The following is a 144,179-nucleotide window of genomic DNA, read 5'->3' on the forward strand; positions in this document are numbered from 1 at the left end:
TCTAACAGGGTGAAAGATCTATACACTAAAAACCATAAAACACGGATGTAAGAAATTGAAGAAGACACAAACAAATGGATAGATATTCTGTGTTCATGGATTGGAAGGGTTAATATTGTGAAAATGCCCATACTATACAAAGTGATCTACAGATTTAATGCAATCTCTATCAAAATTCCAAAGCATTTTTTAGAGAAATAGAAAAAAAAATCCTAAAGCTCATATGAAACCACAAAAGACTCCAAAGAGCCAAAGCAATCTTGAGAAAGAAGAACAAAGCTAGAGACATCACACTTCCTGATTTCAAACTATAATACAAAGCTATAGTAATCAAATAAGTACTGTATTGGCAAAAAACAGAAACACAGATCAACAAAAAGGAATAGAGAGCTCAAAAATAAACCCATGCATATATAGTCAATTAGTTTTCAGCAAGGAAGTCAAGAATAAACAATGGGAAAAGGAGAGTCTCTCCAATAAACGGTTTTTGGGGAAACTGCATAGCCACATGCAAAAGTCACATTACGCCAGACATAAAAATAAACTCAAAATTAATTAAAGACATGAACATAGGACCTGATCCTTAAAATTCTTAGTAGAAAATATAGAGGGTAATCTCCTTGACATTAATCTCATCACTGTTCTTTTGGATTTGACACCAAAAGCAAAGGCAACAAAAGCAAAAATGTACAAGTGGGACTACATCAAACGAAAAAGGTTCTGAACAGCAAAGGTAACCATTAAGAAAAAGAAAAAGCAACCTATGGAGTGTGAGAAACTATTTGCAAATCACGTATCTAAAAAGAAGTTAATATCCAAAGTATACAAGGAGCTCATACAACGCGGTAGCAAAAACACCATATAACACAATTTAAAAATTGGCAAAGGACCTAAAAAGACATTTTTCCAAAGATGACAAACATTTGGGGAACAGGTATATGAAAAGGTGCTTCACATCACCAATCATCAGGGAAATGCAAATCAAAACCACAATGAGATATCACCTCACACCTGTTAGTATGTGTATTATGAAAAAGACAAGAGATAAATGCCGGTGAGGATGTGAAGAAAAGGGAATCTGTGTGCACTGTTTTGGGGAACGTAAATTGGTACAACCAGTACTGAAAACAGTATGGAGATTCCTCAAGAAAATAAAATTAGAATACCACGTGATCCAGCAACTCCACTTCTGGTCATATAGCAAAAAGAAACCATATGTTTTTTTAAAAATTTTTATTTATTTATTTAATTTATTTATTTATTTATTTTTGCTGTGTTGGGTCTTAGTTTCTGTGCGAGGGCTTTCTCTAGTTGCGGCAAGCGGGGGCCACTCTTTATTGCGGTGCACGGGCCTCCCTCTCACTGTCGCGGCCTCTCTTGTTGCAGAGCACAGGCTCCAGACGCGCAGGCTCAGTAGTCGTGGCTCAGGGGCCCAGTTGCTCCGTGGCATGTGGGATCTTCCCAGACCAGGGCTCGAACCCGTATCCCCTGCACTGGCAGGCAGATTCTCAACCACTGCGCCACCAGGGAAGCCCTAAACCATATTTTTTTAGGAGTTCCCCGGCTGTCCAGTGGTTAGGACTTCATGCTCTCACTGCTGAGGGGAGGGCCTGGGTTCAATCCGTGGTTGGGGAACTAAGATCCCACAAGCCACGTGGTACGGGAAAAAAACAAAAACAAAAACAAAAACAAACTTTGAAATGTTATTCACAGTAATGGTATGGAAAGAACCTGCCTGTCTCTCACAGATGAATGGATAAACAAAATCTGATACATACACACACACACACACACACACACACATACACACAAATATACATACATAACATACACAATGGGATATTATTCAGCCTTAAAGTAAATCCTTACACTTGCAAGAACATGAATGAGACTGGAGAACATTATGCTAAGTGAAATAAGCCTGATGGAGAAAAGACAAATGCTGCATGGTATCACTTATGTGTGGAATCTTAAAAAAAAAGTTGGAATCATAGAAACACAGAGCAGAAATTCTTGCCTGCAGTTGGGAATGGGGGGAAATGGAAACACGCTGGTAAATGGATACAAATTTTCAGTTATAACATGAGGGATAAAATGAAGGAATAAGGTCTGAGGAGCTAATGTATAACATGGGGACTAACTCATGATGCTGTATTCTGTAACTGAAAATTTCTGAGAGAGTAGAATTTGTGTCCTCACACACAAAAAGTAAATATATGACAGGTGATGGGTATGTTAATTAACTTGATGGTGAGAATCCTTTCACAATATATATATGTATATCAAATAATCACGTTATACGTTTTAGATATATTACAGTTTTGTTAGTTATGCCTCAAAATAGCTGTAAAAAGACAAAAACGATCAACAAAATTGACAGAAGTAGTTAGATTGACTATTAAAAAAAGAGATAAGAACAAAATATGTAAAATCAGAAATGAAGAAAGGGACATTACTACCAATTTTGTACAGATAAAAAGGCTTACAATTGAGTACTATTGACAGTTGTATACCAACTAATTTGATAACTTAGATGAAATGAACACATTCCTAGAAACACACATCCTACCAAGAAATACAAAATCTGAACAGATCTAGAAGGTAAGATATGGAATCAGTTATCAAAAATCTCCCAACAACTGAATGCCCAGCACCACGTATCTTCATGGTGAATTCTACCAACAACTTAAAGAAGAATTAACACCAATCCTTCTCAAGTTCTTCCAAACAATTTAAGAGGAGACAATGTATCTTCACTCATTCTATGAGGTTAACATTACATCAATTACAAACCTAAAAACACTACAAGAAAAGTACACTACAGACCAATATCCCTTATTAATACTGATGCAAAAACCCTTTGAAAAATAGTAAGAGACAGAACAGCCCATTATAAGGATTATACATCATGACCAAATGGGATTTATTCTTGCAAGGCAAGGTTGGTTCAACATTTGAAAATCAGTCAATGTAGTATAGCACGTAAACAGATTGAAGGGACTAAACTCCATGTGATCATCTTAATTGATGCAGAAAAAACATTTGACAAAATTCAATGCCATTTTCTGATCAAAAAAAAACAAAACTCAACAAACCAGGAATACAAGTTGATGACTTCAACATAACAAAGGTCACAGATAGAAAACCAACAGCTATTATATTCAGTGGTGAAATCTTTCTCCCTAAGATCAGGAACAAAGGAAGGATGCCTGTTGTCACCACTTCCATTCAGCAAATTACTGGAATTCCTAGCCAAATAAATAAGGCAAGAAAAAAAATAAAAGGCATCTAAATCGGAAAGGAAGAAATAAAATTATATTTGTTCAGAGACAACACACATGCACCAAAAAAAACCTGTTAGAATTAATAAATGAATTTAGAAAATTTGCCAGGTACAAAATCAACACTCAAAAATCAGTTGTTTCTCTATACACTAAGAATGAAAAGTTTGAAAAGGAAAGTTAAAAAAAAAATACCATTTAAAATATCATGAAATATAGTAAAAGACGAGGAAAAACTTAGCCAGCGGGACAAAAGACATGTACATTGAAAACTAGAAAACGTTGCTGAAGGAAATTAATGAAGACACCAATAAATGTAAAGGCATCTTTTGTTCACAGATTGGAGGACTTAATGTTGTTAATATGTCAACACGACTTAAAGGGATGTACGGATTAAAAGCAATCTCTTTAAACATCACAGTGAGGTTTTTTCAGAAGTGGTAAAATTCATCCTAAAGTTCATATGGAATTTAAAGGGCCTGAATAGTCAAAATAATGTGTAAAAAGAACAAAATTGGAAGTTTCAAATTTCTTGATTTCGAAACCTACTACACAACCACAGTAATCAAAATAGTACTGACATAAACACACATACAGGACGGAGAATAGGCCAGTGGAACAAAATAGAAACCCAGAAGTCAACCCGTATATACATCACCAAATGATTTTCAACAGGAGTGCCAAGACCACCCAATGGGGAAAGGATAGCGATTTCAACAAATGGTACTGGAAAAACAATATCCACATTCAAAAGAATGACGGTAGACCCTTACCTTACACCACATACAGAAAGTAACTCAGTGAATCAAAGACCTAAATGTGAGACCTAAAACTATAAAACTCTTAGAAGAAAGTTCTGGGAAGAAAACCATGACATGAAATTTGGCAAAGAGTTCTTGAATATGACACCAAAAGTGGAGGTAATCAAAGAAATAGATAAACTAGGTATTCAAAATTTAAAAATACTTCTTTGATCCAAAAATAAAACGAACCTGCTGAATGGGAGAAAATATTTGCAAATCCTATAGCTGATAAGGTTAATATCCAGTAGTATGTATACACTTGTACACTGTTGCTGGGTATGGAAAATGGTGCACACAGAAAGGAAAACAGTATGGTCGTTCCTCAAAACATTAAAACTAGAATTACCATATGATCCCATAATTCGAGTTCCTATTAAGTACTCAAAAAGAATTGAAATTATGAACTCAAAGAGTTATGTGTTCACCCATGTTCATAGCAGAATTATTCACTATAGGCAAAAGGTGAAAAAACTCAAGGGTCCATTGAGGGATGAAGGGATATACAAAATGTGGCCTATACAAACAACAAATCAATATTCAGTCTTAAAAAGGAAGGGAATTCTGACACATGCTACAACATGGATCAACCTTCAGGCATTACGCTAAGTAAAATAAGCCAGTCACAAGAGGACAAATACTGTATGATCCCACTTATATGAAATACATAGAGTAATCAAATTCACAGAGACAGAAAGTACAATGGTGGTTTCCAGGGGTGAGGGGGCAAGGGAAATGGAGAGTTGTTGTTTCATGAGTACAGACTATTATAGTTTTGCAAGATGAAAAGTTCTGTGGATGGATGATGGTAATAATAGCACAGCAGTGTAAATATATTTCATGCCTCTGGCCTGCACTCTTAAATTGTTAAGATGATAAATTTTACGTTATGTATATTTTACCAGATTTTTTTTAAATAAAGGAAAATTAAGACATTCATATAAAGAAACACTGATGAAGTTCATTACTAGTAGATCTGCTCAATAAGAACTGTTAAAGGAATCCTTCAGGCTGAAATAAAACGCAACTTGAAACCATATGAAGAATTAAAGAACAATGGTAAAGGTAACTACACTAAGTTTAAAAGGCCAACACATTTGCAGTTAGGGTTTGTAATGCCTCTTTTCAAAATGTGATTTAAAAGACAAATATATAAAATAGTTATTATAAGGCTATTAACGGGCACACAATACATAAAGATGTCATTTATGACAAGTGCAGTGTAAACGAGGATGCGGGATGTAAATAAGCAGAATTTGTGTTATTATTAAATGAAAATGTTATTACTTCAAATCTGTTTTTTCATAAAACTAAGATGTTTACTTTAACCCCTAGGATAAACACTAAGAAAACTACCTCACAAATATACAGAAAAGAAATAAGAAGAGAATCAAAATGGTAAACTGGGAAACACATCAACCACAAAAGAATGTAATAATGAAGGAACTGAAGAACAAAAAGGATATAAGATATCTAGAAAATAAATAGTGTAGCAATAGAAGTAAGATCAAAGGGCTCAATATAGGATCAACACAAAGAAGACTACACACAATCACGTTATCATCAACTTGTTAAATGTGAAGTACAAAGAGAGAATATTGAAAGGAACAAGAGAAAAGTGACTGGGCACATATGAAGGAACTCCCAGAAAACAATTTGTGAATTTCTCAGCAGAAACCTTACAGGCCAGGAGAGAGTTGGATGATATCGTCAAAGTACTGAAAAAAAAAAAAAAAACAACCTGTGAGCAAAAATGACCATACCTAGCAAAATTATGCTTTAAAAATAAAGGAGAGATAAAGTCAACAAAATCAAAGTGAGTTCATCACTACTAGACCTGCCTTATAAGAAATGCTTAAGGGAGATCACTTTGAAATGAAAACATGTGAACAGAAATGCAAAAGCAAACAAAAGCATAAATTTCAATGGTAAACTCATACACACACACACAAATATAGCATAATAACACTGTAATGGTGCTGTATAAAGTACTTTCACCCTGAGATAAAAGTTAACATTTGTTAACAATATAAAAAGAAGGAAATTGACTATAAGGACACAAAGTTTGGGTGGCAGTAAAAGAATAGATGTTTAGAACTACAAGGTTTCTATGTAGCCTTCAGCTAACCACAAAGAAAAGGCCTATTATAAATAAACAAAAGAGAAAGAGAAAAGGATCAAAGTAAATCACTACAAAAAAATAATCAAACAACAATGAAATAAAGCTACAGAGAAAGAGGACAAAACAGCTGCAAAACACACAAGGCAATTAACAAAACAGCAATAGTAAGTCCTTACTGATCGATAATTAGTTTAATATAAATGGATTAATCTTCCCAATCAAAAGGCATAGAGTGGCTGAATGGATACAAAAACAATATCCAACCTTATGCTGTCTACAAGAGACTCATTTTAGATTAAAAGACACATATAGGCTCAAAGTGAAGGGATGGAAAAAGATACTCCATGCAAATGGCAACCAAAACAAAGTGAGAGTTCCTATATGCATAACAGACAAAATAGGCATTAAGTCAAAAATTGTATAGACAAAGGAGGTTTCAATATGATAATAAAAGAGTCAATTCAACAGGAGGATATAACAATTATATATGCATCCAGCATCAGAGCACAGAAAGCTCTAAAGGAAATATCAAAATTAAATGGAGAAATTGATTGCAGTACACGAATAGTAAGGGACTTCAATAACCCAGTTACAATAATGGATAGAACACCCAGCCGGAAAATCAATCAACAAACATGACTTGAACAGCACTATGGACCACATGGTCCTTACAGACATATACAAAACATTTCATCCAACAGCAGCACATACACATTCATTTCAAGTACACACACACCATTCTCCAGAATAGATAATATGTTAGGCCACAATCAAGTCTTAACAAATTTAAAAAGTCTGAAATAGTTTCAAGTATCTTTTCTGATCACAATGGTATGAAACGAGAAATCCCATAAGAGTAACAAAACAGGAATATCTGGACGTCCCTGGTGGCACAGTGCTTAAGAATCTGCCTGCCAATGCAGGGGACATGGGTTCAATCCCTGGTAAGCAAAGATCTCACATGATGCAGAGCAACGAAGCCCATGCACCACAACTACTGAGCCTGCGCTCTAGGGCCCACGTGCCGCAACTACTGAACCCGACTGCTGCAACTACTGAAGCCTGCGTGCCTTAAAGCCTGTTCTCCGCAACAAGAAAAGCCACCGCAATCAGAAGCCCGTGCACCACAACAAAGAGTAGCCCCTGCTCACTGCAACTAGAGAAAGCCTTCATGCAGTGACGAAGACCCAACACGGCAAAGAATTAAAATAAAAACAAAATTTTAATAAAGAAAAGAAAACAAGAAAATTTACCAATATGTGGAAACTAAACAATATACTCTTTTCCCCTGTTCCACTTTTATTGAGATATAACTGCCATAGAGCCCTGCATAAGTTTTAGGTGTACAGCATAAAGATATGACTTATGTACATCAAGAAATGATTACCGGGCTTCCCTGGTGGCGCAGTGGTTGAGAATCTGCCTGCCAATGCAGGGGACACGGGTTCGAGCCCTGGTCTGGGAAGATTCCATATGCCGCGGAGCAACTAGGCCCGTGAGCCACAATTACTGAGCCTGCGCGTCTGGAGCCTGTGCTCCGCAACAAGAGAGGCTGCGATAATGAGAGGCCCACGCACCGCGATGAAGAGTGGCACCCACTTGCCACAACTAGAGAAAGCCCTCGCACAGAAACGAAGACCCAACACAGCCATAAATAAATAAATAAATAAATAAATAAAATTAAAAGTGTAGAGGAAAAAAAAAAAAAAGAAATGATTACCACAGTAAGTTTAGTGAACATCATCTCATATGGCCACAAAATAAAAGAAAAAGAAAAAAAATGTTTTCCTTGTGATGAGAACTCTTAGGATTTACTCTCTTAACCTTCATACATAACACACAGCAATGATAATTATATTTATCATGTTGAATAATACAGTCTTGAGCAACCATTGGGTCACAGAGAAAATCAAAAGGGAATTTTAAAAGAATCTTGACACAAACTAAAATGAAACACAACACACCAAGATTTATGGGATGCAGCAAAAGCAGTACTACAGGAGAAGTTTGTAGTGATGAATGCATACATTAAAGGAGAAGTAAAACCTCAAGTAAACAATCTCACTTTATGCCTCAAGGAACTAGAAAAAGAAGAAAAAAGTAATCTCAAATTTGGCAGAAGGAAGGAAATAGTAAAGATTAGAGCAGAAATAAATCAAACAGAGAACAGAAAAACAATAGAAAAGAGAAACAAAACTAAGTGGTGTTTTTTGGAAAGATAAATTTGAAAGACTCTTGACTACACGAATTAAGAAAAAAATTCAAAAGACAACTCAATAAAATCAGAAATGAAAGAGGAGACAATATAAATGATGCCTCAGAAATAAAGGAATCATAAGGGTCCATTATCAATTATGCCAACAACTGTGATAATCTAGAAGAAATGGATAAATTCCTACAAACATACAACCTACCAACACTGAATCAAGATAACACAGAAAGTCTGAACAGTCCAATAACAAATAAGGAGATTGAATCAATCATTTTAAAAAAAAGCAAAATAGAAAATCCAGGACCAGATGGCTTCCCCGGTGAATTTTGCCAAATAGTTGAAGAATTACTACCAATCCTTTTCAAACTCATCCAAAAAATTGGATAGGAGGGAACACTTCCAAACTAATTTTACAAGGCTAGCGTTACCCCGATACCAAAGCCAGACACAGACACTACAAGAAAAGAAAATTACAGCCCATATCTTTGATAGACATAGATGCAAAAATCCTCGACAAAGTATTAGCAAACCAATTTTAACAATAAATTTAAATTATCATACCCCATGCTCAAGTCAGATTTATTCCTGGGATGCAAGGATGGTTCAACATACACAAATCAACCAATGTGATACACCACACTAACAAAATGAAGGAAAAATCATATGATCATCTCAATAGAGGCAGAAAAGGATTTGACAAAATTCAACATCCTCTCATGATAAAAACTCTAAACAAATTAGGTGTAGAAGGAATGTACCTCAACACAATAAAGGCATATGAAAAAGAAAAGACCACAGCAAACATCTTACTCAACAGTGAAAAACTAAAAGCTGTCCCTCTAATATCAGGAAGAATGCAAGAATGTCCACACTTACCACTTCTCTTCAACATAGCACTGGAAGACGGAGGAATTAGGCAAGAAAAAGTAATAAAATACATCCAAATCAGAAAGGAAGAAGTAAAATTACCTGTTTGCAGATGACATGATCATACATGTAGAAAATCCTAAAGATTCAACAACAACAGCAATAAAAACTGTTAGAGGGGCTTCCCTGGAGGCGCAGTGGCCAATGCAGGGGACATGGGTTCGAGCCCTGGTCTGGGAAGATCACACATGCCACGGAGCAAATGGGACCGTGAGCCACAGCTACTGAGCCTGCACGTCTGGAGCCTGTGCTCCGCAACAAGAGGCCGCGATAGTGAGAGGCCCGCGCACCGTGATGAAGAGTGGCCCCTGCTCGCCGCAACTAGAGAAAGCCCTCGCACAGAAACGAAGACCCAACGCACCCAAAAGTAAGTAAGTAAGTAAATAAATAAATAAATAAAAACCAAAAAACTGTTAGAACTCATAAGTGAGTTTAGTAAAGTTGCAGGATATAAAATCAGCATATAGAAGTCATTATACAAAAGGAATGACCTACCCAAAAAAGGAAATTAAGAAAACAACCCCATTCTTAATTTCATTACAAAGAATAAAATACTTCGGAATAAATTTAGCCAAAGGGGTGAAAGATCTCTACATTGAAAAGTATAAAAAATGGATGAGGAAAATTAAAGATGACACTGATAATATGGAAAGACATCCCATGTTCATGAACTGGAGGATTTACTATCATTAAAATATCCATAGTACCCAAAGTGATCCACAGATTCAATGCAATCCCTATTAAAATCCCAATGGGGGACTTCCCTGGTGGTGCAGTGCTTAAGAATCCGCCTGCCAATGCAGGGGACACGGGTTGGAGCCCTGGTCTGGGAAGATCCCACATGCCGTGGAGCAACTAAGTCCACACGCCACAACTCCTGAAGCCCGCACACCTAGAGATCGTGCTCTGCAATGAGAGAAGCAACTGCAATGAGAAGCCCGTGCACCACAACACAGTGGCCCCCACTCGCCTCAACCAGAGAAAGCCCACGCTCAGCAACAAAGACCCAACGCAGCCAAAAATAAATTAATTAATTAAATAAATTTAGTTTTAAAAATGGGCAAAGGACTTGAATAGACATTTCTCCAAAGGAGGCATATAAATGGCCAACAGATGTATGAAAAGGTGCTCAACATCACTAACTGTCAGAGAAATGCAAGTCAAACCACAATGAGATATCACCTCACACCTATTACAATGGCGATTATCAAAAAGACAAAAGATAACAAGTGTTGATGAGGATGTGGAGAAAAGGGAACCCTCGTGCATTTTTGTTGGGTATGTAAATTGATACAGCCACTAAGGAAAACAGTATTGAAGTTCCTCAAAACATTAAAAATACAACTACCTTATGACTCAGCAATCCCACTTCTGGGTATACAGCAAAAGGAAATGAAATCAGTATCGTGAAGAGACATATGCACTTCCATGTTTACTTTTCACAGTAGCCAAGATATTGGATCAACTGAAGTGTCTGTAGATTCATGAATGGATAAATAGAGTGTGGTATATAAACAGGCATATCTCGTTTTATTGTGCTTTGCAGATACTACGTTGTCTACAGATTGAAGGTTTGTGGCAATCCTGCATTGAGTAAGTCCATTGGTGCCATTTTCCCAATTAGCATTATTTTAAAATTAAGGTAAGTACATTGGTTTTTTAGACACAATGCTATCGTACATTAACACACTATAATATAGTATACACATAAGTTTTATATGCACGGGTAAACCAAAAAATTCATGTGGCTTGTTTTGTTGCAATATTTGCTTTATTTTGGTGGTCTGGAACCAAACCTGCAGTATCTCCAAGGTATGCCTGTATACGATGGAATATTATTCAGCCTTTAAAATGAAGGAAATGCTGCTATTTGTGACAACATGGATGAACCTGAAAGAGATTATGCTAAGTGAAATAAGCCAGATACAGAAAGACAGCTACAAACACTTCATGAGGCTGCTTTTATGTGGAATCTGAAATAGTCATAGATGTGGGGTGCAGAACAGTGGTTGACAGTAGATGAGGGGATGGGAAAATTGGCAGGTACTGATCAAGAGGTACAAAGTTTCAGTTATGCAAGGTGAATAATTTCTGGAAATCTAGTGTACAACAATGTGCATACAGTTAACAATGCTGTATTGTGTACTTGTAATTTGCTAAGAGGGTAGATCTGAAGTGTTCTCACCATAAAGAAAGAAAAAAGAAAATGGTAATTATATGAGGTGATGGATATGTGAATTGGCTTGATTGTGGCAATTATTTCAAAAATGTATATGTATATCAAAACATCAAGTTGTATATCTTAAATATATATTTTTATTTCTCTAGTATACCTCATTAAAGATGGGAAGAAGAAAGAAATGAGGTAATGATACATACTACAATATGGGTGAACCTTGAAAATTATGCTATGTGAAAGAAGCCAGACATAAATGGTCACATACTGTATAATTTACACTTATATGAAATATCCAAATAGATGTCTCTATAGAGACAGAAAGCAGATTGGTGACTGTCCAGGGGTTAGGTAGAAGAAAGCATGGGTAGGTCTTCCCTTTAAAGCGATAAAAATATTTTTGAACCACACAGAAGTAAGGGTTGCACAACATGGTGACTGTACTAAATGCTATTGAATCGTGCGAGTTAAAACGGTTAATTTTATCTCCGTAAAAAGTAAAACTTCTCCCCAAGTTACGTTTAGTTAATTTACTGTGTCCTGACAAGTTTTAATATGAATCATATCGTTAAGAAGAAACAGCCTCAATTCACACCAAATAAACATTCAGTTTAGCGAGGTATCTGTTTTCTAATGGTTTTTTTAATGTCCTAACTTTAGCATACTACCCCATCCCTATTGTTGTGGTAGAGCAAATGGCATGAACCAGAGGTGGAAACCTAAATCAGACCTTAGAACTCTAACTGAATTTTTGAGACCATGCAACGGCAGGGTTTACGTGTTTTTGCTTCAACATGTTTGTACCTACAATTTCTTATCTTGTTCTACCTGACTTTTTTAAATCTTTAATTCATTTACCTTAAAATATGTAAATGGTTTATAACAAGCAAGTAAATATCTATGTATTGCTAGAAAAGAGATAATTTAATGATGAGCTTTCTTTATTCGTCATATTTTATACTGTTAGAAGAATGAGGCTATCAACTGAATTCTGTCCCCCCAAAATTCATATATTCAAGCTCTAACAAAGTGATGGTATTTGGAGATGAGGCCTTTGGCAGGTAATTAGATTAAATGATGTCATGAGGATTAGGCTCTATTAGTGCCCCTGTAAGAGGAAACCAGAGAGTTTTTTCTGTCTCTCTCCACCATGTGAGGACACAGTGAAAAGACAGTTGTCTGCAAGCCAGGAAGAGAGCCCTCACCAGGCACTGAATTGGCCAGCACCGTGATCTTAGACTCCCAAGCCTCTAGAACTGTGAGTTGTTAAAGTCACCAAGCCTATAGTATTATGTTATGGCAGCTTGAGCTATAAGAGTACTAAATGGAAAAGACATGGAGGAACCCTAAACACATATTGCTAAATGAAAGAGGCCAAACTGAAATGGATACATACTGTATGATTTCAGCTATATGACATCCTGGAAAAGGTAGGGCACTTAAACTATTCTGTATGATACTGTAATGGTCAATGCTTGTCATACATTCATCAAAACCCATAGGATATGCAACAGAGTAAACTGTAATGTAAACTATGGATATTAGTTAATAGGAATGTATGAACTTTGGCTCATCAATTGTAAAAAATGCCCCACACTAATGCAAGACGTTAATAATAGGGGAAACTTTGGTTTGGGGAATAGATGTGAGGGGGTGTATGGGAACTCTATACTCTGCTCAAATTCTCTTTCAACTTAAAACTACTCTAAATATAGGCTACCAATTTATTTAAACAAAATAAATCTAAGTTGCCTCATCACATTGTGAGGTTATTACCATCTTACAGTTTTTCTATTTGACCTACTTCTTTAATGTTCATTTCTATCTTCTTTTATCCTTGTAAAAAATATATCAAATGTTTTGTACTATTTCACCTCCCAGCCTATTATCTTTTTAGTTATATGTCTTTCACAAACTTTCATTGGAAACTACATTAGATCTCCTTGACTTATTACACTCTATGCCCATTACTATTTTCACCACCTCCCTAGTAATGCTTGAACCTTGGCTATGACCCATTGTCACCTCTGGACAAATAGTGTCTGCTCTATTATCTGTCTTCTGTCCTTCTGGGCCACTTCTATCTACCATCATTACCCAAAGAACTGACTTTACAGATTCTATATGCCAGTGTGTAAGACTTGCAGTGTTTTAAGAAGTATCCCAACTTCATGATGATGTTTTGGGGTCATTACCAAAGCACTCGGGATCATACATACTATTTTAAGGTAGTTTTATAGGACAACGCACATTGGTATTTCCCTCCTATTAACAGAGTAGGAAACTGTGGGTTGATCTGCAGCTATTTTGATTAAGAAAGCAGGATATGAACTCTGCTTCTTTGCTGGGGTACTTGGCACTGCTCCTTCTCTTGCTGGGACATATTTTGCGCCTTTACAGCCTGGCATCTAGGCGTCCTGATCAGACTAATGTTTGGCTTTATTGGATACGTTGACCAGTCTGATTGATATTCTGGTACATACAGGGTACTTGGTCATGGTTGCTCACCTCTGAACCTCAGCTTCATCACCTGCAAAGTGCAACTAATAGCACATCCGCTTTGTGGGGTTTTTATGGATTTGGCAAGCGTCATAGTGCCTGGCACGTGCTAGAGACTCAGGTGATGCAGTAATTACCCAAATTTGCATTTTCAGTGGATCCTTCCCACCTGGAGAAGGTGACTCACGGCCTTGGGGGAGGAAGAGCAGGACAAACAGCAAGGGCAGCATGGGCCAAGGCAAGGAGGTGAGAACTGACATGCAGGGGGGCCTCATGCTGGTATCACCAGAGGGCCCAGAGTGAGCCAGGATGTGGGGAGAGACTGGCCGGTCAGTAAGACCAGGCCAAGAAGGGCCGTGTGAGGGGGCTTAGCTTTTACCTTATGGTAGAGGCCATCCAAAGGAGAAAGTGGAAGATGGGTAGGTATAGACTTCTCCCTTAGGAATTGTCCTCGGGGTCTGTTTATCTCCTGGCAGGGTCCGTTCAATGAGTTGGCCCCTCCAGCACATTCTAGAGAGGACTAGCCATGTCTGACCCTCTGGAGATACAGCCCTGACCTCCTGGCCACCTCACTGAGGAGAGGACTCCTGGGGGAATCAGCCTCACTCTGCATCTGTCCACCAGTCCTGCACCCTGGACTCCAGGACCACTCACTTGCAAGAGACACATCCAGCTGCCAGAGGAAGTGACATTTCCTGACTCATCTGGCTAAGAATGAGCAGAGTATTGCTGACCATTCCAGGGGAGTAGCTGCCACCGAAGATCAGGATGGGTACAAGCCATAGGAGGTCAGAAGGAACAAAGGTCAGTCCACGTGGGAGTTCACATGGGCGCCTCACAGTCACCAACATGCCCTCGAGTTTCCCTTCCAGCCCAACACACACTCCACCTGCCCACAGTCGCCTGTGCCACCATCACACAGCCCCACAGAGCTCCAAACATCCTCAAACACACACACTCCCTACCTATAAGCAGATGCCTGTGTGCCCAGAACCCGCCTGCTCCAGTATACATGCACTACAAACCCCAATAAAATCACAGACACAGTCTTGAATACAAAAACACACCCCCAACGGCCCCCGATAATCAAACACCTAAATCCTCATATCCCACAAAAATGCACCCAACCCCATATAACCCCCCAATGCAAACGCACAAACCCTTCAACAATAGCCAAATACATTCAAACCAAACTCACATACTTCTTAATATAAGACACAACCCCCAAAATCCAAATATAACACATACAGTCCCCCCACAGCTGTGAACATCCACGTATGTACAATGCCTCAGAAGCTGAGACTAAGACAAAATACCATCAGAGAGACACAATGTTTCCAACCTTCTCCTAAATATTCCCCCCACAACACATGATGAACTCACACCCCCAATACAAACATACACCCATCTCCCTCCTGAGATACTATAAACAGCCTCTGTCACATCCCATGATTATACACACACAGCTAGCAACCCCAATTTACACTGACAACCCCAGTCTCTGCAAATTCCTCCACACCAAAAATACACTCCCTAAACTCTTACCCTACAGGATGAGCATATGTATAACCCCTATACTCTGAATACACACAGATCCAACACACAAAACATTAAAATGCATACCCCTACCTCTTCTCAAATGCCTGCACACACAGCCTCAAAACACCCAGAACCAGCCGCACCGTGCTACACCAACCATACACTCATAAAGGCACTCAGGCCCCTCATCTCTCCCCAGATCACACATACACAGTCTCTGCACAGCTTTACTATTACCCCAAACCGTCCTATACCCCAAACATACATCCATGAGTTCCCCACACAGCCCTAACCCATGACAGAGGCAGCTCTACCAGGGGCATCATGGAACCCCGAGCGGGCAAATGCCGCTGAGGTAAGTGCCTCCTATGTTGCTGCAATTCTTGCTGCTGTTGCAAATCATCCCTTGACCCCACCGAGGCTGACTGGGACACCCTAAACGGGAAGTGGCAGCATATGAGTCAGGGAAGAGGAAAACTCCCTTCCAGGTATTCCCTGTCACCATCCATTGCACCAAAACATCGGATGACCAGCATGAACAAGAAACAGAGACATGTAACTATACCATGATAGAAATGCAAATTTTTCTAGAAAATATTTCTCCAAGGGAAGGGGGAGAACTGTGTTCCCCCTAATTATAAAGCCATGCTGTTACAATTCAAAGAAACGTCAGATACAGTACAACAGGCATTAGACTGCATCCATGTTGTAGCTAGATATGAGAAAGATAATTTTTCTGAAGCCCCAAATCTCACTTGCCAGTAAAGGCACATGGGCCCCGCTGCCCCATCGGCCAGGAACCCAACAGAGGACCCTTAAGGGATATAGGGACTTCTGGGACCCTTATTGGTCTCCACCAAGGGGTGGTGCTTCACACAGCTCCATCCTTCATGGGATGACTAACAGACCTCCCTGTATTGGCAGCTCTGGAGATCGGGGTCCCTAATGACGTAACCCTGGGACAGCCCAAGCACAAGGTAGAAATTTTTGCTCAGGCGTTACAGACTCTTCAGCAGACTGGAGTGATGGGCAGCTGTCACCTCTCCGAATCCTGTGCCCTGACCTCTGCCAAGACCTCTGCCTTAGGGACCTGGCAGATCCCTGGAGCGTGGCCCTCCTCTGGGACAATTGCCCATATACTTCTCTAATTATCCTTGGGACACACATAAACAACTTTTCTTATGGCTCTCATTGACAACTGGAGCTCTAATTACAGTGCTTCCTGGGAAACCCTTCAATTATAAGCAAGGGCCACACGTTAGATTACAACGCATAATAGTCAGGGGAGTAGAAAGCATTCAGCTTCCATTGAATGTCACTACTGAAACAATCTTTATTAAAAATCTTGTAGTGGTGGTAGCCCCTTTGGCCCTACCCTTTCCTGTTACAGCTATGGATGCCTTGATGTACCACAACGCCATTTAGAACAAACCCAAATCCCTGGTCTTCCTGGTGGAAGCTGAATATTGGGAGCCCATAAGACTGCCACCTAAGACAGCAAATATCCCCCAATAACATGTATGACAGGGGGCTGTGGGATTGCAGCCCAAAATTCAAAATTTATGACAAGAAGAAGTCATTAAACACACCATTTCTCCTTTTCAATTCCCCCATTTGGCTGCTATTAAAGCCTGCTATTAATGAGTGGTGCCTTATAAGCAACTACTGAAATATCAATGCTGATCCCCACTATTAAGGCTCCCTTTTCCAACACTGTCCAGTTAATTAAGGATATCCAAAGGGCTCCAGGGAATTACTTTGCTGTGACAATCTAGCAATTATGTTCTATTCAGTACCAGTTATTGAGGAGTCCCAGCTGCAGTCTACTTTTACTGCAGAAGGCACCCAGTATGTTTTAACCTGTCTGCCTACTGGCTATCTTAACAGCCCAGCTATTGCCCACAGTCTTTGCTGGCAAGACCTGGTGTCCCCTTGCACCGTCTGGCACTATACTGATGTTCTAATCCAGAGCCCCTCAGGAGATTGGTGCACGAGGCCCTAACATGGTTGGTGACCCATCTATAACATCCAGGTGGGCTACTGCCCCACAGAAAATTCAAGGGTTCTCCACAACTATTACATTTCTGGGCATTAACTGATCCTCTAAAAGCCAGGAAATTCCTCTTGCAGCTAAACCTCAGCTGTTAACTATTCAGCCCCCCAACACACTATAGCAAGCCCAACTTGTCTTACTTAGGTCTCTTCACACTTCGGAGGCAACAAATACCACACTTGTCCATCATTCGTAGGCCCATTTATGCAGCCACGTACAAACCCTCCATATTTTACTGGCGAAGAGCTAAACAATAAGCTTTATAGCAGGCACAAAGGTCAGTTAGTCAAGCCCTCCCACTGGTTCCCCCTGGCTGCTCCTTCTGGGCTGACATTGGACTATGTGTCCCGGAGCCTTTTCACTAACACAGCTCCTCCTAGCTGCCTGTGGGCTTCTGGACCAGACGGCTGCTCTCTACACCACTACACCCCCTCAGAACCGATTTGGGAACTGGTTCGTTGGTTTTGGTCTTGGTTTGGTGTGCACTGATGCCAGAGTTTGCTTGCGTCTTTTGCGTTTTGGTGTACAAAACGGGAAATACTCCATCTACCCTGAAGGAGAGCCCTTTGGGGCCTATATTAGATAAATGGGTGAAAAAGAGCCCTGAGCCTATGACTAAGAAACACATGATATACTATTGTAATAGGGTGCGGACCCAAAATATAGGATCAGAAGGGCGGTAGCCCCTGAATGGCTCACGCAAATTTTATAGGATCTCGCAGTTACAAGTGTTTTGCAAAACAGCAAGCTGCACCGACAGTTGTTCCAACTGCCCACCCTCCCCCCATGCCGCCATCATATTCACCACCTCCTGTTTCCCCTACCCACGGGGATCAAATAGAAGTTTCTGTGTTAACCCCCAGAGCACAGGAGCCGGATTTAGTATCACCATCTAAGACTCCACAGGCCACCCAATTTGGACCGGGAGCCACTTCCACAGCAGGGCAATTTCCCTTGTGCTGACAACCTATAAGAGGCCAGGCGACGCCCTTGGACTTGAGGCGTCCGATTCTAATGTCCCCACGGGAGCCCCAGGGAACTTTGACAGTGGGGAACGAGTTGATTGACTCTCCAATAGATACCACTCCCCAAACCCTCCATGTTTATCTAAGAGGCTTGTAAATATTAAACAAAGGGGAAACAAAGTCATCCTAGGAAAAACTTGCCTGTATCTTTGAGATGCAAACGTCCTTTCTGGTCTTCTCCGGAACCCTCATCTCTGCCATCTTTGTAAAATGCATCTTTTTAAAAGAGGGTAAAGTAATTTAGAAATTGACTTATCAAGGATAAATAAAAAACCTAAGTGTCTTTTCTGTAAAAATTCAGCCATCTAGACAAGTGAGTTTGATTTTTTCCATCTCTCAGAAACCTAATTTGAATCCAACCTCTTTTTGTAAACTGATGGGTTTCACATGGCTGTACCTGACTCCCTGCTGAAATTTGGAAATGACAACTATGATGTCTCTGTATGTTTGTGTCCTCATATGTGTCTTTGTCTTTGGATAACATTGCTGAGGTTTATTTGTGGATGAGCTCTATTTAATTGGCTTAAAGAAAAGTGAGCACTTACAAACCAAACTATTCTAAATACAAGAGAAATTGAGCTAAATGAGCTTCAGGTTCATGTGAACTGGAAAATATTCAGTATTAATTAAGACCGGGTACTAACGTTCGTTTGTTGATCTAATTAATATAGACATGCTGTTAGAGTCATCAACATTAAGTATAATACTTTTATTGTGCCTAGGTTTAATATAAGCTAAATAAAATCTTGTTATATCTATTGCAAATTTGTCAGCAAGGAAATAACCTGATGTGAAGAAACTTTTTTTTTTTTTAAATTCAAGAGATTTTATTTTTTAATGTCCTAACAATCAGACTAACCCAGGTTGATTGAAGACACTAAATCTAGTCTTCCAAAGGTTGTCTTCACTAAGGGACTTAATGGAACATCATTTGGTTGCAATGAAATTCTAATTTCCATTTTTAGTGAATGGAATTTATATAAAGTTCTTACAAAATGTTTTAAGAAATTTATAATACTTTACTGTTTGCCATTCCTCCAAGTGAAAGGTATAAAAGATTATTGAATACCACACAAAAATAGAGTATACTGTGGAAGAGGGTGAAAATAAAAATAATTTTAATGAAGTTACTATATTTACTGCTGTCCCTCAGGAAAAAGGAAATTAAATTATCCAACAATGTTCTGGCTTCCACCATCTTTCTCTCTGGAGACAAAAAGCAACATAAGGCAACACTGCAAATACTAAAAATTATGAAAATGAAGATGGCGGAATGTTTTACTAGATCTTCTGCAGTGGGATCAAGCTCCACCGTCTAAAATCCTTTCCAAAACTTCCTTAAAACCTAAACTCAGGGTTTGGAACCAGCAGTTTGTTTGCAGGTATACAGTAATTGTAGAAACTCAAACATCTCTTCGATTGAGATGATCAAGAAATAGCTTTTTGTGTTAGGGAAAATGTGCTGGTGAAAACGCTAGGCAGATATACTCCTTCCAAACTTCTGCACAAAGACTTGACCAAACTTTAACTTGGCCTCCAGCAGCCTGTGGCTACGACCCGCGGATGAACCAGCCCCATTTTGAGCTCAGATCTGGAAAAACTTGGGGCTGTCAAAAGACATTTACTGTTTGTTCTAGCCAACACCTGATGACAGGTCCCTGGCCGCTCTTTAGTACTTACTAAAAAGGGTTTACTATTGTGAACCCTTGCTCTGTCCCTCTGAGATGTATGTGTGTACCTCCTACAACCTAGGAGTGTCTTTGTCAAGGATCTGGAAGCCATTCCTTTGCAGTGTAATCATCAGGAAGGACAGGGCCCCTGTCTCCCAGTCCCTGTGGGAAAACAGAATCCTCACTTCCGTAACTGCCGGCAAACTGCCGGCAAACTGACACAGCTCGCCTACTGCAAGGACACTACCCAACCCTTTGTAATTTTGCACGTCCCTGCCTCTACTTGAGCTCCACCTTGCCCCATTTCTACATTTTCCCTTTAAAACCCCCAGACACCTCTGCGCAAATCGGAATGGAGCTCAGCTCTTTTCCTACTGTCAGTAGTTGCTGAATGAAAGCTGTTTTCGCCGCCCCATGTCCTGCTTTATTAGCTTTGACGCTGGCAGGTACATATTAAAACTCAGACCACTGTCAAGATAGGGCTGTAAATCTTAGAGGCTTGTTTTACACGGCGTTATCCTCAAAAACCCGGGCAAACTCTACAAAGTGATCCCTCAAAAGCCTCACCCCCTTCTCTCCTCTAGGGCCCCGGCACCTTTAAGCTCGCGTGTTTACTTCCTACTCTCCTCCAACTCTGAACTCCACTTCTCCCCAAGTGTGAGTGAGGGCGCTACTTTCCAGGACGATTTCACCCTGCGCAGGTCTACGCCCTTCCACGTGTGGGGCCTTTTCTCTCCTCGTCTCTGTCCCCTCGATCTCCGAGTGTCCTCATCACCCCCCTTCCCTCTCCCTGACGCTTCAGATCCACGGCCTCGGCCTGGTCGCCTCGCTCCCGCTCCAACCTCAGCTTCCCCGGCAGCGGAGGTGTCCCTTCTCCCTCCACGATCCGCGTGGGGGCCCCGGCGCCCGTTTCCGGGGGTGGCGGGTGGAGAGGGGAGCGTACTCTCCGGGCCCGCCCGGCCTCTCCCGGGCCGCGGGGTCGAGGGGCTGAACGCCTGGGCCGCCCCCGCTGCCGGGGCGGGAACTCACCTTCTCTGAGGCAGGGGCGGCCGTCTACAACTACTGTCCCCTCCCCGCCAACGCCGCCGGCCAGTGGGTAGGCCGAGGTGGAGGCGGCGGAGAGGCAGGGACAACCGCTGCCGCCACCGCTGCCTCCGCCGCCGAGCAAGCGGGGTGAGAGCAGGAGGCGGAGACCGGACTTCCTGAGGGGAAGTCGCCGGCGGCTGACTGGACAGCTCCGCCGCCAGAGCGGCGAGGCGCGCTACTCGTGAAGAAACTTTTAAGGAAAGAAAATGTAAATGAAATAAGAGCTTTAGGTGAACTTTTTAAAATACTTATCTTTTAGGAAGGTCTATCTAAAATTAGTCTCTCCAGATATTTGACCACTTGAAAGTCAGAATTGTGCTAAAATAAGTGACAGAAGGTTTATGGAAAGTGGACCCTGAAAAAAAGAGTTCTGTACGTGGTCAGGATTGACTAAGTTTAAAATAAGTTTAATTGAGTCAATAAATTTTAAAAGTAAGCTGGTGCAAAACTTGAATTTCGCTTTTCTCTCTGTTAAGAAGACAAGGTTTCTTAAGATTTTGGACTGCCTTTGATACCAGATTTTAAGTTTTTCTACCTTTTAAGAGATCTGTTCTGTACTTGCCTTTGAAGTCTTTTATTGTTACTTTGGCTAACTGAATAACTATTGTTTCACACTGACATGTGATCCTATCTGACTGTTTTAAACCCTTTTCTTATTTTTCGGACAAAACTTCCCAAATCAAATTATAATGAAGTTCCTTTGAGCTCTAGCTAACTTTGGGGTGCTTCAAAGGGCCCCTGAAACATCCCAAAGAGAGATATTAACTAATTCGGTTGACTTGGTATGTTGAATTACACGGGAAGTGTTGTCAAATAAGCAATAAGTCTTCTTAGGTTACATTGTATGCCAAATGATACAGGTATTCTACAGATTATATGGAGTTCCTAAAATTTGGTATGTCCTGGTAAAATGTTACCAGTCAGAATTCTCTTTATTATCGGAAAGTGTTGCATGTCACCGCAGTAACCACGTTACTTTGTCAACTGCATCGTAATCAGATTTAAACGTGCCTTCTCTTTGTTTCTTTTCAAGTAGCCAAATGTATGTCTCAGCCCACTCATCTTTGTAAAAATAGACGTAGAAGTCTTTCAAATGCTGTTTTAGCAGGAAGTTACTGATGTGTATGTGCCGTTTACAGTGATTCTGTATATACTCCCCAGCTTCAAAAACACTTAGAACTGCTGCTGTGGTTTCTGGAAGAGTCAGTTGTTGGTTCCTCAATTACACCTGTGCAGCTCGGGTCTGAGTTTTTAAAGAATAGCTAACTTTTAAAGAAGTTTCTTTATCAAAAGAGCAGTTTGAGTTATAGCCATGGTTTTTGCTGGGTTAACATTGGCTTCAGTTAAATCGTTTCAATTATAAAGTAAGTATAACTATGGTGAAGAAGCTTGTCTCATTTTAAAATGCTGAATCACATTTTATTTCTTGAATTAATGCGATAGAAACGTCAAAATTCCGGACCACTGGAATATGCCAACTTTTTTGTTTTGGGGTTGTGTGTATAGATTTTGTTGTGCTGATTTGTTTGCTTGTTTTTTTAAAGAAACTGAAACTGCTATGTCTGCTAGTGGAAGAAAATGCTTTGTTTTGCTCTGAAGATTCTGAAATTATTCAGGCATATCGTGGTTCATAGATTACAAGGAATAATGCTAGTTAAATGCCAATGAACTATTTTTACTCTTTTTGTACGAAATGTACAAATTTCGGGGGGGGGGTGATGGTGGCAGCGGTGCCTCTTAACTACCTTATGTAAAACACTTGAACATTTTCATCAATATTGCCATCATCTGTTTAATACTCCCAGTATATTTTCTCAACGTGTTTACCTAAAGTTGTATGCAATGACATAATAAGCAATAAAATCTGAATTACACCCCCCCCCCCAAAAAAGTGCCTTCTTAAGTCTTTCGTCATTGTACACAGTTATGGTTTCACTCTGATGCCTTTGCAAAAATGCTTCCTCTTCAAGAAGATTTATAGAAGGGACCTTCGGATAAATACAAGTTTCTGGTTTTCAGACCATAAAGGTGAACTGGATAAGATCTTGAAGAATTCTAATGGGAAACCTGATGGCTTCATAAAGCTGATAACAAAAACGATTAGTTGCACATGACTGGGTAAACTGGTGACTATGGTTATAATTTGTATGGTTTCTATCTGAAAAATGACTGTTTTAAATCTGTGTTTTCCAGGTGTAAGCAAAACTCTCCCCTTAAACTAATTATGACTTAGAGTAATTTGTTAAATTATACCCTTGTAAGCAGAATTGAAACATTTATCTTTTTCTCTCTACCTGGTTGATCCTGCCAGTAGCGTATGCTTGTCTCAAAGATTAAGCCGTGCATGTCTAAGTATGCACTGCTGGTACACTGAAATAGCGGATGGCTCACTAACTCAGTTATGGTACCTCTGGTCGCTCGCTATTGCAATTGGATTACAAGTAGTTATACTGATCATTGTTCTTTGTTTCCAGATTGTTTGCTCTTTGTGTCTCCCTGCTGCACTGTGTCTTTGTTAACGTTACTAGCTGCATTACTTATATCCTGTCTATTTTATAAGATTGGTGTCTCTTACAGTACCCAGTATGTAACCAGGCCTCCAACAATACTTCTATGGCTAAACATCTTGAGGAAATGGATCACATTTATAACATAAAATAATTGTAATAGTGTGATTCTAGGTATGGGAGGAAGCAACAAGGGAAAATGTCTCCTGGGTCATAATTAGATAGAGGATCCAGAGGATCTTTAATTATCAATAGGGCCTAGTCCAAAAACTAGCACCTGGAGTGGCATATCAAGAATTCTCCCCTGACCTGGGATGAGCCTCCCAGCACCGTGGGACAAAATTTGATCCTGAAATGTCTCCCAGATATTGGTCAAAATCCTGACCAAGAGGAGAGGATCTGAGAAATGGAATATTGCCTGACACATCAGTCATTAGCGATTGCAGCCCTCCAACGTGAGCCGGTGAGCCCTGACGAAACTCAGGATATGAGAATATAGGATACAGGCCCCGGGTAGCTGAGGTACATATCAAATGAATGATTTCAGTGAGCCCAGACTCTTGCATCTTCCCATACATAGAAAACTGCTAAATTCCTTAACTTGAGATGCTGCTTCCCAGGCTTGAAGCTCTCAAAATTCCCGTCAAATAGATCGTAACTCTCAACTTTTAGGCTGAGAATATTTTTTTAAGGCTACAGGTGTAAAGGAGACACTTTCCAGAGAGGAACAAAAAGAAAAAAAAACAACGTTTGGAACACTGGCACCGATGGTGGACACTCCCGGAAAGTTCCATCTGACGAAGCAATTAGAAGGGCCGTCACCCCTTTTTCCACAAGACTGTGGAATGGACATTGACAGTAGGGAATTGTAACAGAGAGGAGCCAAATCTGACTACACGTTGGATCTGTTTCTTTGACTTTAACCTTTGCCTTCCGCTGCTTTTGTTCACTAAAAGGATACTGTCTGTACATAATGGCCTGCCTCGGGGAACCCTGTTCCTCTGCCTGAATGTTAAACCAAAGTGCCTTTGTTCAGGGAAACATACAGACTCTGTCCACCTGTGGATGGCTGCAATTAAGAAGAAATTAACACATCCCCTCCTTGAGGCTGGCCATTCCAGGGGATATTCGCAAAACTTATGGCCCTTTTACTTTACCTCCTCATCTCCTCCCCATCTCTGTGCTATAAAAGAAACTGGCATCCAAACCCCGATAAGATGCTTATTTTGAGACTTTAGTCCGCCGTCTTCTCGGTCTGCTGGCTTTCCGAATAAAGTCATATTCCTTGCCTCAACACCTCATCTCCGATTTATTGGCCTGTCGTGCGGCAAGCACAGCAAGCTTGGACTTGGTAACATCTTTACTCAGGACACGGTGTCACAAAATCGGACATTGTTTTCTGTTTGTTTGTTTTGTTTTTGTGTTTGTTTTTGTTTTGGGCTGCGCCACGTGGCTTGTGGGATCTTAGTTCCTCGACCAGAGATCGAACCCGTGCTCCCTGCAGTGGAAGCTCGGAGTCCTAAGCAATGGCCTACCAGGGAATTCCCATGGGACACTGTTACCTTGCAGTCATGGTCCTCACCTTTGTGAGACAGAGGTAGTAGTGTAGCAGGATTGAGAACGCTGTAAAGTTTAAGATAAAGATTAGGTGGTGAAAGCAGGATTTCACAGGAAGTGAATCTAGTGACACTTGCAGTGAAACGTTGTCAATTCAGAGTTAAGAAGACTGTGGACAATGTGTGGAGTTTGCAAATAAACTTCATTTTCTAGAGTCAAATCTGCCAAGGCTTCCACTAAATTTGCACTTGTGGCTATAACCTTAAGACAACTGAGATAGGCATAAGCAACTGACTCAAGTTGCATGCTATAATAGGCAAAAGGCCTATGTTTACTACCATGCTCACATAGTTCCGCGGGGCCTGATTATGCCATTCATGCACAAATCAAGTAAAAGGTTTTGAATAACCTAAAGTTAATCTATTAGGTAGAGATCTCTTTGCTAACTTAAAAGGGCTAATATAGTTTGCCTCCAGTGGAGATCTCACCTTCAAGTTTCCGGATCAACCTGAACCTGATCATTTGGGTAACCCTAAGGCAGGCAGCTCTTGCAGTGCTTGTTTTAGCCTTATAAAAGCCTGCTGATGTTTATCTTCCCAAGCAAAGGATTCAGGGACTAAATCTTTCATAAGTTCATAGAGTGGAAGAGGTAACAGAGAAAAATTTGGAACCCAGAGCTTGCAATAACCAGCTAAACCTAGAAATCCACAATGCTAGCACTTAGTTGTGAGTCTAGGAAGTTCCTGTATCAGCCTAATTCTCTCTGCAGATAGCTGAATTCCTTCAGTGCTTAGATTATGTCCTAGGTAATGAACAGTGTCTAGAGATAATTGTAATTTTTCCTTTGTGTTCTTTCTCAGCTAACTGTTGCAGCAAATCAATGGAATCTTTTATGCATGCCTTATGGAATCTTTACAGTAGCTGAGTACAGCAGGAGATTATCTCCATATGGTAAAAAGGTTGATTTTTCAGGGAACTAGAGGGTACTTAAATCTTGGTGAGGTACTTGGGAGAAAAAAGAAGGGGTCCCAGTGAACCCTTGAGGCATAAAAGTGCAGGTATATTGTTGATTGTTCCAAGTAAAGGCATATAGATATTGGCTGTTGGGTCTCCGGGATGCTGAAGAAAGGTGAACAAAGGTCTCCAACAGTACACCATTCCAAGTCAGTTGAATCTTGTGACAGAAGGGTGGCTAGGTTTGGAACAACAGGAAAACAGGGAAGAACTATTTTTATTAACAGCTCCCAAGTCCTGGACAAATCGCCATCCTGCCAGGTTTCCAACCAGGCAAGATTGGCATGCTGCAGGGACGAGTACAGGAATGACTACCTCCCGGGAAATTAAGTTTTCTACAATAGGTGTGAGACCTTGTATGACCGCAGGCTTTAATAGTTGTTGAGGAAACCTAGGGAGAGGTTTAGCTACATCTATCTGAATCTTTATAGGTTTGCATTTTTTTTATTCTTCTGATGTTAACACTGTCAGAAGTAGCCCCCAAATTTGCAGGCATCTCCACCAAATTAGAGAACTTTTGCTGAACTTCCTCTTTTATGTCCAGGACAGATTGTAAGGAACATAAATAATCAGGTTCAGGTTGATCAGGAAATTTTAAGGTGAGATCTCCACTGGAGGCAAAATGTACTGGCCCTTTTAAGTTAGAAAAGAGATCTCTACCGAATAGATTAACTGGGGCTATACTGCATAGCAAAAAGGAATCTTGGTTGAGATAAAAATTCTCTCTGAACTTTATTAGGTACTCCCACTATGGAAACATCCTCTTGACTCAGAGGGACCTGTTGTTCTTTGAGGGTGGGATTTAGAGTAGAAAGCACAGCTCTGGTTAGGGCTAGGGATAGGGTGTTAAAGGGTTAGGTAATTATGTTTACAGTTAGGGTTAGGGTTTAATGCAGATTTCAAAGTAAAATATGAGAGTGGGGTTTAAAGTAGAAAGCATAGCTCCAGTATCAACTAAAATTTGGCAGTTTTTCATCAATTTTCATTCTATTTTCCTCTGGGCTGTTTAAGGTAATTGCTGGTAATAGTTTACCAGAGAACCTCTGGAGTTCTGCCAACTAGGGGAGAGAGTCATGGGGGGGGCCCTCCCTTTAAGACAGATATGAGAGCATTTGTGAAGAGTTTGCATAGGACCTTTGAGGACACCTTTTTTTCTAGTGTCCTCACTGATTACAAATGAAACATCAACTTTGGGTCATCGAATTGATCATGGACCCCTAGGAGGTTGTAATGGGGGAGGCCTAGGTGTTATTTTGTGTCTCTTGCCTTAGAGCTGTTGTAACTGTAAGGCTATGAGCTTGGTGGATTTCTGTTTGTGATCTTGCTCCAAGGTCCTTTCAAAATGCTCAGCTATAGTCAGGAGTTCAGTCAGGCCTACAGCCTCCCAGCCTATTTTCTGCCCTTTTATCAATCCACTAATCTCAGAAGATAATCCATTTACAAAGAGGGCAGTTAAAGTAGGCTGAGTGGCCTTTTTATTGCTTGCAACCCCAAATGCTGTAAAAAGAGAGCCTACAAACTGGCTCTAAAGTCTTCCACAGATTCACCCCTCTTTTGTTTGTATGAGTGAATAATAGGCCAATCATTATTAGGCCAATCAATAATAGACCAAGTGTGAGCAGGGAAGATTTTAGGAATAGCTTATAAAAGGTTAGTTGTTATTCTGCAAGCCTTTTTAGGTTGAGGATCTTGAATACCCTCCTAGGGATTATGTCATTTTGTTTCCCGCGTCCATTCTGGGGCTTCCCCCAGTCCTACCAACATGTGTACAAGCGGATAAAGATCTAGCAGTTTGGGGACCTAGGCCGTGACAGTGACTCTAAATTCTTCAAAAAATGTTGGGAGTTCCTCCCTAGGTTTAGAGAATTCTTTGACTATAGCTCTCAGTTCAGTCTTTGACCAAGGGGTAAAGGACACCTGAGGGGGCTCACCTGCAACCTCAGCTAGTTTTACTTTAAATGGCAATTGCTAAATATTCTCTTGGGAATAGAAAAGTATTTCAGACAGAAAATGAGTAAAACAAGAGTACTCAGGTGAAAAAGGAAAGGGGGGGGGACAGTAGGAGTTAAATCTGCAGTCACATCCGTCCTATGCTCTTTTGTTTCAGGTACCTTTTGTCTCTTTAATTTTTCATTAGCTTTTTGTTCTAAGTCTCTAAACGAAGCTATTTTGGAATCTTGAAACCTTCTGTAAACTTTTACATACCAATTAAAGCAGGCATCTCATTCTCCCTGTCCAATTTGGGAACCCTTGCTCTCCAGTGTTTTCCTCAAATGAACAATCTTGTCTAACTGGAACATTCCCCACAATGACCATTGTAATTCTAGATCAATATTAGTATAATTTTGCCATCTCTCTAAATATCTACAGCCTCCAGGACCATAGTTCTCAAATATAAAATAAGCAGGTGTGCCAGAAGCTCGCATTCTCAACTCTTTGGTGATAAAGGATCTCATTTCCTTAGCTAGCCTTTGTCAACCCAAAAGAACACACAAAAGAACTGCGCCTTAATATATCAGCAGTAACAAAGAGATGTTACTGTGTGCTGGCCAAAAGAAGGCCTGGTATGCACCACCACCAATTCCCAGGGATCCTTGGACTGAGGAAAAAGATCCAACCAGCAAATCCCAAGGAATGGGCACTGCAAACTGATGCCTAACAAAATGGAGAACTATAGCCGCCACCAAGAGTTCCAAGCATGGAAACTGAGGGCTGATGCCAAACAGATGGGGAAGTGCAGACTACACTGCCAGCAGTGCCCAATGTGGAATCCAGGGAACAAAATTAGGGGCTAGGGTTTACCACTCAAAAATATACTGGCAATAACCAAGAGATGTTACTGTGTCCTGGGAATTTCCATCTGAAGGGCTACGGGTTTGGCCTCAGGGAGAATCCTCTACCAGCCAAACTGACCTGCCCTGTAAAGGAAAGCCAATTAGATTGCGAGCACAAACTCAATCAAAGAGATTGGAGCTCAAACCAAGAGGAGCTTACCAAAAACCTTCACGAATGGCAAGAAAGACAGTGAACTCAAAGGAGCTGTGGGCACCACACCTGTTTCTCCTTGTCCCAAATGTTATCAGAAATTTGCTTCAGATCCCATCACTGCCACCAATATATTTATCTTTTTCTTTTTAAAAAGATAAGCATTTAATCATAAAATCATCCTGTTAGCAAGAGGAATCATAAGAGTGGATTTTAGAAAAGTGCACATACATATTTTTATACAGAACATTTCTGGAGGGATACATATTCAACTGTTAGTGGCCACCTCTGAATGCCACCAATGTATTAAAAAACAAAATTTAACTGAGTAAATTTGAAGATTTACTTTGAAGTTTGAATAAATTGGCTTTATTAAACGATTCATGAATCAGGCAGCATCTCATCTGATAGAAAGGGAGATACTCCAACGGGTTACACAACATGGAAGGCTTTTTGTTTTTTGGCCACGCCACATGGCACGTGGAAATCTTAGTTCCCCGACCAGGGATTGAACCCATGCCCCGTGCATTGGAAGAGCAGAGTCTTAGCCCCTGGACCACCAGGGAAGTCCCAGAAAGCTTTTAAAGTAAAGAGGGTGGGACAAGGAAAGAAAGTCATCATCAAGGGAAAAAATGAAAGTTCACTGGAGGAAAGTGAAACTTCAGGTGACAATGGCTTCTCATTGGCTAAACTGCGGAATTTTCTATTAGCTCTTTCTATTTTCTATTTCTTGTTGCTGGCCAGGAAGGAAGTCTTCCCTCCTCCAGCTGGGGTAGTAAAGTGGTTGCACTTCCTGTTTGGGGTCAGTAAATGACCTCTTCCTGTTGGGGTAATTGATGATGAGTGACACAGCATGAGAGCTCCCTCTACGGGCCTTCCAGACTCCAATTCTAGTTGAGGTTTCCTTTTGTTAACATTCACAGCATGTTTTCTTGGCAGGAGGATTCACAATGAGGGAGAAAAGGCCACAAGACTCACCATAAAGAAGGCTCAGAAATTCCTGGGTGGGCCCAAGGGAGGCAAAAGGTGGCTGTGGGGTCAGCTGGCGGCCACAATGATCACGTGGTTCCATCTGATGGGTTTGCAGCTCGATGTGCAATAGTGAATAAAAGGGTCAGTTCATCCTATCAGAGAAACATGAAACTGAGCTAAGCTTCCCACTGCTAGAAGCATCATGAGCCTTCAGAAAAGAACAGAGAACATGTCTAAAGGGTTTGGGAACATCAGAGCCATATCTCCTCAGAGTGGGACTCCCCAGGCTCTCCAGGTCTCAGTCCCCAACTCTCCCTCGGGGACAAAGCCTCCTCACCTCTGTCCTTGTCAGCTCACTGATCCCTAGAGGTCCTGCCTATCCCTGAGGACTTAGGTTTCCATGGAGACAGGTTGGTTGAGACCTAGTGATACAGTTGACCAGCCTGATATGCAACAGTTCCCACCACCCTGGGGCAGTTGGGCTCAGGGACACGTGGCTCTGGACCCCATGTGGAGGGTGTCCTTGCACGTCAGCTGTGCCCCAGAAGAGCCAGTAACGCCTGTAGCTGTCCAACTGATTCTCAGGGTATTTTCCTGGGAGAGCCCTTGGTCATCTGACCGCCTATCCAGGAAGCCCCGTGACTTTCTGACTGCTGCCTGTCACGCCAACAACACACCTGTGAAGGTTCTGCTCTGCATGGCCATCTGTCCACCAGGCCCCCCCTTCTAGGGACCCAGATGCTAGGACCACACAAATGCTGAAGGAGTGTCCACCTGCCTAAGGTACAGACACCCCTGTATCCATCTGCATGATTTCTACTGGGAATCAACAACATTTATGGGGATTCTTTGGCCCTAAAGAACAGACCAACCTGATAGGAGCAATGCAATGATTCACAATTACCAGGGTCAATGCACATATACAGGGGCCCATAGCCCCAGATGCCCCACTCACAATTCACATGGGTGTCCCATACGTACCCACCGATGCCCAAATATTCTTGCTTCATACATACATACATCCAAACACGCACATCAGTGGTGTGCTGGTAAGCGCTAAAAAACTCTCCAAGAAAGGTGGGAAAGACTTCACCTATGCTATCTACGTGGTATAAATATTCCCAGCATGACCAATTTCAAGCTACCCACCTGACATCACTGAACACAGAGCTGGGAAGAGATATGCACCATTGATTATCCCAGGATAGTATGAACCAGTTCCAGCACATCCCATACCTTTTCCTATGAATTTGTGCACACAATCCACTTACACCCCAAGTAGAACCCTCAACTCCCATCACAGATATATAACCAAAAGGATACCACATACACATATGTGTTAGTACATATACATACATATATATATATATATATATATATATATATATATATATATATATATATATCTCCTAAACACGCACGTACATTTCTACCCTCACCCTGAATAAATACACAAACAGACTACCTCTTACTACCTAAATTTTTACAGACAAAACCTTACTCACCCTGAATATTCACATTCCACTCTCACAACTATATATACACACACAACATGGGCCTGAAAACAAACATGTGCAACCAATATGCCATCCACATGTACACACTGAGTACCTAAACACACAGGCTCACCAAGTACACAACTGTCTCATGGGCAACCCAAAAAAGACCCATATGCAATCCCACAGCCCTAAAATACATATACTCCAGGATTCCTGCACACACACATAACCTACACCGTCTACTGGTTTCCAAACACACAAACTAAACTCTCACATCCCCCAGAATACATACCCCAGAAGCCCCAGGAACTCAAAAACACACACAGCCACAAATAACCTATTCTTATCAAATACAGCTGACCCTTGAACAACTTGGGGGTTAGGGCGCCAACCCTCCATGCAGTGGTTCTGCCTCCATGGATCGTGTAGTAGTCCTGCAGTATTTACTGGAAAAAAAATCCACTATAAGTGGACCCGTGTGGTTCAAACGTGTGTTGTTCAAGGGTCAACTGTACATATAAGTCCACCTCACTAATACTGAGAACACACATACAAGCAACACCACTAAATTCTTCAGGCATTACCTTTTGAAATAGACACATAGAGGACTCTAAGCCTCCTGATATACTCACAAATCACAAATACACATACCCACAATCTACTCATGAGTATACACCCCAAATGCTCAGACACACTCAAAACAGAAAAACACCGACAACCTCTGCAGTCTTACTAACATACATACACAATTCTCACACACCTATGGACACACACATGCAAATATTCCCAAGCCCTGAACATACAGATCCCCTCCCAAACACTATACATTATGCTACCTCTCCAGAATACAAGCTCCCCACCACTACCCCAACATATAAACTGTATATGTGTGTGGGGGGGTTTATATATATATATTTCTACCCTCACCCTGAATATATAGACAGACCACCTCTTACTCCTACCAAACACATGTATAAACACCCTAGCATTCTCCAAAGAAATACACTTTGAATACTCCTAACAACTCCATACCTTATGAACAAACTTTGATAATGCATGAACCTGATGATGGACACACACACAGATTAGAATACACAAGTAAGACACATGGAAGTGTCTCCAGCAAACCATTTATGAAACAACTTCCATATATCAAATTATCCCTAGCTATTAGGAGCCAGCTCACACATATGCAAGTACTAACAAATACCCATATCACATATTTCTAATACATAGAAATGCAATTGTCCAACTTCCCTGTAGAAACATAGAACCCCACCTCTTTATCAGATACACATATACTCACTTCCCAAAATACATAAGCTTCAGAGGCTCCTACTGAAAATTACAAATGCACAGCCTCAGCAAATATTCCTCCAAGTGGCCATGCCCCTTGAATACACACACAAACTCATTTAACACATAACTCTCCACAAGTCCCAAATGCAACCACAATTACCCAGAACACTACAAATATGCAATAATATCACCCTATATGCCCTTTGTTCCAAATACGCATACAGTACCACACTACTGGCATATACATAACCCCACATTCCCAACCTCTCACACAGAATTAACTCTGCCATCTTGCAGAATACAGAATCATACAAACACAACATACCTACATATACAACATCCACCAGTCCCAGAAAATAGTCACAGACTTGCCCTCTACACATCCAAATATACATAGACAGCTCCTGAAAATGCACACACACAAACACCGCATAACCATACAACATGCCCTGAATACACAAATGATCATCCTACACTCCCCAAATATACAAAATAAACAGACTGGACACCCAAAGTAATATACACCACTACTTTTCCTGACATTGCCCTTATGCATATGCAGATAATCCTTCCAAATCCACCATTAGACACACATAAATCCCCAAATTCATGGGTGAAAAAAACACATGTAAACATATTCCCCAAACACCTAATTACAAACACCTAACCACCAACTCCTTGAGTATGCCTGCGTCACATCTCAACACCCTCCAAGTACAACACGCACTCTTACACACTCTCACAAAAACACAGGCATGACCTCCCTTCAGACACAAACATCCACAGACAAAACCAACCCACACATTTGACTACATATCAGATTCCCACCAACCAATTAAATATGTACAGACCCCATCTATGCTTGCAAATCAATCATGATTTGACATCAGACTACAAATACATGTTTATTACCACATTCAGCAAAGTTGCTCCCATCACTGACAAAAGAATGCAGTTTGAACAGAAGTGGTGATTGATGTTTTTATGATAAGAAGGAAGACACTAGTGAAACCATGAGTGTGTTCCTTCGATCTTCACTCATTTTCCAATCGCCTGAGCTACACCTCTGGAACCAGATGAGGGTTTTCAACTCGCAAGAACGTCCCTCTAGCTTTTGTACTCTTCAGAACGCGCAGCCTAGAACGGCACCTGGGCACCTGTTTAATAGCTCACACACACTATTTCCCCCCCCACTGTAGGCCCCGCAATCACTGAACCCTTCATGCAGCCGGCTCCCCAGTGGTGCCAATAACCCTGGGGTAAACCCCTCAAGGGAATCGAGCTCTATGGGGGCGTGAATCCACATTGTGGGGAGTCTCCTTACACGGACAAGGGCACAAATAACCCACAGGGTGAACAACAGCGCAGAGCGGTGACACCTGAGGGGTGAAAAGTCCCCGTACCCCTTACCTCAGGGTTCCTAGAATTGACTGCAGAGGCGGCCATGACAGGCCCCACCCCCGCCGGACGGCCGTTGGGGCCCCACCCTCCGTCCTCGCGCATGCGCTCCTGTCTTCTGGAGCCGAGCCAACTGCCCCAACAGACGCCAGGAGCTGTTGGAGGACGGCGGTCCGCGTGCCCGAGAGCCCCGCCCCAGTGGGCGTGCGCAGGCGTGCGCAGGCGTGCAGGCACGGGGCGCGCGGGCATCTGCGCTGGCCTCTCTCTGCCGGAGAGGAGAGAGGTGGAGTGTCGGGCACGCTGCGGAGCGTCTCTGGCGACGCTCCTCGCCGGGAACTTTTGTGATGGTCTCTTCTTAAAACCAGCTCTTGTGAGATGTGCACTCGTGATTTTTCTATTGCACACGTGAAACCCATGCACTTAGCTACAAAGAGTTCTGGAGAGCTCCGCTCTAAGCACAGTAGCCTCAAATTGGGGCAAGTGCTTTCATGCCCTTTGGACTGCAGTTCCTTGGTTCTTGTTTATGCCTTTCAAAAAACAGTAGGTGCTTTTTCCTATCAAGCCTGAAGTTTCCGTTAAAGAACAATTCTAGCAAAGAATTCAGACCTGGGAAACACTCTTAAGATACTGTCTCCTGACTCCGTTCCTAGAGTTTTTCCAAACGCATTTACTCTACTAGAATATTTTTTCTCAGTGTATTTAATACATGGAGGTTTTTCAATAAATGTTGATTCACAGGTGTTTCCTTTGTACTTTTTTTTTTTTTTTTAAATAACTTTGAGAGAGAGTGGACAATCTGGGCCAATTTCAACACAGCAGGTAGTATGGGAACAATTTTCCTTTCCCTCCCTCCTTTTTTGTAATATATTGCAGACTTTCAGTTGGCATTAAAAACAACAACAACAACAAAAATAGTAGCGGGATCAACTTACTGACCTGACTTTGTAATACTTCCCAAAGAAACTTCAATCATCAGATCCTCTTTCTGGTCAATTGCAAGATTAGAGCATTTCTCACTCAACAGGATGCCTCTGAAGACCCCTCACATCTAACAGCACTAAGCGCCTCCAAGTGCACAGACTTGAAAACTCCAAAGACACAAACATGGTATCTCTTCGTTTCTTTAATGTTTCGTGATTGAGTGGAAGATGAACTGTCTTCTGAGGCTTGTGATGCATGTCCAGAGTTGTTTTTCTCAGTAGTCAATGCCTGCCCGCAGCCTCTGTGCAGGAATAGTCAGAGATCATGATCCAAAGGACTTTTAGATACTCCCTTCTGTGACTGCTCTTCCCAAATTACATTTGGGCTAATTTGATTATCTCTGTCCCTGGGGTGTAGGATTTTGAAGTATTACAAAAGTGATTGCAGAATTGGGACTGGCTAATTTTTGCACAGTGCAATTTTTGGATCAGTGGCCTTGAGAAGAGTCCTTCAAATACTGTATCAGAATTATGAGTGAGAATCTTGTAAATAATTGGTTGAATGACTGAACCAAGGGAGGAAGCAACAAGGAAGCCTGCCTTTCTCGAGTGCCTGGGTACAATATTTTGCCTCACCATCCCTCTAGTATGAAGTTATTGGTTGAAAATCATATGAGTTTTCCTTCATTGTAAAAGCTCCAGTACTGAGCGATATTCCCAAACTGTTTATTTTTTTCAGTCCCCGACAGGAGTTTCTTTAGATATAAAGTTCATTTAGAAACTTTATGTCTAAAGTTTCTTTAGATATAAAGTTTCACCATGATGTTGCTTGAAATATTCTCACCTTATCTTCTCATCTTCTTCTGAGTCAGTTTTTCCTGACAAGGGGCAAGGAACTTCTTAAGCACCAACAGGAGTCTTTTTCACACTGTGGAACAGTCTTTCTAAACCTCTGTTTCCTTCCCCAACACCCCACAATCAGTTGGAGTTCTACTGCAGCTACAGCAGTGAGAGAATCTCGTCTCGCAAGAGATTTGGTTGCCATCCTCTGAGGTTTTCAGCCTTCATCTCCCTTGACAAGTTTCCTAACAGTCCTCTCTTCTCACAACACAAAACGCGAATACTCTTTCATATCATTTTGATAGTGGTAAACTGACTGACATGGATTCTCAATATGAAAATAATAATCAAACAAGTTTTGTAAAAGGAATGCTACCATGATTCCCATGCAGATGGGGCCATATGCAACGATGAGCCTAGATGGTAAAGAGCAAGTGTATGTAATGCAGACAGGAAATTAACAAACTTGTAAGCAGGGCTTGCAGGCTAGGATTTAGATGGAAGTGGGCTTGTCTGAATGGGGATTGGACACTGGTGGATAAACTCTTGGCATTGTGTCAAGGTGCACATCCATCTCATGGGTAGTAGACTTTTAACACCTAGAAAAACCAGGGCTCTAGGATGTTTAGTCCCTTTAACATAAGGAAAGAGAAGATTTTCTGCCTTCTTTTTCCTTACTTCTGTCCTTACCCCTACTAAGCCAAGATGTTCAGTGCTATATGATGGCTCTTCCAAATCCATTTCATCCAAAGAGCCTGCAGATTTTGTGTATGTTAACAGTTGTGTTTTCTGTTGGAGCCAAGGTGCACACTTGAGTCTCATCACTCCAAGTTCTCTTTCTCATAAGGATGAGTAACTGATAATAGCTTAGTATGTTCTGATTTTTTGGTAGTGTTGCCAGATAAAATACAGATTTCGAGTTAAATGTAAATTTCAGATAAACAGGGAAAGAATTTGCAGTAAAACTATGTCCAAAATGTTGCATGGGAGAAAGTTGTACTAAAAATGAATTCATTGTTTATGTGAAATTCAAAAATCAAATTCAGTTAGGCATTTGTTACTTTTCTTTACTAGATCGAGCCACCCTATTCTTTCAGGTGCTTTGAAATTTAAGAGACTAGAAATTCTTGTTCTAGGAATCTAGTGCAGAAACAGAGGAGCCATGATACCCGTACAAAGACAATCATTGGAAATATCCTCAGATATATTGGAACATATATGAATTTTCAACTAGAAAAAAAATGAAGGCATTTTAAAAAATGAAAACAGATTGCCTTCGTTTTTAGTTGCATGACGTATCTCTGGGAAGATTTTAGTGAAAGAGATAACACTGGTTTCCTCCGGGAAAGAGGATTGGGTTGACAGGGGAAAGAGGTGGGAGGAGGATTCGCCACTGCATATTCCAATTTGCACAATTTAATTTTGAACCATGAGAAGGTGTTGCTCGCTTAAAATATTATACTAAAATCATTTAAAAGGTAAAAAACTAAATGTTTTACAACCATGGAATACTATGAGAAAGACATTTAGTGAATTCTGGTCTTGGACATGGGGGCTGCATGACGGTTTTTTGATGGACGGGGGCTTTCCAGCACAAAGGATCATTAGTAAGGCTGGTCCTGCTGGATGTTGGTTGGAGCACAAGGACCACTCCCTTAGGAGTGATGTACATACAGCAGTCAAAGACACTGGATCTGCTGAGACAATCCTAATTTCAAATACTCAGTTCCATGTGGCCATAAATACCCAAGTGTTTATCAGACTAACAGTTCTGAATTTTGTTTAGAAAGTCTAGTCTCTGTTGCAGTAAGTCAAGAGCCAGGTAGGAAGCAGAGTGTGTTGAGGGACACAAAACTAGGTTGATGGAAAAAGAAGTGAAAGGAAGGGACCGTCAAGTCCAACCTCGGTGCCGTGAATCAAAAAAACAGTCTATAAACTGCGTAAAGAGGCACACGCCAGTTGTGTTGCCACTGTGTGAGGTGGAAGGAACTTCCGGTTCTTGCCTACCTGCCAGAGCCCTCGTGGAATGTCTCCCCACCCCCACCCTACCCAGACCCACGTGCCCTCTGCCCCTCCCCCACTGCAGAATGTTTCAGCCACATTCTACTGTTATGACTCAAACCGGCCCCTCCTTCAGTTGGACCCTGAGCGTCTGTTGAAGCAGGTCACTCTCTGGGTCCTGGTCTTGACTTTTCTCATTGAGGCTACCAGGCAGCAGTAGTCCGTGCCCAAGCCTGCAGGACGGCTTCAGAAGGAGGTAAGCCTATAGGCTGGGGGTGTGTTCTCAGAGACCCTGCCATCCCTCACATCCTTCGGGTTCACACGTGACACTTCACGGTGGGCACACAGTTGGACTGAAGTAGAGGGAGAAGAGAGCACTGGACACACGAGGACATTTCACCTGGGGAGACTGGGGAGCCTGAAGAAACCTGAGACTGCACTGGGGAGGAGGGGTCATTGGAGGCGGATCAAGAGGAATTGCCCTGGCTATGGAGAAAGGATGGCAGCAGGCAGGTTGATTCTTTCTAGAAGGGAGACAAGCCACTTTGAAACGTGTGTGTAAGGATGTGTGTGATGTCCTGGTGGTGACACAGGGAGGGTCATGAGGAAAGCCTAGACCTGTCTTGTGTTCCTGAGGCACCTGAAGCTTGCCTCACCGTATCTTTCTAAGGGATTTGAACAGGAGCATACTGTATCTAAGGGGACCGTGGGGAGAGATGGTCTTGGTGAGAAAACTATTCAGTGGGGCTGTGTGTGGCCACACCTGCAGTGAAGTGTCCTCTCCGAGAGCTAGGCAGGAGGTTATTCTAACTGCCGCAGCCCACACCTCGTCCACTCCTCCCAGCCCAGAGCTCACTTCTCAGTTCAGGCAACTGTTGCTTGGGATTCAACAGGGGATGGGCAACCGTGTAACTTCAGCCAAGAGAGGGCTCAGGTTCCTGAGTTGTTCTGAATTGTTCTTCCTTTTGTGGAATCGCAGTTCTTCAGACTTACTTCATCTCATCCAGTATCTCATGGTGGACCCTCAGGCTGCCTTGAGAGGAAGAGTTTGTTCATATTTCCTGTCACTCCTTCATGGACAGGGGACAGATGTGGAGTGGGGTTGTTTCGGGTGGAATGTGTGTGAAGGCTGCTTCCTCTTTTAAAGGGGGAAGGAGCGTAGCCCAGGGGCAGGAAGAAGATCTTCTGTGTTATTATTACACGTCCTATGACACCTGTTCTGATTAATTAGGTGCACCGTTTTGTGTACCTTGTTCTCCTGAACAGGGATGTGTTCCAGACAATTTGATCGCCATGGCAACTGACTTATGCCTGCTTCTCAGATTGTCTTTCCGTTATTGGGAGCTGGAAGGGGAAGGACCACAGGCGGTCTGTACTCCCATGACCAATGTAACATGACAATTCCCTGGCCCTTGTTTAATCCTCTGCAGCCATCACTGGCTGTGAAATGACAGAATCTAAGGGACACGTGCCTACTTCTCACACACACACCCCCCACCCCCGCCTCCTAGGAACAGAACTCCTGAGTGATGACAGTGACTCTGGGCACTGGGGAGGGGGTGGCAGGACGTGGCCCATGTTACGTGTCTGCTGTGGGTTGTTCTGAGATGCAGGTGCATTCTGGGCCAATGTTATGGGTTTGTATCGGGATTCCATTAGAGAGATATTTTCCAGCATTTTGTTTTGTTTTGTGAGGCTAGGAAAGAAAGAGGGGACTTATACTGAGCATCAGGAAAAGGAGGACTGAGGAGGAGGTGGGGCCCTAATATTTTACACAATACCTGTCCACAAAGGGCCTTTGGGTGCCTAGAACTTACCTTGGAGAAGGTCCCTACCTGCTAGTACGCCGGCTGAGGGGCATTTCTCACAGAGCGGATGTCCACAGAGTTCCAGGTCTTGGGAGACAGCCTGTGAGGCTTAGGTGCCAGGGGGTGCCTTAGGGAGGCTCTCCAAGTCAGTGCTTGCTGAGGCGATTTCTTCTCGGCAGACAGGGGTCAGGGACCTTGGTGGATGGGCGCGGGGTCACCAGTGGAATAATTCTCAAGTGGAGGTCAGGGCATGAAAATCACTTGAAGACATTTGCACGCTGCACAGTTTCCCTTGTCCAAGTGTCCCTCACCTGTGGAGATTTACACTCTGATGCCACAGAAAGCCTCAGTCCCACTTGCCCATTCTCCTCCTCCATTCACTCCTTTCCTTTTCCTCAACAGCATCTCCAGTGCTGGGAACGGATGTGACCATGAACCCCGGTGCCTCCTTGTCTACTTTCACGGCAGTGCCCTTCCCTCCACCCATTCCTGGTGCCCAGCACCGGCCACCCTGGCAGCAGCACCTGCCACGTCCCATCACCCCAGCATTCCCTCCTGGCAGCAGCCTGCTGCTGCCAGCTTTCCCCAGGACGCCTTTGGTGGCTAATGGTGGCCGTGGCCCCAGTGCCCCTGGGGCTTGCAACCTCATTCTCCAAGTCAGGTCACAAGGGAGGCCAGTGGAGGCCACCTACACTCAGACCTTTGTCGTTACTCAGGCCCCCCTCACCTGGAGCGCTCTAGGGGCCCTTAGCAGGAGTGCTGCATGTCCTGCACCCGAATTCATAGCAACCCCTGTGATGGGGACTGTTGTGACTGCTCCAGCTGTTGGACTTAGTCAGGCTGGCAAGGGAGGCTGGACCCCAGGCTTTCCTCCTCAAGCTCCACCACCAGCTGCCCAGCTGGCCCCTATCATTCGCCCAGTGAACTCTGGGTCATGGCCACATGGCACTTCCAGGGAGGGCCGCCTGGCCACCAACCAGTCCAACGCCTCGCAGGATGGCTCCTCTAACCCCCAGAGAGAGTACAGTAACTTCCGACGTAGGCAGCACATCAAGCCCCTGGCCCGGAGACACTTTCGCCTGAGTCCTGATGCAGAAGCTTTTTCCTGCTTTCTCATGTGAGTGAACGCTCAGGGGGTCCTGAGCTTATGGGAGCTTTTAGATGAAGAGGAACTGGGGATGGACGCGCACGTTAGGTTTCTAGGGATACTGGAAGGAAGGTGAGAGGACGATGTCCATGCTATGAGAAGGCATATTGTCGGTCACATGGGTGGGCCTGCCAGTCTGTGACATCAGGACTGAAATGTGCCCTATCTCAATGGGCCCCACCACCCTGTGAGTCTGGCCAGCTTGCTCTTCCATGAATCTCATGGTAATATGGACTGAAGCCTTGCAGTCAGAGAGGGTCGTGGTGTAAGGTGAGGAGCCAAGGAGTGGATGCCGCACTCTCCTGTGGTGCCGAGTCCTTCATACAGGACGTGAGCGCACATGGCCAGGGGAGGCCACTTCAGAGGAGGGGGAGGAGCGCGGGGCCCAGGAGAGCGCTTTATGCATGCCTCCACTTCGTTGTGGAGAATTCCACTAGGAACAGGGTGATGGTAGAGCTCTCCTAAGGGCGTGGGCTCTCTCCCACTAGAGTTGTGAGCCTGGCAGGCATTTCCATCCTAAACCTCCTGTCCCTGGTAAAAAGAGGACAATTACACTTCACTCAGAGGACTGTGCAGAAGACGCCTTGGGCTAATCTATGAAGTGTGAGCAGATTGCTTGGCACAGGCCATGCCTCATTGATGATGGTGATTTTTATTATGAAAATGCAGCCTTGAGGAGGAAAAGAGCTCCCCAAGGCACAATGTCCCAGCTCTAGCCTGGGAGTGGATGGTCATCCTTGAGTGAGTGTGAGGCGGTGACAGCAGTGGCCGGGAAGGCTCGTCTTTGCCCTCCCAGACGCCCGCCTCTCACCCTCCTGTTGCTCAGTCATTCTGGGTTGAGTGATGTGTGGTCCACATGGGCGGGTGGGGTCAGGCAGGTGGGGGCTGGGCTGGGCCCGGAGACTGACCCCGAGGGCTTACAGCCTAGTGCTTCGATCCGTGACCCGCCTGAATCCCACCATGCCGCTGGAGGAGGGACTGCGGAGGGCCGTGCAGGAATGGCGGCGCTTGAGCAACCTTGACCGGATGATCTACTACGAGAGGGCGGAAAAGTGAGTCAGCGTCCTGGGCCCAGGGGCTGCGTGGAGGGTGAGGCGAGTGGGTGAGGGCAGGGTCTGGCCGTGGGGGTGCTGATCAGAGAGGACAGAGGAGAAGGGCTGTCACCCAGCACAGGGTCCCCGCAGCCCAGGGGCCCTACTGTCCTCCAGAAACCCCTCCCTCACCTTGAGAGTTTGAGACTTCTGTCCTTCCTCCACCAGGAGCTCTGCCTTCCCCTGATTCTGACCTACCCTGGCCTTGACATGAAGGTCTCAGGACGGGGCAGGGTGAAGCTGTGAGTCCAGTAGGGGTCCAACTCCGGCCACATGGGCTGGGCCGGGGAAAGAGCTCCACCCGTCAGCCTGCTGCTTCCTTAGTGGTGGGTGGCTGGCGGCCACTAACATAGATTTGGGACCACCTCTCCTCATGAAAAGTGCCCTGAGTGGGTACCCTGGCATCCCTGAAGAGGCTGGGGAAGCCAGCTGTCGTCGGCCCAAGGGTCTCCGGCCCTTCCAGTGTTTGCTCCATGGTAATCCCCTTGGTTTAAGAAACAAAAGCAAACAAACGAGCGCTTCTCACAGGAAGGGAAGACCTCTCCTCTAAGCTCAGCATCCACATCGTCCAGCCTCTCCTGGGCCTTGTCTCCAGGTCTATGTTCCAGGACTCTCAGTCCTAGCCCAGGGTCCTGGATTCGGGCAAGGACCCCTGTGGGGAACACATGCCTGTTCCAGCCTCTGGCTGTCAGCCCTTCATGTGGTTCTGGATGGGGACGGGGGCATGAGGAGGGTGCCCCCTGGGTCAGCCATGTGTCCCGTTGACCTGGTTCAATTCAGCGACCTGGGTCTATGCTGTTGAATGCCCTCCAGTGCTGGTGAGGCAGGAAGGGTCCCAGATCTTGTGATCACTTCCAGGAGCAGCTCTCTGCTGTGGACAGCACCTCACAGGGCCTTGACGGCCCCAAGGCACATCCTCTCCCACTGCCTCAGTCTTGGCTGCCTTTGTTGGGCTCCAGAACCCAGGCCTTTTTCTCAGGGTGGCCTGTGCCTCCGTCACCCCCCAGGTTCATGGAATTTGCGGCCGAGGAGGAGATACACATTCAGAATTTGCAGTGCATGCAGTGCGCGCAGGACCTGCCTCCTCCAGCCCCACCGAAGCTGGATCCTCGGGGGCCCCCAGCCCCGAAAGTGCACCTTCAGCCAGGCACCCAGGTTCCCACTGGAGCTGAAGGCACAGGTAACAGGGGCCTAGGGTTGGCCACCGTCCCCATGTGGATCCTTTTCTTTCAAGACAGGGGCATTGGTCTTTCAACCAAAACAGCCACCGAGGCGGGGGGTGGGGGGGTGGGGTCTCAGCTGCCCTTTGTCACTACGGGGTATTGACTTGGTCAGTCTTGTAACTCCTCTCACACCTCCCTGTCAAAGGACCCCACACTAAGTCTGCCTAAGAAGTGGGCTTGATGGGGAGACCCCTAGAAAATTGGAGGTTCCCCACTTCCTTACTTGTGACTCTCTTAGATGACCCCCTAACCTCCCCTCTCCAACTGTGCATGAGGCTTCAGATGGTCCTGACCCCTCCCACACCCACATCAACGTCCCCCAAACAATGCCCTCACCAACGTGCGCTCGGTGGTCAGGAGGTGGACCGGGAGTCCCTCACCTTCCTTCCCTTCCTCCTGCTCTGCCTCAGCCTGTGCTCCCAGGATGTCCGGCCCCAGGGCCCAGCCCTCGCACCCGAAGCCACACAGATCCCAGCGGACCCCGGAGCCCAAGGCGCCCAAGGAGATTCCCCCTGAGACTGTGAGGGAGTATGTGGACAGGATGGAGGCGCTGGTGGGGCCCGTCCACTCAGGCAGAGGCAAGTCACATGCAGAATGTGGAAAGGACGGAAATGAGCCGAAGCAGGAAGAGGACGACACCTACATGGACCCGTGTCTCTTGAGCTACATGGACGAGCTGCGTTCCCGGGAAGACTCTGTCACCAAGGTAGGCTGGGCCTGGAGCCTGGGGTCTACAAGATGCCAGGGCATGGAACTCTCAGCACCCAAGATCTGGGTTCTGCTCAAGCCGATGGGACTTCAGCTCAGCTCCTTGTTCCTGAGCCCGGTGTTAGGGGAGGTTTACGCAGATGTATGTGTGTATATGTTTGTGTCTGTGTGTATGCCTTTGTGTGTCTGTGTATGTGCATCTGTATATGTGCTCTTTTGTGTGTGACTGTGTATGTGCGTGTGTGTGTGTGTGTGGGTGTGTGTGTGCGTGTGTGTGTGCTGACCATCCCCGCCTTGTGGAGGAGAGTGGGGGTGGGTCTCTGCTTTTCACTTTCCCTCCTGGTCTTCTTGTGTCACAGGCCACTCCTGGCCAAGGATGCTCACAGCCTCTTCTTTCTGTCAAAGGTGGAGGCAGTCATTCACCCTCGATTCCTGGCAGAATTGTTTTCCCCAGACCCACATCTGGATCTCTTGGCCCTTGCTGAGGAGCTGGAGCAGGAGGAAGGACTCACCCCTGAAGAAGTGAGCCAGGGGAGGGAGAGGGAGACTTAGGGAGCCAGGGGACTCCAGGGGAGGGGGGACCCCAGGGGATCCAGGGGACAGGGGAAACCAGGTGGCCCAGGGGAGCCAGAGGAGGGAGGGATCGCAGGTAGAACAGGGGAGACAAGGGACACCCAGGAAGACCAGGGCACGGAGGGACCCCAGTGAGCAGGGGAGAGGTAGGGCCCCAGAACAGGAGGCCCACATGGCTCTGTCCGTCCCTTCCCTGCCTCGGAGGCCTGGCATGGGGAAGGGCCCTCTCTGGGGTGGGTGCAGCGCAGGGTGATAGGAAGGAGAGGATGGGGAGCCGGGAGCGGAGGGAAGGACACACAGCTGGGAAGAAGGTGCAGGAGGATGGCAGGAATGCCACCGTGTCTGGATTTGGAGTCTAGTCCTGGGGTCACCCGTCCCCTCCTCCCCCCCAGGGCCATTGTCCCACTGCCCAGTGCTCCTCCTCTCACACGTGCGCGTGGAGCTGTCACTGTCCTCCTCCCTCCTACCAGCTGGTGCAGAAACGACTCCTGGCCTTGAAAGAGGACGAGGGTGGGCCGGCAGCCCCGAGCCACAGTGCACCCGGAATGGGCTCAAGTCCTTCTGAGTCCCACGCTGGCCAAGGTGCCCAGAGGCACGACCAAGACCGCCATCTAGGGGTCAGTGATGAAGCCTGCCCACCAGAGATTGATTTTGAGGCTCTTCATAGGCCCATCCGAACAGACACTGGCCCGTTCGTGCTCAGAGACTTTGTTCCCTCTCGAGGACGTCAGGCTGGCAAGGGAGGCTGGACCCCAGGCTTTCCTCCTCAAGCTCCACCACCAGCTGCCCAGCTGGCCCCTATCATTCGCCCAGTGAACTCTGGGTCATGGCCACATGGCACTTCCAGGGAGGGCCGCCTGGCCACCAACCAGTCCAACGCCTCGCAGGATGGCTCCTCTAACCCCCAGAGAGAGTACAGTAACTTCCGACGTTGGCAGCGCTTCAAGCCCCTGGCCTGGAGACACTTTCGCCTGAGTCCTGATGCAGAAGCTTTTTCCTGCTTTCTCATGTGAGTGAACGCTCAGGGGGTCCTGAGCTTATGGGAGCTTTTAGATAAAGAGGAACTGGGGATGGACTCGCACGTTAGGTTTCTAGCGATACTGGAAGGAAGGTGTGAGGGCGATGTCCATGCTATGAGAGGGCACATTGTCGGTCACATGGGTGGGCCTGCCAGTCCGTGACATCAGGACTGAAATGTGCCCTATCTCAACGGGCCCCACCACCCTGTGAGTCTGGCCAGCTTGCTCTTCCATGAATCTCATGGTAATATGGACTGAAGCCTTGCAGTCAGAGAGGGTCGTGGTGTAAGGTGAGGAGCCAAGGAGTGGATGCCGCACTCTCCTGTGGTGCCGAGTCCTTCATACAGGACGTGAGCGCACATGGCCAGGGGAGGCCACTTCAGAGGAGGGGGAGGAGCGCGGGGCCCAGGAGAGCGCTTTATGCATGCCTCCACTTCGTTGTGGAGAATTCCACTAGGAACAGGGTGATGGTAGAGCTCTCCTAAGGGCGTGGGCTCTCTCCCACTAGAGTTGTGAGCCTGGCAGGCATTTCCATCCTAAACCTCCTGTCCCTGGTAAAAAGAGGACAATTACACTTCACTCAGAGGACTGTGCAGAAGACGCCTTGGGCTAATCTATGAAGTGTGAGCAGATTGCTTGGCACAGGCCATGCCTCATTGATGATGGTGATTTTTATTATGAAAATGCAGCCTTGAGGAGGAAAAGAGCTCCCCAAGGCACAATGTCCCAGCTCTAGCCTGGGAGTGGATGGTCATCCTTGAGTGAGTGTGAGGCGGTGACAGCAGTGGCCGGGAAGGCTTGTCTTTGCCCTCCCAGACGCCCGCCTCTCACCCTCCTGTTGCTCAGTCATTCTGGGTTGAGTGATGTGTGGTCCACATGGGCGGGTGGGGTCAGGCAGGTGGGGGCTGGGCTGGGCCCGGAGACTGACCCCGAGGGCTTACAGCCTAGTGCTTCGATCCGTGACCCGCCTGAATCCCACCATGCCGCTGGAGGAGGGACTGCGGAGGGCCGTGCAGGAATGGCGGCGCTTGAGCAACCTTGACCGGATGATCTACTACGAGAGGGCGGAAAAGTGAGTCAGCGTCCTGGGCCCAGGGGCTGCGTGGAGGGTGAGGCGAGTGGGTGAGGGCAGGGTCTGGCCGTGGGGGTGCTGATCAGAGAGGACAGAGGAGAAGGGCTGTCACCCAGCACAGGGTCCCCGCAGCCCAGGGGCCCTACTGTCCTCCAGAAACCCCTCCCTCACCTTGAGAGTTTGAGACTTCTGTCCTTCCTCCACCAGGAGCTCTGCCTTCCCCTGATTCTGACCTACCCTGGCCTTGACATGAAGGTCTCAGGACGGGGCAGGGTGAAGCTGTGAGTCCAGTAGGGGTCCAACTCCGGCCACATGGGCTGGGCCGGGGAAAGAGCTCCACCCGTCAGCCTGCTGCTTCCTTAGTGGTGGGTGGCTGGCGGCCACTAACATAGATTTGGGACCACCTCTCCTCATGAAAAGTGCCCTGAGTGGGTACCCTGGCATCCCTGAAGAGGCTGGGGAAGCCAGCTGTCGTCGGCCCAAGGGTCTCCGGCCCTTCCAGTGTTTGCTCCATGGTAATCCCCTTGGTTTAAGAAACAAAAGCAAACAAACGAGCGCTTCTCACAGGAAGGGAAGACCTCTCCTCTAAGCTCAGCATCCACATCGTCCAGCCTCTCCTGGGCCCTGTCTCCAGGTCTATGTTCCAGGACTCTCAGTCCTAGCCCAGGGTCCTGGATTCGGGCAAGGACCCCTGTGGGGAACACATGCCTGTTCCAGCCTCTGGCTGTCAGCCCTTCATGTGGTTCTGGATGGGGACGGGGGCATGAGGAGGGTGCCCCCTGGGTCAGCCATGTGTCCCGTTGACCTGGTTCAATTCAGCGACCTGGGTCTATGCTGTTGAATGCCCTCCAGTGCTGGTGAGGCAGGAAGGGTCCCAGATCTTGTGATCACTTCCAGGAGCAGCTCTCTGCTGTGGACAGCACCTCACAGGGCCTTGACGGCCCCAAGGCACATCCTCTCCCACTGCCTCAGTCTTGGCTGCCTTTGTTGGGCTCCAGAACCCAGGCCTTTTTCTCAGGGTGGCCTGTGCCTCCGTCACCCCCCAGGTTCATGGAATTTGCAGCCGAGGAGGAGATACACATTCAGAATTTGCAGTGCATGCAGTGCGCGCAGGACCTGCCTCCTCCAGCCCCACCGAAGCTGGATCCTCGGGGGCCCCCAGCCCCGAAAGTGCACCTTCAGCCAGGCACCCAGGTTCCCACTGGAGCTGAAGGCACAGGTAACAGGGGCCTAGGGTTGGCCACCGTCCCCATGTGGATCCTTTTCTTTCAAGACAGGGGCATTGGTCTTTCAACCAAAACAGCCACCGAGGCGGGGGGTGGGGGGGTGGGGTCTCAGCTGCCCTTTGTCACTACGGGGTATTGACTTGGTCAGTTTTGTAACTCCTCTCACACCTCCCTGTCAAAGGACCCCACACTAAGTCTGCCTAAGAAGTGGGCTTGATGGGGAGACCCCTAGAAAATTGGAGGTTCCCCACTTCCTTACTTGTGACTCTCTTAGATGACCCCCTAACCTCCCCTCTCCAACTGTGCATGAGGCTTCAGATGGTCCTGACCCCTCCCACACCCACATCAACGTCCCCCAAACAATGCCCTCACCAACGTGCGCTCGGTGGTCAGGAGGTGGACCGGGAGTCCCTCACCTTCCTTCCCTTCCTCCTGCTCTGCCTCAGCCTGTGCTCCCAGGATGTCCGGCCCCAGGGCCCAGCCCTCGCACCCGAAGCCACACAGATCCCAGCGGACCCCGGAGCCCAAGGCGCCCAAGGAGATTCCCCCTGAGACTGTGAGGGAGTATGTGGACAGGATGGAGGCGCTGGTGGGGCCCGTCCACTCAGGCAGAGGCAAGTCACATGCAGAATGTGGAAAGGACGGAAATGAGCCGAAGCAGGAAGAGGACGACACCTACATGGACCCGTGTCTCTTGAGCTACATGGACGAGCTGCGTTCCCGGGAAGACTCTGTCACCAAGGTAGGCTGGGCCTGGAGCCTGGGGTCTACAAGATGCCAGGGCATGGAACTCTCAGCACCCAAGATCTGGGTTCTACTCAAGCCGATGGGACTTCAGCTCAGCTCCTTGTTCCTGAGCCCGGTGTTAGGGGAGGTTTACGCAGATGTATGTGTGTATATGTTTGTGTCTGTGTGTATGCCTTTGTGTGTCTGTGTATGTGCATCTGTATATGTGCTCTTTTGTGTGTGACTGTGTATGTGCGTGTGTGTGTGTGTGTGTGTGTGTGTGTGTGCTGACCATCCCCGCCTTGTGGAGGAGAGTGGGGGTGGGTCTCTGCTTTTCACTTTCCCTCCTGGTCTTCTTGTGTCACAGGCCACTCCTGGCCAAGGATGCTCACAGCCTCTTCTTTCTGTCAAAGGTGGAGGCAGTCATTCACCCTCGATTCCTGGCAGAATTGTTTTCCCCAGACCCACATCTGGATCTCGTGGCCCTTGCTGAGGAGCTGGAGCAGGAGGAAGGACTCACCCCTGAAGAAGTGAGCCAGGGGAGGGAGAGGGAGACTTAGGGAGCCAGGGGACTCCAGGGGAGGGGGGACCCCAGGGGATCCAGGGGACAGGGGAAACCAGGTGGCCCAGGGGAGCCAGAGGAGGGAGGGATCGCAGGTAGAACAGGGGAGACAAGGGACACCCAGGAAGACCAGGGCACGGAGGGACCCCAGTGAGCAGGGGAGAGGTAGGGCCCCAGAACAGGAGGCCCACATGGCTCTGTCCGTCCCTTCCCTGCCTCGGAGGCCTGGCATGGGGAAGGGCCCTCTCTGGGGTGGGTGCAGCGCAGGGTGATAGGAAGGAGAGGATGGGGAGCCGGGAGCGGAGGGAAGGACACACAGCTGGGAAGAAGGTGCAGGAGGATGGCAGGAATGCCACCGTGTCTGGATTTGGAGTCTAGTCCTGGGGTCACCCGTCCCCTCCTCCCCCCCAGGGCCATTGTCCCACTGCCCAGTGCTCCTCCTCTCACACGTGCGCGTGGAGCTGTCACTGTCCTCCTCCCTCCTACCAGCTGGTGCAGAAACGACTCCTGGCCTTGAAAGAGGACGAGGGTGGGCCGGCAGCCCCGAGCCACAGTGCACCCGGAATGGGCTCAAGTCCTTCTGAGTCCCACGCTGGCCAAGGTGCCCAGAGGCACGACCAAGACCGCCATCTAGGGGTCAGTGATGAAGCCTGCCCACCAGAGATTGATTTTGAGGCTCTTCATAGGCCCATCCGAACAGACACTGGCCCGTTCGTGCTCAGAGACTTTGTTCCCTCTCGAGGACGTCAGGCTGGCAAGGGAGGCTGGACCCCAGGCTTTCCTCCTCAAGCTCCACCACCAGCTGCCCAGCTGGCGCCTATCATTCGCCCAGTGAACCCTGGGCCATGGCCACATGGCATTTCCAGGGAGGGCCGCCTGGCCACCAACCAGCCCAACGCCTCGCAGGATGGCTCCTCTAACCCCCAGAGAGAGTACAGTAACTTCCGACGTTGGCAGCGCTTCAAGCCCCTGGCCTGGAGACACTTTCGCCTGAGTCCTGATGCAGAAGCTTTTTCCTGCTTTCTCATGTGAGTGAACGCTCAGGGGCTCCTGAGCTTATGGGAGCTTTTAGATAAAGAGGAACTGGGGATGGACTCGCACGTTAGGTTTCTAGCGATACTGGAAGGAAGGTGTGAGGGCGATGTCCATGCTATGAGAGGGCACATTGTCGGTCACATGGGTGGGCCTGCCAGTCCGTGACATCAGGACTGAAATGTGCCCTATCTCAACGGGCCCCACCACCCTGTGAGTCTGGCCAGCTTGCTCTTCCATGATTCTCATGGTAATATGGACTGAAGCCTTGCAGTCAGAGAGGGTCGTGGTGTAAGGTGAGGAGCCAAGGAGTGGATGCCGCCCTCTCCTGTGGTGCCGAGTCCTTCATACAGGACGTGAGCGCACATGGCCAGGGGAGGTCACTTCAGAGGAGGGGGAGGAGCGCGGGGCCCAGGAGAGCGCTTTATGCATGCCTCCACTTCGTTGTGGAGAATTCCACTAGGAACAGGGTGATGGTAGAGCTCTCCTAAGGGCGTGGGCTCTCTCCCACTAGAGTTGTGAGCCTGGCAGGCATTTCCATCCTAAACCTCCGGTCCCTCGTAAAAAGGGGACAAGTACCCTTCACTCAGAGGACTGTGCAGAAGACGCCTTGGGCTAATCTATGAAGTGTGAGCAGATTGCTTGGCACAGGCCATGCCTCATTGATGATGGTGATTTTTATTATGAAAATGCAGCCTTGAGGAGGAAAAGAGCTCCCCAAGGCACAATGTCCCAGCTCTAGCCTGGGAGTGGATGGTCATCCTTGAGTGAGTGTGAGGCGGTGACAGCAGTGGCCGGGAAGGCTTGTCTTTGCCCTCCCAGACGCCCGCCTCTCACCCTCCTGTTGCTCAGTCATTCTGGGTTGAGTGATGTGTGGTCCACATGGGCGGGTGGGGTCAGGCAGGTGGGGGCTGGGCTGGGCCCGGAGACTGACCCCGAGGGCTTACAGCCTAGTGCTTCGATCCGTGACCCGCCTGAATCCCACCATGCCGCTGGAGGAGGGACTGCGGAGGGCCGTGCAGGAATGGCGGCGCTTGAGCAACCTTGACCGGATGATCTACTACGAGAGGGCGGAAAAGTGAGTCAGCGTCCTGGGCCCAGGGGCTGCGTGGAGGGTGAGGCGAGTGGGTGAGGGCAGGGTCTGGCCGTGGGGGTGCTGATCAGAGAGGACAGAGGAGAAGGGCTGTCACCCAGCACAGGGTCCCCGCAGCCCAGGGGCCCTACTGTCCTCCAGAAACCCCTCCCTCACCTTGAGAGTTTGAGACTTCTGTCCTTCCTCCACCAGGAGCTCTGCCTTCCCCTGATTCTGACCTACCCTGGCCTTGACATGAAGGTCTCAGGACGGGGCAGGGTGAAGCTGTGAGTCCAGTAGGGGTCCAACTCCGGCCACATGGGCTGGGCCGGGGAAAGAGCTCCACCCGTCAGCCTGCTGCTTCCTTAGTGGTGGGTGGCTGGCGGCCACTAACATAGATTTGGGACCACCTCTCCTCATGAAAAGTGCCCTGAGTGGGTACCCTGGCATCCCTGAAGAGGCTGGGGAAGCCAGCTGTCGTCGGCCCAAGGGTCTCCGGCCCTTCCAGTGTTTGCTCCATGGTAATCCCCTTGGTTTAAGAAACAAAAGCAAACAAACGAGCGCTTCTCACAGGAAGGGAAGACCTCTCCTCTAAGCTCAGCATCCACATCGTCCAGCCTCTCCTGGGCCCTGTCTCCAGGTCTATGTTCCAGGACTCTCAGTCCTAGCCCAGGGTCCTGGATTCGGGCAAGGACCCCTGTGGGGAACACATGCCTGTTCCAGCCTCTGGCTGTCAGCCCTTCATGTGGTTCTGGATGGGGACGGGGGCATGAGGAGGGTGCCCCCTGGGTCAGCCATGTGTCCCGTTGACCTGGTTCAATTCAGCGACCTGGGTCTATGCTGTTGAATGCCCTCCAGTGCTGGTGAGGCAGGAAGGGTCCCAGATCTTGTGATCACTTCCAGGAGCAGCTCTCTGCTGTGGACAGCACCTCACAGGGCCTTGACGGCCCCAAGGCACATCCTCTCCCACTGCCTCAGTCTTGGCTGCCTTTGTTGGGCTCCAGAACCCAGGCCTTTTTCTCAGGGTGGCCTGTGCCTCCGTCACCCCCCAGGTTCATGGAATTTGCGGCCGAGGAGGAGATACACATTCAGAATTTGCAGTGCATGCAGTGCGCGCAGGACCTGCCTCCTCCAGCCCCACCGAAGCTGGATCCTCGGGGGCCCCCAGCCCCGAAAGTGCACCTTCAGCCAGGCACCCAGGTTCCCACTGGAGCTGAAGGCACAGGTAACAGGGGCCTAGGGTTGGCCACCGTCCCCATGTGGATCCTTTTCTTTCAAGACAGGGGCATTGGTCTTTCAACCAAAACAGCCACCGAGGCGGGGGGTGGGGGGGTGGGGTCTCAGCTGCCCTTTGTCACTACGGGGTATTGACTTGGTCAGTTTTGTAACTCCTCTCACACCTCCCTGTCAAAGGACCCCACACTAAGTCTGCCTAAGTAGTGGGCTTGAAGGGGAGACCCCTAGAAAATTGGAGGTTCCCCACTTCCTTACTTGTGACTCTCTTAGATGACCCCCTAACCTCCCCTCTCCAACTGTGCATGAGGCTTCAGATGGTCCTGACCCCTCCCACACCCACATCAACGTCCCCCAAACAATGCCCTCACCAACGTGCGCTCGGTGGTCAGGAGGTGGACCGGGAGTCCCTCACCTTCCTTCCCTTCCTCCTGCTCTGCCTCAGCCTGTGCTCCCAGGATGTCCGGCCCCAGGGCCCAGCCCTCGCACCCGAAGCCACACAGATCCCAGCGGACCCCGGAGCCCAAGGCGCCCAAGGAGATTCCCACTGAGACTGTGAGGGAGTATGTGGACAGGATGGAGGCGCTGGTGGGGCCCGTCCACTCAGGCAGAGGCAAGTCACATGCAGAATGTGGAAAGGACGGAAATGAGCCGAAGCAGGAAGAGGACGACACCTACATGGACCCGTGTCTCTTGAGCTACATGGACGAGCTGCGTTCCCGGGAAGACTCTGTCACCAAGGTAGGCTGGGCCTGGAGCCTGGGGTCTACAAGATGCCAGGGCATGGAACTCTCAGCACCCAAGATCTGGGTTCTACTCAAGCCGATGGGACTTCAGCTCAGCTCCTTGTTCCTGAGCCCGGTGTTAGGGGAGGTTTACGCAGATGTATGTGTGTATATGTTTGTGTCTGTGTGTATGCCTTTGTGTGTCTGTGTATGTGCATCTGTATATGTGCTCTTTTGTGTGTGACTGTGTATGTGCGTGTGTGTGTGTGTGTGTGTGTGTGTGTGTGTGCTGACCATCCCCGCCTTGTGGAGGAGAGTGGGGGTGGGTCTCTGCTTTTCACTTTCCCTCCTGGTCTTCTTGTGTCACAGGCCACTCCTGGCCAAAGATGCTCACAGCCTCTTCTTTCTGTCAAAGGTGGAGGCAGTCATTCACCCTCGATTCCTGGCAGAATTGTTTTCCCCAGACCCACATCTGGATCTCGTGGCCCTTGCTGAGGAGCTGGAGCAGGAGGAAGGACTCACCCCTGAAGAAGTGAGCCAGGGGAGGGAGAGGGAGACTTAGGGAGCCAGGGGACTCCAGGGGAGGGGGGACCCCAGGGGATCCAGGGGACAGGGGAAACCAGGTGGCCCAGGGGAGCCAGAGGAGGGAGGGATCGCAGGTAGAACAGGGGAGACAAGGGACACCCAGGAAGACCAGGGCACGGAGGGACCCCAGTGAGCAGGGGAGAGGTAGGGCCCCAGAACAGGAGGCCCACATGGCTCTGTCCGTCCCTTCCCTGCCTCGGAGGCCTGGCATGGGGAAGGGCCCTCTCTGGGGTGGGTGCAGCGCAGGGTGATAGGAAGGAGAGGATGGGGAGCCGGGAGCGGAGGGAAGGACACACAGCTGGGAAGAAGGTGCAGGAGGATGGCAGGAATGCCACCGTGTCTGGATTTGGAGTCTAGTCCTGGGGTCACCCGTCCCCTCCTCCCCCCCAGGGCCATTGTCCCACTGCCCAGTGCTCCTCCTCTCACACGTGCGCGTGGAGCTGTCACTGTCCTCCTCCCTCCTACCAGCTGGTGCAGAAACGACTCCTGGCCTTGAAAGAGGACGAGGGTGGGCCGGCAGCCCCGAGCCACAGTGCACCCGGAATGGGCTCAAGTCCTTCTGAGTCCCACGCTGGCCAAGGTGCCCAGAGGCACGACCAAGACCGCCATCTAGGGGTCAGTGATGAAGCCTGCCCACCAGAGATTGATTTTGAGGCTCTTCATAGGCCCATCCGAACAGACACTGGCCCGTTCGTGCTCAGAGACTTTGTTCCCTCTCGAGGACGTCAGGCTGGCAAGGGAGGCTGGACCCCAGGCTTTCCTCCTCAAGCTCCACCACCAGCTGCCCAGCTGGCGCCTATCATTCGCCCAGTGAACCCTGGGCCATGGCCACATGGCATTTCCAGGGAGGGCCGCCTGGCCACCAACCAGCCCAACGCCTCGCAGGATGGCTCCTCTAACCCCCAGAGAGAGTACAGTAACTTCCGACGTTGGCAGCGCTTCAAGCCCCTGGCCTGGAGACACTTTCGCCTGAGTCCTGATGCAGAAGCTTTTTCCTGCTTTCTCATGTGAGTGAACGCTCAGGGGCTCCTGAGCTTATGGGAGCTTTTAGATAAAGAGGAACTGGGGATGGACTCGCACGTTAGGTTTCTAGCGATACTGGAAGGAAGGTGTGAGGGCGATGTCCATGCTATGAGAGGGCACATTGTCGGTCACATGGGTGGGCCTGCCAGTCCGTGACATCAGGACTGAAATGTGCCCTATCTCAACGGGCCCCACCACCCTGTGAGTCTGGCCAGCTTGCTCTTCCATGATTCTCATGGTAATATGGACTGAAGCCTTGCAGTCAGAGAGGGTCGTGGTGTAAGGTGAGGAGCCAAGGAGTGGATGCCGCCCTCTCCTGTGGTGCCGAGTCCTTCATACAGGACGTGAGCGCACATGGCCAGGGGAGGTCACTTCAGAGGAGGGGGAGGAGCGCGGGGCCCAGGAGAGCGCTTTATGCATGCCTCCACTTCGTTGTGGAGAATTCCACTAGGAACAGGGTGATGGTAGAGCTCTCCTAAGGGCGTGGGCTCTCTCCCACTAGAGTTGTGAGCCTGGCAGGCATTTCCATCCTAAACCTCCGGTCCCTCGTAAAAAGGGGACAAGTACACTTCACTCAGAGGACTGTGCAGAAGACGCCTTGGGCTAATCTATGAAGTGTGAGCAGATTGCTTGGCACAGGCCATGCCTCATTGATGATGGTGATTTTTATTATGAAAATGCAGCCTTGAGGAGGAAAAGAGCTCCCCAAGGCACAATGTCCCAGCTCTAGCCTGGGAGTGGATGGTCATCCTTGAGTGAGTGTGAGGCGGTGACAGCAGTGGCCGGGAAGGCTTGTCTTTGCCCTCCCAGACGCCCGCCTCTCACCCTCCTGTTGCTCAGTCATTCTGGGTTGAGTGATGTGTGGTCCACATGGGCGGGTGGGGTCAGGCAGGTGGGGGCTGGGCTGGGCCCGGAGACTGACCCCGAGGGCTTACAGCCTAGTGCTTCGATCCGTGACCCGCCTGAATCCCACCATGCCGCTGGAGGAGGGACTGCGGAGGGCCGTGCAGGAATGGCGGCGCTTGAGCAACCTTGACCGGATGATCTACTACGAGAGGGCGGAAAAGTGAGTCAGCGTCCTGGGCCCAGGGGCTGCGTGGAGGGTGAGGCGAGTGGGTGAGGGCAGGGTCTGGCCGTGGGGGTGCTGATCAGAGAGGACAGAGGAGAAGGGCTGTCACCCAGCACAGGGTCCCCGCAGCCCAGGGGCCCTACTGTCCTCCAGAAACCCCTCCCTCACCTTGAGAGTTTGAGACTTCTGTCCTTCCTCCACCAGGAGCTCTGCCTTCCCCTGATTCTGACCTACCCTGGCCTTGACATGAAGGTCTCAGGACGGGGCAGGGTGAAGCTGTGAGTCCAGTAGGGGTCCAACTCCGGCCACATGGGCTGGGCCGGGGAAAGAGCTCCACCCGTCAGCCTGCTGCTTCCTTAGTGGTGGGTGGCTGGCGGCCACTAACATAGATTTGGGACCACCTCTCCTCATGAAAAGTGCCCTGAGTGGGTACCCTGGCATCCCTGAAGAGGCTGGGGAAGCCAGCTGTCGTCGGCCCAAGGGTCTCCGGCCCTTCCAGTGTTTGCTCCATGGTAATCCCCTTGGTTTAAGAAACAAAAGCAAACAAACGAGCGCTTCTCACAGGAAGGGAAGACCTCTCCTCTAAGCTCAGCATCCACATCGTCCAGCCTCTCCTGGGCCCTGTCTCCAGGTCTATGTTCCAGGACTCTCAGTCCTAGCCCAGGGTCCTGGATTCGGGCAAGGACCCCTGTGGGGAACACATGCCTGTTCCAGCCTCTGGCTGTCAGCCCTTCATGTGGTTCTGGATGGGGACGGGGGCATGAGGAGGGTGCCCCCTGGGTCAGCCATGTGTCCCGTTGACCTGGTTCAATTCAGCGACCTGGGTCTATGCTGTTGAATGCCCTCCAGTGCTGGTGAGGCAGGAAGGGTCCCAGATCTTGTGATCACTTCCAGGAGCAGCTCTCTGCTGTGGACAGCACCTCACAGGGCCTTGACGGCCCCAAGGCACATCCTCTCCCACTGCCTCAGTCTTGGCTGCCTTTGTTGGGCTCCAGAACCCAGGCCTTTTTCTCAGGGTGGCCTGTGCCTCCGTCACCCCCCAGGTTCATGGAATTTGCGGCCGAGGAGGAGATACACATTCAGAATTTGCAGTGCATGCAGTGCGCGCAGGACCTGCCTCCTCCAGCCCCACCGAAGCTGGATCCTCGGGGGCCCCCAGCCCCGAAAGTGCACCTTCAGCCAGGCACCCAGGTTCCCACTGGAGCTGAAGGCACAGGTAACAGGGGCCTAGGGTTGGCCACCGTCCCCATGTGGATCCTTTTCTTTCAAGACAGGGGCATTGGTCTTTCAACCAAAACAGCCACCGAGGCGGGGGGTGGGGGGGTGGGGTCTCAGCTGCCCTTTGTCACTACGGGGTATTGACTTGGTCAGTTTTGTAACTCCTCTCACACCTCCCTGTCAAAGGACCCCACACTAAGTCTGCCTAAGTAGTGGGCTTGAAGGGGAGACCCCTAGAAAATTGGAGGTTCCCCACTTCCTTACTTGTGACTCTCTTAGATGACCCCCTAACCTCCCCTCTCCAACTGTGCATGAGGCTTCAGATGGTCCTGACCCCTCCCACACCCACATCAACGTCCCCCAAACAATGCCCTCACCAACGTGCGCTCGGTGGTCAGGAGGTGGACCGGGAGTCCCTCACCTTCCTTCCCTTCCTCCTGCTCTGCCTCAGCCTGTGCTCCCAGGATGTCCGGCCCCAGGGCCCAGCCCTCGCACCCGAAGCCACACAGATCCCAGCGGACCCCGGAGCCCAAGGCGCCCAAGGAGATTCCCACTGAGACTGTGAGGGAGTATGTGGACAGGATGGAGGCGCTGGTGGGGCCCGTCCACTCAGGCAGAGGCAAGTCACATGCAGAATGTGGAAAGGACGGAAATGAGCCGAAGCAGGAAGAGGACGACACCTACATGGACCCGTGTCTCTTGAGCTACATGGACGAGCTGCGTTCCCGGGAAGACTCTGTCACCAAGGTAGGCTGGGCCTGGAGCCTGGGGTCTACAAGATGCCAGGGCATGGAACTCTCAGCACCCAAGATCTGGGTTCTACTCAAGCCGATGGGACTTCAGCTCAGCTCCTTGTTCCTGAGCCCGGTGTTAGGGGAGGTTTACGCAGATGTATGTGTGTATATGTTTGTGTCTGTGTGTATGCCTTTGTGTGTCTGTGTATGTGCATCTGTATATGTGCTCTTTTGTGTGTGACTGTGTATGTGCGTGTGTGTGTGTGTGTGTGTGTGTGTGCTGACCATCCCCGCCTTGTGGAGGAGAGTGGGGGTGGGTCTCTGCTTTTCACTTTCCCTCCTGGTCTTCTTGTGTCACAGGCCACTCCTGGCCAAGGATGCTCACAGCCTCTTCTTTCTGTCAAAGGTGGAGGCAGTCATTCACCCTCGATTCCTGGCAGAATTGTTTTCCCCAGACCCACATCTGGATCTCGTGGCCCTTGCTGAGGAGCTGGAGCAGGAGGAAGGACTCACCCCTGAAGAAGTGAGCCAGGGGAGGGAGAGGGACACTTAGGGAGCCAGCGGACTCCAGGGGAGGGGGGACCCCAGGGGATCCAGGGGACAGGGGAAACCAGGTGGCCCAGGGGAGCCAGAGGAGGGAGGGATCGCAGGTAGAACAGGGGAGACAAGGGACACCCAGGAAGACCAGGGCACGGAGGGACCCCAGTGAGCAGGGGAGAGGTAGGGCCCCAGAACAGGAGGCCCACATGGCTCTGTCCGTCCCTTCCCTGCCTCGGAGGCCTGGCATGGGGAAGGGCCCTCTCTGGGGTGGGTGCAGCGCAGGGTGATAGGAAGGAGAGGATGGGGAGCCGGGAGCGGAGGGAAGGACACACAGCTGGGAAGAAGGTGCAGGAGGATGGCAGGAATGCCACCGTGTCTGGATTTGGAGTCTAGTCCTGGGGTCACCCGTCCCCTCCTCCCCCCCAGGGCCATTGTCCCACTGCCCAGTGCTCCTCCTCTCACACGTGCGCGTGGAGCTGTCACTGTCCTCCTCCCTCCTACCAGCTGGTGCAGAAACGACTCCTGGCCTTGAAAGAGGACGAGGGTGGGCCGGCAGCCCCGAGCCACAGTGCACCCGGAATGGGCTCAAGTCCTTCTGAGTCCCACGCTGGCCAAGGTGCCCAGAGGCACGACCAAGACCGCCATCTAGGGGTCAGTGATGAAGCCTGCCCACCAGAGATTGATTTTGAGGCTCTTCATAGGCCCATCCGAACAGACACTGGCCCGTTCGTGCTCAGAGACTTTGTTCCCTCTCGAGGACGTCAGGCTGGCAAGGGAGGCTGGACCCCAGGCTTTCCTCCTCAAGCTCCACCACCAGCTGCCCAGCTGGCCCCTATCATTCGCCCAGTGAACTCTGGGTCATGGCCACATGGCACTTCCAGGGAGGGCCGCCTGGCCACCAACCAGTCCAACGCCTCGCAGGATGGCTCCTCTAACCCCCAGAGAGAGTACAGTAACTTCCGACGTTGGCAGCGCTTCAAGCCCCTGGCCTGGAGACACTTTCGCCTGAGTCCTGATGCAGAAGCTTTTTCCTGCTTTCTCATGTGAGTGAACGCTCAGGGGGTCCTGAGCTTATGGGAGCTTTTAGATAAAGAGGAACTGGGGATGGACTCGCACGTTAGGTTTCTAGCGATACTGGAAGGAAGGTGTGAGGGCGATGTCCATGCTATGAGAGGGCACATTGTCGGTCACATGGGTGGGCCTGCCAGTCCGTGACATCAGGACTGAAATGTGCCCTATCTCAACGGGCCCCACCACCCTGTGAGTCTGGCCAGCTTGCTCTTCCATGATTCTCATGGTAATATGGACTGAAGCCTTGCAGTCAGAGAGGGTCGTGGTGTAAGGTGAGGAGCCAAGGAGTGGATGCCGCACTCTCCTGTGGTGCCGAGTCCTTCATACAGGACGTGAGCGCACATGGCCAGGGGAGGTCACTTCAGAGGAGGGGGAGGAGCGCGGGGCCCAGGAGAGCGCTTTATGCATGCCTCCACTTCGTTGTGGAGAATTCCACTAGGAACAGGGTGATGGTAGAGCTCTCCTAAGGGCGTGGGCTCTCTCCCACTAGAGTTGTGAGCCTGGCAGGCATTTCCATCCTAAACCTCCGGTCCCTCGTAAAAAGGGGACAAGTACCCTTCACTCAGAGGACTGTGCAGAAGACGCCTTGGGCTAATCTATGAAGTGTGAGCAGATTGCTTGGCACAGGCCATGCCTCATTGATGATGGTGATTTTTATTATGAAAATGCAGCCTTGAGGAGGAAAAGAGCTCCCCAAGGCACAATGTCCCAGCTCTAGCCTGGGAGTGGATGGTCATCCTTGAGTGAGTGTGAGGCGGTGACAGCAGTGGCCGGGAAGGCTTGTCTTTGCCCTCCCAGACGCCCGCCTCTCACCCTCCTGTTGCTCAGTCATTCTGGGTTGAGTGATGTGTGGTCCACATGGGCGGGTGGGGTCAGGCAGGTGGGGGCTGGGCTGGGCCCGGAGACTGACCCCGAGGGCTTACAGCCTAGTGCTTCGATCCGTGACCCGCCTGAATCCCACCATGCCGCTGGAGGAGGGACTGCGGAGGGCCGTGCAGGAATGGCGGCGCTTGAGCAACCTTGACCGGATGATCTACTACGAGAGGGCGGAAAAGTGAGTCAGCGTCCTGGGCCCAGGGGCTGCGTGGAGGGTGAGGCGAGTGGGTGAGGGCAGGGTCTGGCCGTGGGGGTGCTGATCAGAGAGGACAGAGGAGAAGGGCTGTCACCCAGCACAGGGTCCCCGCAGCCCAGGGGCCCTACTGTCCTCCAGAAACCCCTCCCTCACCTTGAGAGTTTGAGACTTCTGTCCTTCCTCCACCAGGAGCTCTGCCTTCCCCTGATTCTGACCTACCCTGGCCTTGACATGAAGGTCTCAGGACGGGGCAGGGTGAAGCTGTGAGTCCAGTAGGGGTCCAACTCCGGCCACATGGGCTGGGCCGGGGAAAGAGCTCCACCCGTCAGCCTGCTGCTTCCTTAGTGGTGGGTGGCTGGCGGCCACTAACATAGATTTGGGACCACCTCTCCTCATGAAAAGTGCCCTGAGTGGGTACCCTGGCATCCCTGAAGAGGCTGGGGAAGCCAGCTGTCGTCGGCCCAAGGGTCTCCGGCCCTTCCAGTGTTTGCTCCATGGTAATCCCCTTGGTTTAAGAAACAAAAGCAAACAAACGAGCGCTTCTCACAGGAAGGGAAGACCTCTCCTCTAAGCTCAGCATCCACATCGTCCAGCCTCTCCTGGGCCCTGTCTCCAGGTCTATGTTCCAGGACTCTCAGTCCTAGCCCAGGGTCCTGGATTCGGGCAAGGACCCCTGTGGGGAACACATGCCTGTTCCAGCCTCTGGCTGTCAGCCCTTCATGTGGTTCTGGATGGGGACGGGGGCATGAGGAGGGTGCCCCCTGGGTCAGCCATGTGTCCCGTTGACCTGGTTCAATTCAGCGACCTGGGTCTATGCTGTTGAATGCCCTCCAGTGCTGGTGAGGCAGGAAGGGTCCCAGATCTTGTGATCACTTCCAGGAGCAGCTCTCTGCTGTGGACAGCACCTCACAGGGCCTTGAGGGCCCCAAGGCACATCCTCTCCCACTGCCTCAGTCTTGGCTGCCTTTGTTGGGCTCCAGAACCCAGGCCTTTTTCTCAGGGTGGCCTGTGCCTCCGTCACCCCCCAGGTTCATGGAATTTGCGGCCGAGGAGGAGATACACATTCAGAATTTGCAGTGCATGCAGTGCGCGCAGGACCTGCCTCCTCCAGCCCCACCGAAGCTGGATCCTCGGGGGCCCCCAGCCCCGAAAGTGCACCTTCAGCCAGGCACCCAGGTTCCCACTGGAGCTGAAGGCACAGGTAACAGGGGCCTAGGGTTGGCCACCGTCCCCATGTGGATCCTTTTCTTTCAAGACAGGGGCATTGGTCTTTCAACCAAAACAGCCACCGAGGCGGGGGGTGGGGGAGTGGGGTCTCAGCTGCCCTTTGTCACTACGGGGTATTGACTTGGTCAGTTTTGTAACTCCTCTCACACCTCCCTGTCAAAGGACCCCACACTAAGTCTGCCTAAGAAGTGGGCTTGATGGGGAGACCCCTAGAAAATTGGAGGTTCCCCACTTCCTTACTTGTGACTCTCTTAGATGACCCCCTAACCTCCCCTCTCCAACTGTGCATGAGGCTTCAGATGGTCCTGACCCTTCCCACACCCACATCAACGTCCCCCAAACAATGCCCTCACCAACGTGCGCTCGGTGGTCAGGAGGTGGACCGGGAGTCCCTCACCTTCCTTCCCTTCCTCCTGCTCTGCCTCAGCCTGTGCTCCCAGGATGTCCGGCCCCAGGGCCCAGCCCTCGCACCCGAAGCCACACAGATCCCAGCGGACCCCGGAGCCCAAGGCGCCCAAGGAGATTCCCCCTGAGACTGTGAGGGAGTATGTGGACAGGATGGAGGCGCTGGTGGGGCCCGTCCACTCAGGCAGAGGCAAGTCACATGCAGAATGTGGAAAGGACGGAAATGAGCCGAAGCAGGAAGAGGACGACACCTACATGGACCCGTGTCTCTTGAGCTACATGGACGAGCTGCGTTCCCGGGAAGACTCTGTCACCAAGGTAGGCTGGGCCTGGAGCCTGGGGTCTACAAGATGCCAGGGCATGGAACTCTCAGCACCCAAGATCTGGGTTCTGCTCAAGCCGATGGGACTTCAGCTCAGCTCCTTGTTCCTGAGCCCGGTGTTAGGGGAGGTTTACGCAGATGTATGTGTGTATATGTTTGTGTCTGTGTGTATGCCTTTGTGTGTCTGTGTATGTGCATCTGTATATGTGCTCTTTTGTGTGTGACTGTGTATGTGCGTGTGTGTGTGTGTGTGTGTGTGTGTGTGTGCTGACCATCCCCGCCTTGTGGAGGAGAGTGGGGGTGGGTCTCTGCTTTTCACTTTCCCTCCTGGTCTTCTTGTGTCACAGGCCACTCCTGGCCAAGGATGCTCACAGCCTCTTCTTTCTGTCAAAGGTGGAGGCAGTCATTCACCCTCGATTCCTGGCAGAATTGTTTTCCCCAGACCCACATCTGGATCTCTTGGCCCTTGCTGAGGAGCTGGAGCAGGAGGAAGGACTCACCCCTGAAGAAGTGAGCCAGGGGAGGGAGAGGGAGACTTAGAGAGCCAGGGGACTCCAGGGGAGGGGGGACCCCAGGGGATCCAGGGGACAGGGGAAACCAGGTGGCCCAGGGGAGCCAGAGGAGGGAGGGATCGCAGGTAGAACAGGGGAGACAAGGGACACCCAGGAAGACCAGGGCACGGAGGGACCCCAGTGAGCAGGGGAGAGGTAGGGCCCCAGAACAGGAGGCCCACATGGCTCTGTCCGTCCCTTCCCTGCCTCGGAGGCCTGGCATGGGGAAGGGCCCTCTCTGGGGTGGGTGCAGCGCAGGGTGATAGGAAGGAGAGGATGGGGAGCCGGGAGCGGAGGGAAGGACACACAGCTGGGAAGAAGGTGCAGGAGGATGGCAGGAATGCCACCGTGTCTGGATTTGGAGTCTAGTCCTGGGGTCACCCGTCCCCTCCTCCCCCCCAGGGCCATTGTCCCACTGCCCAGTGCTCCTCCTCTCACACGTGCGCGTGGAGCTGTCACTGTCCTCCTCCCTCCTACCAGCTGGTGCAGAAACGACTCCTGGCCTTGAAAGAGGACGAGGGTGGGCCGGCAGCCCCGAGCCACAGTGCACCCGGAATGGGCTCAAGTCCTTCTGAGTCCCACGCTGGCCAAGGTGCCCAGAGGCACGACCAAGACCGCCATCTAGGGGTCAGTGATGAAGCCTGCCCACCAGAGATTGATTTTGAGGCTCTTCATAGGCCCATCCGAACAGACACTGGCCCGTTCGTGCTCAGAGACTTTGTTCCCTCTCGAGGACGTCAGGCTGGCAAGGGAGGCTGGACCCCAGGCTTTCCTCCTCAAGCTCCACCACCAGCTGCCCAGCTGGCCCCTATCATTCGCCCAGTGAACTCTGGGCCATGGCCACATGGCACTTCCAGGGAGGGCCGCCTGGCCACCAACCAGTCCAACGCCTCGCAGGATGGCTCCTCTAACCCCCAGAGAGAGTACAGTAACTTCCGACGTTGGCAGCGCTTCAAGCCCCTGGCCTGGAGACACTTTCGCCTGAGTCCTGATGCAGAAGCTTTTTCCTGCTTTCTCATGTGAGTGAACGCTCAGGGGGTCCTGAGCTTATGGGAGCTTTTAGATAAAGAGGAACTGGGGATGGACTCGCACGTTAGGTTTCTAGCGATACTGGAAGGAAGGTGTGAGGGCGATGTCCATGCTATGAGAGGGCACATTGTCGGTCACATGGGTGGGCCTGCCAGTCCGTGACATCAGGACTGAAATGTGCCCTATCTCAACGGGCCCCACCACCCTGTGAGTCTGGCCAGCTTGCTCTTCCATGATTCTCATGGTAATATGGACTGAAGCCTTGCAGTCAGAGAGGGTCGTGGTGTAAGGTGAGGAGCCAAGGAGTGGATGCCGCCCTCTCCTGTGGTGCCGAGTCCTTCATACAGGACGTGAGCGCACATGGCCAGGGGAGGTCACTTCAGAGGAGGGGGAGGAGCGCGGGGCCCAGGAGAGCGCTTTATGCATGCCTCCACTTCGTTGTGGAGAATTCCACTAGGAACAGGGTGATGGTAGAGCTCTCCTAAGGGCGTGGGCTCTCTCCCACTAGAGTTGTGAGCCTGGCAGGCATTTCCATCCTAAACCTCCGGTCCCTCGTAAAAAGGGGACAAGTACCCTTCACTCAGAGGACTGTGCAGAAGACGCCTTGGGCTAATCTATGAAGTGTGAGCAGATTGCTTGGCACAGGCCATGCCTCATTGATGATGGTGATTTTTATTATGAAAATGCAGCCTTGAGGAGGAAAAGAGCTCCCCAAGGCACAATGTCCCAGCTCTAGCCTGGGAGTGGATGGTCATCCTTGAGTGAGTGTGAGGCGGTGACAGCAGTGGCCGGGAAGGCTTGTCTTTGCCCTCCCAGACGCCCGCCTCTCACCCTCCTGTTGCTCAGTCATTCTGGGTTGAGTGATGTGTGGTCCACATGGGCGGGTGGGGTCAGGCAGGTGGGGGCTGGGCTGGGCCCGGAGACTGACCCCGAGGGCTTACAGCCCAGTGCTTCGATCCGTGACCCGCCTGAATCCCACCATGCCGCTGGAGGAGGGACTGCGGAGGGCCGTGCAGGAATGGCGGCGCTTGAGCAACCTTGACCGGATGATCTACTACGAGAGGGCGGAAAAGTGAGTCAGCGTCCTGGGCCCAGGGGCTGCGTGGAGGGTGAGGCGAGTGGGTGAGGGCAGGGTCTGGCCGTGGGGGTGCTGATCAGAGAGGACAGAGGAGAAGGGCTGTCACCCAGCACAGGGTCCCCGCAGCCCAGGGGCCCTACTGTCCTCCAGAAACCCCTCCCTCACCTTGAGAGTTTGAGACTTCTGTCCTTCCTCCACCAGGAGCTCTGCCTTCCCCTGATTCTGACCTACCCTGGCCTTGACATGAAGGTCTCAGGACGGGGCAGGGTGAAGCTGTGAGTCCAGTAGGGGTCCAACTCCGGCCACATGGGCTGGGCCGGGGAAAGAGCTCCACCCGTCAGCCTGCTGCTTCCTTAGTGGTGGGTGGCTGGCGGCCACTAACATAGATTTGGGACCACCTCTCCTCATGAAAAGTGCCCTGAGTGGGTACCCTGGCATCCCTGAAGAGGCTGGGGAAGCCAGCTGTCGTCGGCCCAAGGGTCTCCGGCCCTTCCAGTGTTTGCTCCATGGTAATCCCCTTGGTTTAAGAAACAAAAGCAAACAAACGAGCGCTTCTCACAGGAAGGGAAGACCTCTCCTCTAAGCTCAGCATCCACATCGTCCAGCCTCTCCTGGGCCCTGTCTCCAGGTCTATGTTCCAGGACTCTCAGTCCTAGCCCAGGGTCCTGGATTCGGGCAAGGACCCCTGTGGGGAACACATGCCTGTTCCAGCCTCTGGCTGTCAGCCCTTCATGTGGTTCTGGATGGGGACGGGGGCATGAGGAGGGTGCCCCCTGGGTCAGCCATGTGTCCCGTTGACCTGGTTCAATTCAGCGACCTGGGTCTATGCTGTTGAATGCCCTCCAGTGCTGGTGAGGCAGGAAGGGTCCCAGATCTTGTGATCACTTCCAGGAGCAGCTCTCTGCTGTGGACAGCACCTCACAGGGCCTTGACGGCCCCAAGGCACATCCTCTCCCACTGCCTCAGTCTTGGCTGCCTTTGTTGGGCTCCAGAACCCAGGCCTTTTTCTCAGGGTGGCCTGTGCCTCCGTCACCCCCCAGGTTCATGGAATTTGCGGCCGAGGAGGAGATACACATTCAGAATTTGCAGTGCATGCAGTGCGCGCAGGACCTGCCTCCTCCAGCCCCACCGAAGCTGGATCCTCGGGGGCCCCCAGCCCCGAAAGTGCACCTTCAGCCAGGCACCCAGGTTCCCACTGGAGCTGAAGGCACAGGTAACAGGGGCCTAGGGTTGGCCACCGTCCCCATGTGGATCCTTTTCTTTCAAGACAGGGGCATTGGTCTTTCAACCAAAACAGCCACCGAGGCGGGGGGTGGGGGGGTGGGGTCTCAGCTGCCCTTTGTCACTACGGGGTATTGACTTGGTCAGTTTTGTAACTCCTCTCACACCTCCCTGTCAAGGGACCCCACACTAAGTCTGCCTAAGAAGTGGGCTTGATGGGGAGACCCCTAGAAAATTGGAGGTTCCCCACTTCCTTACTTGTGACTCTCTTAGATGACCCCCTAACCTCCCCTCTCCAACTGTGCATGAGGCTTCAGATGGTCCTGACCCCTCCCACACCCACATCAACGTCCCCCAAACAATGCCCTCACCAACGTGCGCTCGGTGGTCAGGAGGTGGACCGGGAGTCCCTCACCTTCCTTCCCTTCCTCCTGCTCTGCCTCAGCCTGTGCTCCCAGGATGTCCGGCCCCAGGGCCCAGCCCTCGCACCCGAAGCCACACAGATCCCAGCGGACCCCGGAGCCCAAGGCGCCCAAGGAGATTCCCCCTGAGACTGTGAGGGAGTATGTGGACAGGATGGAGGCGCTGGTGGGGCCCGTCCACTCAGGCAGAGGCAAGTCACATGCAGAATGTGGAAAGGACGGAAATGAGCCGAAGCAGGAAGAGGACGACACCTACATGGACCCGTGTCTCTTGAGCTACATGGACGAGCTGCGTTCCCGGGAAGACTCTGTCACCAAGGTAGGCTGGGCCTGGAGCCTGGGGTCTACAAGATGCCAGGGCATGGAACTCTCAGCACCCAAGATCTGGGTTCTACTCAAGCCGATGGGACTTCAGCTCAGCTCCTTGTTCCTGAGCCCGGTGTTAGGGGAGGTTTACGCAGATGTATGTGTGTATATGTTTGTGTCTGTGTGTATGCCTTTGTGTGTCTGTGTATGTGCATCTGTATATGTGCTCTTTTGTGTGTGACTGTGTATGTGCGTGTGTGTGTGTGTGTGTGTGTGTGTGTGTGCTGACCATCCCCGCCTTGTGGAGGAGAGTGGGGGTGGGTCTCTGCTTTTCACTTTCCCTCCTGGTCTTCTTGTGTCACAGGCCACTCCTGGCCAAGGATGCTCACAGCCTCTTCTTTCTGTCAAAGGTGGAGGCAGTCATTCACCCTCGATTCCTGGCAGAATTGTTTTCCCCAGACCCACATCTGGATCTCGTGGCCCTTGCTGAGGAGCTGGAGCAGGAGGAAGGACTCACCCCTGAAGAAGTGAGCCAGGGGAGGGAGAGGGACACTTAGGGAGCCAGGGGACTCCAGGGGAGGGGGGACCCCAGGGGATCCAGGGGACAGGGGAAACCAGGTGGCCCAGGGGAGCCAGAGGAGGGAGGGATCGCAGGTAGAACAGGGGAGACAAGGGACACCCAGGAAGACCAGGGCACGGAGGGACCCCAGTGAGCAGGGGAGAGGTAGGGCCCCAGAACAGGAGGCCCACATGGCTCTGTCCGTCCCTTCCCTGCCTCGGAGGCCTGGCATGGGGAAGGGCCCTCTCTGGGGTGGGTGCAGCGCAGGGTGATAGGAAGGAGAGGATGGGGAGCCGGGAGCGGAGGGAAGGACACACAGCTGGGAAGAAGGTGCAGGAGGATGGCAGGAATGCCACCGTGTCTGGATTTGGAGTCTAGTCCTGGGGTCACCCGTCCCCTCCTCCCCCCCAGGGCCATTGTCCCACTGCCCAGTGCTCCTCCTCTCACACGTGCGCGTGGAGCTGTCACTGTCCTCCTCCCTCCTACCAGCTGGTGCAGAAACGACTCCTGGCCTTGAAAGAGGACGAGGGTGGGCCGGCAGCCCCGAGCCACAGTGCACCCGGAATGGGCTCAAGTCCTTCTGAGTCCCACGCTGGCCAAGGTGCCCAGAGGCACGACCAAGACCGCCATCTAGGGGTCAGTGATGAAGCCTGCCCACCAGAGATTGATTTTGAGGCTCTTCATAGGCCCATCCGAACAGACACTGGCCCGTTCGTGCTCAGAGACTTTGTTCCCTCTCGAGGACGTCAGGCTGGCAAGGGAGGCTGGACCCCAGGCTTTCCTCCTCAAGCTCCACCACCAGCTGCCCAGCTGGCCCCTATCATTCGCCCAGTGAACTCTGGGCCATGGCCACATGGCACTTCCAGGGAGGGCCGCCTGGCCACCAACCAGTCCAACGCCTCGCAGGATGGCTCCTCTAACCCCCAGAGAGAGTACAGTAACTTCCGACGTTGGCAGCGCTTCAAGCCCCTGGCCTGGAGACACTTTCGCCTGAGTCCTGATGCAGAAGCTTTTTCCTGCTTTCTCATGTGAGTGAACGCTCAGGGGGTCCTGAGCTTATGGGAGCTTTTAGATAAAGAGGAACTGGGGATGGACTCGCACGTTAGGTTTCTAGCGATACTGGAAGGAAGGTGTGAGGGCGATGTCCATGCTATGAGAGGGCACATTGTCGGTCACATGGGTGGGCCTGCCAGTCCGTGACATCAGGACTGAAATGTGCCCTATCTCAACGGGCCCCACCACCCTGTGAGTCTGGCCAGCTTGCTCTTCCATGATTCTCATGGTAATATGGACTGAAGCCTTGCAGTCAGAGAGGGTCGTGGTGTAAGGTGAGGAGCCAAGGAGTGGATGCCGCCCTCTCCTGTGGTGCCGAGTCCTTCATACAGGACGTGAGCGCACATGGCCAGGGGAGGTCACTTCAGAGGAGGGGGAGGAGCGCGGGGCCCAGGAGAGCGCTTTATGCATGCCTCCACTTCGTTGTGGAGAATTCCACTAGGAACAGGGTGATGGTAGAGCTCTCCTAAGGGCGTGGGCTCTCTCCCACTAGAGTTGTGAGCCTGGCAGGCATTTCCATCCTAAACCTCCGGTCCCTCGTAAAAAGGGGACAAGTACCCTTCACTCAGAGGACTGTGCAGAAGACGCCTTGGGCTAATCTATGAAGTGTGAGCAGATTGCTTGGCACAGGCCATGCCTCATTGATGATGGTGATTTTTATTATGAAAATGCAGCCTTGAGGAGGAAAAGAGCTCCCCAAGGCACAATGTCCCAGCTCTAGCCTGGGAGTGGATGGTCATCCTTGAGTGAGTGTGAGGCGGTGACAGCAGTGGCCGGGAAGGCTTGTCTTTGCCCTCCCAGACGCCCGCCTCTCACCCTCCTGTTGCTCAGTCATTCTGGGTTGAGTGATGTGTGGTCCACATGGGCGGGTGGGGTCAGGCAGGTGGGGGCTGGGCTGGGCCCGGAGACTGACCCCGAGGGCTTACAGCCTAGTGCTTCGATCCGTGACCCGCCTGAATCCCACCATGCCGCTGGAGGAGGGACTGCGGAGGGCCGTGCAGGAATGGCGGCGCTTGAGCAACCTTGACCGGATGATCTACTACGAGAGGGCGGAAAAGTGAGTCAGCGTCCTGGGCCCAGGGGCTGCGTGGAGGGTGAGGCGAGTGGGTGAGGGCAGGGTCTGGCCGTGGGGGTGCTGATCAGAGAGGACAGAGGAGAAGGGCTGTCACCCAGCACAGTGTCCCCGCAGCCCAGGGGCCCTACTGTCCTCCAGAAACCCCTCCCTCACCTTGAGAGTTTGAGACTTCTGTCCTTCCTCCACCAGGAGCTCTGCCTTCCCCTGATTCTGACCTACCCTGGCCTTGACATGAAGGTCTCAGGACGGGGCAGGGTGAAGCTGTGAGTCCAGTAGGGGTCCAACTCCGGCCACATGGGCTGGGCCGGGGAAAGAGCTCCACCCGTCAGCCTGCTGCTTCCTTAGTGGTGGGTGGCTGGCGGCCACTAACATAGATTTGGGACCACCTCTCCTCATGAAAAGTGCCCTGAGTGGGTACCCTGGCATCCCTGAAGAGGCTGGGGAAGCCAGCTGTCGTCGGCCCAAGGGTCTCCGGCCCTTCCAGTGTTTGCTCCATGGTAATCCCCTTGGTTTAAGAAACAAAAGCAAACAAACGAGCGCTTCTCACAGGAAGGGAAGACCTCTCCTCTAAGCTCAGCATCCACATCGTCCAGCCTCTCCTGGGCCCTGTCTCCAGGTCTATGTTCCAGGACTCTCAGTCCTAGCCCAGGGTCCTGGATTCGGGCAAGGACCCCTGTGGGGAACACATGCCTGTTCCAGCCTCTGGCTGTCAGCCCTTCATGTGGTTCTGGATGGGGACGGGGGCATGAGGAGGGTGCCCCCTGGGTCAGCCATGTGTCCCGTTGACCTGGTTCAATTCAGCGACCTGGGTCTATGCTGTTGAATGCCCTCCAGTGCTGGTGAGGCAGGAAGGGTCCCAGATCTTGTGATCACTTCCAGGAGCAGCTCTCTGCTGTGGACAGCACCTCACAGGGCCTTGACGGCCCCAAGGCACATCCTCTCCCACTGCCTCAGTCTTGGCTGCCTTTGTTGGGCTCCAGAACCCAGGCCTTTTTCTCAGGGTGGCCTGTGCCTCCGTCACCCCCCAGGTTCATGGAATTTGCGGCCGAGGAGGAGATACACATTCAGAATTTGCAGTGCATGCAGTGCGCGCAGGACCTGCCTCCTCCAGCCCCACCGAAGCTGGATCCTCGGGGGCCCCCAGCCCCGAAAGTGCACCTTCAGCCAGGCACCCAGGTTCCCACTGGAGCTGAAGGCACAGGTAACAGGGGCCTAGGGTTGGCCACCGTCCCCATGTGGATCCTTTTCTTTCAAGACAGGGGCATTGGTCTTTCAACCAAAACAGCCACCGAGGCGGGGGGTGGGGGGGTGGGGTCTCAGCTGCCCTTTGTCACTACGGGGTATTGACTTGGTCAGTTTTGTAACTCCTCTCACACCTCCCTGTCAAAGGACCCCACACTAAGTCTGCCTAAGAAGTGGGCTTGATGGGGAGACCCCTAGAAAATTGGAGGTTCCCCACTTCCTTACTTGTGACTCTCTTAGATGACCCCCTAACCTCCCCTCTCCAACTGTGCATGAGGCTTCAGATGGTCCTGACCCTTCCCACACCCACATCAACGTCCCCCAAACAATGCCCTCACCAACGTGCGCTCGGTGGTCAGGAGGTGGACCGGGAGTCCCTCACCTTCCTTCCCTTCCTCCTGCTCTGCCTCAGCCTGTGCTCCCAGGATGTCCGGCCCCAGGGCCCAGCCCTCGCACCCGAAGCCACACAGATCCCAGCGGACCCCGGAGCCCAAGGCGCCCAAGGAGATTCCCCCTGAGACTGTGAGGGAGTATGTGGACAGGATGGAGGCGCTGGTGGGGCCCGTCCACTCAGGCAGAGGCAAGTCACATGCAGAATGTGGAAAGGACGGAAATGAGCCGAAGCAGGAAGAGGACGACACCTACATGGACCCGTGTCTCTTGAGCTACATGGACGAGCTGCGTTCCCGGGAAGACTCTGTCACCAAGGTAGGCTGGGCCTGGAGCCTGGGGTCTACAAGATGCCAGGGCATGGAACTCTCAGCACCCAAGATCTGGGTTCTGCTCAAGCCGATGGGACTTCAGCTCAGCTCCTTGTTCCTGAGCCCGGTGTTAGGGGAGGTTTACGCAGATGTATGTGTGTATATGTTTGTGTCTGTGTGTATGCCTTTGTGTGTCTGTGTATGTGCATCTGTATATGTGCTCTTTTGTGTGTGACTGTGTATGTGCGTGTGTGTGTGTGTGTGTGTGTGTGTGTGTGCTGACCATCCCCGCCTTGTGGAGGAGAGTGGGGGTGGGTCTCTGCTTTTCACTTTCCCTCCTGGTCTTCTTGTGTCACAGGCCACTCCTGGCCAAGGATGCTCACAGCCTCTTCTTTCTGTCAAAGGTGGAGGCAGTCATTCACCCTCGATTCCTGGCAGAATTGTTTTCCCCAGACCCACATCTGGATCTCTTGGCCCTTGCTGAGGAGCTGGAGCAGGAGGAAGGACTCACCCCTGAAGAAGTGAGCCAGGGGAGGGAGAGGGAGACTTAGAGAGCCAGGGGACTCCAGGGGAGGGGGGACCCCAGGGGATCCAGGGGACAGGGGAAACCAGGTGGCCCAGGGGAGCCAGAGGAGGGAGGGATCGCAGGTAGAACAGGGGAGACAAGGGACACCCAGGAAGACCAGGGCACGGAGGGACCCCAGTGAGCAGGGGAGAGGTAGGGCCCCAGAACAGGAGGCCCACATGGCTCTGTCCGTCCCTTCCCTGCCTCGGAGGCCTGGCATGGGGAAGGGCCCTCTCTGGGGTGGGTGCAGCGCAGGGTGATAGGAAGGAGAGGATGGGGAGCCGGGAGCGGAGGGAAGGACACACAGCTGGGAAGAAGGTGCAGGAGGATGGCAGGAATGCCACCGTGTCTGGATTTGGAGTCTAGTCCTGGGGTCACCCGTCCCCTCCTCCCCCCCAGGGCCATTGTCCCACTGCCCAGTGCTCCTCCTCTCACACGTGCGCGTGGAGCTGTCACTGTCCTCCTCCCTCCTACCAGCTGGTGCAGAAACGACTCCTGGCCTTGAAAGAGGACGAGGGTGGGCCGGCAGCCCCGAGCCACAGTGCACCCGGAATGGGCTCAAGTCCTTCTGAGTCCCACGCTGGCCAAGGTGCCCAGAGGCACGACCAAGACCGCCATCTAGGGGTCAGTGATGAAGCCTGCCCACCAGAGATTGATTTTGAGGCTCTTCATAGGCCCATCCGAACAGACACTGGCCCGTTCGTGCTCAGAGACTTTGTTCCCTCTCGAGGACGTCAGGCTGGCAAGGGAGGCTGGACCCCAGGCTTTCCTCCTCAAGCTCCACCACCAGCTGCCCAGCTGGCGCCTATCATTCGCCCAGTGAACCCTGGGCCATGGCCACATGGCATTTCCAGGGAGGGCCGCCTGGCCACCAACCAGCCCAACGCCTCGCAGGATGGCTCCTCTAACCCCCAGAGAGAGTACAGTAACTTCCGACGTTGGCAGCGCTTCAAGCCCCTGGCCTGGAGACACTTTCGCCTGAGTCCTGATGCAGAAGCTTTTTCCTGCTTTCTCATGTGAGTGAACGCTCAGGGGCTCCTGAGCTTATGGGAGCTTTTAGATAAAGAGGAACTGGGGATGGACTCGCACGTTAGGTTTCTAGCGATACTGGAAGGAAGGTGTGAGGGCGATGTCCATGCTATGAGAGGGCACATTGTCGGTCACATGGGTGGGCCTGCCAGTCCGTGACATCAGGACTGAAATGTGCCCTATCTCAACGGGCCCCACCACCCTGTGAGTCTGGCCAGCTTGCTCTTCCATGATTCTCATGGTAATATGGACTGAAGCCTTGCAGTCAGAGAGGGTCGTGGTGTAAGGTGAGGAGCCAAGGAGTGGATGCCGCCCTCTCCTGTGGTGCCGAGTCCTTCATACAGGACGTGAGCGCACATGGCCAGGGGAGGTCACTTCAGAGGAGGGGGAGGAGCGCGGGGCCCAGGAGAGCGCTTTATGCATGCCTCCACTTCGTTGTGGAGAATTCCACTAGGAACAGGGTGATGGTAGAGCTCTCCTAAGGGCGTGGGCTCTCTCCCACTAGAGTTGTGAGCCTGGCAGGCATTTCCATCCTAAACCTCCGGTCCCTCGTAAAAAGGGGACAAGTACACTTCACTCAGAGGACTGTGCAGAAGACGCCTTGGGCTAATCTATGAAGTGTGAGCAGATTGCTTGGCACAGGCCATGCCTCATTGATGATGGTGATTTTTATTATGAAAATGCAGCCTTGAGGAGGAAAAGAGCTCCCCAAGGCACAATGTCCCAGCTCTAGCCTGGGAGTGGATGGTCATCCTTGAGTGAGTGTGAGGCGGTGACAGCAGTGGCCGGGAAGGCTTGTCTTTGCCCTCCCAGACGCCCGCCTCTCACCCTCCTGTTGCTCAGTCATTCTGGGTTGAGTGATGTGTGGTCCACATGGGCGGGTGGGGTCAGGCAGGTGGGGGCTGGGCTGGGCCCGGAGACTGACCCCGAGGGCTTACAGCCTAGTGCTTCGATCCGTGACCCGCCTGAATCCCACCATGCCGCTGGAGGAGGGACTGCGGAGGGCCGTGCAGGAATGGCGGCGCTTGAGCAACCTTGACCGGATGATCTACTACGAGAGGGCGGAAAAGTGAGTCAGCGTCCTGGGCCCAGGGGCTGCGTGGAGGGTGAGGCGAGTGGGTGAGGGCAGGGTCTGGCCGTGGGGGTGCTGATCAGAGAGGACAGAGGAGAAGGGCTGTCACCCAGCACAGGGTCCCCGCAGCCCAGGGGCCCTACTGTCCTCCAGAAACCCCTCCCTCACCTTGAGAGTTTGAGACTTCTGTCCTTCCTCCACCAGGAGCTCTGCCTTCCCCTGATTCTGACCTACCCTGGCCTTGACATGAAGGTCTCAGGACGGGGCAGGGTGAAGCTGTGAGTCCAGTAGGGGTCCAACTCCGGCCACATGGGCTGGGCCGGGGAAAGAGCTCCACCCGTCAGCCTGCTGCTTCCTTAGTGGTGGGTGGCTGGCGGCCACTAACATAGATTTGGGACCACCTCTCCTCATGAAAAGTGCCCTGAGTGGGTACCCTGGCATCCCTGAAGAGGCTGGGGAAGCCAGCTGTCGTCGGCCCAAGGGTCTCCGGCCCTTCCAGTGTTTGCTCCATGGTAATCCCCTTGGTTTAAGAAACAAAAGCAAACAAACGAGCGCTTCTCACAGGAAGGGAAGACCTCTCCTCTAAGCTCAGCATCCACATCGTCCAGCCTCTCCTGGGCCCTGTCTCCAGGTCTATGTTCCAGGACTCTCAGTCCTAGCCCAGGGTCCTGGATTCGGGCAAGGACCCCTGTGGGGAACACATGCCTGTTCCAGCCTCTGGCTGTCAGCCCTTCATGTGGTTCTGGATGGGGACGGGGGCATGAGGAGGGTGCCCCCTGGGTCAGCCATGTGTCCCGTTGACCTGGTTCAATTCAGCGACCTGGGTCTATGCTGTTGAATGCCCTCCAGTGCTGGTGAGGCAGGAAGGGTCCCAGATCTTGTGATCACTTCCAGGAGCAGCTCTCTGCTGTGGACAGCACCTCACAGGGCCTTGACGGCCCCAAGGCACATCCTCTCCCACTGCCTCAGTCTTGGCTGCCTTTGTTGGGCTCCAGAACCCAGGCCTTTTTCTCAGGGTGGCCTGTGCCTCCGTCACCCCCCAGGTTCATGGAATTTGCGGCCGAGGAGGAGATACACATTCAGAATTTGCAGTGCATGCAGTGCGCGCAGGACCTGCCTCCTCCAGCCCCACCGAAGCTGGATCCTCGGGGGCCCCCAGCCCCGAAAGTGCACCTTCAGCCAGGCACCCAGGTTCCCACTGGAGCTGAAGGCACAGGTAACAGGGGCCTAGGGTTGGCCACCGTCCCCATGTGGATCCTTTTCTTTCAAGACAGGGGCATTGGTCTTTCAACCAAAACAGCCACCGAGGCGGGGGGTGGGGGGGTGGGGTCTCAGCTGCCCTTTGTCACTACGGGGTATTGACTTGGTCAGTTTTGTAACTCCTCTCACACCTCCCTGTCAAAGGACCCCACACTAAGTCTGCCTAAGAAGTGGGCTTGATGGGGAGACCCCTAGAAAATTGGAGGTTCCCCACTTCCTTACTTGTGACTCTCTTAGATGACCCCCTAACCTCCCCTCTCCAACTGTGCATGAGGCTTCAGATGGTCCTGACCCCTCCCACACCCACATCAACGTCCCCCAAACAATGCCCTCACCAACGTGCGCTCGGTGGTCAGGAGGTGGACCGGGAGTCCCTCACCTTCCTTCCCTTCCTCCTGCTCTGCCTCAGCCTGTGCTCCCAGGATGTCCGGCCCCAGGGCCCAGCCCTCGCACCCGAAGCCACACAGATCCCAGCGGACCCCGGAGCCCAAGGCGCCCAAGGAGATTCCCCCTGAGACTGTGAGGGAGTATGTGGACAGGATGGAGGCGCTGGTGGGGCCCGTCCACTCAGGCAGAGGCAAGTCACATGCAGAATGTGGAAAGGACGGAAATGAGCCGAAGCAGGAAGAGGACGACACCTACATGGACCCGTGTCTCTTGAGCTACATGGACGAGCTGCGTTCCCGGGAAGACTCTGTCACCAAGGTAGGCTGGGCCTGGAGCCTGGGGTCTACAAGATGCCAGGGCATGGAACTCTCAGCACCCAAGATCTGGGTTCTGCTCAAGCCGATGGGACTTCAGCTCAGCTCCTTGTTCCTGAGCCCGGTGTTAGGGGAGGTTTACGCAGATGTATGTGTGTATATGTTTGTGTCTGTGTGTATGCCTTTGTGTGTCTGTGTATGTGCATCTGTATATGTGCTCTTTTGTGTGTGACTGTGTATGTGCGTGTGTGTGTGTGTGTGTGTGTGTGTGTGTGCTGACCATCCCCGCCTTGTGGAGGAGAGTGGGGGTGGGTCTCTGCTTTTCACTTTCCCTCCTGGTCTTCTTGTGTCACAGGCCACTCCTGGCCAAGGATGCTCACAGCCTCTTCTTTCTGTCAAAGGTGGAGGCAGTCATTCACCCTCGATTCCTGGCAGAATTGTTTTCCCCAGACCCACATCTGGATCTCTTGGCCCTTGCTGAGGAGCTGGAGCAGGAGGAAGGACTCACCCCTGAAGAAGTGAGCCAGGGGAGGGAGAGGGAGACTTAGAGAGCCAGGGGACTCCAGGGGAGGGGGGACCCCAGGGGATCCAGGGGACAGGGGAAACCAGGTGGCCCAGGGGAGCCAGAGGAGGGAGGGATCGCAGGTAGAACAGGGGAGACAAGGGACACCCAGGAAGACCAGGGCACGGAGGGACCCCAGTGAGCAGGGGAGAGGTAGGGCCCCAGAACAGGAGGCCCACATGGCTCTGTCCGTCCCTTCCCTGCCTCAGAGGCCTGGCATGGGGAAGGGCCCTCTCTGGGGTGGGTGCAGCGCAGGGTGATAGGAAGGAGAGGATGGGGAGCCGGGAGCGGAGGGAAGGACACACAGCTGGGAAGAAGGTGCAGGAGGATGGCAGGAATGCCACCGTGTCTGGATTTGGAGTCTAGTCCTGGGGTCACCCGTCCCCTCCTCCCCCCCAGGGCCATTGTCCCACTGCCCAGTGCTCCTCCTCTCACACGTGCGCGTGGAGCTGTCACTGTCCTCCTCCCTCCTACCAGCTGGTGCAGAAACGACTCCTGGCCTTGAAAGAGGACGAGGGTGGGCCGGCAGCCCCGAGCCACAGTGCACCCGGAATGGGCTCAAGTCCTTCTGAGTCCCACGCTGGCCAAGGTGCCCAGAGGCACGACCAAGACCGCCATCTAGGGGTCAGTGATGAAGCCTGCCCACCAGAGATTGATTTTGAGGCTCTTCATAGGCCCATCCGAACAGACACTGGCCCGTTCGTGCTCAGAGACTTTGTTCCCTCTCGAGGACGTCAGGCTGGCAAGGGAGGCTGGACCCCAGGCTTTCCTCCTCAAGCTCCACCACCAGCTGCCCAGCTGGCGCCTATCATTCGCCCAGTGAACCCTGGGCCATGGCCACATGGCATTTCCAGGGAGGGCCGCCTGGCCACCAACCAGCCCAACGCCTCGCAGGATGGCTCCTCTAACCCCCAGAGAGAGTACAGTAACTTCCGACGTTGGCAGCGCTTCAAGCCCCTGGCCTGGAGACACTTTCGCCTGAGTCCTGATGCAGAAGCTTTTTCCTGCTTTCTCATGTGAGTGAACGCTCAGGGGCTCCTGAGCTTATGGGAGCTTTTAGATAAAGAGGAACTGGGGATGGACTCGCACGTTAGGTTTCTAGCGATACTGGAAGGAAGGTGTGAGGGCGATGTCCATGCTATGAGAGGGCACATTGTCGGTCACATGGGTGGGCCTGCCAGTCCGTGACATCAGGACTGAAATGTGCCCTATCTCAACGGGCCCCACCACCCTGTGAGTCTGGCCAGCTTGCTCTTCCATGATTCTCATGGTAATATGGACTGAAGCCTTGCAGTCAGAGAGGGTCGTGGTGTAAGGTGAGGAGCCAAGGAGTGGATGCCGCCCTCTCCTGTGGTGCCGTGTCCTTCATACAGGACGTGAGCGCACGTGGCCAGGGGAGGTCACTTCAGAGGAGGGGGAGGAGCGCGGGGCCCAGGAGAGCGCTTTATGCATGCCTCCACTTCGTTGTGGAGAATTCCACTAGGAACAGGGTGATGGTAGAGCTCTCCTAAGGGCGTGGGCTCTCTCCCACTAGAGTTGTGAGCCTGGCAGGCATTTCCATCCTAAACCTCCGGTCCCTCGTAAAAAGGGGACAAGTACACTTCACTCAGAGGACTGTGCAGAAGACGCCTTGGGCTAATCTATGAAGTGTGAGCAGATTGCTTGGCACAGGCCATGCCTCATTGATGATGGTGATTTTTATTATGAAAATGCAGCCTTGAGGAGGAAAAGAGCTCCCCAAGGCACAATGTCCCAGCTCTAGCCTGGGAGTGGATGGTCATCCTTGAGTGAGTGTGAGGCGGTGACAGCAGTGGCCGGGAAGGCTCGTCTTTGCCCTCCCAGACGCCCGCCTCTCACCCTCCTGTTGCTCAGTCATTCTGGGTTGAGTGATGTGTGGTCCACATGGGCGGGTGGGGTCAGGCAGGTGGGGGCTGGGCTGGGCCCGGAGACTGACCCCGAGGGCTTACAGCCTAGTGCTTCGATCCGTGACCCGCCTGAATCCCACCATGCCGCTGGAGGAGGGACTGCGGAGGGCCGTGCAGGAATGGCGGCGCTTGAGCAACCTTGACCGGATGATCTACTACGAGAGGGCGGAAAAGTGAGTCAGCGTCCTGGGCCCAGGGGCTGCGTGGAGGGTGAGGCGAGTGGGTGAGGGCAGGGTCTGGCCGTGGGGGTGCTGATCAGAGAGGACAGAGGAGAAGGGCTGTCACCCAGCACAGGGTCCCCGCAGCCCAGGGGCCCTACTGTCCTCCAGAAACCCCTCCCTCACCTTGAGAGTTTGAGACTTCTGTCCTTCCTCCACCAGGAGCTCTGCCTTCCCCTGATTCTGACCTACCCTGGCCTTGACATGAAGGTCTCAGGACGGGGCAGGGTGAAGCTGTGAGTCCAGTAGGGGTCCAACTCCGGCCACATGGGCTGGGCCGGGGAAAGAGCTCCACCCGTCAGCCTGCTGCTTCCTTAGTGGTGGGTGGCTGGCGGCCACTAACATAGATTTGGGACCACCTCTCCTCATGAAAAGTGCCCTGAGTGGGTACCCTGGCATCCCTGAAGAGGCTGGGGAAGCCAGCTGTCGTCGGCCCAAGGGTCTCCGGCCCTTCCAGTGTTTGCTCCATGGTAATCCCCTTGGTTTAAGAAACAAAAGCAAACAAACGAGCGCTTCTCACAGGAAGGGAAGACCTCTCCTCTAAGCTCAGCATCCACATCGTCCAGCCTCTCCTGGGCCCTGTCTCCAGGTCTATGTTCCAGGACTCTCAGTCCTAGCCCAGGGTCCTGGATTCGGGCAAGGACCCCTGTGGGGAACACATGCCTGTTCCAGCCTCTGGCTGTCAGCCCTTCATGTGGTTCTGGATGGGGACGGGGGCATGAGGAGGGTGCCCCCTGGGTCAGCCATGTGTCCCGTTGACCTGGTTCAATTCAGCGACCTGGGTCTATGCTGTTGAATGCCCTCCAGTGCTGGTGAGGCAGGAAGGGTCCCAGATCTTGTGATCACTTCCAGGAGCAGCTCTCTGCTGTGGACAGCACCTCACAGGGCCTTGACGGCCCCAAGGCACATCCTCTCCCACTGCCTCAGTCTTGGCTGCCTTTGTTGGGCTCCAGAACCCAGGCCTTTTTCTCAGGGTGGCCTGTGCCTCCGTCACCCCCCAGGTTCATGGAATTTGCGGCCGAGGAGGAGATACACATTCAGAATTTGCAGTGCATGCAGTGCGCGCAGGACCTGCCTCCTCCAGCCCCACCGAAGCTGGATCCTCGGGGGCCCCCAGCCCCGAAAGTGCACCTTCAGCCAGGCACCCAGGTTCCCACTGGAGCTGAAGGCACAGGTAACAGGGGCCTAGGGTTGGCCACCGTCCCCATGTGGATCCTTTTCTTTCAAGACAGGGGCATTGGTCTTTCAACCAAAACAGCCACCGAGGCGGGGGGTGGGGGGGTGGGGTCTCAGCTGCCCTTTGTCACTACGGGGTATTGACTTGGTCAGTTTTGTAACTCCTCTCACACCTCCCTGTCAAAGGACCCCACACTAAGTCTGCCTAAGAAGTGGGCTTGATGGGGAGACTCCTAGAAAATTGGAGGTTCCCCACTTCCTTACTTGTGACTCTCTTAGATGACCCCCTAACCTCCCCTCTCCAACTGTGCATGAGGCTTCAGATGGTCCTGGCCCCTCCCACACCCACATCAACGTCCCCCAAACAATGCCCTCACCAACGTGCGCTCGGTGGTCAGGAGGTGGACCGGGAGTCCCTCACCTTCCTTCCCTTCCTCCTGCTCTGCCTCAGCCTGTGCTCCCAGGATGTCCGGCCCCAGGGCCCAGCCCTCGCACCCGAAGCCACACAGATCCCAGCGGACCCCGGAGCCCAAGGCGCCCAAGGAGATTCCCCCTGAGACTGTGAGGGAGTATGTGGACAGGATGGAGGCGCTGGTGGGGCCCGTCCACTCAGGCAGAGGCAAGTCACATGCAGAATGTGGAAAGGACGGAAATGAGCCGAAGCAGGAAGAGGACGACACCTACATGGACCCGTGTCTCTTGAGCTACATGGACGAGCTGCGTTCCCGGGAAGACTCTGTCACCAAGGTAGGCTGGGCCTGGAGCCTGGGGTCTACAAGATGCCAGGGCATGGAACTCTCAGCACCCAAGATCTGGGTTCTGCTCAAGCCGATGGGACTTCAGCTCAGCTCCTTGTTCCTGAGCCCGGTGTTAGGGGAGGTTTACGCAGATGTATGTGTGTATATGTTTGTGTCTGTGTGTATGCCTTTGTGTGTCTGTGTATGTGCATCTGTATATGTGCTCTTTTGTGTGTGACTGTGTATGTGCGTGTGTGTGTGTGTGTGTGTGTGTGTGTGTGTGCTGACCATCCCCGCCTTGTGGAGGAGAGTGGGGGTGGGTCTCTGCTTTTCACTTTCCCTCCTGGTCTTCTTGTGTCACAGGCCACTCCTGGCCAAGGATGCTCACAGCCTCTTCTTTCTGTCAAAGGTGGAGGCAGTCATTCACCCTCGATTCCTGGCAGAATTGTTTTCCCCAGACCCACATCTGGATCTCTTGGCCCTTGCTGAGGAGCTGGAGCAGGAGGAAGGACTCACCCCTGAAGAAGTGAGCCAGGGGAGGGAGAGGGAGACTTAGAGAGCCAGGGGACTCCAGGGGAGGGGGGACCCCAGGGGATCCAGGGGACAGGGGAAACCAGGTGGCCCAGGGGAGCCAGAGGAGGGAGGGATCGCAGGTAGAACAGGGGAGACAAGGGACACCCAGGAAGACCAGGGCACGGAGGGACCCCAGTGAGCAGGGGAGAGGTAGGGCCCCAGAACAGGAGGCCCACATGGCTCTGTCCGTCCCTTCCCTGCCTCGGAGGCCTGGCATGGGGAAGGGCCCTCTCTGGGGTGGGTGCAGCGCAGGGTGATAGGAAGGAGAGGATGGGGAGCCGGGAGCGGAGGGAAGGACACACAGCTGGGAAGAAGGTGCAGGAGGATGGCAGGAATGCCACCGTGTCTGGATTTGGAGTCTAGTCCTGGGGTCACCCGTCCCCTCCTCCCCCCCAGGGCCATTGTCCCACTGCCCAGTGCTCCTCCTCTCACACGTGCGCGTGGAGCTGTCACTGTCCTCCTCCCTCCTACCAGCTGGTGCAGAAACGACTCCTGGCCTTGAAAGAGGACGAGGGTGGGCCGGCAGCCCCGAGCCACAGTGCACCCGGAATGGGCTCAAGTCCTTCTGAGTCCCACGCTGGCCAAGGTGCCCAGAGGCACGACCAAGACCGCCATCTAGGGGTCAGTGATGAAGCCTGCCCACCAGAGATTGATTTTGAGGCTCTTCATAGGCCCATCCGAACAGACACTGGCCCGTTCGTGCTCAGAGACTTTGTTCCCTCTCGAGGACGTCAGGCTGGCAAGGGAGGCTGGACCCCAGGCTTTCCTCCTCAAGCTCCACCACCAGCTGCCCAGCTGGCGCCTATCATTCGCCCAGTGAACCCTGGGCCATGGCCACATGGCATTTCCAGGGAGGGCCGCCTGGCCACCAACCAGCCCAACGCCTCGCAGGATGGCTCCTCTAACCCCCAGAGAGAGTACAGTAACTTCCGACGTTGGCAGCGCTTCAAGCCCCTGGCCTGGAGACACTTTCGCCTGAGTCCTGATGCAGAAGCTTTTTCCTGCTTTCTCATGTGAGTGAACGCTCAGGGGCTCCTGAGCTTATGGGAGCTTTTAGATAAAGAGGAACTGGGGATGGACTCGCACGTTAGGTTTCTAGCGATACTGGAAGGAAGGTGTGAGGGCGATGTCCATGCTATGAGAGGGCACATTGTCGGTCACATGGGTGGGCCTGCCAGTCCGTGACATCAGGACTGAAATGTGCCCTATCTCAACGGGCCCCACCACCCTGTGAGTCTGGCCAGCTTGCTCTTCCATGATTCTCATGGTAATATGGACTGAAGCCTTGCAGTCAGAGAGGGTCGTGGTGTAAGGTGAGGAGCCAAGGAGTGGATGCCGCCCTCTCCTGTGGTGCCGTGTCCTTCATACAGGACGTGAGCGCACGTGGCCAGGGGAGGTCACTTCAGAGGAGGGGGAGGAGCGCGGGGCCCAGGAGAGCGCTTTATGCATGCCTCCACTTCGTTGTGGAGAATTCCACTAGGAACAGGGTGATGGTAGAGCTCTCCTAAGGGCGTGGGCTCTCTCCCACTAGAGTTGTGAGCCTGGCAGGCATTTCCATCCTAAACCTCCGGTCCCTCGTAAAAAGGGGACAAGTACACTTCACTCAGAGGACTGTGCAGAAGACGCCTTGGGCTAATCTATGAAGTGTGAGCAGATTGCTTGGCACAGGCCATGCCTCATTGATGATGGTGATTTTTATTATGAAAATGCAGCCTTGAGGAGGAAAAGAGCTCCCCAAGGCACAATGTCCCAGCTCTAGCCTGGGAGTGGATGGTCATCCTTGAGTGAGTGTGAGGCGGTGACAGCAGTGGCCGGGAAGGCTCGTCTTTGCCCTCCCAGACGCCCGCCTCTCACCCTCCTGTTGCTCAGTCATTCTGGGTTGAGTGATGTGTGGTCCACATGGGCGGGTGGGGTCAGGCAGGTGGGGGCTGGGCTGGGCCCGGAGACTGACCCCGAGGGCTTACAGCCTAGTGCTTCGATCCGTGACCCGCCTGAATCCCACCATGCCGCTGGAGGAGGGACTGCGGAGGGCCGTGCAGGAATGGCGGCGCTTGAGCAACCTTGACCGGATGATCTACTACGAGAGGGCGGAAAAGTGAGTCAGCGTCCTGGGCCCAGGGGCTGCGTGGAGGGTGAGGCGAGTGGGTGAGGGCAGGGTCTGGCCGTGGGGGTGCTGATCAGAGAGGACAGAGGAGAAGGGCTGTCACCCAGCACAGGGTCCCCGCAGCCCAGGGGCCCTACTGTCCTCCAGAAACCCCTCCCTCACCTTGAGAGTTTGAGACTTCTGTCCTTCCTCCACCAGGAGCTCTGCCTTCCCCTGATTCTGACCTACCCTGGCCTTGACATGAAGGTCTCAGGACGGGGCAGGGTGAAGCTGTGAGTCCAGTAGGGGTCCAACTCCGGCCACATGGGCTGGGCCGGGGAAAGAGCTCCACCCGTCAGCCTGCTGCTTCCTTAGTGGTGGGTGGCTGGCGGCCACTAACATAGATTTGGGACCACCTCTCCTCATGAAAAGTGCCCTGAGTGGGTACCCTGGCATCCCTGAAGAGGCTGGGGAAGCCAGCTGTCGTCGGCCCAAGGGTCTCCGGCCCTTCCAGTGTTTGCTCCATGGTAATCCCCTTGGTTTAAGAAACAAAAGCAAACAAACGAGCGCTTCTCACAGGAAGGGAAGACCTCTCCTCTAAGCTCAGCATCCACATCGTCCAGCCTCTCCTGGGCCCTGTCTCCAGGTCTATGTTCCAGGACTCTCAGTCCTAGCCCAGGGTCCTGGATTCGGGCAAGGACCCCTGTGGGGAACACATGCCTGTTCCAGCCTCTGGCTGTCAGCCCTTCATGTGGTTCTGGATGGGGACGGGGGCATGAGGAGGGTGCCCCCTGGGTCAGCCATGTGTCCCGTTGACCTGGTTCAATTCAGCGACCTGGGTCTATGCTGTTGAATGCCCTCCAGTGCTGGTGAGGCAGGAAGGGTCCCAGATCTTGTGATCACTTCCAGGAGCAGCTCTCTGCTGTGGACAGCACCTCACAGGGCCTTGACGGCCCCAAGGCACATCCTCTCCCACTGCCTCAGTCTTGGCTGCCTTTGTTGGGCTCCAGAACCCAGGCCTTTTTCTCAGGGTGGCCTGTGCCTCCGTCACCCCCCAGGTTCATGGAATTTGCGGCCGAGGAGGAGATACACATTCAGAATTTGCAGTGCATGCAGTGCGCGCAGGACCTGCCTCCTCCAGCCCCACCGAAGCTGGATCCTCGGGGGCCCCCAGCCCCGAAAGTGCACCTTCAGCCAGGCACCCAGGTTCCCACTGGAGCTGAAGGCACAGGTAACAGGGGCCTAGGGTTGGCCACCGTCCCCATGTGGATCCTTTTCTTTCAAGACAGGGGCATTGGTCTTTCAACCAAAACAGCCACCGAGGCGGGGGGTGGGGGGGTGGGGTCTCAGCTGCCCTTTGTCACTACGGGGTATTGACTTGGTCAGTTTTGTAACTCCTCTCACACCTCCCTGTCAAAGGACCCCACACTAAGTCTGCCTAAGAAGTGGGCTTGATGGGGAGACCCCTAGAAAATTGGAGGTTCCCCACTTCCTTACTTGTGACTCTCTTAGATGACCCCCTAACCTCCCCTCTCCAACTGTGCATGAGGCTTCAGATGGTCCTGACCCCTCCCACACCCACATCAACGTCCCCCAAACAATGCCCTCACCAACGTGCGCTCGGTGGTCAGGAGGTGGACCGGGAGTCCCTCACCTTCCTTCCCTTCCTCCTGCTCTGCCTCAGCCTGTGCTCCCAGGATGTCCGGCCCCAGGGCCCAGCCCTCGCACCCGAAGCCACACAGATCCCAGCGGACCCCGGAGCCCAAGGCGCCCAAGGAGATTCCCCCTGAGACTGTGAGGGAGTATGTGGACAGGATGGAGGTGCTGGTGGGGCCCGTCCACTCAGGCAGAGGCAAGTCACATGCAGAATGTGGAAAGGACGGAAATGAGCCGAAGCAGGAAGAGGACGACACCTACATGGACCCGTGTCTCTTGAGCTACATGGACGAGCTGCGTTCCCGGGAAGACTCTGTCACCAAGGTAGGCTGGGCCTGGAGCCTGGGGTCTACAAGATGCCAGGGCATGGAACTCTCAGCACCCAAGATCTGGGTTCTGCTCAAGCCGATGGGACTTCAGCTCAGCTCCTTGTTCCTGAGCCCGGTGTTAGGGGAGGTTTACGCAGATGTATGTGTGTATATGTTTGTGTCTGTGTGTATGCCTTTGTGTGTCTGTGTATGTGCATCTGTATATGTGCTCTTTTGTGTGTGACTGTGTATGTGCGTGTGTGTGTGTGTGTGGGTGTGTGTGTGCGTGTGTGTGTGCTGACCATCCCCGCCTTGTGGAGGAGAGTGGGGGTGGGTCTCTGCTTTTCACTTTCCCTCCTGGTCTTCTTGTGTCACAGGCCACTCCTGGCCAAGGATGCTCACAGCCTCTTCTTTCTGTCAAAGGTGGAGGCAGTCATTCACCCTCGATTCCTGGCAGAATTGTTTTCCCCAGACCCACATCTGGATCTCTTGGCCCTTGCTGAGGAGCTGGAGCAGGAGGAAGGACTCACCCCTGAAGAAGTGAGCCAGGGGAGGGAGAGGGAGACTTAGGGAGCCAGGGGACTCCAGGGGAGGGGGGACCCCAGGGGATCCAGGGGACAGGGGAAACCAGGTGGCCCAGGGGAGCCAGAGGAGGGAGGGATCGCAGGTAGAACAGGGGAGACAAGGGACACCCAGGAAGACCAGGGCACGGAGGGACCCCAGTGAGCAGGGGAGAGGTAGGGCCCCAGAACAGGAGGCCCACATGGCTCTGTCCGTCCCTTCCCTGCCTCGGAGGCCTGGCATGGGGAAGGGCCCTCTCTGGGGTGGGTGCAGCGCAGGGTGATAGGAAGGAGAGGATGGGGAGCCGGGAGCGGAGGGAAGGACACACAGCTGGGAAGAAGGTGCAGGAGGATGGCAGGAATGCCACCGTGTCTGGATTTGGAGTCTAGTCCTGGGGTCACCCGTCCCCTCCTCCCCCCCAGGGCCATTGTCCCACTGCCCAGTGCTCCTCCTCTCACACGTGCGCGTGGAGCTGTCACTGTCCTCCTCCCTCCTACCAGCTGGTGCAGAAACGACTCCTGGCCTTGAAAGAGGACGAGGGTGGGCCGGCAGCCCCGAGCCACAGTGCACCCGGAATGGGCTCAAGTCCTTCTGAGTCCCACGCTGGCCAAGGTGCCCAGAGGCACGACCAAGACCGCCATCTAGGGGTCAGTGATGAAGCCTGCCCACCAGAGATTGATTTTGAGGCTCTTCATAGGCCCATCCGAACAGACACTGGCCCGTTCGGGCCCAAAGTCTTTGTTCCCTCTCGAGGACGTCAGGAGGTTTCTCCATTCCGGGCCGGACGGCCCTCCCCTCCCCAGGGTCAAAGGTACACTGGCCCTCTACTGGGACCCAGGAATGCGTCTGTTCTGAGAGAGGCGTCTCCTGTTCCGGAGGCCCGAGGGCCCAGGGACGCGTCCAGTGAGGACGAGGAGGTGCTCTCCAGCCTGGCCTTCCTCTTTGCCTCTCCGCAGAGCCTGCCGCCTTGCGGTCTGTCCCAGAGTGCTGCCCCTGCCTCAGGCCTGGCCTCCCCTGGAGGTTGGGGGGCCCAGAGTGCTCCCCAGGCCCCCTCCCCTCAGAGAAGAGGCCCCAGCCCGGCTCCACCAGCCGCTCCCAAGTCGAGGAAGTGGGCTCTGTGTGGGCGCCCAGCCGCTGCTGAGAAGCTGCCCATCCCCGGGGCTGGCCACAGGGTCTCTAAGAGGCCAGCCTTGGCTCTGGGGCTGGCTCGCCCCTCACAGCCGAGAAAGAGAAAGGGTGACCCGTTTGTCACAGGGAAGAGGAGGACGAAGAAGAGGAAGCACTGCAGCCAGTAGGGAACAGCCGGGCCGGCCCTCCAGGGCGAGGCCCCCAGGGAGGCCCCCAGGGGAGCCTAGGGGCGCCTCCTCACCCCAGCGCTGATCCTGGGATTGTGGGGGGTTAGGGAGGTGGGGGAGGTGGGTGTGGGCAGGACCTTTGGAGTGATGTATGAAAATTGTGAATAAAGATAGTTTTGGTGGGAAATGCTCTCAGGCCACTGTCATCTTCTTCGTGTGGAGCTGCTCCACAGAGAGCGATCCTGAGAGGAAGGAAGGGTGAGGGAGGTCACAGGAGCTATGGATCTACAGGTGGCCAAACCTTTCCTCCACATAGACAAGGACTCCTCAGGCTGCCCCTGGGAACGCACAGCTCTCACTTTCCCCAGGGACCCCCTCATCATCCGCTTCTCTAAAGCCTGCTTGGCTAGGGGCCTTCTGGGGCATCTGTAGCATCTTCTGCATCCCTGAACCGTCTGGGGAGGGAGAGCTGCTTTTGTGCCTCTCAGCCCTCTGGACACTAACCAGTTTCTAGGACGGAGCCTGGAGACGGCCCTTGTCTTTATGGAGCTTCTCTCTGCTTCCCTGAAGTGGCCAGGCGATGGCGCTGGGGTGACCCTCCGCTCATCCAGGGTTTCCTGTGTGGGTGGCCTGACCAGACAGGAAAAGTCTTGGCCATGGGGACAGGACTGTCTGCCTCGTCATAGCGGGAGCGTTCTCTAGTCCCACTGGGATTATTGCAATGTGGAGAGTGGTTGAGGCAGCTACCTCTTAATCCCAGTGAGGATGCAACGAGGGGAATCGGCGCGGGGAAATTCATGGGGCACCTGTTACAGGTGTGTCTAAGGGAAACGACAGTTGGGCCCCTTTGTGGAACTTGTGGGATTTCTGTGCAGCAGCATCTCTTTCAACTGAGGGAGGAGGACCCATCTGGCTGTGGCTGTGGGGACTGGCCTTAGGGGCCTAGGGGTGTGCAAAGACACCCCAGAACTACTGTCCCTTCCCTTTCCACCCATGGCTGGACATGTGTGTGTATTGGTATCAACACTGATTTGTATTCCCATAGAAAACAGTTCCTCCTGACAAACTATGACCGTGTTTCACAAGAACAGCTTGCTCACAGGGGCAGCAGGGGTGGGGGAGAGGTGTCTGTGGCCCCAGATCTGGCTGGGAGCTGGGATCCATGCTGAGGAGTGTGGAGGCCTCAGTCACCGTCCTGTGGGTGCCGGCAGAGACTTTGAATCATCAGAGCAGGGGACATGACCCGCTCATAAGGGTGAGACGAGCAAACAATGAGGGACAGGGAGCAGACCCCTGCTGTTTCCCTGAACTGCCCCCCCTCGCAGCCTGCTTAGCCCCCGTCATGGCCTGTGCTGGCCCACCTCTGAAGCCCCTTCCTCCTAATGCACTCAGATGCTGTGACCCTTTGTGGACCCGCCCTGGGCCTCACCCCCCTTTCCCTGCTGGCCAAAGCCTCTTCTCCCAGTTCTGAGTTCTGATTCCTTCCCCAGGACCCAGGCGGGGGTTGGGACAGCAGAGACTCCCTAATTCTCCCTCCTCCTCCCTGAGATCTTGACAATCACCTTTGTATGTTTCTATGATTTTAACTACTGTAGATACTTCATGTGAGTGGCTATGATATGTCCTTTGATGAGTGGCTTATTTCACTGAGCATAATGTCTTAGAGGTTTATCCATGTTGTAGCATGAGACATGGTTTCCTTTTATTTCAAGGAAGGAAATATTTCCTTGTGTTTATAGACCCCATTATCCCTTTATCTGTTGATGGACATTTGGGTTTCTTCACGTCTTGGGTATTTTGGATAATGCTACGACGAATGCGGGTGTGCAAATATCTCTTTGAGATCCTGCCTTGAATTCTTTTGGATACATACCCAGAAGTGGGACTGCTGGATCACATGGTAGTTATATTTTTAATTTTTTGAGGAAACTTCATATTGTTTTCCGTAAGGGTTGTCCCATTTTACACCTCTCACCAACAATGAGAAAGATAGCCACCATCAAGAACTTGGTATATATCCATCTTATAAAAATGTTTATGCTTTTGGCAGAGCTGTAGATAATCAAAATTATGTATAATAACAATATTTTTGGTTATATATTGTGTCATGTAAATCATACTGCCTTTGGCTTCTTCTTTCAACATTCTTACTTTAAGAAAAATGGATATATTAGATGTTCTTTAATTTTTTAATTATTTATAATTTTGCATTGTATGCATACATTAAAAATAATTTATCAGTTCCCTTGTTGGTGAACTTTTATAAATTATAATGTGACAGGGTAATCAGTTCCAGAGGAAAAGTTTTTCCTTTCAGAACTTTGAGTATTTATTCCATCGAATATGGCTTTTGTTACTGTTTTTTTCAAATTATGCCATCAATACACCCTTTCATGGTGGGTGATCAGTTTCCTTGCTAATTGTTTTTTGTAAGACTGTCTGTTGTCTTTTGTGTTCTCCAGTTTCTTGACGTGTGATTAGTTTCAGGTTAAAAAAGTGTATCCTCCATGTGACCTATTTTGCTTCATTCACTGATAATACACATTCTTCATCTCATCTAGAACATAATATTATCTTTTTCATATGTTACTTCTACTCATTCTCTCCTGTCTCTACTTCTAGAACCCTGGATATATGTATATTAGACCATCTTATATATTCTCTATGTCTTCATCAGCTTGGACGGCTATAACAAAATGCCATAGACCTGGTGGCTTGAAAAACAGACGGTAATTTCTTAACAGTTCTGAAGGTGGGAAGTCCAAGATCAAGGTGCCATATTCAGTTCCTGGTGAGAGCTCTCTTCCTACTTTTCAGATGGTTGTCTTCTTACCGCGTCCTCACGTGGCAGAGAGAAAGAGGGATCTCTCTTGTGTCTTTTCTTTTAAGGGCACTAAACCCATTATGAAAGCTCCATTCCCATGCCTGAATTACCTCCCAAAGGCCCTATCCCCAAATACATTGAAGGGTAGGGCTTCAACATAAGAATTGGTGGGGGGGGGGATATACGTCCATAGCATTCTGCCCCTGGTACCCAAAATTCGTGTCCTTATTGTATGCAAAATACATTCATTCTATCCCAACAGCCTCAAAAGCCTTAACTCATTCCAACATCAACTGTAAAATTTAAAGTCCAAAGTCTGATCTAAACACCATCTAAATCACATATGGGTGAGACTGGAGGTCCTATTCATCCTGAGGCAAAATTCCTCTGTAGCTGTAAATCTGTGACCCAAACAAGTTAGGTGTTTCCAAATACGATGTTGGGACTGGCATAGAATAGACATCCCTACTCCAAAAGGAAGAAATAGGAAAGAAGGAAGGGGTGACAGTTTCCAAGCTAGTCCAAAGCCTAGCAAGGCCAATCCCATTAGATCTTAAGGTACGAGAATCACCCTCTTTAGTTTGATGTTTTGCCCTCCAGGCCCGCTGGGGTGGCAACATCATCCCCACAGCTCGGTGGGGCAGCCCCACTCCTTCAGCTTGGTGGCGTGCCACCCACACTGCAGCTCTCTGTAGGGCCTCCACCTACACCATGACTCTCTGTGAGGGCGACAATCTCACACTTTGAAACTGAGGCCCCCTGGGCCTGTGGTGGGATTGACAGACCCGATGACCTCGGAATCACCTTTGGGGTCCTTCTTCCCTTTTCGTCAAGAGGAGTACACATTCACAGCCAAATTGCTCTAGTCTCCCATTCTGTAGAATCCAAGAATTCTGACAACCTTCCTCATTCTGCCTGGCTTTCTCTGTCCCCTTTAGTTCAAACTGGCAGTGTCCCTTCTCTACTCCTGGCCTCTGCTGAGATGACTAATTAAATTAATATCACACCTATGATCTCTTCTTCAAAGGGTTGCTCAGCTGCACCCTTAGAGTTTCTTCAGAACAAGCTTTCTCACTTTCAAATATGGATAGGCTGAGAAGTTTCCAAATCTCTAAGTTCTGATTTCTTTTTGCTTAACAATTTGGTCTTCAATTTATCTTTCTCCTGATGTGTTTTACTAGGAGCGGTGATGAGGAACCAAGCTACTTCTTCCAAACTTTGTTCAGAGATCTCAGATGAATGAATATTCAATTGCATCACTTACAAGGTCTACCTTCCCCAAAACGCTAGAACACAGTTCAGTCAAGTTCTTTGCCACTTTATAATAAGAATTGCCTCTCCTCCAATTTCTAATAATGTGTTCCTCATTTCTGTTGGAGACCTCACCAGAATAGCATCTAACGTCCATATTTCTATCTGTTCATGATTATTTCTGTATCCTCTACAAAGATGGAGACTTTCTCTCCAGTGTGCCTGTTTGCTTTCTGAGCCATCACCAGAATCACTTTGAATAGGTATAGGCTGAAAGGACTTTATGGCGATTTCAGCTCTTTTTTAGCATGCACTTCAAATCTCTTTCAGCCTTTACCTACTATCCAATTCCAAGGCCACTTCCACATATTTAGGTATTTGCTACTTCTTGGTACTAAAATATGTCTTAGCTCAAAGGGCTATAACAAACTACCACAGACTGGGTGGCTTAAACAAAAGACGTATATTTCTCACAGTTCTGGAGGCTGCAAAGTCCAAAATCAAGCCACCAGCAGACTCTAGGTCCATACATTTCTCATTCATAATTTCTGACCGTTTCTTTTCTGTGCTACATTTTCGCTAATTTTTCACATCTATCATCCATGTCATCCACTTCCTCTTTATCAGTATCTGATCTAACTTTTTCCCATTCCCTTTGATATACAGATGTGTGATGTTTGTATGTTGAATTTCATCATCCACTATAAAATATTCAATTTCAATGGTCAAGATTTACTAACATAAATCATTTTTACTGTTGAAGACAGAACATTCTTAACTGGAACTGGCACTGTTAATACAAGTGTATGATAGTGAATACAAGCCCAGCTAGTACAGTTTGGTGCTACTCCTTGATTTGGGTTAAGGTGCCAGCACTTCTGCCACCTTTGCTTTTGCACCATCAGTACCTATGTCAACACAATTGTTCCAGAGTAAATCATGAGATTAAAAAAGTTTCACCAACAGTTTGAATATTACAGCATCATGTTGTTTGTGATCAAGCGTGAAGATCGTCAATATTATCTAGTGCTAGTACTAGACAAATTCAAGGAAAACGGCAAACCCAGTCACTTTTTGTTTCCTTTTCCATGTGAAAAGCTGTAAGCAACATGTTTTTGCCCTTTAAAGGGCTCATATGTCTCTGTTTAAAATATTCCATTCCTCTCTCTCTTTTTTCAAATTCATTAATTGATTTATTTGTTTTTAGCTGCGTTGGGTCTTCGCTGCTGTGCGCAGGCTTTCTCTAGTCGCGGTGAGCAGGCTTCTCATTGCGGTGGCTTCTCTTGTTGCGGAGCACGGGCTCTAGGCGCGCGGGCGTCAGTAGTCGTGGCACACGGGCTCAGTAGTCGTAGTTCGTGGGCTCTAGAGCGCAGGCTCAGTAATTGTGGAGCACGGGCTTAGTTGCTCGGCGGCATGTGGGATCTTCCCAGACCAGGGATCAAACCCATGTCCCCTGCATTGGCAGGCGGATTCCCAACCACTGAGCCACCAGGGAAGTCCCAATTCCTCTCTCTTTAAACATAAAGTGATTGGACTTAAAGCAGTGCTTAAAGTTTACTGGTACTATAATCCTTGTTCAAAATTGCTCTGTGGCATAAGCCACAATGCAGTGAATTGTTGACACCTCCAAATCCCAGGGAGGCCCCTGAGTGCTCTCTCAGGAGGAAATTGAGGTCAGGTGTATCTGATGGCCTGTGTGTTCTCTGTGCTCCTGGTGATATGTGGGGGCTTTCAGGTGAGTGCAGTGGGTAGCCTCATGGACTCTTAGTCTTGGCTGGGGGAGACAGCACTGTCGGGTTTATGTTTCCACATTTGCCTCCTTTTGTGTTGCCTTTCTCCCAGTTGCATTTAGCCTGATGAGAGGGAAGGAGGAGATGTCGGTAGCTGGGCAGGTGGTTCTCCAGGAGCAAATGTCAGGGACGGTTGTGTGGGCAAGATCCCTAGGCCCCGTCCTGGCAATCTTGCTGTGCACTGAGCAGTCCAGATGAATCGGGTCCTTGACCAGAAGTCCATGAAACTTTTGGCAATCTGGGCAAAATTTGGGATCTGAGGATGGGCTCAGAAATTTCAGCAAGGATTTGGTGGTATCTTACCCTTGGGCTGTTTAAGAGCCCCTGGTTTTGAATGGCATGAAGCACCAGAGAGCCTTTGATCACATTCTATACAGCTGTCCTGTGTGTGGCCCTCCAGCAGCAAACCTTCTCTGCTGTGACCTCAGGGCAGGCCCCATCCGCCCACCCCGAGGCTCCTGCCCTGTGAAACACGAGGGTGTAACGCAGGCTGCTTGTCAGTGTTTGGCTCCCGGCTTGCCTGACGCAAAGTGTGGAGCATCTGCTCACCTTGTGCTGGTGCCCTTCCCAGAATCAGTGGGCTCACAGCCCAGACATTTATGCTGAGTCTGGGGGCAGCTGTGCCCTGAGAAGCCATGTCTTGTCACTTGGCCCAGGGAGCACCTCCTCAACGGACCACACTTATCATATGGGCCTCCTGCTCTTGTGCCCTCTTGTTTTGTTCTGAGGCAGGCGGTTGTGATGGCCAGTACTGTGGGGTCTTGTGATCTCAGAGCCGACACTGGAGGCTGACTGACCCCACAGAGGTGGACAAGGATGTGGGCTCAGGCGATGGGTCCTTTCTTGGGTTTCTGCCTCTCCTCCCTGACTCCTGACCCTTGCTCTCAAAAGCTCACCTTTCTGTTGTAGTTGCCTCACCAGGGGGCAGTGACGGGCTTTGCCCCGCTGAACTATACCCTCGGGGTCGGTGGCCACAGCCTGGCTTGTCACACACTGGGGAAATCCTACACTGGGGAAGTCAGGATTGTGCCTTGCTGGGCTTGGAACCCAGGTAGAAAGGTAGATGGTGTGGGTCTGAGGGACTGATGCCCCAGCCCCAGGGCAGGTGACTTCTCCTGGGAGAGGTTGCCCATGGCCCCCTTTGGCCCCTCGACTCTGCAGAGGTGCTGATACACGCCCCCTGCAGGCCACAGCCTCTGTGCATAGGATCTGCCCCAGTATCACATGAGAAGCCGGGCCCAGGAGCCTCGCTCTCTCTGAGAGCAGCTGGTCATCCCACACTGAGGGGCGTCTTCTCGGACACAGGGCACATAGCTGACCTGCAACTGACATATGGACTCTTCCCTGGGCTTTACCCCTGAATTTACCTCCATTCTTGTCTCCTGTCTCACGGCCCCTGCCTTTTCCCCCAGACACTGGAGATCTCCAGGCTTGGGTGGAGTATGGCATGTTGTCAAGCTCAGTGGTGTCCACCTCACCAGCCCACTGGAATCAAGCCCCAGGGAGCCTTTGAGAGAGCAAGACCAAGGACTTTAAGAAGACTACGGTTAATGTTAAGGAGCAGAGATTGTAAGATGAGGAATTTCACTAGTGTTTTTCAATCCGTAAGAAGAATGAAATAGAAATTGCAGAATTGAAACTTGCACAGACATCAAGAAATAATAGTTTACAGGCCTCAAGAAATAATAGTTTAACAAATGCCCCATTCACAGAATCAAGGAACTGAGCACCATCCACAGGGTGTGCAAAGGAGGTGCCTGATCCCAGGAGCAGCATGGCCACGAATCGTCTGAGAGCGAGGCATGTGCTGGGCAAGCTTTTGTATGTAATGTTCACCAAAGGGAACCTTGGCCAGTGATACCAGGGAAAGGCTATCATGGTGAAGGCCCACTCATCTCCACCACCCTCAACTTGAATCAAAGTATTGGCTGAAGAAACAGACTTGACGGAGACTTTGGCCACCTGGCCTGGGTTCTCCCTACAAAATGTCATGTTCCTCCAAGAACAGGGCAAGGAGTCACAGTTGTCCGAATCACAGACGGCATATCTTAACGGTACAGCTATTACAAATTTGCACCTTTGTTTGAAGGGAATTGTTAAGTGGTGGGTAGGGAGTGATGTGTTCCAGGGAGGATTTGGGCCCTCTGGCTTGCAGGTGACCCTCTTATCAGACAGGGCAATTCTGCCAATAACTCATCACTGCCTTCATTCCTCAGGTGGTAGGGATACAAAGGGATTAAAAGGGGTGCGGGCAGAGGACAGCCCTCACTGACAGCACAGAGCCATCACCTACTGTCTCCTCAACTCCTCTGCCCATATAGCCACCGAGGGTGCCAGCTGCTTGCTTTCACAGCAGCTGTTGATAGCACACCATCATCCAAGGAGTTCTTGAGCACCAACTTTGCACTACTCAGCAGCATAATGGAGAAATCAAGGATGGTCCATGGAAATAGCTAAGGGTCTTGTTTTAGGGCAAACGAGCTTATTCTGCAATATGTGCTTCTTAGTTAATTGGGGTTCGAATGTCCTTTCTTGTATGAAATGATGTTGATAATGTTTGAAAAATAAAAGGTTGGCCACCCATGAGAAACTATGCTTTTATCTGAGTGGGGTTGGGGAGCAAGAGGGAGTAATGAAAATTTTGGTTGTTGAAGTAGTGACAGGGCAGGGCTAACTTGTTCAAGACTGCCTCCCTGCAGGAGGAAGGCCGGCCTTCCTCAAGACTTCATGGACACTACCCATAGCCAGGGCTTACGGCTGTCATAGCTGGAGACTCAGCCATGGGCCTACTGAGCAATACAGCTGCAACCGCAGCTTGGCTCAGCCCTGACCAGCAGGAGAGAGGCTGGGCCTCCCTCAGCCTGACTGCTCGTTCCATGGAGAGGGACTGGATCTGGGTCCTGTGTGTCCCAGTGCTGGTCCTAGTTCCTGCCCACACGGGACCTCGGCTTCCCTGATTCTGCAATATAAACACCAGAGCCCAAAGTTTGGGTCCCTCTCCTGGACCCTGGATCCCTACTGGATCCCTGTGTGCTGGCCCAGAACAAAGTGTGCAGTGGGGACCCACAAACTCCCCACTATTCCTGTGACTGTGAACTTCCCCTGATAAACATGGCTCCAGCAGCCAGGGTTACATATTTTTAGGGAACTCTCTTATGGTTACAAGTGCAAAAGACTGAGAACTACTATGTAAAACTAATATTTGAAAACTTCACTCCAGTGATATTTGAAGAACCTCTATAAAATAACTAAACAAACACAATCGCATTTTATTCCACTGTGTCTACAGTCTAAGCTTTAAATTGTATAAAAATGAGAACAAGAAGTAGAATGCCTCCAAACATTTGGAAATTAAGATGCACACTTCTAAATAATCCATGGTTAAAGAGGAATTTCAAGGAAAATTTTAAGATAAATAGAACCGAGTGAAAATGAAAATACAACACATAAAATGTGGAAGGATCCAGATAAAACATTATTAAGAGGGAAACGAATGGCACTAAGTGCTTATAATAGAAAAGAGGGAAGGTCTCAGATCAAGAATCTAAGCTTTCACACATGGAAAAGGGAAAAAAATTGCACAATAAAATCAACACATGAAGAAGGAAGCAAATAACAATACACTCTGATCAAATGGAGTCTATTCTCGGAACACAAGCTTGGTTTACTATTCAAAAATCATCAGCGTAATTTGCCATATTAATAGATTGAAGAAGAAGATCTACATGGCCACATTAATTAATGAAGAAAAAGCATTTGATGAACTTCAACACACATTCATGTCAGAAACTCTCAGGAATAGAAGGGCTCTACTTCAACCCAGTAAAGAATATCTACAAAAAACCGACAGTGAACATCATACTTAATGGTGAGAGAATGAATGTTTTCCTCCTAAATTCAAAAGAAGGCCAGCATGTCCTCTTTCATCTCTCCTTTTCAACTTAGTACTGTAGGTACTAGCCAGTGCAGCATGGCAAGAAAAAGAAAAAAGACACACAGATTAGAAAGGAAGAAATATTACTGTCCATACTCATGGATAGCATGACTGTCTGCATAGAAAATCCCAAGAAATCTCTAAGAAGCAATTAATAAGTGGCAATTACTTTAACAAAGTCTCAGGATACAAGATCAACACAAAAACATTAGTCATATTTCCAAATATTAACAATGAACAACTGGAAACCAAAACTAAAAACACAATGCCAGGGCTTCCCTGGTGGCGCAGTGGTTGAGAATCTGCCTGCCAATGCAGGGGACACGGGTTCGAGCCCTGGTCTGGGAAGATCCCACATGCCGCGGAGCGACTAGGCCCATGAGCCACAACTACTGAGCCTGCGCGTCTGGAGCCTGTGCTCTGCAACAAGAGAGGCCGCGACGGTGAGAGGCCTGTGCACCGCGATGAAGAGTGGCCCACACTCGCCACAACTAGAGAAAGCCTTCGCACAGAAACGAAGACCCAACACAGACAAAAATAAAAAAAGAAAAATTAAAAAAAAACAAAAAAAACAACAAAAAAACCCACAATGCCATACACAATGCTTCCAAAACATGAAATATTTGATTATAAATATTTTAATAGAGGATCTGTATGATACAACCAAACAAGACCTAAATCAGTGGAGAGACATATCGCATTCATGAATTGGAAGACTCAACATAATAAAAGGTCAACTTCCAACAGAATTTTTTTGTCAACATGGACAAGCTTATTCTAAAATGTATGAACAAAAGGTAAAGGCAAAGGAACCAGAATAAGTAAAATAATAATTTTGAGAAAGCAGAATATAGTTAGAGGATATTAAGACCTACTGTAAAGCTATAAGTAAGACAGTGTGGTATTGGTGGAAGGATAGATACATAGTTCAATGAATAGGATAGAGAATACAGAAATAGACACATGCCAATACAACAAACTGGTTTTTTTTTTTACATAAGTTAAAAAGCAATATAAAAAGCAAAATCTCTAGTCCTTATAATAACCCTAAAAGGAACACAAATCTCTTAAATGACTAAGCAAGACCATACAGTTAGTGGCAGCACCAGAATCAGAACACAGGTCTACCTACTCTTGCTATGACTGAGCCTCTTCCTCTACATCTCCTAAATGTCACTCTGAGTTGAAGAGGGGAAAGAAATGGGAGACCACCGTAATGCCACATCCCTGTGCTTTAACCAGTATGTTTCCTTTATATACTGGACCATCTATTTCAGATTTCATTTGAAGCAAGTTTTGGCTTGCTTCAGTATGTATTTCATTTTCTATTTATTACCCTCTTTCATTCATGGCAGACAGGCTCTAGAGGTCCTGAGAATGTCTGAAACAAAGAATGCTATAAAACACCTTAGTAACTCTCGAAAATGCTAATTGGACCCTGAATCAAAACTTCAAGTTTCAGAGAACTTACAGCCACTAACGATCTGCAAAACAAACAAATAAACAAACAAACAACCCCACACCCTAGCAACTCTCAACCTTGGATCATGTTGGAAGAGGTATTACTGAAAAGAGCTTGAAAGGGCAGCCTAAAAGGCAGAGGGTACAGAACATCGGCCATGTCCCTGTAAAGGGGACATGGTTCATAATATTGTGAATCAAGGGGCTGGATCATAATACTGGTTATGATGTTCAAAACTGTTAATCAAAGAGAGGTGCATTATTATATATTTGCTTGTTGCTATTGCTTTTCTGATTAGAAGATACAGAGTCACTTTAGGTAACTTCCATTTAATTTAATATTTATTTTCATTTTATATCCAGGTCACATTTTCTACATTAAAATATAATCATGCTGACTCCCCCCACCCCCTACACCCTCAGAGGAAAAAAGTGAAGAACTTTCCACAACTTGAAAGAAAGATGGAATGCACAGAGAAGTTGCTACTGCACCCAAGTAACAAAGAACACAAGAGACCAAACAGTAGACATGTCAGAAGTGCATAGAAGACAGCTCAGAGCTCGCAGCAGGAAGGAGGAGGAATTAAAAGACTAAAGCTTTTTTTTTTTTTTTTTTTTTTTTTTTACTTTATTTATTTACTTATTTTTATTTTTGGCTGTGTTGGGTCTTCGGTTCGTGCGAGGGCTTTCTCCGGTTACAGCAAGCGGGGGCCACTCTTCATCGCGGTGCGGGGACCGCTCTTCATCGCGGTGCGCGGGCCTCTCACTATCGCAGCCCCTCCCGCTGCGGGGCACAGGCTCCAGACGCGCAGGCTCAGCAGTTGTGGCTCACGGGCCCAGCCGCTCCGTGGCATGTGGGATCTTCCCAGACCAGGGCCCGAACCCGTGTCCCCTGCACTAGCAGGCAGACTCTCAACCACTGCGCCACCAGGGAAGCCCAAGACTAAAGCTTTTAAATGCTATCACTTGTGCCACAAGATTACCCTGAAAAGGCAGATAGGTCAGAAAGCAGGACCAAATAGGGGATTTTCCAAAGGCTGCTATCTAACAAAGTTTAAAATATCCATAGATTATATATATAAAAAAGATTCCATACACACAAGAGCTTTCTCTTCCCCACCTTGCCTTTAGCATCCGGTCAACACTTTAGAAACTTAAAACCACTGTTAGCATGTCCGAATGTAGAACCGATATAGGTTTTTTCTTTCTTAAAAAATTGTATCCCAACTCTTTCCAACCAACAATTCTATTAATTATTTTAATTATGATTCCTCTGCATGGAAACCCAGTAAGGGATCATCAAGACAGGGCATCTCACTACTATCAGATCAATGCCAGTTGGGCAAAAGCTGCATGATTCTGTGTTACTCAGAGGGAGGGAGAACAGTAAGACACAGGAGTTGAAACTTATCCGCACCAAAGAGGAAAAGGAAACTCCTTTTCTAACCTATTCATTAAATAGGAAACAGCAGGTGGACAGGAAAAGCCATCTGCTTAGAGCAGACCCAGAGGCCCACCAAAATCTAAAAACAAGTGCTCAGGAAAGCGTCTCGGCTCGGAGAGGAAGCGTCTTTCAGACCCTATCTTGTCCCTAGTTTGGAGATCAAAGCATTATAACTTTAGATAGCGATACTCTGGAGGGGGTGGACAGGGAAGGTCTGAGAGACCCAAATAATGAGGACACTAGGCAGCTAACTACACCACTATGTACAAATACACACATCAGTAAGAAAACTTCACCTCCAACCCTCAGCTACTTTAAACAAAGCATTGCAGTTCCAGGTTTTCGGAACAGGGGATATTTTAAAGTCTGTTAGCAGTTTAAAACATTGCAACACTGGCACAATATGTTACCTATTCTTTGTTTTTAATTACAGGGTAACACAGTAAACTCCAACACTAAGGTGGGGATGGGGGAGTGCAAAAGGAATAAAGAAAACAGAACCAGTATTTCACAAGAGCATCGAGCCAGCGATGAAGTAGCAGCTAATGCTTTGCAGAGTCTCGAGGGTAGAATTCGCTCAAGGTGCTCTGAGGGATTCTCTTCAGCATTTCTTTGGGGAAGATTCGGAGCAGTTGCCAGCCAATGTCCAAAGTCTCATAGACAGTGCGGTTTTCGTAAGGACCTTACAAAAAATTGAGATTAGATGAATAAAGGCCAAGTACTTCCAACTTATCAGCGTTATTCAAAATTTACTGTTATGGGTCTAGCACTGTGAGCGTGAAGTATAAAAAAGAGACACAAAGCAGTCAGGTCTCCCAGGACTGGATGTGACCAAATGTGGAAATGAGGGTCTAGACAGTAAGTACCCCTGGGAATCAGAGAAAAGGGAGAAAGCCCGCAGGCGAGACGTTGGCCGCATGCATGCGTGCGTGCGTGTGTGTTTAACAATGGGTAGGATCTAAAAACACTCCACGGAATAATGGAAACTAGACCCAGAGTTTTGTCCAGAGAGTAGTGAGAAAAGCAGTTTCCCAGCAACACAGGCTGACCTGAAGGAGGCTAGTACAGATACTTAGAAGGCCTTAAATGCCAATGAAGCACCTGAATAGGTCCACGTGAAAGTTTTCAAACTTGCTATTGCTATTATTATTTTTAATAGCAGAATCATTCTTATCCTGCAAATAAATCTCATTTTTTAACTAAGGAGTTAGAGTGGCTAGAGTTCCGCATTCTTTTCTCTACCAGAATAAATTTTATCTTTTTAAGATATTAAGGTGCTGCATAATTTTTCAATTGGTATTGGGTTATATGAGTTCTTTTGGGTTATATGAGTTGTTAAAAGTTTCCTTTGCTATACAAAAGCTTTTGTTTGTTTGTTTGTTTATTTTTGCTTTTGTTTCCCTTGCCTGAAGACACATATCCAAAAATATTGCTAAGACCAATGTCAAAGAGTGTACTGACTATGTTTTTCTAGATGTTTTGTCTTACGTTAAGGATTTAATCCATTTTGAGTTTTTGGTTTGTTTGGTTGTTTTTTTATGGTGTGAGAAAGTACTCCAGTTTGATTCTTTTTTCATGGAGCTGTCCAGTTTGGCATAGAGGAATTGCCCATATAAGTGTGGGTTTAATTCTGGGCTCTCTATTCTGTTCTAATGATTATGTGTCTATTTGTGCCAGTACCATACTGTTTTGATGACTGTAGCTTTGTAGTATACTTTAAGATCAGGGAGCATGATACCTCCAGCTTTGTTCTTCTTTGTCAAGATTGTTTTGATTATTCTGTGCCTTCTGTGTTTTCATACACATTTTAGAATAATTTATTGCAGTTCTGTGAAAAATGCTGTTGGTATTTTGAAAGGGATTGCAATGAATCTGCAGATTGCCTTGGGTAGTATGGTCATTTTTACCAATATTAATTCTTCCAATTCATGAACACAGTGTATCTTTCTACACAAAAGACCCAAATAGTCAAAACAACCTTGATAAAGAAAACAAAGTTGGAGGTATCATGGTCCCTGATTTCAAACTATACTAAAAATCTATCATCATCAAAATAGCATGGTAAAGATGGATCTTTGCAATAAGTGGTGCTGGGTCAATTGAATATCCATATGAAAAAATAAATGTGACCTGACACTTACCCCATACCATACATAAAAATCAATTCCATATGGATTGCATACCTAAATGTGAAGAAAAAACAATTAGGTTTCTAGAAGAAAATATATGAGAACCACTTCATGACACACATCCAAAAGCTGAAATCTAAAACATGGAATAAGCAAGTGTTGGTATGAATGTGGAACAACAGCAAATCTCATACACTCTTACTGGGAGCATAAATTGGTCCAACCACTTTGGAATACTGTTTGGCAGAGTCTACCAAAGCCAAACACATGCATATCCTATGACCCAGCAATTCTGCTCCTAGGTATATATCTATCAGAAATATGCACATTTATTTACCAAAAGACATGTACTAGAATATTCATAGCACTAATCATAATAGTCCCAAGCTGGAAACTAAATACCTGTTAAAACTGGTGTGGATAAATAAGTTGAGACACAATAAAGTACTATGCAGCAATGAGAATCAATTACCTATAACTACATGTAGTATGGATGAATCTGACAAACACAATACAAAGGAAAATAAAACTACAGTTGACCCTTGAACAACATAGGAGTTAACCCATGTATAACTTATAGTCAACTCTCCATATCCCTGGTTCCTCTGCATCTGCAGATTCAACCAACCACTGACTGTGTAGTACTATACTATTTACTATTGAAAAACAGCCACATATAAGTGAACCCACAGTTCAAAGCAGTGCTGTTCAAGCGTCAACTATATAATATACCACATAACATACTATATGATTTCACGCATGCAAAGTACCAAAAAAGCAACATTAATCTATGTTCTCAGATGTCAGGATAGTGGTTACTCAGAGAAGTTTGAGACTACAAGGAAGCTGAGAGGGCTTTGGGGGTCCTGGCATTGTTCTCTTTCTTGATTAGAATGCTGATATCATGAGTATGACCAGATAGTGATATTTCTTTGGGCTTTATGCATGCAATATTGCACTTTTCTGTATGTACACTATTTGTCAATAGAAAGTTTAAAAAATGTTTTCACATCATGGATGTGTCATAATGTATTCAAACATTTCCGTACTTATTGGTCATTCAATTTGTTTCAGCTTTTTTCTTCTACAAATAATGTAAAATAAACATCTCCATACATATTTTATACATATTGGTCCTTTTTTTTTTTTTAAACATCTTTATTGGAGTATAATTGCTTTACAGTGGTGTGTTAGTTTCTGCTTTATAACAAAGTGAATCAGTTATACATATATATATGTCCCCATATCTCTTCCCTCTTGCATCTCCCTCCCTCCAACCTTCCCTATCCCACCCCTCTAGGTGGTCACAAAGCACCGAGCTGATCTCCCTGTGCTATGCGGCTGCTTCCCACTAGCTATCTATTTTACGTTTGGTAGTGTATATATGTCCATGCCACTCTCTCACTTTGTCCCAGCTTACCCTTCCCCCTCCCCGTATCCTCAAGTCCATTCTCTAGTAGGTCTGTGTCTTTATTCCCTTTTAAAGAAATAAATTCTTCGTATATTAAGTGGTTTAAGTCTCCACACTAATATACAATATATGTGACATTTCTTCCAGAAAAGCTGTAAAAACTCAGATTTTCATTTTCACTAGCAATGTTTATATTTTTCCTTTTATATGCTCATTAGAATTTTTTCATGTTTTTTTCAGTGTGTATATTGAGTTCTTATCCTCATTTATAATAGATTAAGTCATTTTGCTTTCCTATATGTTGCAAATACTTTTCCTAATATAGGTACTCTACATTGAATTTGTTTATAGTAGACTTCTGATAAAATTTATGGTGATTTAAAATATGTCCACAAATACTCTGATACCATTCCCTTGAAGAGATGGAGTTTAATTCCTCTATCTTCATCATGGACTGGACTTTAATGACTTCCTTTTAATGAATAGAATGTGGCAAAGTGACAGTGTTTGACTTCTGATAGTAGGTTATGAAAGGCATTGCCCTCTTCTCTTTCTCTCTTGAATCATTCACTCTGGAGGAAGTCAGCTGTCATGTGGTAAGGAAACTCAAGCAGCCCTGTGAAGTGGCCCACATGGTAAGGAGCTGAGGCCCCCAACCAACAGACATGTGTGTGAACTTTCATGGAAGTGGATCCTCCGGCCCCAGTCAAGCCATATGACTACAGCCCTGGCCTATGGCTTGACCCCAAGGCCACCCGGCTAAGATACTCACAAAGGCCTGGCCTTCAGAAAATACGTGAGATAATAAGTATTTGCCTACTTAAACTGTTGAATTTTGTGGTAAATCTTTTTACAACATATAAGTAATATATAATTTAAAATTTTTTATTGTTAAACACAATGTATGTGCAAAAGCAAACAAAACATAGATGTACAATTTAACAAAGTATTATAAAGCAAACACTAATGTAATTACTACCCAGCTTAAGAAATTAAAAATTACGGGTCCCCAAAAAGAATATGAGTGTTCTTTCATGATCAAAACCCTCTTGCTCCAGTTTATGTGCAATCACAATCTTGATTGTCATAGTGATCATTTCTCTGCTTTGCTTTATGATTTTATCTCCTATGTTTACATCTCTAAACAATACAAGTTAGTTTTGCTTATTTCTGAGTTGCATATAAATGGAATCTATGGAATCATAGATTTAGTTTTTTATGCCTTCTTCTGTTCAACCTTTTGTAAGATTCATCAATGTTGTTGTATGGAGCTCTAGTTTGTTTACTTGCATTTCTGTAGAATATTTCCATTGTATGACTCTACTGCAGCATATTTATCCATTTTACTATTTATGAATACTTTGGTTGTTTCTAATTTGGGACTACTATGCTTGCTTTTATGAACAATCTTGTTCATACTGTCATGGTTCATGTGCGCATGAGCTTCTCAAAGTTATATATTCCTAGGGGTGGTGATAGGAATATCACCACTTTACCATTTAATAACAACTTGTTTTCCAAAGGGATGGATTAATATGCACTGCCTCCAGTGCTGAATGAGTTCTTGTTGTGACATATCCTCAACAACACTCATAACTCTAAAGGTTTTTAATGTTTGCCAGTCTGAGGGGATAGAGTGGTATCTCACCATAGTTTAATATGCACTTCCTTGAATAATAATGATTTTAAGTAAATTTTCATATCTTTTTGGCCATTTTTATTTTCTCTATTATGAAGCACCACCTATTTTCTATACGTTGCCTGCCTTCCTATTGAATCAAAGAGATTTAAAATTATATGTTTAAATTTAAAAATATATATATCTATATACATTTTAATCCTTTGTTTATATCTTTAGAAAATATTCTCTGACACTCATTACTTTATCTTTCAACTTTTAAATAGTGTTTTAATGTACAGAACTTTTACATTTTAATGTAGTTCAATTATAAATCTATTCCTTATGGGTAGTTATTTTCTGACTGATTTAACCAATTTTATACCACAAAGTATATATATTTTTATATATATAAAAAATATATATTATATAATATATATTTATAAATATATAATTATAATATAAATGTATTTATTTTATATTTATTATATAAATAACATAATTATAATATATAATATATTTATAAATATATCTAACTCTAATATATTATATATATAATACATATATATATATATATATAATTATATTACTCTAGATATATCATGTTCTTGGACTGGAAGAATCAACATTGTGAAAATGACTCTACTACCCAAAGCAATCTACAGAGTCAATGCAATCCCTATCAAACTACCACTGTCATTTTTCACAGAACTAGAACAAAAAAAATCTCACAATTCATATGGAAACAAGAGAACCTGAATAGCCAAAGCAATCTTGAGAAAGAAAAACGGAGCTGGAGGAATCAGGCTCCCTGACTTCAGACTATACTACAAAGCTACAGTAATCAAGACAGTATGGTACTGGCACAAAAACAGAAATATAGATCAATGGAACAGGATAGAAAGCCCAGAGATAAACCCACACACATATGGTCACCTTATCTTTGATAAAGGAGGCAAGAATATACAGTGGAGGAAAGATAGCCTCTTCAATAAGTGCTGCTGTGAAAACTGGACAGCTACATGTAAAAGAATGAAATTAGAATGCTCCCTAACACCATACATGAAAATAAACTCAAAATGGATTAAAGACCTAAATGTAAGGCCAGATATTATGAAACTCTTAGAGGAAAACATAGGCAGAACACTCCATGACATATATCACAGCAAGATCCTTTTTGACCCACCTCCTAGAGAAATGGAAATAAAACCAAAAATAAACAAATGGGACCTAATGAAACTTAAAAGCTTTTGCACAGCAAAGGAAGCCATAAACAAGATGAAAAGACAACCCTCAGAATGGGAGAAAATATTTTCAAATGAAGCAACTGACAAAGGATTGATTAATCTCCAAAATTTACAAGCAGCTCATGCAGCTCAATATCAAAAAAACAAACAACCCAATCCAAGAATGGTCAGAAGACCTAAATAGACATTTTTCCAAAGAAGATACACAGATTGCCAACAAACACATGAAAGAATGCTCAACATCATTAATTATTAGAGAAATGCAAATCAAAACTACAATGAGATATCATCTCACACTGGTCACAATGGCCATCATCAAAAAGTCTACAAACAATAAATGCTGGAGAGGGCGTGGAGAAAAGGGAACACTCTTGCACTGTTGGTGGGAATGTAAATTGATACAGCCACTATGGAGAACAGTATGAAGGTTCCTTAAAAAACTAAAAATAGAACTACCATACGACCCAGCAATCCCACTACTGGGCATATACCCTGAGAAAACCATAATTCAAAAAGAGTCATGTACCACAATGTTCATTGCAGCTTTATTTACAATAGCCAGGACATGGAAGCAACCTAAGTGTCCATCAACAGATGAATGGATAAAGAAGATGTGGCACATATATACAATGGAATATTACTCAGCCATAAAAAGAAACAAAACTGAGTTATTTGTAGTGAGGTGGATGGACCTAGAGTCTGTCATACAGAGTGAAGTCAGAAAGAGAAAAACAAATACCATATGGTAATACATATATATGGAATCTAAAAAAAAAAAAAAAAAAGGTTCTGAAGAACCTAGGGGCAGGACAGGAATAAAGACGCAGATGTAGAGAATGGACTTGAGGACATGGGGAGGGGGAAGGGTAAGCTGGGACGAAGTGAGAGAGTGGCATGGACATATATACACTACCTAATGTAAAACAGATAGCTAGTGGGAAGCAGCTGGATCACACGGGGAGATCAGCTGGGTGCTTTGTGACCACCTAGAGCGGTGGGATGGGGAGGGTGGGAGGGAGATGCAAGAGGGAGGGGAAATGGGGATATATGTATACATATAGCTGATTCACTTTGTTATACAGCAGAAACTAACACCTTGTAATTATGCTCCAATAAAGATGTTTAAAAAAACAAGAAATTAGATTTACTCTAAGTGCTCAAAACACACACACACACAGAAAAAAAGAATTAATATGTAAATTTAGCAAGGCAGTTGAATATGGGTCAATATACAAAAATCGAATGCATTTCTATTTATATTTATACACAAATGATTTCTATGTATGCTACATATAGTATGCACAGAAATTTTTCTGTAAATACAAAACTATACATTCCCCTATGTATTACTGTTGCGTTGCACCCTACAGGCCTGCAAGCCCTGCACTTGCCCAGCCTCGACACCGAAGAAAGAGCCTGGAGTCAGCGACATAGACATCAATGGTTTAATGGATGGAGGAGCTTACATGTCCTGGAGCAACACTCCACGGTGTGCGGCAGACAGTGGGCAGGACATGGTAGTAGTCTTTGCTCCCAGGGCTCGGGGAGGTTACCGGTTATAGGGGGAATTGACATCAGGTTGGCTCATCGGTTACCAGGGAAACAAGCAGAGGGGCACGTCCCTCACCGTCCCTTTGATAAGCTATCACGGTGGAGGTGCTCTGATCTAAAGATTAGAACAATCACTAGCTGGGGCCGGGGGCTAGTATGTATTAGGAGGGAAGGTTGGTGATGTGAATAGTGTGTAGATGAAGGAGGACTGGTCGGGCAGGGGTTGTACAGCGAGCAAGAGAAGAGCCATCTTGGGTGGCTTGATCATACAATTATTTATGTATTTCTATATATGCTGTATACTAGCAATGAAAATATTGGAAAATCAAATTTTAAAATAACATTTAAATAGTATAAAAATACTTACGAATAATTTTAACAAAATATGTGCAAGCCCTGTTCACTTAAATCTACAAAGCTTTGTTGAGAGAAATAAATGAAGGCCTATATAAATGGGGTCATATATGCCATGTTCATGGCTTAGAAGACTAAACATTAAGATGTCAGTTATCCCCAAATCAATCTATAGATTCAAAGTAATCAAAATCCCAGTAAGCAGTTTTGTAGAAATTTCCAAGCTGACTTGACAAATTTTATGGAAATGGATATATTTTCCAAAAAAGAAAATGCTGGAGGTCACGACTTAACTGTAATCTGCGGGAAACAAGACCCTGTGTTACTGTCATGAGGACAGACAAACAGATCAGTGGAGACTGACCCACATGTTCAACATATAACACATATAACACATACAGTCATTTGATATTTTGACAAACGAAGGTGATGATATAATTTGATGAAGAAAGGATGGTCTTTCCTACAAATTCTGGATACCCATTTGTAAATAAAAATGAACCCTGACGCTGACCATGCACACAAATATAATTTAACTTGAAATGAGCCACAGACCTATATGTAGATCATCTTCCCAATAACCCGTGAGACGAAGTCACACAAAGCTAAGCCAAGGCGTCAAGGTGCTGGGCTCTCATTGGGGCCCCATTCAGGTTGTTGGCAGTCCAGGACATTGTGGCTACAGAACTAAGGTTTCCCTGCCTGCTGGCTGGTGGCAGAGACTATTCTTGTTCTCAGGCCCACCGACAGCCTGGCAGCCAGCACGTGAGGCCCCCGCACCCGTGAGTCTCTGACTTCCTCTTCTGTGACCAGTCAGAGAAAACTCTCTGCCTTTGAAGCACTCATGGAATTAAAGTGGGCCCACCCAGATCATCTCTCTTTAGCCAGGTAACAGAAATTTCTCGTGATGCTTGTAACTTTAACCCTTTCTCCTTGAAATTCCACACATTTTTGTTCCATATATATTTTAGGCCATACTTTAAAGTGCATTCAAAATTAGCCTCGCTGTATCCTTCTGGGAGGCTGATCAAATTATTATTTTGAAATGACCCCTAAGATCTAGTAAAAACTTTGATCTTCCGGTCTTCTCGTCTAACATTACCAGCTGTGTGAGCTTGCTTCTGGTTAGCATCTCCAACGCCTGTCATTTTCCCATCCTTTTAATTCCATCCTCCTTAAGTGTTCTGTTTTAGATGAGTCTTGTATTAATTTTCTAGGGCTGAAGTAACAAAACAGGGTGGCTTAAAAAAACAAAAATTTACTCCCTCACAGTTCTGGAGGCTAGAGGCCCAACGTCAAGGTACCAGCAGGGCTCTGCTTCCTCTGAAGGTTCTAGGGCTTTCCTTGGCGTGTAACAGCACACTCCAATGTCTGCGGCATCTGCACATGGCTTCTCTGTGTGTGTCTCTGTGCCCTCTCCTCTTCTTAGCAAGATACCGTTAGATTAAGGGCCCAGACTAAATCCAGGATGATTTCATCTTGAGATCCTTAACTAAACACGTCGCAGAATAGGGAGGGTGGCAGGGAGATGCAAGAGGGAGGAGATATGGGGGTATATATGTATGTATAGCTGATTCACTTTGTTATAAAGCAGAAACTAACACACCATTGTAAAGCAATTATACTCCAATAAAGATGTTAAATAAATAAATACATACATACATACATACATCGCAGCAGCACCATTTCCAAAGAAGGTCACATTCTGAGGCTCTGGGTAGACCTGAATTTTGGGGGGATACCCTTTTCCGTACCCCACTGGTGCATGTGTAAAGTCAGCAGTCTCCAAATCTGAGCCAAATTTTGTGTAGGGGGTTGATCCTGCCCCATCCTCCGACAGGGCAACCTCAAGAAAACCAGTGCTTCTGATACAAAACCTACCGACCTCAGCCCCGCACAACGCACCATCAAAGTGAAAGCTGCAGGCTACATCTGGGCCCTAGCGGTGACAGAGGTGATCACAGGTTCGGGTTCAGATCACAGGTGGCTCTCTGTTCCCAGGTACGTATTATGCCTTGGGACGTGGAGGTAGCATCCTGCAGGCTCCGCACAGCCACTGCAGCCTCCTTGCTAAGACAGAAATGACATCTTCAGGATGAAGGCAGGCCTGGCCATCTGGTGCAGGAGGAAGTAGCTTCCTGTTGTCCTCAGACCCTTGCCACAGGCAATGACACTAGAGCAGGCCACCCTCTGAGTAGACAAGAAAGGGAATTCTCTCGTGGTATAGAGAGCACTGCCACTGTCCCATGCCACACGGCCCACCAGAGCACTGCTGCTGCCTGTACCTTAACCGGGTGTCCCTGATAAAGGAAAGACACAACAGTCCACACAAATGGTTAACCTTCAGGCTGTCATCTCAGTCACCTTAGCCCTTGATGCCCCGGCAAACAACCAGCATGTTTACACTCTTTGGCCATTGCCAGTGGCATGGCCATGTGGCCAGCCAATGCAGAAACTAAATTCTCATCCAAGCTTTCCTGTTTGGGAGGAAGACCTCAGGACCTCTTTCCCCCCAAACATCCCAAATATAAATGATAGTCACACATGTCTGCACATAGCAGGCACTCCTATCCCCTTTGGAGACCCAGACATTACCAACAGTGACCAAGACTCTCATTTCACTTTAAAAACACACAACACCAAGCTCTTGAGCAAGTCATTCAAGAGAACGTCCCTTCATCTGCCAATTTAGAACGCAGGCCTCACAGAGGACCATATGGCCTACTTATACAAGTTCAGGTTCAGGGAAATGAAATATGCACCTGTCAGTCATCAAACATCAGAAATGCATCATAATAACTTACTCCATTTTTGATGTTTGACAGCTGATAGCCTTTAAGGACCACCCACCTCTCTTACCCCAGGGCAAGCTGATAAGAAAGGGGCACCTGCAGAGAATTCACACCAGTAAACCCTGGCCCAGGGTAAGAACCCCACCTCCCAAACCACAGGGAAAGCCAGAGTCAGTAACTCCTCTCTGCTTCCTCAAGCCATTTCCAGAGCTGCCTCCTGGGAGCCCACCCTGCTCTCCCAGCAAAGTCTCATTATGTGAAAAATGGACCTTTTCACACCCACTCGCTGCATGTGTGGCATCATCAGTCTTGATAATGAGAACTAAAATGTTGCCTGCCATATCAGTAAACAAAGGATGCTGCAGCCATCAAGCCATCATATTACAGCCACCGGAGAGCGAGCCCTAAGGGAACCCAGGATGTAGACAAACGGGCTGCTCACTGCCAAAACCTCAGCCACTGCCGCACCCCCTGGTTCTGCGAGTGTACCCTGAGGAAACTCAGGATGAGAATACACAGGATACTGGCCCCAGATATTTAAGGTGCATATCAAAGGAATGATTTCAGTGAGCCCAGGCTCTTGCATCTTCCCAAACATAGAAAAGTGCTAAATTCCATAACTTGAGAAATCTGGTTTTCTTTTATTAACATTAATCTTTTGATGTTCTGACTACCTGGTCTTTTGTTGAGAATCTCCTATATATCCTGGCTCCCCACCCTTGCCTCTTCGGAACAGTTTCTGCAATGTCATCTGAGATGCCATGTCCTGGGCCTGAAGTCCTCAGAAAGTCCGCCCAATAAAACATAACTCTCAACTTTTAGGTTGTGCATTTTTTTTTTCAGTCAACAATAACCAAGCCACATTTTGGGTCAGGTTGATCCTGCCCCCTATGGTGCAACCACAAAACACATTCATCTTCCTCTTATGATTTAGAAGCTATATGCTGTATACTATTCTTCTAGGAGTTAGACGAGAGATTACTATTTGCAGCCTGCCTTATAAAGTATACTGCTAATTGGTACATTTAATCTTCTCTGACAATTCAAGGAGCTTAGACCTTTTAGTTCCTCATAAACCTCCCCTAACCTAAATGCTAAAGTCATGCATTTTATTTCTACATATAGTTTAAAGTCCACAAGGCATTGTTGTTGCTGTTTTATACAGTCAATATTTAGATTTCCTCATCAAAGGTGAGGTGGATTTCCTCACTGTTGCTGCTCATCGATCTTTCCTGCTTCTTTGACATTTCATCTGTGATCATTTTCCCTCTGCCTGAAGAAGTCTCATTAGTATTACACTGAAGGTCGTTTTACTTCCTCTCGCTGCTATTACACACATTTTTCTTAGTCTTCAGTTATCTCAGTTCACTCTGATGGGTCTATATGCAGATTTATTTTTATTTACCCTGCTTGGGGTTTGCGGGGCCTTCTTGATTCCATGGATTACTGTCCTTAGTCTATTTTGGAAAAATATCTACCATCATCTCTTCAAATGTTTCCTATGCGCCCCTGCCTCACTTACTCCTAGGATATAAAATAAACAAATACTAAAATTTTTTCATGGATCCTTTATGGCCTCGCCATTCAAAGTGTGGTCTATGACCTGATAGCATCAATATTCTCAAGAAGCTTCTAAAAACTCAGCATCTCAGGCATCCCCAGGGATCCACTGAATCAGAATCGTCATTTAAACAAGATCCACAGGTGTGTCACATCCCATTCAAGTCTGAGAAGCACTGGTCTCCATCTCTCAGCCTCTCTTCCACATTTACCACTCCTCATATCCCCATTCCATTGTAGATAATTACTTTTATCTTCCAGTTCACTAATTCTTTCATACTCTTAACTTCTTAATTGATGTATATAATACACATAGAAAATTGCACAAGACATAAACATAAGAGCTCAGTACATTTTTACAAAGTAAATATTCATGTCACCACCGAAGTTAAGAACACTGCCAGTGGCCCACAAGCTCCCCCCACCCACCCCAGACTTTTGTGGGATTCAACTGTCCACTCTGCTATTAAATTGATCCACTGAGTCCTAACGTTTGTTATTCAGTTTTGCTACTCCAGAATTTCTTTCTACTTGGTTCTTTTCCAAATCTGTATGTCATTTTTCACGGCTTTAAGTTCTCTGTTGAAATTTATCTCCTTGAGCAGGGCAACCACAGGTGTGCGAGTGTTTGTGTCTATTAACTACAATATCCAAATCCCCTGGGGCTCAACTGACATTGTCAGCTGTTTATCCTGCAGGTTCTAGTTCATGTTATCTTTTTTTCTTTTTTATGGAGTATAGTTGACTTACAACATTGTGTTAGTTTCAGCTGTACAGCAAAGTGATTCAGTTATACATATACATATATTCATTCTTTTTTACATTCTTTTCTCATACAGGTTATCACAGAATATTGGGTAGAGTTCCCTGTGCTATACAGTAGGTCCTTGTTATCTATCTTATATATAGTAGTGTGTGTATTCGTCCCAAGCTCCTGATTTATCCCTCCCCACCACGTTTCCCCTTAGGTAACCATAAGTTTGTTTTTGATATCTATTAAGTCTGCTTCTGTTTTGTAAATGGGTTCATTTGTATCTTTTTTAAAAAAAATTAGATTCCACATATGAGTGATATCATATGATTTGTCTTTGTCTGACTTACTTGACTTAGTATGATAATCTTTAGGTTTTAGCATCCATTTTGCTGCAAATGGCATTATTTCATTCTTTTTTATGGCTGAGTAATATTCCTTTGTATATATGTACCACATCTTCTTTATCCATTCCTCTGTTGATGGACATTTAGGTTGCTTCCATGTCCTGGCCATTGTAAATAGTGCTGCAATGAACACTGGGGCATATGTATCCTTTTGGATTATGGTTTTCTCCAGCTATATGCCCAGGAGTGGGATTGGTGGATCATACGGTAGCTCTATTTTAAGTTTTTTAAGGAACCTCCATATTGTTCTCCATAGTGGCTGCATCAATTTACATTCCCAGCAACAGTGCAAGAGGGTTCCCTTTTCTCCACACCCTCTCCAGCATTTGTTGTTTGTAGATTTTCTGATGACGCCCATTCTAACTGGTGTGAGATGATACCTCATCGTAGTTTTGATTTGCATTTCTCTAATAATTAGTGATGTTGAGCAGCTTTTCATGTGCTTCTTGTCCATCTGTATGTCTTCTTTGGAGAAATGTCTATTTAGGTCTTCTGCCCATTTTTCGATTGGGTTGTTTGTTTCTTTAATATTGAGCTGAATGAGCTTTTTATATATTTTGGAGATTAATCCTTTGTCCGTTGATTCGTTTGCAAATATTTTCTCCCATTCTGAGGGTTGCCTTTTCGTCTTGTTTATGGTTTCCTTTGCTGTGCAAAAAAAAAAAAAGAAACAGAGCTGGAGGAATCAGACTCCCTGACTTCAGACTATACTACAAAGCTACAGTAATCAAGACAATATGGTACTGGCACAAAAACAGAAACATAGATCAATGGAACAAGATAGAAAGCCCAGAGATAAACCCACGCACCTATGGACAACTAATCTATGACAAAGGAGGCAAAGATATACAATGGAGAAAAGACAGTCTCTTCAATAAGTGGTGCTAGGAAAACTGGACAGCTACATGTAAAAGAAGGAAATTAGAATACTCCCTAACACCATACACAAAAATAAACTCAAAATGGATTCGAGACCTAAATGTAAGACCGGACACTATAAAACTCTTAGAGGAAAACATAGGAAGAACACTCTTTGACATAAATCACAGCAAGATCTTTTTTGATCCACCTCCTAGAGTAATGGAAATAAAAACAAAAATAAACAAATGGGACCTAATGAAACGTCAAAGCTTTTGCACAGCAAAGGATATAGAATTCTTGATGACAATCTTTTTCTTCCCACACCTTCAACATATCAGCCCACTCCTTTTTGGGCTCCATGGTTTTTTATGAGAAATCAACCGTTAATCTCATTGGGGTTGTCCCATACATGATGAGTTGCTTCTCTCTTGATGCTTTCAAGATTCTGTCTTTGGCTTTCAAGTTGGATTATAATGTGTCTCGACATGGAACTCTTTTGACTTTATCCTACTTGCAGCTCACTGAGCTTCTGGATGTGTAAATTAACATTTTTCATCAAATTTGGGAAGTTTTCAGCCATATCTTTAAATACTTTCTACTTTCTTTCTCCTCTCATCTGGATCTCCCTATTATGTGTTGCTTGCATGCTTGATGGTGTCCCACAGGTCTCTTAGGCACTATTCATTTTTCTTCATGTTTAGCTTCATTGCGTTCCTCAGACTGGATAATCTCAACTGACCTATATTCCAGTTTACTGATTCTTTCTTCTGCCTGCTCAAATCTGCTCTTGAATTTTTAATTTGATATTGTACTTTCCTACTCCATAATTTCTGTTTAGTTATTTTTTTATACTTTCTCTTTATTAATATTCTCCATTAAATGAGACACTGTTCTCATACTTCCCTTTAGTTCTTTTCACGTGGTTTCCTCTAGTTCTTTGCACATACTAAAATAGTTGATTTAAAGTCTTTGTCTAGTAGGTCTGATGCCTGGGCTTCCTTGGGGACAGTCTTTATTGTTTGCTTTGATTCCTGCATATTAGCGACACTTTATTTCTTTGCATGACTTATAACTTCTGTTGAAAACTGAACTTTTTAAATAACATAAAGTAGAACTCTGGAAATCTGATTCCACCCCACCCCCGGGTTGTTATTATTGCTGTTGTTATTTTTTGTTTGTTTAGTGAAGTAACTCTGAAAAGTTTCTGAAGTAACTCTGAAAGTCTGTATTCTTTGTTATGTAGGGCCACTTATGTCTCTGCTCAGTTAAATTAATGTGCAGTAATGAGAGGACAGAGATTTCCTAAATTTCTGGAACCACTAAGTTTCCTAGTCATTGCCAAAGGCTCTATGTGCAGGTTGGGGCATGTGTTCAACACTCAGCCAGGCAGTTGACTTCTCTGCCTTAGTCTTCACTTCCTGCTTCCACAGAACCTCAAGGTTAACCAGAGGTAAAAGTTTAGAGCCCTTTTATATCTTCCCTGGGTTAGCACACAGCCCTGCACAAGCCTTCTAGATTCCTAGGAATGTATTGGAGCTTTCCAAAACCCCTAAGGACATCACATTCCCAGCTTTTCCTTTTAAACTCTTTGGTTAGCCTATTGTTTCCTTAACTATCATTCATCAACTCTGATTAAAGATTAATTAAAAAGTTAATCAATTCTCTTTAGTTGTTTTGACAAATGCCCCAAGGTAAAGGTTTTTCACATTGGGTGAACTCCAAGCAAGGTAAAATAAAGACAGCTTACACGTGAGCTCTTCCAGGAAACACCAGACAGGTCGAACAATGGCAATTCTCTGGGAATAAGGCTTTGAAGAATCTCTCATCCCATTCTTACCCTTCCAGTGACTGCGGCTCCTGGTTTCACTGTGATTGATTGTGAACTGTTGGTATTCAAGGCTAACACAAAGCTGGAAGGTTGTTATGGGAACAGGGCAAGTGAACACTTGCTGCTCTTACTGAGAATAAGCCATTTTTTTCTTGAATAAACATTTCCCAGACTACTGTAAGTCTCTGGTTAATTTCCAGAGTTCTGTAAAAGTTGATTTTGACAATTTATGCCAGTTTTCTCATTGCTTTTACGGAAGAGAAAATTTTCAGAAGTCATTAATCCACCATTTTCCAAGAGTCTGCATCCTTAACTTGTATGTATCAATAACTACTGTCAATTCTATGATAGCAACTCGCTTATAAGGTTGTTGAAGATAAAACATTAGCTCATACACACTATGGAGAATACTGAATCCCCACCTAGTCTGTGGACCCCAAAGTGAGTAAGACATGGTCCTTGCCCTATGAGTACTCTCAGCTGGTGGTTAGGAGGAAAAGTAAAACTAAAATTCTGGAGAGAAATGCTAAGTTTCAGAAGGGGCAGCCTATGATGCCATGGGAGTAAAACACAAGGAGAGTGAACATCTGGGAGAGGATTAGGGAGGCCCCATGGACAAAGGCTTTCAAAATTTACAGTCACCAGAGTTGATACAGCATCAGAGGACTCCAGTCATATCTCACAGAGGAGAAAAATGAGGCTGGGTGGGAAATAAGTAGCTCACAGCCCATGGTCCCAATAAGTACAACACAAAGAGTTTCTCTCCATTCAAAGCCTGTACACTCACTGAGCACCTATGTGTCAGGCTCTGTACTAGGCACCAGTGACCTTCTAACACACTGTGAAGGATCCAGTGCTTATGTTGGATATGGGTTTTCCTGTACTCACTGAAACCCTGTTCCTTCTACCAGAAGTAGCATACTCACAGCCTGCAGGCAGAATGGGCATCCAGATTACCTTGTCTGGCCTGCATAGGATTGGCCTATGTGAACTAGCTGCCAATACTTAAAAATCGAGAGATTTCACATACTAATTAGGTAAAAGAAGAAGATCTAACTATACTGAAATCAAATTCTCACCTGGAAAAATTTATCTGGGGCCACACAGAATGGTACTCTTCAGACAAGAATGAGCTTTCAGGGAATTCCCTGGTGATCCAGTGGTTAGGACTCCGCACTTTCACTGCTGAGGGCCTGGGTTCTATCCCTGGTCGGGGAGCTAGGATCCGGCAAGCCACATGGCACAGCCAAAAAAAAAAGAATGAGCTTTCAGCTCCACCACGGCCTTCACCATCCCTTTTATCTCTTGGACTAAGAGGCTGAGTATCAGCTGCCTCATATCATCGTTCTTATGTTGTTGACTTTCTTTTAGTTGAAATAATCAGAAAGGCAAATTTCTTGTACCCATATCTCAACCTAAACAGTGTGAAAATAAAAGCTAGACTAAGAAGATAATGTGGTTTAAGAAAAAGGGGGGATAACATTTCTTTGTGGAAGTGAAGTCTATTTCTACATATTTAAGGCCATTATACATCAAACCATAAGTAGGAACCATGACCAATATTCAGAAGAAATAACACCAAGTGATTTGACCAAAAAAAGGGCAGACTGTCAACAAGGCTAAAGTGTGCACATGAGTAAAGTATGAGATAAGCCTCTGAAATACAAGGATGTATCAAGTGAAAAAACACCATGGCACCAAAACCTTTCAGATAGCAATTAACAGCAAAACAATCTACTGTACACAAACAAAAAAAAAATTTGTACCTTAAACGAAAGCAAATATTTGCAATTTTACTTTTAACCAAAAATCTAACACATAGTGTGTGAAAGAGATGGCAGAATTTAAAAGGTCATGAAGCATTTTAAAGAAGTAACTTGCAGTGTTTTAAATTAGAATTATAGAGTACATATTAAAAACATATGACCGGTTAACCATGTTCATTTACTGTGTCCGTAAGAGTTCCTATGGGCCTGGAGAGTTTTGGGGCCTAGTACCCATGACAGGTACAACATTAGAAATGATACGTGCATGTGACGATGCTCCTGGAATGCTGTTGCAGTTGTCCCAGTTCCAGAAACATAAACCCAGTGTTTTTTATATGAACATAGGTCAAGGATACCATCCCAAAGAATGGCTGTATGCTAAAAAGAGTTTAGCACCAAAAACTATAAAATAGTAATGAACCGAAAACCCATTCGTGACTTGGCTTGCAGACAGCTGAAGAATCTGCTTGAGGAACCTGGAGGTACACACAATATGGTAACACATGCATACATGTGGGGGTTAGGTGATAAGCTGCTCAAGAGATTTTTTGAACTGCTGAAAGAAATATATTACTTATGTTACTTAAAGAGAAATTCCTACCCCAGCTTATCAGTAAAGAGGAGAACAAAGACTAGGGTTTAGGGTTGGCATCCTACCCATTTCAACGTGAGAACTGCCCTCCAAGGGCTTCCACAAATAGTTACACCAATCTATGAGTCAACTCATTTATTTCTAGTGACACAGTGTCTTTGAGAATCACATTTGGCAAGACATTCTCTTGTCCACTTATCTACAGAGAAATCAATCTCCAGAATTGAATGTTCTATCTAGAGTACATTCCCCAAATTGTAGAGATAAAGACTGAAATCCAATAAAAGTTCCCTTACTTCAAAATTGACTAGAGATTAACATCATTTTTCTAATTAATATTATTAGCAATAAAAAAAATGAATAAAAAGCAACAAACAGAACAGTGCTGTATGATACTGAAAAATAAATATGGCAAGATTGGCATTCCACAATTTTCAAATGTATCAATTCACAGTTATTCTAAAAATAAAAACCATCAAGCAAAGATTCCCTCCATGTTTGGAGGAAACTTCATGTGCACAGTTGTTTTCCATCAGGAAAGACTAAAACTAAATATAGCTCCTAGTTGATAGTCAAGGCTATATAGTCTGTCCTATATTCTGCAAGGGGCAGAAGATCTGACACTTACCTCTTGGGACAAAAGAAAAGATGTCAGGTTCCAAAGGAGGAATGAACAGAAAAGAAAAATTTAATAATTTAATGATTAAAATATTTTTTATTTTCTACTTTTAATTTTTTGAATTTTATTTAAGTTCTCATATCAAACATGCTTATATAACTATGTTGTTACACCAAAGTTGAAATCAAATAAAAGTGGTTTATTTGTCTATTGATTTGTCTATCAGCCAGTTGCATTCAATTTGCTGTACATTTCTGCCCCTGAGTTTGGTACCCCCACCTACATCAACCTCCACTTGATTAACAAAATCGCTTATATTTCAATATACTGTAAAAAAAAGTCTCACACCCCCAACTAGGGAGGAGTTTCCTGCTGGTAAGGGCTGTGGATTGTCCCTTCTTGTCTACTTAACAGAAACGCAGTGAGTGCTGAAAAGTACACCCCTCTCTCCTTTGAGGGATACTCTCCTGAGCAGGCCTGGCTCTTCCTCCACTCACCTCCACAGTTCCTTGGTCCTTGAAGCCTCATTCCAGACCTAGAAGAGTAGCTGGTCAGTCAACATGCAATTAGTGCCTAGCCTGCCAGGCCCTGTGGAGGGGACAGAGAGCTAAATGAGACCCAGTGCTTGCACTCAAGAACACTCACCCTGGGGAGCTAGAGACAAATTCAGACCATCAAATAAAACACACCAAATAATGAATGACAAAGGAGAGAATGACCAACTCAGTTGGAGCCAAGGGGTTCAGAAGTAACTACTGATCAACTCCTGAAGGATGAGTAGTTATCCTCTAAGAAAACGGCTGAAGCATTTCAGGGAGAGAAAGATCCGCTTGGGCAAAGATTCAGAAGTATGAAAAAGATGATGAGTAAGTTGCCTTAATCAGAACATAGAGAAGGGAGCTGGAGACAGGCTTAGACCAACTCTTGGAAGTCAGAAGGGCAAAAACAGTGAGAAGTCACTTGAGAACTGTGAATGGAAGAATGGCAAGTCAAACTGTGTTTTAGGCTGCTATGAGAAGGAAGGACTTGGAGACTTCCCTGGTGGTCCAATGGTTAAGAATCCGCCTTCCAATGCAGGGGGCATGGGTTGGATACCTGGTGGAGGAACTAAGATCCCACATGCTGGGGCAACTAAGCCCATGCACGCTCTAGAGCCCATGCGCCACAACTAGAGAACCCGTGCACCGCAATGAAAGATCCCACGTGCCACAACAAAGATCCTGTGTGCCGCAACTAAGACCCGATGCAGCAAAATAAATAAATAAATATTAAAAAATAAAAGATTCTGAGCTTCCACTGTAGGGGGCACGGGTTGGATCCTTGGTTGGGGAACTAAGATCCTGTAAGCCACGTGGTAGGGCCAATTAAAAAAAAAAAAGAGAGAGAAGGAAGGACTGGAAATGAGGGCAGAGCAGCAGGACCCATAAGAAGGCTGCTGCAATGGAGTAAATTAAGGCTCTGGCTAAAGGGATGTCCCAGAGATGCCAAGGTGGAGGAACAGAACTGCTACCTGGGGAGGGCACACAGGCCATATTCCCACAAACTGCTCTCTGCAGAAGTATCTGGAAGAGGTTCAGGTGGCCCTGGGAAGGGACCACAGTACCCTGCCTCCCCCTCCCTCAGGCCCACACCTGCATCCTGGAACTTCTTGGCCTCTCCAGCTGGGCCACCCTGGGTTCTGGAGCCTACACAGCTTCAGTAGAAACCACTCTGGAGCTTTCTGTGGCCCAGACCTATTGAGGGTCCCAGCCAGATACGTGGCTTTCCAGGCCCAGGCAGAAATAACAACCACCCTGTCTGAGCCCAGGTTCCTACTTCCACAGCCCTCACTCACCCGAGATCAAAGTTTCTCAGTCCTTAAGAAATCTTTTTGGCTAGTAGGAATGTAAAGTTGATATTTTGCAATAATCAAACCAGGTAAGAAGATTTCCGCATTCTTTTTTTCTATAGTTCCCAGTTCAAAACCCAACTGAGATGTTCTTACTTCCCTAACATAAAATTATAATATGTAATATAACCTGCAAAATGGGTGTTACCCACCTTGGAGAATGCCTCTGTTAGATGCTGATCTTCATGATGACACTGTGAGGCAGGGTTTATTGACCTCATTTTACCTAACAGGGAAACCAGAACCTGGAGAAGTTGCTGCTATCAAAGGGTAAAAGGCACCTCCCTTTCAAGATCTGCTGGGAGACTACCTGGGCGACCTCAGCCAATGCAATCACGGCACGATACTCACTTTCCCTATTGGTAAAAATGGGGATAACAACCCAGTATTTTACTTGATACATTTAAGTTATAATTACACAATTCAGGTAAGGGTCTGTTTATTAATCTTTTTGTAAAATGATATAATAATGTATTTTAAAAGTAAAGAAATTCATTTACTCAACAAACATTTACTTAGAGTACACTAAATATCAAGCCATACGCTGAGTGTATACACACAGTGATCATACAGTGGTTATACACACAGTGATGCAAGAGACAAAAGAATGAGCGGGGGTGGGGGGAAGCAAACATTTAACAAGCACAGTATGTGATCATTTAGTCACAGTTGTGCTGAGTAAGAGCACAGAGGAAGAGCTCGGAACACAACAGGGGCAGAAGCGCAGATCAGACTAACGCACTAAACAGGCACTTAGGGAGCACAGCCAGCACAGGAGTTCGACTGGCTGGGAAGGGACAGGCGGAGCCCGCAGGAGGAGGTGCCACTCACAGGGAGGGCACGGCTTTCCAGGCAGGCCCCAGAAGGGAAATTCCAGAATATTCCAGAAGAGGTGGGATCCCTAGGCCAATCTTAGGGGTGAACCCTGTTCACAGGTGCCCAGTGCAAGCCAACCGCGCAGGGTCTCTGGACACACCGACAGACGGAGGAACAGAGGGATAAGAGGTTTCCACAGCAAACCCTTCATAGGTCGCCGAGGTCGCCACCCCGGGGGCCAAGAGCGTCCTCTGCAGATCGCGGATTCAGGGCCGTCCGAAGCCCCCTCCCAGATTTGGGAAACGGAGGCTCCGAGGGGACGGGCCGACCATGGACACGCCAGCGACCGGGAGCCCAGCCCTGCCTCCCGCCTGGGACAGGACGCCCTACCTTATCCACCTGGGTGACGCAGAGCATGTCTCGGGCCTCCAAGAAGGAGAAGACGTGCAGCAGCTCGGGCAAACCCATCTGCGGCTCCACGGCGCCAGCCCCCGTGGTTGCCTGGGTCGCGCTACGCCTTCGCTGCGCTTCCGCCCCCGCAGGCCGAGCCCCGCCCGCTCGCTTCATCCTCGCCCAGCCTCCGCGCTTCCGTTCGTAACACCCGCTTCTACTAATCCACTCACCAGCCCCGCTTCTACTTGGCCTTAGACTGGCTTCTAACCCTTGTCCTGACATTCGCTGAGACCCTCGCCCACCCCTTTACACTGACATTCATCCTTGTTCTGACCTTCGCCCTGACCCCCACGTGGGACCTTGTGGTGCCCCTGAACCCAGCACCTCCCGAGCCCTTGCCCTGGTGCTGGCCCTTATCCAGACCTTGACCCTCTTCCTCAACCTCGCTCTAATCATCACCCTTGATTTCATTAGCATCTGACATCTACCATACTCCTGTCCCTACCCTCACCTAACCCTGACTCACCCTAATGCACACCTTCATCCTGAGCTTTGCCCTAGCCCCGACCCTGGCCTTCACAATCACCTTCAGAATGACCCTCAGCCTCCGTCTTACACTGGCACTGGCCCTTGCCCAAGCCCTGGCTCTAACCTGGTACTTCCCTCATCATGGCCCCTGCCCAGGCTCTCACCCTACCTAGCCTTAGCCCCAACCCTGGACCTCACCCTGGTTTTGGTCGTGGCCCTGGCCGAGATCAGATCAGAGTTAGTGTAAGGGTGAAGGTCATGATCAAGCTCAATGTCAGAGCAGCCAGGGTCACAGTCAGGATGAGGGTAAGATCAGAGACAGAGTGATGAAGATCAGAATCAGAGTGAGGGTGAGTGTCCAGTTCAAGGTAAAATTCTATGTCAGGTTAAGGATCAAGATAAGAGAATGGTCAGGGTCATGGTGTCAGAATCAGGTTCAAGGACAAGATCACTATGAGGGAAATTTTAGATCCAGGGTTAGGTTCAAGATCAAGTTCAAGATCAGTGTGAGAGCCAAGGTTAGGATCAGGTTGAGGCTCCATTAGAGAGGATCAGTGAGAGGATGAATGTCAGGATTAGGATGATGGTTATTGTCAGGGTGAAAGTAAGATTGAAAGTTGGATTCAAGTTGACAGTGGATGTCCAGTTCCATGTAGGATTCAGGGTCAAGGTGAGGGTGAGGCTGATGTTCAGGATTAGAGTCAGTGTCAGGTTCAGGGTCAAGGTCAATGTGAGGTAATGTCAAGGTCAGGGTGAGCATGATGTTCATTGTGAAAGTCAAGGTCAATTAAAAGTCAAGGTGGGTCCCTTTTCCATTGCTGCTGGAAGGAATTAAGTCCTCCTCCTCCAACTCACCCTCCTCCCAACCCCCATTACATTGGCCCAATCTGCATAATCCAGGATACTCTTTCCATCTCAAAGTCTGTACCCTTTAATCACATTTACCAAGTCCCTTTTGTGTGTAAGGCAATGTATTCATAGGTTAGGACATGGGCATCTTTGGTGGGGGTGGGGGGGACATTATTCTGCTTACCACAGAGGGTCAGAGTTTGGTTTATAGTCAAAATCAAGTTCAAGGTTAAGTTTCAAAGTGAGGATGGGTCAAGATGAAGGTGACGATCAGGCTGAGGATGAGTCATCATAATAATGAAAGTCAGTGTCAGTGTGAAGTTCAATTTCAGGGTCAGGGTCTAGATCAGGTTCAAGGTCATGATGGGATTAGGGTGTCAATGGTGACAGCCAAGTGTGAGTCCATGTTCTGTGTGAGGCTCAGCATTAGGATGAGGACCCAGGTCAGGATGAAATTGAGGTCTAGGTCAAGATGAGGGTCAGGATCAGGATAATGGTCAGGCTTGGGGTGCAGACTAGTTTCAGCTTGAGTGTACAGTGTAGTTCAGCATCAAGGTGCAAGTTCAAGGGCAGGGTGTGTCAGTATGATGGTCCTTGTCAAGGTGAGGATTCAGTCTAGGGGCAGAGTGAAGTTGAGGGTCAGAATCAGACTGAAGGTGGTGAGTATCTCATTTATCACAGTATTCACAATCAGTGTGAGAGAAGCTGTCATTGTCAAAGATAAGTCAAGTTCAGGGCAAGTGTAAGGGACATGTTAACGGTCAGGATCAGGATCATAATGAGCATCAAGGTAAGAGGAATGTCAATTAGAGACTCAGGGTTAAGGTTAAGATGAGAGCCAAGTTCATGGACAAGGTTTAGTTCTAGGTCAAACGGAGTCAGAGTTTGGGTGAGGGTCAGAGTCAATGCCAAGATCAAAGCCAGGCATGGGTGGGGAAGGGGCTGGCAAAGAATTGAGTGAGGGTGAGAGTCAGTGTATATGTCAGGGTCAGGGTGATAGGGTCAGGTTAAGTGTAAGGTTTAAGGTAAAGGTGAGGGTCAATGTCAGGGTGGAGTAAGCTTTAGAGTCTTTGTGAGTGGAACTGGCTGAGGGTCAGTGGTCAGGGTTTGGGTACAGACTTGCATTCATACGAAGGTGAGGGACACAAGAAACTGAGCTAGACTGAAGCTTAGACTCTACAAATGTGCCTGACAAACAGGCAGAGGCCATATCCTTAAAACATCTTTAAAGACATATGGGACACTCACACTCTTCCCTGAAAGCAACAACTGGAGTTCACTGTGCTTTGCCCTCTAAGAGATTGGAGGGCAGTGACTGTGGCACTGTTAGTCACCTCTGTGACTGCAGTGCTTACAGAATTTTATCCACATGAGCACAAAATGAATATTTTAAGAACACAAGATTGCTAAGAATATGTTTCTCTGATTTATCTGTTTTTATCTGTGAACCAATACCACATTGCTTATTTATTACAGCCCTATGATAGTCTTGGTATCTGATAGGGTAAGTCCTTTCATCATTTTTTGCCTTTTCTTCTGCTTCTGCCTCCTCTTAACCCTTTCATTTCTGCATATACTTTAGAATTGGCTTACCAAATTATTTAATAAGAAAAACAAGAGCCAGTTCAGATTGTATTGGGATTTACTGAATTAACAAATGAGTTCCAGGAATGTCTGTCTTCTTACTTGCCCAGTATCTCTGAGTAAAGAGGAGGCCCATGTGGTCCAGGCTCACCCATATCCTGAGGGTGATGTTGGTAAACCAGCTCAAGGTGTGGAGCGTCACTTATTGGGTCCCCAACTTGAGCCATTCCTGGGTCCTGATTTCTGCCAACTCACCTCCAAAAGGGAGCTCTGTCACATGAAGCACCTAGCAATCCCCCAAGACTAAAGTAGCCATGAATGGGGCCACTTTCCCAGTGACCACAGAGAAGCAAGGGCCAGGGGATGATGCTACCTCAGCCACTTCCCTCAACTGGAAAGGAAGAGGGGCATACATCACGTAGAACTACCGGGTGTTTTTATAATAAATCTCAAAAGTAAACTAGTGTTTAATGTCTCTGAGAACAAAATCAAACCACACTTTCCTTCCCACTTGGATTTCCGACATGAGGACATCCTACACTCAGCACTCCCCCAAATGGCTCTACCAGGACTGTCCCTGACCAGGAAGGCAGCAACTAGAGAACCAGCCCCATGGCAGGCATGGCAGCGGAACTCACTGCCTCCTTCTGATGGATCTGTTACCAGCAACAGATGGGAGGCCGATAGCACAGGCCGAGGGTCCCCTCTGCTGAGGCTGGATGGCCTGGCCAGGAGCAGGACCACTGTGGTCGAATCAGGCCGGAGCAGAAGAACAAGAGGCCTGGCTTGTCCTGGGGAGGGAAGGGGGGGACACGCTGGTGGCCCAACGTCTCAGCCCTCCAGGATGAAGGGCCGAATCAGCTCCGGGTTCAACAGCGACTCCTCGAGAGGCCGGTCCATGTGGAAGTCATGGACGTGGGGGGGTCCTGGGGGGGCCTTGAGGGCAGGTCCCCCTGGGCGCTGAGGAATCGGCAGCTCCGAGGGGTGGGCAGGCAGGGGAGCTGTGAAGAAGTACTGGTGCAGGAGGGCCTGAGGGCAGAAAGCGAGGGGCAGCAAAAGGAAACTGGTCACCTCCCCGTCCCAGCTTCAGCCACTTCCCTCCGAGGAGGAGATGTGAACATTGCCCTGGAGAGGATTTTTCCTTCATCTGCTCATCGTTCAGGTGACTCCAACACCTCGGAGTGCTCACTGTTTGCGCACTGCTCCAGAGACAGGAGATGCAGCGGTAAACAGAACAAAGAGCTCTGCCTTCAAGTTTTCCACATAGTGAGGGGTGGGGGTAATAAACACGATAAAGAAGTAAGACAAACAGTGCATCAAATGATTAGTGCTCTGGGAAAGAGAAAGTATGACGGAGGGATGAGGAATACTGGAGGGGCTGCAGGCCTGAAGAATGGTGAAGGGAGGCCCCTGGGAGGTGGCGCTCAAGCAGAGACCTGAAAGGTGAATGAGTGAGGCCTAGGGACAGAAATGCACAGACCCCCAGGACATGGAGAAGCCCTGGGGCCCGAGGGGAGTGAGCAAGGGGAATGGGAGCTGGCAGTCACAGAGGTGATGGCCCCAAATGTGTGATGGCTGTGGGCCACTAGGACCTGGCTTCTCCTCTGAGGGAGCCCCAGGAGGGCCCTGCAGGCAAGGATGAGACAGCCTACCTGGACAAGGTCCCTCTCTCTGCCACATGGAGGAAAGACTAAATGGGCAGGAGAAGCAGATTCTGGGAGGCAATGGGGGGGGGCGCTTAGAATGGGGGCAGCAGCAGGGGGCTGAGAGGTGGTCAGTTGGCCTCAGTACACTCTGAAGGTGCTGCTGACATGGGAACTCACCAGGGGCATGTGTAAACACACACTGCTAGTGCCGAGGGCAGGGAGGGGAGGCTGCCATGAGGCCAGATGGACAGATACACCCGACAGAGGCCCTCACACCATCAGCCATCAGCCCATGGTCCTCCCCTCCTCCCCTGCCTTCCAGCCACGACCCACCCCTCCTGGGTCCTCCTCTCCAGGCCTCTGCTCATCATTTCTCTTGGGAAAACAGCTCCCCATGCTTAAACCTGCCCTTCTCCAGGAAGCCTTGCATGACCCCAAAGTCAGTCCCAACATCCCTCCCCTCAGCTCCCACAGACTGACGGCCCTGCCTCACCACAGGGTGGAGACCCCACAGGCACAAGCCACGTCCGTTCACTCTGGATCAGGGTCCAGGACAGTGCTCAGCACGTGCCAGATGCTAGTAAATTCTTGTTGAAGGAATGAAGGGACGAAGAAGTGAGTCACCAATAACCCAAGACTCGCTCTTCTGCAACGTGTGCATGCCCTTCTAATGGGCCACCCCTGGCCACCTGCCCTCTAGGGTCCACTCAGGAGAGGCACACCTGCCCTGCACCCTCCTAACCCTGGCTCCAGGGGTTCTGGTCCCAGCCCATCACAGGTTCTGAGAATCTCAACCTGCCTGGTCAAAAGGACACGGACGAGGAGGGTCAGGGCAACGGGTGTCACCCTACCTGGGAGGCTGCAATGCGCTGGCGTGGAGGGTAGAGGAGGAAATGCCCCAGCAGGTCCAAGGCCTGGGGAGCGGCATCGGGCAGCACCTCCTCCAGGGGCACGGGAGCCTGCTCCTTGAAGGAGATCTTGTTGTAGTCAGGGAGGTCCTTGATCTCCTGGAGGAGAAGGGGGTCCATCAGGGCCGGCACCCACCCCGCCAGCCCCCTTAGGTGTCAGTTCTCGCTCCCTGTCACCTACCTGCTCCCATTCACTCATCACTCCCCCATCCATGCACCCCTGCTCACATGTCACTCATGACATCACGTGCTCACTCAGTCCTTCAGTGCTTCCTCCACATCTCAGGCGCCTGCTCCATGCCCAGCTCGGTTTGGATGCGTGTGTGCTGGGGACGGGTGGGAAGGGATCGGGCTTGGGCCCTGGCCCTCGCACCTCCAGCAGGGCAGGGGAGGAGGAGACCCCACGCTGGGCCAGGACCGAGGTCCGGCAAGTCAAGGAGGCATGGGGCCACGAGAGAGAAGGTGCGGGGCAGGGGAGTCACTAGCTATTGGGGTAATAGAAGCCACCCGCCCCCACCCCTCCCCACTGTAGGCCCCTGCAAACCGGCCAGACTTGAGGACTGGGGGTGCCCAAGATTCGAAGCACACAGCAAAGCTGTTCAATGTCATTCTCCCCTGGGAAAAGGGGGGACCCGTTCAACAGCTCCCCCAGGATGCAGCCAACAGCCCTGCAGATACAGAACCCAAACAACTCAGAGATCTCACACCATGGAAACAGATCCCCCCACACCAGCACCCACACCTCACACTGTGGTCAAGATACCCACAAAGTAGCCTTCAGGCTTCATAGCTAAGGATACAGATCCCCAAACAGTCAAAGACTTCAAGCCTAGAACACAGAGCATATCCCCCTCTCTAAACAGCTCTCAGGCCTCAACTCTGGAACACACATCAACCCCTCAACAGTTCTGAGACTTCTCAGAGCCTCACATTCTGGGACACACCGCCACCTCCTCCCATTCTGGGGCAGACTCCAAAACGGCCCCCAAATCTCAAACTCTTAGGCATATACAAACCATCCTACCCCAAATAAAGGTCAGGGCCTTCATATCCAGGGACCCAGGCCTCTAGATAGCTCAGGAACATTGCATCCTGGGATATCACCCCCTGCATAGCAGCTTAGACGCCCCATGCCTCGGACCACCTCCCCGACCTCAGCCCAGAAGCTTCCTACTGGGACAACCACTCTGATCTCACTTGACCCCTCCCAGCTCAAAACTGTCATGGGGAGGAACACTCATCCCAAACTCCACAGAGATACTCTAACCAGGGGAGACACCCCCATGGCAACCTAGAGCTCACAGCAGGAAAACCCGCAAATGGCTTAGAGACCTCAATGCCCAGGAGGAAAAGGTGACCCAACGACCCACACTCCCCCTTGCCCAGCCCATAGGCGTCTCACCACAGGTCGACACCCTGATCATACTGGCGGGCACCATACAGGAGCTCAGGGGCTCGGTACCACCTGTGAGAGGAGGGCAGGTGGTCACAGCCAGGTCACCGGTCTGTCAGGAAGCTGCCTCGGAAGGTCATCCTGGCCCCCACACCAGCCCCAAGAGCACTGTTTGGACAGAAGGTCCAGAAGCATCTCTTCCCAGCAGGAGGGTTGGGGCCTGTCTATTGCCAGGGCCTGCTTGGGAACTGGTCCTCCCTACCTGGTGGCCACCTGGTGCGTGTAGAGACGGCTGCCATCTGGGGAAAAGACCCGGGCCAGGCCAAAGTCCGCTATCTTGAGCTGGCCCGAGGCACTGATAAGCAGGTTGGCTGGTTTCAGGTCCTGAGAGCACCCAAAGAGGCATCAGTTCCTCCAGAGCCCCCACAGGACCTCGGGACAGGAGGACTTGGTAGGCTGGGCACCCAGGTCAGCGCAAGACCCGACCTCCTCCAGGGCCCCAGCCCTGGCCTCCTACCCATAGGCCCTGCCCCCTCTGTCCCTTTTCTAACCACGCCTTTCATCAAGGGCTGGCCTACCCACAGCCCAGCCACCCCCCCGGTCCCACCCCAGCCCATGCTGGAACTGACCCGATGTACAATGTTGTTGGCATGGCAGAAAGCGACCCCCTTGAGCAGCATCTGCAGGTAGCTCTTGACCTGCGCCTGGGTCAGCGGCCTCTGGGCGTGGCGCACCACCTCAGCCAGATCTGACAGCATGAACTCGAAGGCCAGCACGAAGCCTGCGCCATGCGGGAACACGGCCTTCAGCTGTACCACCTGCAAGGGGGGCATCCCGTCAGCCTCCAGACTCACATGGCTCAGACTCTCTCTGGGACCCTCAGCCCTTGCACCAACACAGGACCAGGCAGGCAGAGACGGTGGCATGAGATCTGAGCTCAGAATCAGGGAGCTTGGTGATCTCTTGCTTCCCTCTCCCAGGAGAAGGCAAGTCCCTACTCTAACGCTCCAGTAAACACTCAGGGAAAAGGAGGTCTAAGAAAGGCGACTGAGGGCAGCGTCTGGTCCCCCACCCAGCCCACGAACTGGAAAATCACCTGGAAACACACACACACACAGGTGATCACAACTCCCAGCACTGGGAGAGCAGGAGACATGTCACATATACTTCCTGAGGGCCCACGAGGTCACAAGGGCAGGCTGCACAGTAGTGAACACGAGCAAGGGCTGGTGGGTCCCGAAGGACTTGAAGGAGCTCAGGGGACAAATGACTGACAAATGACCAAACAACAAACGTATAGGGTATTTTGATGAAGATTCTGATGAAGAAAGAAGAGGAGGCATCTGGGAAGGAGCTCTGGGCCAGGGGACAGCAAACACAAGGCCCGGAGGCAAGAACAGGAAGGAGGCTGCTCTGTTCTGCACTCCTGGAGCCTAGACAGTGCTTATCACGGGCGAGACACTTAAGAAGTTGTGAATGAAAAAAGAGGCTGGAGCGGGGTGGAAGCAGATGGTGACAGTTCTTTCAGAGTGAAGAGAAGCCTCTGGAGCTTTTCAAGCCAGGGAGTGGATGATTTCATGTACATTTTTTGACTGTGGAGTGGAGGCAGTGGCGGGGGGGCGGGGGGGCAGGGGAGCCTGCTGTAGTTGTTCTGATGAGAGGTGAGGATGGCCTGGGCCAGGGTAAGATCTGGAGTGTTTTGAACGTAGACTCTTCAGGCCTGCTGATGCACAGGACATGGGACCGTATCACCAGCTTCCTATGGGCCCTCCACCTCTCCCACACACAAGCTGTCAGCAAAGCCCTTTTACTTTCCTCAAAAAACAAGAATGGCCATATTGCTGTTTTTCTGATGTGGAGGGTAGTAGACACTCATTTTACAGATTGGGACAAACAAATACATTCAGATAATACCCAAAATTATAATGAAAAAAACAGCAAAAGAAAAATCCTATCACCTACAGTCAACCTTAGGAGTCTATTCCACCAGACTTTACAAGAGACATGGTACACACAGTCATGTATTCGTATATATACACAAAATATTTTCATACAAAACCAAGATGACACACGCAGTTTTATAACATGCTTGTGTCACGCAATATATCAAGGACATCTCCAGAGAATAAGAAACAAGTCAGAGTATCACCCACCCTTAGGTGGGTGGACCTACCCTTGTCACTCCCCGGGAAGTTAAGCACATCCTCTACTCAGGACATGGACAAGAGAGAATACCACAAAGAGAATGAAACTGGGTGTGTGAGGTGTCTCTCCTCGTGTGCCCACAGCCCCTCCCAGGCCTGTCACAGCACAAACCACGCCAGATGGGCGCTGTAGCCTTTGGCCATCTCCCCTACCACACTTCAGTTCTCAAGAGCAGGGTAGGGGCTGGTTTCTGTGTTGCCAGTAGCCAGTAGAGGGTAGAGTCTATGGGAGGCCCCAGTGTTAAACCGTCCTGATTCTGCGATCAGACCTGGGCCAAAGCCTCCACAGACAAGCGGAACAAGCTGAGCACCCGTAAGCTGGTGGCTGCGCCTCCTCCCCCGGCCTGAGATAGGGAGAGCCTGAGCGTGCCTTGCGGAGCAGAGGACGAAACTCAGAAGGACAATATACATAAAGCAGTGAACCTGGCATGCAGAACATAACAGGAGCTCAATAGGTGGCAATTATCATTATCATCAGAAATCACCAAGTGTTTTGAGAAAAAAGGGATAAGTTAGTGAATGAGCGAACGAGTACGCGAAGAAATAAGCGAGTGAACGACAGGGAATGAATGAGTGAAGTAATTGGGTGAATGAGGGTGAACAACAAGTGGAGAAGAAAGGGAGTGAGTGAGGGGTGAGGAAGCAAATGAGTGAACAGAGTGACTGCAGGACCTCAGAGTGGGAGTGAGTGGAGGAGGGCGGGAACCAGCACCTCAGAACACCAGCCCCACTCACATACTGACTGTCCTCGATCTCCTGCAAGGCCTTGATCTCCCGCAGGGCCTGGTTGGGGATGCCATCCTCCAGCCGCCGCAGGGCCACCTTCTTGAGGGCAACGATCTCTCCAGTCTGTTTGGGACAGGACGCAGACACTGCAGGCCCATCCCCGGCTGGAAAAGGGGATGCGACGCCGAGGCCTGAGGCCCTCGTGGGGGTGGGACGCGCCCCCCACCCCGGGCTGGAGGGAAATCAGGGCCAGCAGGCGCAGCGCTGAGCAAGCAGCTCAGAGACATCCACGCCACGCTCCTAGGGGGCACTCGCCCGAAGAAAGCACCGCTGGTTGCTGGACGCCCTCCATTCAAGAGAGCAAAGGAGGCGGGAGCACGCCACGAAAAGCTGCGGGGAGGCAGGAGCCCAAGCGTGGGTCGGGACAACGGGTAGATCTCAATGGAACCGAAGGAGGAAGGGCTGGGTGCTCACCTCCACGTGCTTGGCCTTGAAGACGATGCCGTGCGCGCCCTCCCCAATGCGGCCCAGGATGCAGTACTGCTCCATAGCCCTCTGCCAGACACCCGGACCCTCTGCAATCACAGCCCCTCCCCGGCACCCGTACCTTTCCGCATTAGCCCGCCCTGCCTCCCGCGCCCAGATGCGGCTGCCTAGCAACGGCGCAGGAAAGAGCGCAGAGGCCGGGAGGCCGAAGGCAGCTACAGGCGGCGTCCAGGCCTGTCTGCGCCTTCCCCTAGGCCCTCGCCATCACGCCTCAGTGCGCTTCATTCGGCGGGGATCACCCGTGCGCAGACCGTGTCAGCAGGAGCGAGAGCCACCGCCGATCCTTCGCGGCACTGCCGGGCGTCACGTGACGAGGGACGCCAGGTTACGCAGAGGGGCGGGGGCATGCAGCCAGCGAGCAAGGCGGAACAGCCTTGGGAGCGGGCTACATAGGCGGGAGGGTGGAGCCGCTCTCCGGGGTGGAGGCGGGGCACTCAGCGGGGCGGGCGGGGCACGGGGCGGGGCCGCAAGTCGGGGGCGGGACCGCGGCGGGGAGGGCGTGGCCGAAAGGTGATGGGGCGGGGCCGGCTACACCGGCAGGCCAGGGTACCCTCGCCACCATACCTAGAGGTGCAAGCTTCCACCTGTGAGAACCTACAGGTGCCATTTCCACCTATGAGCCCCAAAGCCAATGATGATTGAAGCGAGACGGGTTCGGGTCTGCATTGTGGAGGGAGCGTCAGTTGGCAACATGTAAAGACAACGTTTAAAGAGTAAAAACTCTGCCCCGGAAAGTCCATGTCTAAGGGCTTCTCATGAGGAAACATTTGGAGGAATTTGCAGCCTGAGTGATTTTTAAGAAGTTCATGCCATGAAAGGATGTTGACAAAAAACACAATTAGCTTTTTAAACTTCTGAAAAGGTGCTCAATCTCATACACAATGAGATAAATGTAAAATAATCTACAATTTTCCATCTTTGGGATAGCTAAAGATCTCAGATCTAACAGTCCATTTAATCTTGGAGAGGCAGCAGTGAGTGGTGACGTGAAGCAAGATCTTAATTCTGTGCCCAGGAATTGAACCTGGGTAGCCTGGATGAAAACCAGGAATCCTAGCCACCACCCCTTGGCTCTTGCCCCCTGTGAAAAATGCATTTCTCACGGAGGCAAAACTGTAAAAACAGGTACAAAGTTTATTATTAGAGACACAGCACAACAACAACAAGTGGGAGAGCACACAGAGAAACAGTTTGTTTAGTTAAGATAGAAGCAAGGCAGAGAGGCACACCTGGAGACAAAGGGTGTGGGTGTCCTCCCTAATGAGGAGGAGCACAGTAAAGAGGAGGTTAAGTCATTTATATAGGGCAGTTCTTCTGGGTCTTTGTGTACCTTTGGCCAATTATCTGGTTTCCTTTTCCACACCTGACCTGCCCTAGGACCCTCCCCAACATGCATGCGCAACTTTTTTCCAAGATGGATTACAGCCCAGAGGCCTATGGGATGACCTTAGCATCACATATTATGGGGTGGTGCCCCCTCCCTTTTGACTCCCAACGAGCCTTTCTGCACATGTGCCCCAAGGGTGGGAAATGTATGACCCCTTGATCTTTTAACAGGGTTTAGTCCCACTCTGTCCCTGCCATAAAAATGTCCAGTGTCCAGTTATTTACCCTATTTCTGTTGCTGGTTTTTATACTGAGGTGCAGATCTCAAAATATAGACAGGAGTCCAGTCATAAATATGTAGTCCTGGAGCCCATTTATCTCTTGCTTCAGGAAATGTAAACAGGGGGCTGGCTATGAATGTCTGGCCTGGAGCACAACTTCTTCTCACCCCAGGAGGGGCAAACAGGAGGCCAGCTGTAAATGTCTAGCCTGGAGCCCATCTATCTCCTGCCTCACATTGGCCATGCTGTGGGAAAACAGGAGCTTTCATATATTGCTGAAGCATTGGCAATGCTAATCAAATTACAACTGCATATCCCCTTGGACCCAGCAAGGTCTCTTCTAGAAGTACCTCCAACAGATATATTGCACACAGCGAAATGACATATTCAAAGTTATTCATTGAAGCATAGTTTGAATAGCAAAAGATTAGAAACACCATAGATGCCAATCAATAGGAGACTGTCTAAATTCTGATACACCCATCAAATGAAAAATTATGCTCACTACCTTAAAAATGAACAAAGATGCTTTTTTATTACAATAATAGGAAGATTTCTAAGATGTATTGTTAAGTTAGAAAGGCAAGATGAAGAACAGAGCATATAGAGTACCACTAGCTGTGTAAAAAGAAAAGAAGAAAAGAATATAACGAATGAAGTTTTGTGCATTACAGGATATCTGGAAAATACTCAAGATTTCATGATTGTGCTTACCTGGTGAAGGGACTGGGAGGGTTGTGGACAGGGTAGGAGGCAGATGTTTCACTGGGGCTCTTCGTATTTTTTGAGATGTGAACTGTATAATTTATTAATTCTTTAAAAAAGTAAGAATTTTCAGGCTCAGAAATTCTACTCTGTTCTAACAACTTCAGAAGAAGGCCTTGATGTCCATACAAAGATGTTCACCCTGTTTGATGATGGCAGAGGCCAGACAATAACCCAAATATCCCATGGAAGAGTGTCTGAATAAGTTATGAGAGTAACTTAGAATGACATGCTTTACAGCTATTATAAATGGTGAGGGTAGACACAGTGGTGGAATTGGAAAGGATGGTCTTCAAAAAATAGTACGGGTCATTTGAAAAGTCATATGAGGAAGAAATGTCTATTGACCCAAATCTGAAATCATAAACAAAAACTGATTCCAGATGGACTGCATACCTAAATATAAAAGGTAAACAATGAAGGTCTTAGAAGAAAACATGATATCTTAATGACTTTGGGTTAGGTAAGCCTTTTCTAAATAAGGTTACAGAAAATACTAGAAGGGAAATAAAAATTAGAAGTCGGACTTCGTCATAAGTAAGAACATCTGTTCATCAAAAGAAACCATTTAGAGAGTGAAAAGCAAAGCCACAAAAAGGGACATGGTATCGTAACACATGTGGTTATATTAATGTCAGACAAAATGGACTTCAGAACAAAGAAAATTACCAATAATACATATAATGATAATGATGAAAGGGTCGATTCACTAAGAAAATATAATCCAAAATGTGTATGCACCAAAAAACAGAAATGATAGGACTGAAAAGAGAAGCAGACACATGTTCAATTATAGGCAGGGATTTTGACACGCATCTCACAGTCATCGATAGAACCACCAGATAAAAGCAGCACGGGTATGGAAGAACGACACTATCAACAAAATACCTACAGTATTTTGTGTAGATGTCGATAGACTGATTATCAGATTTTGTGGGAAGGCAAATAAACTGGAACAGTTATTTTTAAAAGTTTTGAAAATGAAGAATAAAGTTTGAAGAATCTCCCTACCCAAATTTACGGAGTTGTGTATATCTATAGCAATCAAGACAGTGTGATACTGGCAGACAAATAGACCCATAAATCAATGGAATAGAATGGAGTCCAAGAATAGACCAACACAAGTATGGTCAAATGTTTTGTTTTAAATTGAGATATAATTCACATACCATAAAATTTCCCCTTTTAATGTGTACCTTAAGTCGTTTTTCATATATTCACCAGATTTTTAATATGTCCACAAGACTGCAACCATCACTACTATCTAAACCAGAATATTTTCATCACCCTCCATAAGATCCCATACCAATTAGCAGTCACTTCCCATTCCCCTCTCACCCCAGCCCCTGACACCCACTAATATACTTTCTATTACTGTGAATTTTCCTAGTCTGGACATTTCATATAAATGAAATCATACATATGTGACATTTTGTGTCTGGCTTCTTTCACTTAGCATAATGTTTTCAAGGTTCATCCATGTTGTAGCATGCATCAGTACTCATTCCATTTTATGGCTGAATAATATTCCGCTATACGGATATACCTCATTTTGTTTATCCATTCATCAGGTGATAGACATTTGTTTCCACTTTTTGACTCTGACGAATGCTGCTATGAACACTCATGTACAAGATTTTGTGTGAAATTATGTTTTCAATTTTCTTTGGTGTATTTGTAGGAGTGGAATTGCTGGATCATATGTTAACTATGTTTAACTTTTTGAGGAGTTGACACATTGTTGTCCAAAGTAGCTGCAACTGCAACAGTTTACATTCCCACCAGAAATGTATGAGATTCCAATTTCTCCACATCCTTACCAACATGTGTTATTGACCATCTTTTTTATTCCAGCCATCCTAGTGGTATCTCACTCTGGTTTTTATTTGTATTTTCCTAATAACCAATGATGTTGAACATTTTTTCACATGCTTTTTGGCCATTTGTATATCTTCTCTGGAGAAATTTGTGTTTTGGAGAAATCTGTGTTTGGGATATTTGTGTTTTTATTGTAGACTTGTAAGAGTATTTTATGTATTCTGGATGCTAGACTCTTATCAAATATATGATTTGCAAATGTTTTCTTCCATTCAGGGATTGTTGTTTTTTTGTGTTTTTTTTTTTTTTCACTTTCTTGATAGCGTCCTTTGAAGCACAATTTTTTTTTATTAAGTTCAGGTTATCTATTTTTTTCTTTGGTTGCTTTTGCTTTAGGTAGCATATCTAAGGAATCACTGACTAATCCAAGATCACAAAGATTTATGCTTATATTTTCTTCTAAGAGTTCCATATGTTTAGCTCTTACACTTAGGTCTTACATCCATCTTTTGTAGATAGTGTGACGTAGAGGTCCAACTTCATTATTTTGCACGTGAGGATATATAGTTGTCCCATCAGTGTTTGTGAAAAGACTATTCTTCTCTTTTTGCATTGTTTTAGAACCCTTGTCAAAAATCAGCTCCCTGTAATGATTGGATTTATTTCTGGAGTCTCAATTCTACTCTGCTGATTTATATGTCTGTCTTTATGCCAGTATCACCTAGTCTGGATTACAGTAGCTTTGTAGTAAGTTTTGAAGTTGGGAAATGTGAATCCTTAAACTATATTCCTATTTTTCAAGATTGTTTTGGCTATTCTGGGTCCCTTGCATTTCCATCTGAATTTTAGGATCCACTTGCTAATTTGTGGGGAAAAAAGTCAATTTTGTAGGGATTGTAGTGAATCTGTACATAATTTGGGGAGTATTGCCATCTTAAGAATATTAAGTCTTCTAATCCATGAAGACAGGATATCATTCTATTTAGTTAGATCTTCTTTAATTTCTTTTTTTTTTTTTTGGTAGTTTTCAGTGCATAAGTCTTGTAATACTTTTGTTAAATTTATTCCTAAGAAGCTTATTCAATTTATGCTACTGTAAATAGAATTGTTTTCTTAATTTTATTTTCAGATTGTTCATTGCTACTTTATAGAAATACAACTGATTTTTGTATATTGATCTTGTGTCCTACAACATTGCTGAACTTTATTAGCTTAATAGTTTTCTTGTGGATTCCTTAGTATTTTTTATCTACAAATAGAGATAGTTTTACTTCTTCCTTTCTAATCTGGGTACCTTTTATTTCTTCTTCTTATCTGATTGCCCTGGTTAGAACCTCCAGTAAAATGTTGCATGTAAGTGAAGAGAGCAGACATTATTGTCCTGATCCTGACATTAGGGAGGAAATTTTCAGTCTTTCACCATTAAGTATGATGTTAATTGTGGGGTTTCCATAGACGCCTTTATTAGGTTGAGGATGTTCCCTCCTATTTTTATTTTGTTGAATATTTTTATCCTGTAAGGGTTTGGATTTGTCAAGTGCTTTTTTCTGTGTCTATTGAAATTAGCATGTGAGATTTGTCCCTTATCAATATGATATATTACATTTATTGATTTTCTTATGTTGAACACTTTGCATTCCTGAGACAAATCCTACTTGGTTGCTGTGTATAGTCTTTTAAACACACACACACATACACAGACACACAAATACTTTATTTTTTGAGAAGATTTAGGTTCACAGCAAAACTGAGCAGAAAGTACAGAGAGTTCCCTTATACTCCTTGTTGCTCTGCACACACAGTTTCCCCCACCATCAACATCCTGCACCAGAGCGGTACATTTACTACAATTAGTGAACCAACATTGACACTTCATTATCATTTAAAGTCTATAGTTCACATTAAGGTTCACTCTTGGTGTTGTACATTTTACGGATTTTGGCAAATGTATAATGGCATGCACCCACCACTATAGTATCATATATAATTATTTCACTGCCTAAAAGTCCCCTGTGCTCATTCTATTCATTCCCTTCACCCCAGCCCTTGGCAACCACTGAAATTTTTACTGTCTCCATAGTCTTGGTTTTTCCAGAATATCATGTAGTTGGAATCACACAGTAATTGGCTACTTTCACTTAGTAATATTCAATTAAAGTTCCTGTATGCCTTTTCGTGGCTTGGTAGCTCATTTCTTTCTAGCACTGAAGAATATTCCATTGTCTGGATATACCACAGTTTATTTATCCAATCACCTACTTAAGGGCACCTTGGTTGCTTCCAGGGTTTGGTAATTATGGTACAAAACTGCTATAAACATCCACGTGCAGGTGTTTTTGTGGAATTAAGTTTTCCACTTTTTTGGGTAAATACCAAGGAGCACAATTGCTGAACTGAATGGTAAGAGTATGTTTAGTTTTGTAAGAAACTACTAAATTGTCTTCCAAAGTGGCAGTATCATTTTGCATTATCACCAACAATGAATGAACATTCCTCTTACTCTCCATCCTCACAAGAATTTGGTGTTGTCAGTGTTATGGATTTTCACCATTCTAATATGTGTGTAGTGGTATCCTCATTGTTGTTTTAATTTGCAGTTCCTAATGGCATTTGATGTAGAGCATCTTTTCATATGTCATTTGTATATCTTCTTTGGTGAATTGTCTGCTCAGATCTTCTGCCCATTTTAAAATCAGGTTGGATAACAGTGCTTTATCAGCTGTCTTTTGCAAATATTTTCTTCTAGTCTGTGGTTTGTCTTCTCATTATTTTGATATAATCTTTTTTATACGTACTTGATTTGCTGTGCCAGTATTTTGTTGAAGATTTTTAAAGTCCATTTTCATTATCCATATCCACTTTATCCATAAAGGATACTAGTTTATAGTTTTCTTCTGATATCTTTGTCTGATTTTGGTATCACGGTAATACTGGACTCATAACATATGTTGGAAAGTGTTCCCTTCTCTTCTATGTTTCGAAATATGTGAAGGAGTGGTGTTAATTCTTTAGACATTTCAGAGAATGCACCAGTGAAACTATTCCTGGGCTTTTATTTGTGGGAAGTTTTATGATTATTAATTACTTGCTATGTATATATTCAAAATTTCTTTTCTTCTTGAACAATTTCAGGAGTCCATGTCTTTCTGTAAATTTGTCTATTTCATCTGGATTATCTAGTTTCTTTTGCCATGCAATTGTTCATAGTATTCCAATATAATCCTTTTTTTTTTACATCTGTTAGGTCAGTAGTGATGTTTTTCATTCATTTTTTTTTTTACAGCTAAGATTTTTTATTTGTTTATAGATTTTGTTCTTTGTGGAATAATACTGAATGAATCTGGTTTTATTTCTGGGTGCCAAACTGATATATTCCCATACTTAGTGAAAACCTAAGTAAGGGTCATAGAAAATGGGGAAATGGAAATCTCTCCTCTCCCTTTTTTAATTTATTTACTTATTTATTTTACTGATTTTTTTTTTTTTTTTTTTTGCCTGCGTTGGATTTTTGTTGCAGCGTGCGGGCTTTCTCTAGTTGCGGTGAGCAGGAGCTACTCTTCCTTGTGGTGTGCGGGCTTCTCATTGCGGTGGCTTCTCTTGTTGCGGAACACAGGCTCTTGATGCATAGGCTTCAGTAGTTGTGGCTTGCAGGTTCTAGAGCGCAGGCTCAGTAGTTGTGGCCCACTGGCTTAGTTGCTCTGTGGCATGTGGCAATCTTCCCAGACCAGGGCTCAAGCCCATGTCCCCTGCACTGGCAGGTGGATTCTTAACCACTGCACCACCAGGAAAGTCCCCTCCTCTCCCTTTTTTTAATTCTCTGGAACCTGATAGGAAATTCCTAACAAGCACAAGGTAACATCTGAAGTCACAGTTTGTAAATAAATCAGCTGTGTCAGAAAAAATTTCAGGAGGAATGAGTCAATAATTAATTAATTCCAACCAATGAGTAGGTTATAAACTCTTGGTATAATTTACTTGCTCATAATGGGGAATTCAGTATAGCCCTTAGGTCCATGCTGACTTACAGGGTCTTTTCTATCCATGAGGTGGGCCATCTTCTGCACAGCTTATGCTTCTGTACTGCTTAAACTCTACCCCTAGTAAGTGTAGAATTGGAAGTGTCTTAGTATACAGGAAGGGTCTAGACCCATCACGCTGTCCAAGGGCCACTTTTTAGGAGTTTTAATTTATGTGTATTTATAATACTCTTCTCATTAAAAGAAACTTATACTTATTTGTACTTGCAATTTCTTAAGGAAAGTCCAGGCTGCTTTTCTTTTTTTTTGTTACTTATATACAGTAAATTCACTCCTTTTGGTGTACAGTTCTAAGAGTTTTAACAACTACCACCACATTCATTCTTGATTAGAGTATTTTGAATTTTCTCTCTTTTTCCTGGTCAGGCTAGCTGTACTAAATGTTTGTCAGTTTTACTGATTATTTCAATAACCAACTTTCGGTTTTGTTGATTTCCTCTATTGGTTTTTTTATTCTCTGTTGTATTTATTTTCTCTCTAACCCTTATTATTTTCTTTATTCAGCTTGGTTTGGGTTTATTTTGCTACTCTTTTTTCAGTGTTTTAAGATGGAAGTATAAGTTATTGATTTTAGATCTTTCCTTTATAAAAAATATAGGCATTTACAATTATAAATTTCATTCTAAGTACTGCTTTTGCTGCGTCCCATAAGTTTTGGTATGTTGTATATCTTTTTTCAACAATATCAGAGCATTTTCTCATTTTCCTTGTGTTTCTTCTTGAAATATTTGTTATTTAGGAGTGTGTTTCATTTCCACATATTTATAAATTTGAAAAATTATATTCTGTTGATTTCTAATTTCATTCCATTATGTGTTTAGAACATATTTTGTGTAATTTCAATCCTTTTACATTTATTGAGACTATTTTATAACCTAGCATATGGTTTATCCTGGAAAGAGAATATTCCATGTACACTTGAGAAGAAAGTTGCATTCAGCTGTTGGTTGGTGGACTCTTCTCCAGTTGTCTGTTAGTTCGAATTGGGTTTTAGTGTTGTTCTAGTCTTTTACTTCCTGGCTTATCTTCTGCCTAGTTGTTCTATCTGTTATTGAAAGTGGGGCATGATGTCTTTAACTTTTATTGTTGAAATATGTATTTCTTCATTCAATTATGTCTGGTTTTGTTTCATGTATTTTAAGACTCTATGATTAGGTGGATATGTGTATATAATTGTTATTCTTCTTATTCGATTGACCCATTTATTTCCTTAAATACCTCTATAAAATGTCCTTTGTCTCCAGTAACAATTTTTGTCTTAAAGTCTATTTTGACTCATACTAGTATAACCACTTGGCTCTCTCTCTCTTTTTTAAAAAATATTTATTTATTTATTTGGTTGCACAGGGTCTTAGTTGTGGCAGATGGGCTCCTTAGTTGTCGCTCACTGGCTCCTTATTTGCAGCATGCATTTGGGATCCAGTTCCCTGACCAAGGATCGAACCCAGGGCCCCTGCATTGGGAGCACTGAGTCTTAACACTGTGCAACCAGGGAAGTCCCCACTTGGCTCTCTTTTGGTTACTATTTGCATGCTGTATCTTTTCCCATCTTTTAACTTTCTAAAGTGAATCTCTTGTAGACAACTTATACTTGGATCATGTTTTTGAAAAAAAATCCATTCTGCCAATCTCCCTTTTGATTGGAATGTTTAATTCATTTGCATTTGTTGTAACGATTCATAAAGTAGGATTTACATCTACCAATTGCTGTTTATTTTCCATGTCTTTTTAATTTCTCTATTCCTCCATTATTGGCTTCTTTTGTATTAAATAGAGTGCACATCAGGCGAGTGACTGGCTGCATCGGCTCTGGACTTGACGGCAGCTGCTCCGGTACTCCCAAGTCTTCTAAATCTTTAAATCCCAGATTTCTTTGTAGTTCTTTGTGCTACAGAACAGCTCCATCCAGTGCTGTCTTTTCCCTTAAGCAGCCCTAGCACAGCTATGTGCCCTGTAGTTATTTTTAATGAGTTAAGGGAGGACGACCTGGATCCTTTGCTTAGTCAAGAATTGAAATGGCTAGAACCCCCTGAAGGGCCACAGGATATCATCCATAATCCCTTGTCTGCTCAGGCTGATCTTTCTTCCTTGTGGTCTCTGGATCAGGGAAGTTTCAAGCATAAAGTGAGGGCATTAATTCATTGGTCCTCAGACTTTTGAAGAAAATAAAATAGCTAATGTTTAATAAGTACTTAACACGTGCCAGAGCCTACTGAAGGCACTTTACATGATAACCCAATGAGGCAGCAAGTATAGTTATTTCTGTTGTTCACATAAGAAAAATGAAGTTTAGAGAATTTTTCTAAATATTTCAATTTCAGGGAGCTAGGAAGGGAGAAGCCAGAATCACAACAAAATCTATCTGATACTAATGCCACACTCCACCTCCTGGAAGGAAAGGGAGAGAATGAGGCAGAGGGAGAAGGGAAGAGAGAGAAAAAAATGATGGAGTTCATTT

General features: G+C 48.2%; 2 protein-coding genes across 2 annotated transcripts; one reads left to right on the forward strand and one right to left on the reverse strand.

Annotated features, from left to right (window-relative positions):
- Positions 1–40,257: 40,257 nt before the first annotated feature.
- LOC130708392 (NUT family member 2D-like) lies at positions 40,258–87,823 on the forward strand. Its single transcript, XM_057548325.1, has 9 exons — positions 40,258–40,292; positions 40,531–41,307; positions 65,389–65,517; positions 66,564–66,684; positions 67,309–67,485; positions 71,906–72,109; positions 72,507–72,623; positions 87,029–87,055; positions 87,332–87,823. The coding sequence occupies exons 1-9, from the start codon at positions 40,258–40,260 to the stop codon at positions 87,821–87,823; spliced, it is 2,079 nt and encodes a 692-aa protein (XP_057404308.1).
- Positions 87,824–126,896: 39,073 nt separating this feature from the next.
- CDK20 (cyclin dependent kinase 20) lies at positions 126,897–133,872 on the reverse strand. The gene is given in 9 exon segments (XM_057549258.1): positions 126,897–127,100; positions 128,569–128,724; positions 129,170–129,293; positions 130,028–130,090; positions 130,281–130,402; positions 130,648–130,836; positions 132,958–133,077; positions 133,080–133,112; positions 133,423–133,872. Coding segments are annotated over 9 exon segments (1,080 nt in total). The 5' UTR covers positions 133,498–133,872; the 3' UTR covers positions 126,897–126,902.
- Positions 133,873–144,179: the final 10,307 nt, after the last annotated feature.

The sequence above is a fragment of the Balaenoptera acutorostrata genome, chromosome 6, assembly GCF_949987535.1.
Source record: "Balaenoptera acutorostrata chromosome 6, mBalAcu1.1, whole genome shotgun sequence".
NCBI lineage: Eukaryota > Metazoa > Chordata > Mammalia > Artiodactyla > Balaenopteridae > Balaenoptera > Balaenoptera acutorostrata.

What these genes read in the sequence shown, in the direction of transcription:
- LOC130708392 (XM_057548325.1), top strand. Translation starts at nt 40,258, where the DNA reads ATGTCCACAGAGTTCCAGGTCTTGGGAGACAGCCT. An exon ending in CTCGGGGGCCCCCAGCCCCG is followed by an intron (nt 66,685 to 67,308) that starts AAAGTGCACCTT and finishes ACTGTGAGGGAG; the next exon opens with TATGTGGACAGGATGGAGGC. An exon ending in AGAAACGACTCCTGGCCTTG is followed by an intron (nt 87,056 to 87,331) that starts AAAGAGGACGAG and finishes TCCCCTCCCCAG; the next exon opens with GGTCAAAGGTACACTGGCCC.